The sequence below is a fragment of the Myotis lucifugus genome, unplaced genomic scaffold (assembly GCF_000147115.1).
Source record: "Myotis lucifugus unplaced genomic scaffold, Myoluc2.0 scaffold_40, whole genome shotgun sequence".
Classification (NCBI taxonomy): Eukaryota; Metazoa; Chordata; class Mammalia; order Chiroptera; family Vespertilionidae; genus Myotis; species Myotis lucifugus.
Genome location: NW_005871088.1, coordinates 3,268,269 through 3,412,447, shown reverse-complemented (window position 1 = coordinate 3,412,447; position 144,179 = coordinate 3,268,269). Strand labels below are relative to the sequence as shown.

The following is a 144,179-nucleotide window of genomic DNA, read 5'->3' as shown; positions in this document are numbered from 1 at the left end:
TGATCCTGTGAACTAAGCAGGCCCATCAAGATCTCTATAGGCTATCTTGTCCAGTGATGACAACAAAAAATCAGCAGCCGAAATTGTTATAGGCAGCCATATATGGGCCACAAGGGGAATAGGCCTTTGGATGAATAACAAAGGGAGTCAGAAAAAAAATTCTGAGTGCTTGATGATACTGTGGGGCCTGCCCTATCTTTGGACTTCCTGTTATGAGTTAATAACTTTCCTTATTGTTTAAAATTTTAAAAGTGGGCGTAAGGACATTGCAAGCTGAGACCATGGACAAAGGCCAAGAAACCGTGGTTGGGGGAGGGTTCCACAGTGCTGAGTTATTAGCAGTGTTACAGGGCCTGAGTGGCAACTCTAAGATTCAGTAAAGCAAAAGCTAAGAGGCCAGTACCCAGCCCACCCAAGGTAACTCAAGGCAGACTTGGAGCACAACTGCTCTGACTTCAGTCACTGAGCCTGTTGTCCTGGGGTCCAGGCCATGTCTCTGCATGGCTGGTAGCCTCTCTCGGAAGTCTCATGCCTCCCTGACCCCTCCAGACTCAAGAACCTGGCTTGTCAAGGCCCAAATCCTGCTCCTCCACTCCAGGTCTGCAAGCTCTGGTTAGAACTTACCAAGCTCCTATTTGGGGAGGTGGTTAAAGGGAGGAGTTGGGGAAGAGAGTCAGGCAAGTGACTAGAGGTGAAGCTAGAGCCAGTGGGCTAAACCTAGGATCTACAAATGTTCTGAGATACAGGCTACAGAGCTTTCATTTGATCCCGAAGGCAATAGGGAGGCCTAGGAGAGTTTTAAGCTGGGAATAGACATGTTGAGATGTATGCTTTAGCAAGATCTCCCTGGCATCAGGAGGTATGATTGAAAGCTATGTTAATTACTGTCTGAATTAGTCCCTATGTGCTTTGAAACTGAATTCAAGGCCAGGGTTCCTGATTCAAAACAGACCTGAGCTGAGAGGGCCCCTGTTGGCTTTGGGAGATTTCAGCTAAGAGCTGACCTAAGGACTTAGCTGGGGTCTAACTCCTTATTAAGGTGGTCTTTTGAGGCCTGTAGCATCTGAATGCCCTTGGAACTTCCCTGGGAAGGGAGGATGGTCCCTGAAAACCTAATTTCTATTTTTGAGGTCTTCCCTACACTTCAGAAAGAGGGCCTAGCTAAGTAGCACCACTCATCTGAATACTTGTGTACTAGTCAAGGTCATTCTCCTGGATTATTCTACATGCTATGGGCCTGCAGCAGAGATTGCTCTCTGAAGTTGCTATGTCCACTTCCCAGAAGAAGCTGTATTTTTCTATTTTCTATTGCCAAATTGAGTGTGAGCCTTTCTACATTTTGGCTATGTGCCAGCCCCAGAAATCTCCTGGGAGGAGGGGGAGTGGGTGATATTTGAATGTGAAAAGCTATAGGAGTCTCCAATTATGTATTTTCTGGACACTGGCTCACAAGGGTACTAACAGTAGGTATTGATTTGGTTACTTCTCTAAAGAATGAAAATACCAAGGGAAGTTATAGGAACAGAGCAATGGGTTCTCCTCCTATGCACTGTGTGGGTACTTAGGCCAATGCCCAATGCTTTCTGGCATGAAGCTACCTACCATTTTCTTGTATTTGTCTGAAACTGAACCCTGAGAACTATCAATCCTGAGGCCTAACAGGGCATTAGGTAGAGAAGACAGCTTTAAAAAAATAATAGAGGTGAAATTCAAGTAACATGAAAATGAACAATTTAAAGTGGACAATTCAGTAGCATTTAGTATATTCACAATGCTGTGCAACCAACATCTCTGCCTATTTTCAAAACATTTCCATTGCACCAAAAGAAAACCATGTGCCCATTAAGCCATTAGTTCCCATCTCACCCCCAGCCCCTGGCAGCTGGTAGTCTGCTTTCTGTCTCTGTTTATTTGCCTGTTCTAAATATTTCATATAAATGGAATCATACAATATGTGGACTTTTGTATCTGATTTCTTCCAATTACAGTAATGCTTTCAAGGTTTATCCATGCGCTAGTATATATCAGTACTTTATTCTTTTTTAATTTAGATATAATTGACATATAACATTATATTAGTTTCAGGTATACAACAATGATTCAATACTTGATTCTTTTTTATAGTTGAATAATATGCCATTGTATGGCAATATCACATTTTAGTCATTCATCCATTGATGGACATTTGGGTTGTTTGCATCTTTTGGCTTTTGTGAATAATGATGCTATGAACATTTGCGTGCAAGTTTTTGTTTGAACATCTGTTTTCAATTATTTTAGGTATAGATCTAGGAATGGAATTGCTGGGTTACATGGAAACTCTGCTTAATTTTTAGAGAAATAACCAAAGTTTTTCCCAAGGGCTTCCTTTGGTAAAATCCATGGGATACCTGTGAATGTTGCTGTGTCAGAGAGAAAAGCCTTAGCATCTGTGGGTTGTGTGGGGCCAAAGCCACCCATGATCTGCAGCCTGCAAGCTTCACCAGGCCACATTCTAGAGTACAGGAGAGTCAAGCCAGGCAAGTTAGAAGAAAACCGAGCACCACCAGCTCCCCCTAAGCCATCTCCTTTCCCCACCAGGCAGTGGGAGGAGCCCCCACCCCTGTGGTTGCAACCGTGGGACAATTACCAGGAGCTGCACCTGAAGAGGTTCAGTATCCCAGGTCATTAACCCAGAACTTGGTCTCCAAATCTCAAAGGAGTAACATGAGATGGGAGGCAAGGCTGGAAGGAACTTTCCAAGGGGCTGCTACAGGAGAAGTTACAAAGGAGCCTGCAGAGGAGCCATTGGCTTGTGAGCCAATGCTCAGGGGGTTCTTCAGTCTTGCTTGCTCACCTCTCTCAATACCCCCACTTGTAGCATATGGTCCTTGTCATGGGCTGAGCCCCACTCCAGGTCCTGTTTCATTACTCCAAGTCCCACTGAGGCAGGACAGCTGTTTGGGTCTGGCCTTTTGGGTGGTCCTGAAAGCCTCTTTCCCCAGGGTCCAGACCACATGCCAGGGCCACTGGGTTAAGAAGTGCAACACAGCCACTACAGGCCTTCTCCGTGCCAGGTCCTTGGCTGTGAGCTCAGGATTCAATAAGAACAAATTCACTCATGCATTTCCTCAACCTCCACGGGTTGAGAACTCACTATGTGCCAGGGGTAGGTGCTGGATATAGCAAAAAAAAAAAAAATGAAGTATGACCCCTTGGCCTCACAAAGCCCACTTTGGGGAGGGAAGGACAAGAAGAAATAAAAAACAAATACCACAACTAGATTGTAGTTGACACCCACTAGGATGGCTATAATCAAAATGACCAAAACAAGTGTTGGCAAGAATATGGAAAAAATGGAACCTTTGTGCATTTCTGTTAGTTATGTGAAAGAATGCAGCCACTTTGGAAAACAGTTTGGCAGTTCTTCATTGTGTCATCTCTTGATCCTGCAATTCCGCTCAAGGTATATCCCTAATATAATTGAAAACAGATGTTCACTCAAAAACTTGTGCAGCAATGTTCATAGCTGCATTATTCACAATAGCTAAAAGCTGAAAACAACCTGAACGTCCATCAACTGATGAATGGGCAAACAAAATGTAGTCTACCCATACAATGGAATATTATTTAGCCATACAAAGGAATGAAGCACTGATCCATTCTACAGCTTGGATGAACCTTGAAAATATTTTGCAAAGTGAAATAAACCAGTCACAAAAGGCCACACATTATATTATTCAACTTATATGTAGTGTCCAGAATAGACAAATCCATACAGACAGAAAGAAGATTAGTGGTTTCAGTGGGGAGGAATCAGGAAACTGCTAATGGGTACAAGGTTTCCTTAGAGATAATTAAAATCTTTAAAAACTAGATGAACTTTATTGTTGCACAACATTGTAAAATAATAAGTCCCAATGAATTGCACACTTTAAAATGGTTAATTTTATATTATGTGAATTTCATCTAAAAGAAAAGTATATATGTGACTTGATTTCAGCAATGATCAGTGCTATGTAGATACTGAAAGAGAATAACCAGTTTCAGTGGGTTTTAGCCAGGGAAGTCAATAAATGCCTCTTTGAGGGGGTGACATTTAAACTGAGACTTGAAAGTAATGAGCCCACCATGCAAAGAGCTGGAAGAAGACTACTTCAGAGTGACAAGGTGAAAAAGACTTGGATTCCATCTTCACAGTCCAGTAGGAAAGAGAGCACTCCACCGAGAGACAGTGAAATCAGCACTCCAAGTGTGATAGACACTGAGTACCGTGGGCACCCACAGGAGGGCGCTGACTGTCTGGGTGAGCAGGTAGGACAAGGAAAAACCCATGAGGAGAGGATTTATGAACTAGGCCTTGAATAAGAGGCAAGAGTTATCCAGAAAAAGAAGGATAAGGGGGAACTATGAACACCTGAAATCAAGATGCTGCTCTCACTCAGATCGTGCAGCACCTCCTGGTCCTGAGCCTGGCCCAAACCAGCTTTAGTCATGGCACTGTTGAGTTGCTGATGAGCAGGTGCTAGGTGTTCATCTATGAAGAGTCTTGGCCACTTTCTGCATTGGAGCAGGTCTGGAAGAGAATGGCAGAACAAGTCTTTCAGATTTATGCTTTCCTGTGTTCTCATGATGTCTAGGGGAGCATGGAATCCAGGTAGAGAGGCCAAGTCCATGCTTCATAACTTACAACCAGGTTACATGTGTTTGGGGCACTTAGCTAATCCTACTGTCCCATTCCTACTCAGGCCTGAAGACCAAGGGTTTTGTGCATCAGCGGGCAGACTGCACAGAAAATACTGTGAGCCCTTACCTTCAATGTGTATTTATATCCACCAGGCCCATGCTATGCAAAACTGGCAGCCCACTAGTTGCTGGCAAAGCTTTGCAATATAAATGTTGGTCAGTTATTTTGTTGTGGGGCTAAGAATAATATCTAAGAAGTCTCAGTGCCTGCAACAAGCACATAGATGATAATAGTGAGTGAGCTCATGTTTTTGGTGATCTCTATGAAAAGAGAATCATTGGAGAGATCTCAGGGATAACCTGTCTATCCCCCCTAATTTAACAAATGGAAAAACTGAGGTCTTGAGCAAGGATTGATCAAGCTGGCAGGCAAAAGATGATAATGATGAAGAGTTGTTCAGGCACTGAACTCAGAGAAAGCAAAGTCTGAACTACAGCCTCACCACTTACTTGCTACATGACCCCACACAAAATGTTTGCCCTGTGTGCACCTCAGTTTCCCCATCTGTGAAATGGGAATAATAACATGGATGTTCAGGGTTGTGAGGATTAGAGGTTGTATAAAATAAAGAACCCTGCCTTGGCCAAATGACCCAGTTGGTGGGGTGTCTTCCTGTGCACCAAAATGTCCCTGATTTGATTTCTGGTCAGGGCACATGCCCAGGTTTTGGGATTGATTCCCAGTAGAGGGCATGCAGGAGGCAACTGATCGATGTTTCTCTCTCACGTCAATATCTCTCTCTCTCTCTCTCTCTCTCTCTCTCTCTCTCTCTCTCTCTCTCCCCCCATAAAAAACAGATATTTAAAATAATATAAAATAAAATAAAATAAAATAAAATAAAAATAAGATAAAATAAAGGGCCCTGCCCTGGCTAGGTGGCTCAGTTGGTTGGACCATCATCCCATACATCCAAAGGTTGAAGATTTTATTCCCAATCAGGGAACGTACCTAAATTGTGTGTTCCATCCCTGTCAGGACTCCTGGTTGGGGCATGTATGGGAGGCAATCAATTGATGTTTCTCTTTTTCTCCCTTCCTCTCTCTCTAAACATCAATAAAAACATATCCTTGGGTGTGGATTAAAAATAAATAGCCCAACACTTCAGAGTTACTGGGGAAATTAAACTATTCTTCTTTTTTATATGTAATATCTGTACCTTAGTCTGTGGCTCAGGCAACTTGACTAAGTGGTCTTTGTAATTGAAGCATCTGAACAGCCCAGAGAGACAAATGGCCACTACGCATCCCATCTTGAGTGTATTCCAAATGGGAGCCAGGGTAGTGGGCACCAACCATTAAAAGAAGTGTTGCAGGGGGAAATGAAAGAGCCACTTGTCTAACAGTCAATGTCCCTTTCAGAATCTAGACATGTTCCGGGTCAACATCAATAGAGCAAGGCAGAGAGCTGAAATTCACCGTTCTGTTTTCTTTTGAGTGACATGGAATGCTTTTTTTCTATGCAAAGAAAAACAGAACAACCCATGCCATTGTTCTGACATCAATTCAAAGTGCCTTCGGTGGGAGCAGTTCCCTCCCACTCCACCCCACAAGGTTGATTCCCTTCCAATCCCCAGCAGCTGGACAAGCTCCAGCTAGAATTGCCAGGGAGTCCAGTTACATGGGATTTTCAGATAAACAACAAATAATTGCATAGGTAAGTATGTCCTAAAGATTGCATGTAACATTCTTATACTACAAAAGTGTTTGTTGTATATCTGACATTTAAATTTAAGTGGTCATCCTGTATTTTTATTTGCTAAAACTGGAAGTCCTTGCTCCAGCCCAAACCAGGTGGAAGTTAGACAAGCACCTGGCCACAAATCTGGGTCACTAGGCACACTGCAGCGGGGGATAAAGTCTGCCCAAGCTCCAGCCCCATGGCCCAGACCTCCAGAGGCAGCCATCTTGTGGATGACACTAAAAGAGGGAGACAGCCAAGCATGCCAATTCCTGTTCATGCTGGGCTGTGTAGGTAGCTGAAGGGAGTTGATCCCTCTGGACGCCCAATTCTAAAAGCAGTAGGTTTTGGTGGCCAGTGCTTTTTGAACTACTACCCCCAGACTGGCTAGGCCCTGCTTCCTTTCTCCAACACCAGCAACAACCTGCAAGTTCAGCCCTTCTCAGTTTGGGAACCACTCCTGGCCAAGCAAGGCAGTGCAGCGACAGCTCAATCAACACTTTTTCCTGGAGTGCTTACTCACACGGGCTGTCTCCAAGTCATTAGAGTAAAGAAGATACAGCTCTACCCTGCAGGAGCCCACAGACTGCCATTCCCCAAGAACCACTTCTGTGCCAGATGCTTTATGAGTCATTATGCTCATAACAATGCTAGTGCTATTCTGATCATCCTGTTTTATAGATGCAGGTAAAGTGGCTCAAAGATATAAGCTAGAAAGTGGAGGTGCCAGGATTTCAACCCAGGTTTCTCAAACTCCAGGAGACAGTATGTTTCCAGAAGTGGAACCACAGCACAATGTACAGGGGACATCAAGGATGGGGGAGAGGTCTGTTGTATTTAATGGAAGGAGGTAGGAGTCTTCCTAAAGGAGGGGGCACATGAAGTTGGTTTGGCAAAACTGGAGGACCTCTAAGGTGTGGAAGTATGGGCTTAGGGACCCAAGACAGGCTATCCAAGTGGAGAGTCCCACAGCCCTGCTAGAGGACAGTGATGCTAAAAGGAGTGGACATCAGGAAAAGAAGGAGCTTTGTTTTGTAATATTGCTTAGACTTATGATGTCCCCCCAAAGTGGGCACTGTAGTTATTGGCTTGAGCTTAGTAGCCCTCTGGCATCAGAGAACAACAGTGTCCTCTTCCATGGTCCTGTTTTAAGAGGCACACAGCACTGGAGAATTGTCGCAGCCCCTCAGATGGAGACACTCACAGTTAGGAGGCATCCCCCAATAGGTCAATCCTCAGCCTTAGCAACATTTACCAGGTTTCATTCATTTATTCGTTTCCTCAGCAATGAACACTCTTGCAGCACCTACTAGGTGTGAAGTCCCATGTTAGGTATGGGTGAATGGTCCAGCCCTTGTTGTTAGTGAAAATCAGTGGGGCTCCCTCACGAATCATCTTCTAGGGTTTGGGTATGTCTCCTGCCACTCTTTCAGGCTCCAGATATGTGGGACAGGGCAGGAGGTTTCTCAGAATTTGCACCTGGCACAGGACGAGAGTGAGCTTTGGCCCTTGTGGCCATCAGGGGCCATCCCAGAGGAAGAACAGGCAGGCCTCCATCCCAGAGCTCCCCGGGCAGGCCAGCCTCTCCCTCTTCCAGCTGCACAGGGAGTATCCTGTTCCCTCTGGACTTGGCTCCAGGGGGAGTCCCACCCGAGTTCCTGGCAATCACTCCTGTCCGGCTCCCACCCACACAGTGACCAACGGAAAGCTCAATCCTCCGGCTGTGGCAGGCGCCCAGGGGCCGAGCGGCGGGACAGGCCCTGGTGTTTCTCCCAGGCCCCACACCCGGTCACCGGCACCCAAGGGCTGGTGGCCTCTGTGGCCTCGGCCAGTTCCTATGGTGCACCAAGCTCCAAGCCACCAGTTCCCTTGACCTAGGACCTCGCAGCCTCTCCATTGGCCAGGAGGGTCACGTGCTTGCTACCTACCCAAGCTGGCCACAGAGTGGCCATCTAGCCGGTTCTCACTAATCCCCACTATCAGGCTGCCAGAGCTGGCATGAAGCCACCCAGCATTCCCTTTCCCAACTCAAATGGCCGGGAAAAGCAGCCTGCGGCTGCCCAACACCACTACCTTCTCTGCAGACTCTCAGCAGCCCCTGGTCTGTCTCTCAGGACCTAGCCCGGTTCTATCTCTCCCCTCCGCTCCACTTCCCCTAGCCCTGCCAGTCACTGGTGGCCTTCCGCCCCAGTGAGCCCTTTCTCCTTTCCCAGGTGTGTGGGTTCCTCAGCTAAGGGAGTTAAACTCCCTCCTGATGCCCTCTGGCACTTCAGAGCGCTCTGACTCTCACTTCCCTAGAGGTAGTCACTGTGGACTCATTCCTCCCTGGGAGATGGCTACCAGGCACCTCTGAAATGTTAATGGAGGTGTGCAGGAAACATGAACACAACATGTTCTATTGAATAAAGCAGAACATGTTAGGCCTTAACTTTCACTAGTCAACCCCTTTGATTTTGGTGCAATCAGAGGCATTGGCTTATTTATCCATGTGTGTGTTCCTTTAAGGTCTCCCCACCCTGGGTCCCAAATTCTGTGGGCATCTTATGAAGGGGGCAAGAGTTGAGGACAAGAGCCAAGATTAATGAGCCCCAGCCCTCAAGAAGCTCAAAGCCCAGTGGAGAATAAGACGTGAAAAACCCATAATTATACTAGAAGCCAGTAAGTATTGTGCCCAAGGCATGACTCTATGGGCACAGAGCATGATGAACAGGCCAGACTTTCTGCAGAGAGTGACAGCAGAGCCATTTACTGAGAAGGGTGGGAAAGCTCAATCTGTTTGCAAACACCACAGTCCTTTCATTCTCCAGTGCAGGCTGGAAACCTGACTTGCTGCCCTGTGCCAACATCAGTGGGGGTGTGAATCATTGGGCTTCCCAATGGGGGTGTCAGATTAAATGCAGGATACGCAGTTACATTTGAATTACAGATAAGCAAACAAACAAATGTGAAAAATCATTTTATATAAGTGACGTGTGGTAATGTCTCAAAGGGACCTGATCAGGGAAGAGTGGAGGCCCTATTAACTAGAATCCCAAGGGTGGTGTTCCCCTCAGATAAAAATGTCTCCCCAGCCTGGCTGATGTTGTTCAGTGGTTAAATGTAGATCCATGAACCAGGAGGTCAGGGTTTGATTCCCGCTCAGGGTAGTTGCCTGGGTTTCAGGCTCGATCCCCAGTAGGGGGCGTGCAGAAGGCAGCTGAATGATGATTCTCTCTCATCATTGATGTTTCTCTCTTTCCCTCTCCCTTCCTCTCTGAAATCAATAAAAATGTATTTTAAAAAATAAAAATAAAAAATGTCTCCCAGTGTCTTGAAGCCCTGAAGCAAGTGGTGATTGTTGTCCAGCCTATCATTCCCTCAAATCTGTGTGATAGAGAAGCAACCTCCAGAGGAGGAGTAGAGGAATAGAGGAGGTAGGAGGAGTCCCAACCAAGGAGTAAAAACATGAAGGCTAGAGGCTACCAGGAGATGGTTTCTAAAAGGGACCCGGACCTCCATACCAGGCACCATGCCCTAAGAACCACAAGATGCTGTGGAATTCATTAATTGCCTCAATGTGGGAAGGTGCAGGCTGCCTGTTTGCTTCCCACTGTGCTTAGCGACAAAAGAGAGAGAGAGCCAGAAGGGGCAGCACGATAATGGGTTTAGGGTCCAGTCCAGGAGGAGAGTATGACAGCAACTCAGGGCTCCCTCTCAGGGTGCAGGCATGGCCCCCAGGAACTGCAGCAGTGCCTGAAAAGGATGTCAGAAGCCATCCCACTTGATACCCTAAACCCCTGCCCCTGGGTCATATTCATTCAGACCTTGTGTCTCTTCCCCTCCTTCTCTTCGAGCCTACCTTTGGAAAACCTGGCACGATTTCCTTCTGAGCTTCCCCCTTGCTGGTGTCAGAGCAGACTGAGATTCCACATCTCAAAGACAGCTGCCTGCGTGTTTCCTATTTTGGGACTTCCTAACTGAGGGTCTAACATCAAAGAAGCATAGCTATGACCACTACATACCTGGCCTAGCAGCTATCTAAACCTGGAGAATTACTGAAAATGGAAAAAAAGGTGTTGGGGGATTTGTCAGTGGGGGTCAGTGGTCTCTGAATATGGGTTATGGGTTATTCAAGACCCAGGCCACACAAAGTGTACACAGTTCACATAAAACTAGAACCTAATTTGGCCTAAAATAAATATGCTAACCACTGTAAACAGGAAGAAATATCAAACTAGCAAGGACTGTGTTTGCTTTTTTACAAGTAAGAGGCATTTGGGAGAAATTATTTTAAAGGCCCAGATCTTCCCTAAAACAGGCAACCCCCAAGGATGCTTGAGGCAATGCCTTCTTTTTAGCTTCCATAAATTTACTATAGGAGTTGGAAGCCTTGGGAAGCAGCCTACCAGTCTTAGAGGCAAATGTTAAAATAACAACAACAAATAAACAAATAATGGCAGCAGCTCAATGGAGGTTGACAGTGTGGCTGCTGCTGAATCTTACCCTTCACAAAGCACAGCTGAAAATGAGATTGCACTGGGCAAAGAGCCAACTCATGAGCCCCAGACCTAAATACCCCTGGGTGCCACTTAAGAGCCATGTGATGTTAGGAAAGTCCCCAAACCTCTCTGGACTTGTTTTCTCATCTCTAAAATGGGTATAGTAATCATCCTGACTTTGCAGGGCAGCTGTGAAGATTTAATAAGCTACCATATGAAGATATATGTTTAGGTCTCACATTTTATTGAGCCAGATTTCTCAAAAGGAATTTCCCAACAACAGCTCCCACAATTAGAAAAACCCAGACCTGCCTGGTATGAGCTTAACTGCACTCCCTTTCCTGTTGGCCTGTTGGACACTGTGAAATAGAGTACAGAACAGATGGCATGCAGTGGTGAAAGAGGAGCGTGGGACTGCTTTGGTTAAATTTTGTCACCAATGTTGCGTTGCCAGTCTGGGTTGGTTAGGCTGAGGTATGCAGAAGGACCAGAGCTGCTGCGGGATCACTGTGTGGGAGACATGTTTGCCTTGAGAAATGTGGTGTGGAGAGCAGAAATGACCCAGAGTTGCCCCATCCCCTTGTATAGACGTCTCCCAGTGGTGTCCTGGAACTGAAGTACCCCAGCACTCATGGCCAGCCCTTGCTGTATAGGTGAGAAAAAGGATGAGGAAGTGAGAAAGCAGCCAGCAGATCTAATGGCTAAAATATGTCATGAAGTGTGTGGAAACTGCTGTGCTTTGTCCTTCCTCTTCTGAGAGGAGGCTACATAAAAGGTATAGAAAGTCTTGACAGAAGGCCTTTCTAGAGCTTCTAGAACAAAGTATAACAAACTGGGTGGCTCAAAACAGAAATTTATTATCTCAGTTCTAGAGGGTAGAAGTTCAAAATCAAGGTGACAGCAAGTCTGTACTGTCTCTGAAGGTTCTAGAGGAGGATCCTTCCTTGTTTCTTCCAGCTTCTGGTAGCCTCAGGCGTTCCTTGCCTGTGACTATATCATTCCAATCTCTGGCTCCTTCTTACAGTGCTTTCTTCTTTCTGTGTTTCTCTATGTCCTCTCCCATTCTTATAAAAACACCAGTCATTGCATGATTGCAGGATGATTTTAGCTCGATATCCTTGACTAATTACATCTGCTAAGAACTTATTTCCAAATAAGGTCACATTCTGTGGTTCTGGGTGGACATGAATTTGAGGAAGACACCATTTAACCCACTACATGCTCCTAACTGAATTTTGTGCCAATGTGGGCATATCAGAATTGGTCTTTATTAGATACTAGAGGCCTGGTGCATGAAATTCGTGCACTGGGGGGGTCCCCTCAGCCCACCTGCACTCTCTTGCAGTCAAGGAGTCCTCAGGGGATGTCTGACTGATGGCTTAGGCTCGCTCCCCCCAGAGAGCGGGCCCAGTTGGACATCCTTAATGCTGCCGCAGAGGCTGGATAGGCTCTGCCACAGCTGCTGTGCTCGCCAGCTGTGAGCTTGGCTTAGGGCTTCTAGTTGAGTGGTGCTCCCCCTGTGGGAGTGCACTGACCACCAAGGGGCAGCTCCTGCATTGCGCATCTGCCCCCTGATGGTCAGTGCACATCATAGCAATTGGTTGTTCCACCATTTGGTTGATTTTCATATTAGCCTTTTATTATATAGGATTATATATGGTGATATTGTTGATTGAGAAAAATGTGGTTCAAAGTGGCTTCCATTATCATAAAAATCCCCTCTGAAGGTATAACCACAGAAACACACCCATCCACTGCTGCATGCCAGTCTCCAGAACAGTGCCAGGTGTATAGTAGATGCATAATAAATACTTTCTAGATGAATATAGTGACGCCGAAACCGGTTTGGCTCAGTGGATAGAGCGTCGGCTTGCGGACTGAAAGGTCCCAGGTTCGATTCCGGTCAAGGGCATGTACCTGGGTTGCGGGCACATCCCCAGTAGGAGATGTGCAGGAGGCAGCTGATCGATGTTCCTCTCTCATCGATGTTTCTAACTCTCTATCTCTCTCCCTTCCTCTCTGTAGAAAATCAATAGATGAATATAGTGAAATCCATCCAATGGCCAAACAGACTTGCTTTTTAACTGAAAGAAGGGGGTCATGAGCACAAAGGAATTTCCCAACTTTTAACGAAAGAGTGCAAGGTATTCTCAGATAAATCTGACAAGTGTAAAAGCAATCCACATTGAGTTCTTCTGGTTGGCTCTGCCAACCCTCTCGGCAGTCCCCAAGGTACTTCCTGGGGCACCAGGAGCCATGTGGAAATTCCTGTTGTAAGTAAGGAATCAAAGGTAAATGAGAGTTTTAAATGTTAGTGATACATCACACACAACACCAAGGCATTAACAACCACCCTCCCCCCAAATTCTGTCCATAAAATTAAATAGATTTTTATTCCGCCCTACTAGCATTTACTGATAGTCAGCCTACACTGTGTATTCTAATAGAGAGCTCAATTGTTATCTTGCAAGCCCGGGAGGTGAAAATGGTTTGAGAGTGAGGAAATAACCTTTCTATTAAAGGATCTCATTGTTTTCAGGATGCATATTTTGCTTTCTTTGATTTCCAAAGGAAAGCACAATACAAAAAAAGGTATTTTTGTAACTGTGAGGAGGAGAAAAAGCCACAAAAGCATTATCCATCTTTAATTAGACTAAATTGGTAAGCTGATAGTAATTCCTCCTGATCTTGAAGAATGTCTAGACTCTTTAGTGTGGCATTCTTTCACAACTGTCACCATCCTCTGCCTCACTGTCAAGAATTGGATTATGTCCTCCCAAAAGATGTTGAAGTCACAGCACCCAGTACCTATGAATGAGACCTTATTTGGAAATAGATACTTTGAGATGATTAGGTTAGGATGAGGCATTTAAAGCGGTTCCTAATCTAAAATGACTGGTGTCCTCATAAAAAGGAGACATTTGAACACAGAGACAGATGTACATAGGGAGAATGCCATGTGAAGGTTGGAATGATGCTGCCACAAGCCAAGCAGCTACCAGAAGTTAGGAGGCCTGGAATACTAGTAAATCCTTGCCTAGCACCTTCAGAAGGGGTATGGCCCTGCCAACAGCTTGATATCAGACTTGTAATTTGTTATAGTTGGCTTAGCAAATTAATACGTTCACCTTCTCTTCCAACCCCTCTCTCCACCCCCAAACCTGCAGTCTAAGTACTCTATTCCCTAAATGCTCCCCATGCACTTTCCATCATATGCTTTTGCTAGGGGGAATCACCCATATGGGTTTACCAGGGACAGTCCCAACTTATGCCTGTTTTTCCAGCATAATAATCAATAGTGCCCTTTTTCAAAGGTGTCCTAGTTTGAACAGTATATTCTGTGTTCACCCAAACATTTGTCTGTGCTAACTCAAGCTTCGAGTGGTCCTCCTCTCATTTTCTACCTGGTAAACTTCTATTCATTGGACAAAGCCTACACATCACTGCTTCTAAGAAACATACCCCACCTTGGCCAAGATTTCATCAGTTTATCATCTGGGTTCACAGAGCAGTTTATACATCTCCAGCCCACAGTGTTCATTGATACATCATGTCAGCTCAAATGTGCCCTTCTCAGAGATGACCTCCTTATATCCTGACTGGCCCAGGGCCCTGGCCACTACTCTCATAGCAGCCTGGACTCCCCTCCCATCATGGCCTGTAGCCTGGCTGTAATGAGCTATTTGGGAGAGTTTGCATCCATTACTATAATCCATTACTTGCTCTCAACCAGTGGTGGTGGGGACCATGTTTGTGTTCTAGCACACAATTTGAATGAAATAATATGATAGGTATTTGTTTAAGTGCTTGTCCTCCCTTTAAAGCTATCATCTCTTGCCTGTCTTCGTTCTGTCTTAATCTTCTCTGTCCATTTTAGCACCCACTATTGTGTCTAGAATATCAGAGATGCTCAATGCAGTAAAATACACATAACATCAAATTTACCATCTTAACTATTATTAAGTGTAGAGTTCAGTAGTGTTAAGTACATTAACATTGTTGTGCAACCAATCTCTAGAACTCTTTTCATCTTGCAAACTGAAACTCTGTCCCCATTAAACAATAACTCCCCATTCCCCTCCCCTGAGTCCCTGGTAATTGCCATTCAACACTCTGTGTCTATGAATTTGGTTACTCTAGGTACCTCATATAAATGGAATCATACAATACTTGTCCTTTTGTGACTGGCTTATTTGACTCAGTGTTATGTCCTCAAGGTTTATCCATGTTGTAGCATGTGTCAGAATTTGCTTTCTTTTTAAGGCTAAAAAACATTCCATGTTATGGATGGACCACTTTTTGCTTGTTCATTCATCAGTTGATGAGCATTTGAGTTGCTTCCACCTTTTTGCCACTGTGAATAATGTTGCTATGAATATGGGTGTCCAAAATATGTCTTTGTAACCCTGTCTTCAGTTCTTTTGGTATATATATCCAGAAGTGGAATTACTGGATCATATAGTAAATATATGTTTAATTTTTTTGAGAAGTCACCATACTATTTTTCATAGTGACTGCACCACTTTACATTCCCACCAATAGTGCATGAGGGTACCAATTTCTCCACACCCTTGCCAACACTGGTTATTTTTAAGTTTTTGTTGTTGTTTCATTTTGTTTTTTATAGTAGACATCCTAACAAGTGTGAAGTAGTATCTCATTGTGATTTTTATTTGTATTTCCCTAATGATTAGTGATCCTGAGCAGATTTTAATGTGTTATTGACCATTTGTATGTCTTTTTTGGAAAAATTTTAATTCAAGTCCTTTGCCAATTTTTTTATTGGGTTATTTGATTTTTTGCTGTTGAGTTATAGGAGTTTTTTATACATTCTAGATATTAATACTTCATCAGATTTGTGATTTGCAAATGTTTTCTCCTATTCCACAGATTGTCTTTTCACTCTGTTGATTGTGTCCTTTGATGCACAAAAGTTTTTAATTTTGATGTAGTCTAATTGACCTATTTTTACTTTGGTTGCCTGGGTTTTTGGTGTCATGTCCAAGAAACATTGCTAAATACAATGTCAAGAAAATTTTGTTCTGTTTTCTTCTCAGTATTTTATAATTTTAGCTCTTAAATTTAGGCCTCTGATGTATTTTGAGTTAATTTTTATATATCATGTAAGGTAAGGATACAATTTCATTACTTTGCATGTGGATATCCAGTTTTCTCAGCACTGTTGATAAAATTGTCCTTTCACTACTGAATGGTCTTGGCACCTTTGTCAAAAATAATTTGACCCTATATGTGAGGGTTTATTTCTGGGCTTTGTATTCTATTCCTTGGTCTATATGCCTCTCTTTATGCAAGTACCACACTGTTTTGATTACTGTAGCTTTGCAATATGTTTTTAAATTGGTAAGTTTCAGACCTCCAACTTTGTTCTATTTTTTCAAGATTTTTTGGCTAATTAGGGTCCCTTGAAATTCCATATGAATTTTAGAATGGATTTTTCTATTTCTGAAAACAAATGTCATTGGAATTTTGATAGAGATTGCATTAAGTCTGTAGATTGCTTTAGGTAGTATTAAAATCTTAACAATAGTACATCTTTGAATCCATGAGCCCAGGAGGTCTTTTCATTTATTTGTCTTTAATTTTTGTCAACAATGTTTTGTAATTTTCAGTGTGCAAGTCTGTCACCTCCTTGGTTAAGTTTATTCCTAAATATTTTATTCTTTAAGATTGAGTAATCTTAAATAATAAAGTTTAACTCAGGTTCAGCAAACATTTGCTGACACTTAGGTTTTTCCTTATTCATATCTGCCTTTCTCATTATATTCTCTTTCAATTTTACTCTTGGGTCTCCAAATCTTTCAGTGTTTGAGACGTAGCATACTCTTCACATCAAAATGAATCAGGTCAACCATTTCAAATAAAAAGATAAAGCTCTTTTTAAAAATCTTTTTTGAATAAAACACACTTGAATGTATCATGAAACAGTTCCTCGTGGGCTTATTTCCTCAAAAACTTTTTAATGTAAGAAATGAAGATTTTTAAAAAAATAAAACTCATAATTAGGGGCAGAGAGAAGATATCTTGTGAGTTGGCCTTTCTTCTGAGTATTTGGGTTTGATTTGTGATCTAACTGGGGCATAGGGCAGTTTTCTCATCATGCTGTTTGTGGACTAAACCTCAAAGCCATCCCTGAACATTCTGTATTTGCCTAACAATGAGGGAGACAAACAGTGCTGGCCCTTGGAAAAGATTTGATGTCATAACAATAATCTCTGAATGTCTGCCCCTTGTGTCCAAACAGCCCTGGGGCAAAAAAAGAAAAAAGAAAAAGAAAAAAAGCTGGGTTTCTCTGTGTGTGTTTTCATGTCCCATTACTTGGATCAAACTTCCACCCAACACCTGGGAAAACAGATCCTGCTGACCAGCGGGGCCTCTCTGAAGAGACTCCAGTTCAACACTGAGTTACTGAGTTCTATGAGAAAGTGGAAGGGAATCACTAGCAAGAAGCAATAGCAGTCTTGTCTGCATGTGAACCCAGAACCCAGGTGGCCCCCCATGGTGTTCTGGAGTCCCACCATGTGTTTTCCCAGAGGTCACTGGCAGTTCCCAGAGAGAAGGCAGGGGAGGAACCTTCTAGTTCCTGAGGTCTATGAGTGTCATGCTCTGTCGGTCCAGACTCAGTTCTCTGGGCTTCTCCATCCAGGTAAGCACTATCAGTTCTGCACCCAAGGGCCTAAGCTACCATCATTTCCTGGTAGTGTCTTTCCCCTAGCCTCACCCATGTTCTTGCCTTGTAGCACACCCTTGTTATATGTAGGGCAAGCTTCACACACCCTTTCAAGGCCCTGGGTCTCTTAAAAACAGCCAACCCAAATCTGCAAATAAATTAATGTGATACATCACATAAACAAAATGAAGGATACAAATTATATGATCATATTAACAGGTGTAGAAAAAGCATTTGACAAAATCTAGCACCCATTTATGATAAAAACTCTCAGCAAAATGTGAATAGAGGGAACATAGCTCAACATAATAAAAGCCATATATGACAAATCCATAGCTAACATCATACTCAATAGGGAACAAAACTAAAAGTGTTTCCCTTAAGATCAGGAACAAGAGAAGGATGTCTGCTTTCACCACTCTTACTCAACATAGTACTGAAAGTCATAGCCACAATAGTCAGACAAGAAAAAGCAACAAAAGGCATACAAATTAGAAAGGAAGAAGTAAAACTCATTATTTGCAGATGACATGATGCTGTATATAGAGAATCCCAAAGATTCCACCAACAAACTACTAGAACTGACAAATGAATTTAGTAAAGTAACACAATACAAAATAAATATTCAGAAATTGGTTGTGTTTTTATATATCAACTAGAGGTGGGGTCCCTCAGCATGGCCTGGGGGAACGGCTGAAACTGGCAGTCCAATGCTGCCAGCTGCTCCCATTCATCCAGGCCCTGCAGCAGTGCCAGCACTTTGTAGCACTGTCCCAGAGGCGGGAGAGGCTCATGCTGCTGTAACAGCGCTCACCAGCCGTGAGCTTTGCATCTGGCACCTGTTGGTCAGCTAAGCGGCACTCCCACTGTGAGAGTGCACTGGCCATCAGGGGGCAGCACCTGCATTGAGCATCTGCCTCTTGGTGGTCAGTGTGTGTCATAGCAACTGGTCGACCTGTCAATTGGTTGTTCGGTCAACCAGTCACTTAGGCTTTTATATATATAGATAATGAACCATTGGAAACTATGAAAACAATTCCATTTACAATTGCCTCAAAAAATAAAATACCTAGGTATAAATTTAACTGAGGAGGTAAAAGGCCTGTATTCAGAAAATTATAAGACACAGAAAAAGAAATTGAAGAAGACACAAATAAATGGGAACTTGTACTGCTTCCAAATCTTGGCTATTGTAAATAATGCTACAATGAACATAGAGGTACATATATTCTTTTGAATTAGTGTTTCAGGTTTCTTTGGATATATTATCAGAAGTGGAATTACTGGGTCATAAGGTAGTTCCATTTTTATTTTTTTGAAATTATTCAAGTGGATAAAAATGCTGTGGTATATTTACACAATGGAATACAACTCTACTGTAAAAAAAGAAGGAAATCTTACTCTGCAATAACATGGATGGACCTGAAGAGCACTATGCTAAGTGAAATATACCAGTCAAAGAAAAACAAATACCATATGATTTCACTCATATGTGAAATCTAATGAACAAAATTAAACAAAATAGAAACAGATTTATAGATAAAGAACAGACTGAGAACTGCCAGTGGGGAGGGGGATTTCAGGCCTGGGTTAAAAAGGCAGAGGAGGGCAGTCAGCATGGCTCAGTGGTTGAGCATCGACCTATGAACCAGGAGGTCACAGTTCGATTCCCTGTCAGGGCACATGCCTGGGTTGCGAGGATCCCAGTGTGGGGCGTGCAGGAGGCAGCCGATCAATGATTCTCTTTCATCATTGATGTTTCTATCTCTCTCTCCCTTTCCCTCCCTCTCTGAAATCAATAAAATATATATATTTAATAAATCAATAATATATATATGTTTAATAAAGGTGAAGGAATTAATCAAAAAAAGATAGAATAAACCTCATAGACACAGACAACAGTATGGTGATTACCAGAGGGAAAGGGACTTGAGGGAAAGTAGAAGAGGTTAAAGGTGTGGGGGAGGGGGGGTAAATGGTGATGGTAGGAAACTTGACTTGGGGTGGTGAATACACAATACAATATTCAGATGATATATTATAGAATTGTATACCTGAAACCTATATAATTTTATTAACCAATGTCACCTCAATGGATTCAATAAAAAGTTAAAAACAAAACAAATACATGAAAGCATATACCGTGCTTCATGAATAGGAAAAGAATTATCATCATTACAATGACCACACTACCCAAAGCAATCTATAGACTCAACAAAATTCCTATAAAAATCAATGGTATTTTTCAGAGAACTAGAGCAAATAATCAAAAAATCTATAGGGAACCACAAAAGACCCTAATACCAGCAGCAATCTTGAGAAAGAAGAACAAAGTTGAAGGAATCACACTACCTGATATCAAACTATACTACAAGGCTATAATAATCAAAAACAGCATAGTACTCGCATAAAAACAGACATAAATATCAATGGAACAGAATAGAGAGCCCAGAAAAAAACCACTCCTGAATGGTCAATCAATATATGACAAAGGAGGCAAGAGCATACAACGGAGTAAAGACAGTCTCTTTAGTAAATGGTGTTGGGAGAATTTGACAGATACATGCAAAAAAAAATGAAACTAGACCAATTTTTTTACACCACATTTAAGAATAAATTCAAAATGTTTGATTAAAAACTTAAATGTCGCACTCGAAACCATAAAACTCTTGGAAGAAAACATGGGCAGTAAACTCTCTGACATTCCTCTTAGCAATATTTTTGATATATCTCCTCAGGCAAGAGAAACAAAAGAAAAAATAAACAAATGGGACTACATCAAACTAAAAAGTTCTGCACCATAAAAGAAAACATCAACAAAACAAAAGGACATCCTACTGAATGGGAGAACATATTATTCACTAATGATACACACCATGAGGGATTAATATCCAAAATTTATAAATAATTCATATTCCTCAACACCAAAAAAAAAGCACAAACAACCCAATTTAAAAAATAGTAAAGGACCTGAATAGACACTTATCCAAAGAGGACATACATATGGCCAATAGACATGAAAATATTCTTAACATCATTAATCATCAGAGACAAGCAAATTAAAACCAACTGAGATATCACCTCATACCTGTCAGAATGGTTATCATCAATAAAACAACAAACAAGTGTTTTGAGAATGTAGAGAAAAGGGACACCTAGTGCACTGTTGGTGGGAATGCAAATTGGTGTGGCCACTATGGAAAATAGTATGGAGGTTCCTCAAAAAATTAAAAATGGAGCTGCCTATTACCCAGTAATGTCGCTTCTGGGTATATATACAAAGAAACCCAAAACGCTAATTCAAAAGGATATATGCACCCCTGTGTTCATTGCAGTGTTGTTTATAATAGCCAAGATATTGCCCATCAATAGACAAATGGATAAAAATGTAGTGGTACATATATACAATGGAATATTACTTGACCATAAAAAAGAATGAAATCTTTCCATTTGCTACATCATAGATGGACCTAGAGAGTATTATGCTAAGGGGAATAAGTCTAAGTCAGATACAGAAAGACAAATACCATATGACTTCACTTGCATGTGGAATCTAAAGAACAATGTAAACAAACAAACAAAACAGAAACAGACTCATAGATACAAGAACAGACTGATGGTTGCCATAGGGGATGAGGGATGGGTGAAAAAAAGTGAAGGGATTGAGAAGTTCAGGTTGGTAGTTACAAAATAGTCATGGGGATATAAAATATAACGTAGGGAATATAGTCAATAACATTGTATGGTGCCAGGTGGGTACTGGAAATATCACGGGGAACACTTGTAAAGTATATGATTGTCTAACCACTACGCTATACATCTAAAACTAATACAAAATAATATTGAATGTAAACTGTAATTTAAAAAAATAAATTTTAAAATAAATAAATAATAAAATAGAAACAAACTCATAGATGCATTGCAAGGCAATCTCTAGTCTGATGGTTGTCAGAAGGGAAAGGGTTTTGAGGGCTGAGTGAAAAAGGTGAAAGAATTGGAAACTACAAATTGGTACTCACAAAATGGTCTTTGGAATGTAGAGTATAGCATAGGGAATAAAGTCAATAATTTTATAATAACTACATACTGTGCCAGGTGGGTGATTGAAATATCGGGGAACCACTTTGTAGTGTATATAATTGCTAGCTACTATGCTATACATCTGGAACTAATACAAAATAATAGTGAATATAAATTGTAATTGAAAAATAAAATAAAAAATAAATGATATGAGCAAGACTTAAAAAAACAAATAACTACCCCACCAACTAAACTAAAACAGATTGACAATTGTAGGCAGCCTCAGGAACCTTAAGTGAAGATACCCCTCCTGCCTTTAAACCTCATCTTTATCAAAATATAATTTATCTACAATGAAATTCATTCATTTTATGATTAAAGTTTAATGAGTTTGGACAATTGTATAATCATTTAATCACCATCACAATCAGAGCTTAGAACATTTTCATCAGCCCTAAAACTTCTCTTTGCCTCTTTGCAGTCAATCTGCTTACCACACCTCTGACTCCAGTCAACCACAAATCGGCTTTCTATCACTATAGTTTTGCCTTTTCCCAAATGTAATATAAATAGAGTCATATAGGATGTAATATTTTGTGTATTGTTTATTTTACTTAGCATAGTACTTTTGAGATTCTTTCATGACATAGCATGTGTAATTGGTTCTTCCTTTTTATTGCTGAGTAGCATTGCACTGTGTGGACAGATCACCACTGAGCCACTTACTGGTTGATGGGCATTTGACTTATTTACCTTTTTGACTACTATTTTGAAAAGGCCTCTATAATTATTTGAATACAACTGTTTTTATGAACATGTTTCCATATCTCTTGAATAAATACCTGGGGGTGGTATTACTGGGCCATATGTACATTGAACTTTATAAATCACTGCCAACCTATTTTCCAATGTGGCTGAACCCTTCTGCTGAGGCTACTTTGCAAATAAAGGGCGGGGGTGGTGAGAGGAAGGCAGAGTCTTCCCTCTTCTTGTGGTTCTAGAAGCAGAAGTTAGTCCTCAGCATTCATGTGTTTATTTTTCATAAGAAGATTGTGAAGTAGATACCAATATTCTTAGTTCATAGGTGAGGGACTACCTGCCCAAAGTCACATACCTAACAAATGGGAGAGCTAGGATTTGAGCCCAGAGGCCTTCGTGCCAATACCCAGGGGCTAATACCCTGCCCATCAGCCAGCCTGGCAGCTTGGCAACGCTGCTGTCTTGTCATTCTATACGCCACACTCAACTCTGTCCTTGTTGTGCTAGGACACAGCAACCCTGAGAGGTGATATTTGACTACCTTTTTTTTTTCAGAGTAAGCAGCTAATGATCAGAGAGGTGAACTAATTTTCCCAAGGCATCCAGGTTTCTGATTCCAAGTGCTTTCTGCCAGAGCACAGTGTCTCAGCTACATTTAAAGTTTTCATTTCTGACAACCTCTTTCTTCAACTTTCTTCTTCCTCTGTAAGGCTTCCCTTGACTTTCCAGGTGGTGGCAATCCCTAGCCTGGCAGGTGTGAAGACTGGGAGGTAAATGCACCAGCAGCAGGGCCCATGTGGTGAGTGTGCTAAGGGAGAGAAGCAGGAAATAGTCCATTTCCTTTCTCGGGCCTGTTTCTCACCCAGAAGGCTGGGAGCGGGGGTAATGGGTGTACCTGGCCAGGCCAAAGGTATAGACCCCTACTAATTCTACCTGTTCCACTTCCCCCAACTTAGGAGAAATTGATGGAGCCCTAGAGGATGAGACACCTCCAGCCTGTGCCTTAGCAAAAGCAGGAGGACTCTAGGGAAATAAGTGAAAAATGTCCCACCCAGAAAGATTATCAAAGAAGCAGCCCTATGTCACATCTATTGCTCCTCCTCCCTATTGTCCAGGAGGCTGGCCATCTCTCCACAGGTCTCCTGCATTTGGTGTGTTTGTGTATGTGCATGCGTGTGTGTGTGTGTGTGTGTGTGTGTGTGTGTGTGTGTTATACAGGGAAGGCTGAAGAACCCCAAACACATGGCCTGAGGGAGGGTGAAACTTGGCCCAGAACATAGCAACTTGGCCAAGGGAAGGTGAAAACTCTGTGGCCCTCAGCCTTTACAGTTTTCAAAGTACATTTCTCTCTTCCTTACTTGATCCCCACACACACATTGTGAGGCAGGCATGGCAGGAGTCACTATCTCCATTTCACAGGCCAGAAACTGGTCTCTTCTACCAGCCCTTTCTGCTTGGGTTCTCTCCCTCTAGAACAGCGGTTCTCAACCTGTGGGTCTCAACCCCTTTGGCAGTCGAACGACCCTTTCACAGGGGCCGCCTAAGACCATCCTGCATATCAGATATTTACATTACGATTCATAACAGTAGCAACATTACAGTTATGAAGTAGCAACGAAAATAATTTTATGGTTGGGTCACAACATGAGGAACGGTATTTAAAGGGCCAGAAGGTTGAGAACCACTGCTCTAGAGCTAGGGCTGGACCCAGATTAGAGGTGCTGGAGAAATTTTCCCCAGTAACTACAGCCTTGAGATGAGGAGTGCCTCTGCTTTCCCCTAATGGAGCAAAGGGCTTCAGGCTCATCCTTGAACACAGTGCTTCCACCTATCCATTTTCCTCTCTCCCTCTGCTCCAAGATTCAGAGATTTGGGAATCCAGTTATTCAGTAGCACACCAAGAAACCTCTCTGGAATAAATACATACACTCAAGAAGCATTTACTGAGCACTCATTCAAATCCAGTACGAAGTGAATGTGATTAAAGCAGTTCTGGGAGGGGAGTTGGCAGGCAAACAAGCAAATGATGACACTGGTGATATGAGAAGGGCTCTGGGGAGAGCTTTTAATTCTACCTGGCTCAGGAGCAAGTGTTATTCTGCCACCTTTCTAGAAGTTTGATCAATCCAGGAGAAAGGAATGAGTATAAAAGGCTGGAGGGAGGAAATAACTTGGTACATCCAGAAAATAGAAAGAAGCTCCTGTGCCTAGACCAGAACCTGAGATGAATAGAGAGAGAGAAGAGGTGAACTCGCAAAAGTCTTGAAGAGTAGGTGGGGTTGGAATCTGAAGGGCTTGTTACTCATCTGAGAAGTCTGAATTCTTCAACAGAATTAATATGTGTGTATGTGTATATATAATGATATAGGATTATACACACATATACTGGTATGTAAAACATTTGCTTTTAGATGCTGGAGTACTAAAAATATAAGATGGAAAAGGTCATGTTAAAGTAATTCTATTAACCAACATTTACTTGAACTGCTTATGTATAATTGTCATGCATCACAAAGAATATTTCACATAGTCTATGAGTCCAAGTATGTGGGGTTTTTTTTGTTTTTGTTGTGTGTGTGTGTGTGTGTGTGTGTGTGTGTTTTAAATTGCACACTGAATTCCCTTTCTGGAAGCGGTCTTCCTCCTTTTTTTTTTCTTTTTCTTTCTTTTTACTCTATTAATGTTTGCCTGCTCCAAACCTCAAAAAGTAGAAGGAACTTTGTCACTAAGTGTCAAGAGAGTTCTTGCAAAGGTGCTGTCATTGGATGAAGAATGCCTCAACTTCGAGCTGTGTTTGTGAATTGCAGATTCTGCACCAGAGAAAGTGAAACTTCTTTTTTCCCTTTTAGTATCTCAACTTCACGTAACCAACCTTATGTACCCAATAATAGCTAAATTTAGTGACATCCGCTAAAGTTTTATCTAGGGAAGTTTTCCATCTGGGTTTCCCCTTTTTGAAGAAAAACAGAAGAGTCCTGGAACTACGCTTCCCAGGAGCCTCTGCTTGGATCCTACTCCAAGGGTGGCCCCAACATCTTGGCCAGCCCATTCCCAGCACCCTATTTTAAACTACAACTCCCAGTAGCCTCCTCTCGCCAGACCCTTCAAAGAGGATTTCCCAGCAGCCTCCTGGGCGAAGAGCCCCGCCCCTGGGAGAGGCTCCGTAGGCTTCCTGGAGCCCTCCGTCCACCCCGCCCCTGTCACGTGACGCATCCTCGCCAACTGGCGCGCAGAAAATGGCGGAGGGCGGTGGCCAAGGGCGGGGAGGCCGCATGGGGGAGGACCTGAAGGGGGCGGAGCGGGGCCCGGGAGCCCAGCAGCCTGGCAACGGCGGTGGCGCCCGGATCCCAAGGTGGGTGATCGCTTGCTGCTGGCCTGTCTCCCAGCTGGCTGTTGCGGGGACCCGTGGTGTGGTGGGGATGGGGGACCAAGAAGAGGAAGTTGAGACTCCCCAGGACGGCAGGTCCCGAGGTGTCTCGCAGCGCCCGGGGGGTGGGTGGATTTGCCCAAATGCCTGGCTGTTCCCGCCGGCCAGGGCTGAGGCCAGAGAGCAGCAGGCAGGTGCCTCCGGCTTCCAGGTTCTCCTCGTCCAAGGTCTCAGGCCCATGGCGCGCGAAGGTCGGGTCTGGAATCCGGGCCGGAGGGCCCGGGGATGGGGGTTGGGGCGTCGTGGCCGCTGCCTGGACTTTACTTCCCGGTCCTGGGGCGGCGAGTGGGCCAGGCGGCCGCCCTGTCTCCCTGGCGACGCGCCTCTGCTGGTCCTCACCGCGGCTCTGCGCGCGGGGTGGGTGCCCGCCTCATCCCCCGTGGGTTCTGTGGAGCGGCCACAGCTGGTCATTTGCCGTGAGTCCTGGTTCTGCGCTCTTTGCCAGTGTTTGTTTCTGTCACAAATGGGAGGTTTGTCTGTTTTTGCCACAGTTAAAGGAAGATCTGAAAGGGAAAGGTTAGTTCCCTGATACGCAGTCGGAAGTATGCACAGGCACCAGCAAGCGCTGTTTGCTGGGTTACCTCCCTTAACTGTCTTTTGCTGCACTCAGGAAGTGAAAACTAATTTTAGTTTTTGCCTAAGCAAAGATGAAATGATCTGCTGCAAAAATATACTATACGCCTTTTATACGCATACGAAGGATGAGGTGAAGTGTATTGTAACTGGTTTTAAAACAGAAATACTAAACCTTCACAATAGAATGATGGCATTTTAGAATTGACTGGGACCTTGAAGTTCGTATAGTTCATTTATTTCCTGGATGGGGAAACTGAAGCTCAGAGAGGATAACTAATGTGACACAGGCTGCCAGACAACTTAATGGCAAAGCTAATATAAGTCAGGTCTCTGGGGGATATCTTGGCGGCTGGCTAGCCTGGGTACTTTTTTTTTTTTTTTAATCATGGCTCAGTTTTTGTTCCTTGTAAACTATCCACCTTAGAGTTTGAGACTGAGCCAGCGATTTTGTTGTAGCTCAAACTGTTTTGAATTTCCTTCTAAACCAGATTACCAGCCAAATAAGACAAACTTGTTAATTTATAGACACATGTTGTTTTCATCCAACATATATTTTGGGCACAATTAACTTATTTACCAGATTTGACTCTGAGTGACTTTTGGCTATTTCACAAACCAAATCTATCCTTGAGAGATTCCACACCATGGATTAGGTTCAAACCATTGGTGCTGGCAGGGTATAGCAAGCTCCTGACATGTTTGAAAGTGGAGAACATTCATTGGAGGCTTCAGATTCTAGTGTGGTTATTAAATAATTGGTCTCCTTACCTTAAAGTTCTAACACATTTATCAAGTTGTCAGTTGTTTCATTCATTCATTCAACCCAGAAGGCCTGTGGTCTGTTCACAATGTCCTACACACTGGGAAGACAGCAGACAGTACCACTGATGAAGTCCCTGCCTTACAGAACTAATATGTAGGGAAGTAGACAATAAAAAATAAACAATGCTATATTTTCCAGTGGAGATGAACAATATGAAGAAAAATAGAGCTTTGGAACTCTATGATGACAACAGGCTGGCATGAATGAGAGTGAGTTGGACATTACTTTGAGTTGATAGTTTTAGACTAATTATAATAAATAAATTACTGTAAATACATCGACTAATTACAGTACATAAATTTTGAAACAGACATACTACTCCATTAGAGTAAATAAATTGAAAAGGAAATCTGTCTGACTCAGATTCTGTGGAATCCATCATTTCTCCAGACATTCCCTTTTGGATGATAAATGCACCACAGCCTCATTTTTAATTGAATTTTCCCCCTTACATGCAAACATTAAGTGGTTTTAAACACCTAGAGAGGTAGTTTTCAAGTCCCTTGCTGTATCAGTGGTTACCTCACTCTCGCTACAGAAGACTATGTTGAGGTCAGTGTCAGTTGTTAATTTCTCTTCCTGCACACTGGTTTGTACTGGGAACCTACTATCTGAAATGTAGGTTCTTGTCAATCTTCATATTGTGTGGTTTGTAAAGGAAAATTCATTTTGAAATTACAGGCATACCTTGGAGAAATTGCAGGTTCAGTTCCAGACCACCACAGTAAAGTGACTATCACAGTAAAACGAGTGGTCATCTTTTTGCTTGTGGAGGGTTTTGGTTTTGCCTTCAATTTGTTAAAAACACATCTGTAAGGTGCAATAAAGTGAAGTACAACACAAGGTATGCCTGTAGCTCTAGAGTGAAGAAGCACTCAGCTTCTTAAGAACAAGAATGCCAGTAAACTGGCATTAATGATAGCTTATTCTGAAAGTTCATCTGACCAAAAAAAAAAAAAGTTCATCTGCTTAGTTAATACCTTTTCAGTTCTCTCATGTTCTATATGTTCAGTGGCTTCAAAACAAATGTTTTCATTTGTACAGGTTCTGAAAAATGATAAAAGTTACATAAACTACTCTAGTAATCTTTGTTCCAAAATAAAAGGAGGATTAACAAAATGTAGTTACTTTAAAAACCACCAAAAGAACATGTGGTTCTTGCTCTTATTGAAGGCTCCAAAATGAGAAAAGCAGAGCCTTTTCAAGGCTTACTAGGCGACATTTTGAACTGGTGGCCAAAGGATTTCAAAGGCTAGCGTTTCTTGTTATTTCTAAAGTTTTTTTTTAATTGTATAAAAGAATAAGTGGTTGTTTTCATTATTCTTTAGTAATCCCCGTCCCTGCTTCTGACCTCTTTGAAGTTCTGCTTTCTTTATTTTCTAGTTTCTCAGTTCATTTTTCCTTTCTGGCAGATGGGGTGACAGGGGTTGTCATTTGCCTATAAGCTATTGACTCTGGATTTAAATCCAGGCTCTAGTATTATCTGTGTGAATTTAGGGGAGTTACTTACCTCTGTACCTCAGTTTCCTTATCTGTAAAATGAAAATAATAATTGTAACTTCCTCAAAGGGAAGTTGGGTAGGACTGAGTAATACTCTATGTTAAGTGTTTAGAATAGGCTCTCAAGAAAAGTTGAACTACATGGAACTCCTTTCTTTTGACTTGAATTACATGGAACTCCATTCTTTTCTTTTAAAGAAAAAAAAGGATTTCAGACATGTTTTAATAAACTTTTGGAAATCTAGTAAGCCTGATTTTCTAGACATTTATCTTCATTTCATTATTGAATAGAGCATTTAGTTTGATGTGATGTTGGCAGCAGTGATCAGAGTTCTTGCAGTGTAAGTTCCCTTTACTGTTTAGACTCAAATAACTTGAGTTCATATTTTGTTTGTTGTTACAAATAAGAATAGAACAAGAGAATCCTTTAAATCCCTCTGCTTTGAAAGCGAGAAGGAACCAGGAGACCCAGTTGGAGTTAGTCAACTGGAGATCCAGTTGCCATTATGTAATTGGAGGATGGATTTTCATGTTAAATGTTTACAATGTATTTTTTCACAAGAGCACCAGGACAATCTCATCTTTTTGTTTTTAAGAATGTGGCAAACATTTCTTTAGAAAATTGGCATCCTGCACTACTGCCTTCATTCTGATTCTACCTGAGGAACAAGTAGTGGGAAAGAGCCTTGTGTCGTGTAAGGTGGTAGAAATCTTCTTGAGTTTGAACTCCATAAGACAGGTTCAAGTCCCAGTTGCACCTCTTAACTCTATGACACGGGACAAGTCATTTACCTCACTGCTGGTGTCTCTTCCATTTGTAAGATAGATCTAAGAAAACCTGCCCTACCAAATTCCCAGAGCTATTCAGAGAGTCAAATGTGCAGCAGCACTCTTTGAAGACACTGTGGCATTATTGTTATTGCAGTCATGTGTTATATAAGCCATCATTATTGGGAGAACTTGTGTTAGAGGGCAGCGTCCTTCCTGTTCTTAGCTCATCTCCCCCATAGCTAAAGGTGTGGCCTCTGCCTCACTCTCCCTCTTCTGTCAGCATTGAGATATGCAAGTGTTTTATTTGACTTTCTCAAATGGATCTGAAGCCATTGGTACACCTCCCAAGTTTCCATTTTCTTTATTACTAAAATGATAGTACTGTAAAACCAACAATCACAGGGCGATAGATAGCAAGGCAATCTCTCCATCACAGAATAGCACCTACCTTTTTCTGCAGTGTCTCAAAATGGAAGTCTTTCCTTTTTCAAATCAGCACCTTACCTTAGATCCTCAATGCAGCTTGAGACACTGCCAAGTTTCTCTACCCATACTAAACTGCCTTATTCAAACAGGACAGGTGCTGAGTACTCCTTTTTTTGTTACTTGAATTTGTTTCTCAGTATCTTGAAATTACTACAGGACAGGTGCTGAGTACTCCTTTTTTTGTTACTTGAATTTGTTTCTCAGTATCTTGAAATTACTCCATTAAGTAGCTCTTGAAAATTTCATGTACTTGTGCATGAAAGGCTCTCAAGAGCCTAATGTACTTACATTAGTTTACCTCACTAAACTGGATCATTAGCTTTTTTCCGTTTCCAAACTTGTAATTAAGATGGGCTGAGGTTGGAGACGTTGTTCTGGGCAGGTTAAACCTAACGTAGCCTTCTTCATGCAGTAGACATTTACTAAACATTCTTTGACTTCAACTGGGCAAGGGGGGCAAAGTTTAGAATTTACTAAACATTCTTTGACTTCAACTGGGCAAGGGGGGCAAAGTTTAGAATTGTTTGGATGAGTTCATTTCAAGAAATTCAGTAGCCTTTCTTTCCATGGTCAATTAGCAAATAAGAAAGTCCAGTGCTGAGAGAGAGGTCTCACATATTGCTTTCCCACCATTTTCTTCCCAGCTTCTGAATTTTTGGACTATTGTCATGAACAGTTTTCAGTTAGGTTCGTTTTGGGGGGTTTTGCTTGCTGGTATGGGATGTGCAGGGGTAAGGGAAGTTAAAGGGTAATAATTAAAAGTAAAGAGAAAGCAACTTGTTTGTAACTCCTCCAGCTTGGATTCCCTTGCCTGCAGACCTTGACAACACAGCAATGCCCTTTCTTTAGTCTGTAGTCATTGTTATATGTTGCTATCACATCCTTGAGATTTTTGTGAGAAAGAAACAGTTTGTTTCCCAGAGCCTCTAGCAGTGGAACGGATCATGGTGTCCTGCATTACCCTTCGTGGGAGCTCTGGAGGCAGAGGTGGGTCCTGAAGGGAATTCTTAGCCTCAGGTAGTGGTGCTTATAATGTCCTTGTCTGAACTTTAAGTTCCTTTATATCCCTAAGATGATTTACATAAGGACTGAAGAGAACTGGGACTGCTCTCAGGGTTCATTCCAGGAGGGTTGCAATTGACCTGAGCTGTTTTACTGAAATAAGAAATAAGCCTGCACAGCAATGACCTCTGGCCATGACATGTCAGTACTATTTGTGGGTCATAATAAGAAGGAAGACTTACACTTGGTTTCAGTGAGACCCCAGAAGGGTGTTGCTCTTGACACTGGTTATGTGGTAGGCAGGATATAAGAAACACCAGTCAAGATTCCATTTCAAACTTCCTAGTCCAGAATTGTTCCTTGTACATATCAGTGGTTCCCATCTGAGAGCAAGTTCCAATCCCTACCGCCCTCACAGGTAGAAGGCAATTGGAGTTGGCCCTCACCTCTTTGTAATCCTCCCTGCAAGACATAATAACTGATTTTTGAAAGTTGAGGCTGAGTGTAACGCTGCTGGCCATTTCCTTTACTTGCTATTATCAACTCTGAATTGGTGTGATCATTCTTCTAGAAGTTCCCATCACTTCTTGACACCAAACAGTTTTTCCTTGTTGATAAATAGTACCTGGATGCCCCTGCTCCTCCTCAGCTCCCAGGAATTTAGGGGACATGTAGAATCTTAGCTCCCTGCCAGACCTGCACAACTAGAATCTGCATTTTAATAAGACCCTCACCCAAGTGATCTGTATGCAAATGAAAGTTTGAGAAGCTGGGATAAGGAGCAGTTCACATCCTGGCTTCCCCACTGACCCATGGGCTGCACTGTCCACTAGAAAGATAATTCATGCCACATGTAATCAGTTTTCCTAGTAGCCACATTAAAAAAGTAAAGAAACAGATGAAATAAATTTTTATAATAGATTTTGATTTAACCCAGTACTATATCCAAAATATCATTTCATCATGTAATCAGTATAATAATTAGTGAGATGTCTTCCCCTTATTCTGTACTAAGTTGTAGAATTCTGGTATGTACTTTCCATTTACTGCACCCTTCAATTTGGACTAGCCATATTTCACATTTTCAGAGCTACATGGCCTAGTGGCTCCAGTGTTGGCCAGCACAGTTTGGAGAGATACATTAAAAAATATATTTTTATTGATTTCAGAGAGGAAGGGAGAGGGAGAGAGAGAAACATCAGTGATGAGAGAGAATCATTGATTGGCTGCTTCCTGCATGCCTCACACTGGGGATCAAGCCGACAACCTAGGCATGTGCCCTGATAGGGATTTGAACCGTGACCTCCTGGTTCATAGGTCAACATCCAACCACTGAGCCACACCGGCCGGGTGAGAGATAATTTTGACCTTAATGTGCTGGTAATGTTAGCAGATTCGCTGTCAAGGCCACTGCCACCTCTGTGAAACCTCGTGTTGGTGTTTGGTGTAATCTGGGCCAAGCCCTTTGCCCAGTGCTATGACATATATCTAATTTGACTCCTCATAGCATCTCCACTAAGTACCAGAGAATTCTTTTCTCCATTTCAGTTTGGTAAGCCAGTTTAAGAAGTCACCATTGATATACATGTGAAATGCAAGTATCTTTCTTGGGGGCATCTTCAAAGAACTTGAAGAATTCCTTCTTTTCGGGCTCTTTGGAGAGGGCCAGGCTGGAAAACCTAGTGGTTTGCCATGCTGACTATTCTTTAGCATCACCTAGAGCAGTGGTTCTCAACCTTCTGGCCCTTTAAATACCGTTCCTCATGTTGTGACCCAACCATAACATTATTTTCGTTGCTACTTCATAACTGTAATGTTGCTACTGTTATGAATCATAATGTAAATATCTGATATGCAGGATGGCCTTAGGCAACCCCTGTGAAAGGGTCGTTCGACCCCCAAAGGGGTCTCGACCCACAGGTTGAGAACCGCTGACCTAGAGAGCTTTAACAACCTGCTGACCAGGCTCCCCCAACAGACCTTCAGATTTATTTGATATGGGGGAGATCAGACATCTGCATTTTAAAGTGCTTGGGTGATTCTGGCGTGCTGCTGTGGAGCAGCTATGATAGGAGCATTCATATCCCCAACCTGACTGCCCTGCTAATCACTTGGACTTCAGGTTGAAATGCAGATTCGTTGTCAGTGGGTCTTCAACTGTTGGAGAACCCTTCCCTTGTGCTGCTTTGACTCCCACTTTGACTTTGAGCAGCCAGCTCATCAGCATCACCTAAGGGTGTGGCCCAAATGACAAGTTCACTGTCAGCCAGGGAGGAGTGTCTGATTCTGTAGGTTTGGGGTGGGCCCAAGATCTGTATTTGAGAGGGTGCAATGTTTTCCATATTTCACCAGAAAGTATTATATTTACTTTAGGTTTTGTGTAGGCAAAATTCTGGTGCACACTTTTTTTTGCATAAATAGATGTTGAGTTTTATCAGCCCTCTTTTTCTGCCTTTATGGAGATACATTTCCCTCCCCGATTTAAACCTGTTTATGTGTGAGTTATTAAAAGGGATTTTCTAATATAACTTTGCTGCATTAGTCAGATTTGTATTGCTCACATGAACACAATGTGTTTCTTACTGCTGTATTTAATTGGTAGCATTTTCTTCAGGATTTTTATATCTGTCTTTGTGAGTGAGATTTGGCTTTAATTTTCCTTTTCTGTGCTGTCTCTATCTAGTTTACTATCATTTTGCTAACCTTGTAAAGTGGGTTGAGAGTACTGAATTCCCTTTTTCTGGTCTCTAGAAGTTTGTATAAGATTGGATTGAGTGTTTGGTAAGAACATGTCCCTAGAGCTACCTGAGCCTAGTGTTTTGGTATGGGAAGATTTTAAACTACCAGTTAATATCTGCCATATCTGTAGTTACGTCTGTTTTTCCATTCTTAAATATTAATATTATTTATTTATGCTTTCTCTCTTTTTTTCTTGATTAGTCTTACCAAGGGCTTTTTTCAGTTGTGGTTATGTAGTATGAGGTTTGTCAGCAAGCAGAAATGAATGAGCATAATTTTAATCTCATTATTTTGATTGATTTTTAGTGAGTAACGACTTCATATGATTTTAAAGTCAAATTTATATTAAGGTATATTCTGGGAAGCTTTACTTTCATACCTGTCTCCTGCCAAGCATGCTGTCCACCCCCACCCTCCTCAATCAATATCATTAGTTTTTGTGATTTTTAAAAATATATATTTTGATTGATTTCAGAGAGAAAGGGAGAGAAAAAGAGAGATAGAAACATCAGTGATGAGAATCATTGATTGGCTGCCTCCTGCACGCCCCCCAACTGGGGATCGAGCCTGCAACCTGGGCATGTGCCCTGACTGGAAAATAGAACTGTGACCTCCTGGTTTATAGGTTTATGCTCTATCACTGAGCCACACTGTCCAGACACTATATCATTAATTTTTAATTTATTCTTCTATGTTTCTTCTTTTGAAAATTTAAGTAAGCATGTAAACACACACATACACACACACTTATATTCCCTCCTTTTCTTACATCAAAAAAGCATACTACATACACTAATCAGCTTCTTGCTTTTTTCACTTAAAATACATTCTGGAAATCTCTGTTTTCTTCTTCCTTCTGTCTGGATTTATTCTGCTGTTTTGATATTTTAAAACATAGTATGTTTATTATTTAATTATAGTATATGTATATTCTAATTTCCATTGTGATTATTTCATTCACCTGTGAGTTGCTTAGAAGTCTATTTTTAAATTTACAAATACATTTTGTAGGTATTTTTATTTATTATTAGTATTTTTTTAATCCTTACCCAAGAATATGTTTTTCATTCTAGAGAGGAGGGGAGAGGGAGAGGAAAAAAGGGAGGGAGGGAAAGAGATAGAGAGACATCAATGTGATAGAAACATCGATTGGTTGCCTCCCCTTTGTGCCCTGACTGGGGATCGAAGGTACAACCTGGGTATGTACCTTTACTGGGAATCAAACTCGAGACCTTTCTGTGCATGGGACAGCACTCTAACCAACTGAGCAACACCAGCTAGAGCTCTAGGTATTTTTAAAACTGATTTCTAATTTAACTGTATTAAGGTCAAAGAATGTGGTCTGAATGCTAGTAGTTATTTGAGATGTGTTGAGGGTAGATTTATATAGTATCTTGTGGTTGTTTTTTATTTAGCAGAATGTTTTTTGTACTCATCCACCACATTGTCTCATGTATAAGCAGTTGGTGACTCTGTTGCTGAGTAGTATTCTGAAGTGTGGCTGTAATATACTGTAACATAATTTGTCCATGTCGATGAACATTTGAGTTGATTCTGGGTTGTTGTTTTTTTTTTTTGTTTTTTGTTTGTTTTGTGTGTGTGTGTGTGTGTGTGTGTGTGTGTGTGTGTTTGCCATTATGAATAGAGTGCTATCAACATTTGCTTACAGGTCTTTTATGTGGACTTAAATGTTTCATTGCTGGGCCATATATTTAGTGTATATTTAACTTTACAAGAAACTGTCAACCTATTTTCCAAAGTGCCATTTTGCATTTCTACTGGCAAAGTCTGAGAGTTCTGCGTGGGACATGTCCTCACCAATACTTTTTATTATCTGTCTTGTTAAATTGCAGCCATTTCAGTGGGTGTGTAATGGTAGCACATTGTGGTTTTAATGTGCATATTCCTATGACTAACGATGATGAGTGTATCTTCATGTATATCTTATTGGCCATTCATATATCTTTGGTAAAGTGTGTGCTTAAATATTTTGCCTGTTTCTTATTGGATTGTTTTATTATTAAGTTATAAGACGTCTTCATACATTTTGGATACAGACCTTTATCAGATATGTGATTTGCAAGTACTTTCTTCTCAAACTGTGATTTATCCTTTCATTTTCTTAACTGTGCCATTGAAAGAGCAAAGGTTTTTCATTTTGATAAAAATCCAGTTTAGCCCTGGCTAGTGTGGCTCAGTTTGTTGGGCATCGTCCCATGTACCAAAGGGTTGCTGGTTCAATTCCAGGTCAGGACACATGTTTAGGTTGCAGGCTTGATCTCCAGCGGGGGCCATGCAGGAGGCAGCCAATGGATGTTGCTCTCTCACGTGGGTGTTTCTCTTCCTCTCTCTCTAAAATTCAATAAACTATTCTTTTTAAAAAATCCAGTTTATCATTTTTTCCTGCTATGGTTTGTGCTTTTTGTGCTCTCAGAAATCTTTGCCTAACTTAAGTTCCCAAAGATTTTCTCCTATGTCTCCCTCTAGGACCATGGTCGGCAAACGGCGGCTCGCGAGCCACATGCGGCTCTTTGGCCCCTTGAGTGTGGCTCTTCCTAAGCCTTAGGAGTACCCTAATTAAATTAATAACAATGTACCTACCTATATAGTTTAAGTTTAAAAAATTTGGCTCTCAAAAGAAATTCCAGTCATTGTACTGTTGATATTTGGCTCTGTTGACTAATGAGTTTGCTGACCACTGCTCTAGGACTTTGCAGTTTTTTGTTTTTTTTAAAAATATATTTTATTGATTTTTTTACAGAGAGGAAGGGAGAGGGATAGAGAGTTAGAAACATTGATGAGAGAGAAATATCGACCAGCTGCCTCCTGCACACTCCCCACTGGGGATGCGCCCGCAACCAAGGTACATGCCCTTGACCGGAATCGAACCTGGGACCTTTCAGTCCGCAGGCCGACGCTCTATCCACTGAGCCAAACCAGTTTGGCGACTTTGCAGTTTTAGCTCATACGTTTAGCTCTATAGTGGCAAACAGACCCCATTTTATACTTTAATTCCCATTTGTTTATTGCTAACAATACAAATACAATTTTTATGTTGACCTTGGGAATCATGCAACCTTACTAATTTTAGTAGTTCTAATAGTTTTCTGTAATATTTTTAGGATTTTTTTGACATACATGATCATGTCATTTACAAATACAATTTTACTTCTTCCTTCCAATATGTTATGCCTTTTATTTCTTTTTCTTGCCTTATTAAACTTGCTAAGATCTCTGAAAGATATTGAATGCACTGTTCCCACACTTAGTGGGAAAGTATTCCATCTTTCACCATTAAGAATGTTAGCTATAGGTTTTACATAGGTTCCCTTGACTATTCCTAGTTTACTGAGAGTTTATTTTTATTATGATTAGATGTTGAGTTATGTTTGTAGAATTATGTATGTCTCAGATACCATCTTCAGGAAGATAATATACCTTGGGAATTCTTTTTTTTTTTCAATCCTCACCCAAGAATACTTTTTCCTTTGCTTTTTTTTTAAGAGAGAGAGGGAGGAAGGGAGGGAGGGGTGAGGGATGGAGGGGGAGGGAGAGGAAAAGAGAAACATTGATATGAGAGAGACACATCGATTGGTTGCCTCCCACAACCGGGATCCAACCTGTAACCCAGGTATGTGCCCTTGATCTGGAATCAAATATTTGATCCTTAGGTGCACAGGCAGACACTCTAACTACTGTGCAACACTGGCCTGTGTGGGAATTCTTTTTATTCTTCTGTGGAGCAGCATATAATGCTCCTTCAAAAGCCATGGAAATTATCTGTGTTAGATTTATATGTGTCACAGTTATAGGAATAGTACTGGAATTTCTTCATCTTCCCTTTCTTTGCCATTCTTTTGACACTGGTTTTGGTTCCTCTTTATCTCCTTGCTTTTTTATTTCTGACTTTTAGATTATTTCTTCTACATCTATGAAAACTTCCTCCCTGTGAACAGTGCCAAGTTCTAGAAGTGTGTGTGTGTGTGTGTGTGTGTGTGTGTGTGTGTGTGTGTGTGCGTGCGCGCGCGCGCGCGTACGTTTCTTTCAGCTTCTTCTATAGCAGGGGTGGGTGGCCACTTGTATGTATGGCTAGAATAGGTAACTGCCCCAAGCAGGAAGATAAACATTGTCCATACTCTGGGTCACTGCAAGTCTTTCTCTTTCTGAATCTCCAAGGCTTCTAATGAAGCCAGTCTTTAGAGATTGCTTTTGGACACTCCTCTAACTACTGTGGCCTCTTGGGCAGGCTTCTAGTCCTGGTGCTGATCTCTGTGAACCTTCAAGGTCAACCTGCTCTTGTAAACTGTGACTAATTAAGCTATATCAAGCTTAGCATTTTCAATAATTGAGAGGCCCTATGCAACATTTAAAAAAAAAAATCTAACTTTCTGCTTTTTACTTCTAGCCCATACAGAGAAGAAACAGGAAGCTCCAAATCAAAATTATCCAGCCCATTTTTTGAACTCTTCTTTAGAAGTGCCTTAAGAGATCATGGCACTTTTTAAAAAATGTCCTCAATGGTGTCAAGTCTTTGAGTGAGGCCTTGGTTTTTGGCTCTAGGCTGAAATAATTTTGGGGCCCACCTATTAAATAGAGAGAGTGAGCATTCGTGTTGTTGTAAGCATTGTGTTTTAAATTAATTGAGATATGGTAAAATTCACAAGAAGATGTTTTATTTGGCTTTAAACTGTAAAGGCAGCCCTTGCTAGTGTGTCTCAGTTGGTTGAGTATTGTCCTGTGCACCGAAAGGTTCCTGGTTTGATTCCTCATCAGAGCACATGACCAGGTTGCGAGTTCGGTCCTGACCATGGTGCCTACAGGATGCAACCAAATAATGTTTCTCTCTCACATATATGTTTTTTTTCCTCTCTTTTAATATTTTAAAAACTCTAAAGGCAGTTTCAAAAAAAGAATTGGAAGAATACTGGGAATAGTTGAGTGTTGCTGGAATAAGTGCACACCATCTAAAGGGACTACTTTGAAGAATAACTCATCTAGCTACATATATGCTGATGGACATTTTAACAAAGATCTCATTATAGCATAGTTGTGCCTCATGGGGTATTTATTCTATTTTTGTTTATTAGTAATAAAAATTTTCCTCCTTTAAAAATATAGCTTGAAAAAACTCTTCTGTGATACAAAGTAATATTGCAGTGGACAAACCAGAAGAAATGTACTGGTTTAGTGCCTGGATTTTTTTTGGGAAAGTAAACTATTTGTTTACTTATCTTTAAAATGAAGACTTGACTTCTTTATGACTATCTGATTTTGTTACATAGAGATGGTATTCCTAAAAAGTTTTTTTATTCAGTTGTGTAAGCAGAAGGCATAATATCCCCATTTTTAACTTGGTCATCTATTAGAGAATTAGTGGATAAGAGTGCCAGACTGGTTGTGTTTGAATTCTAACATTGGTAGTTCTTAGTGGACATGTTTTTTAACCTTCCTGTTCCTTGGGGTTGTGTGTTTTCATATGAAGGTAATAATAGTAGTTGCCTTATGGGGTTGTTGGGGGCATTGAATGAGTTCATCTGTGCTTAAAACACTACCTGGCACATCATAAAGGATTAATAAATGGAAGCCATAATCATTGATGACCAGATATTCTATTTTGCCTTAGTTGTATAGTATCATCTGTATTTATTATTATTTAATTTATATCTATTCATTGTCTTTATCACTAACTACTTAATTTGTCTTACATTTATTTATCTCCCCAACTCAGTTACTAGCTCCTTGAAGATCTGACTCATTTTTTAAAGAATTTCCTATTGTGGTCCAGAGTAGTTGCCCAATATATAGTTACTGATTTTTTTTTTTACCTCTTTGGAAAAAAGATTAAACAATTATTCATGCTGATTGAAGAGTGTCTCAGTAATGATTGGCCTGGTATCATTTCATTATTTCTTCTAAGAAGTGGTATTAATATATCAGTGCTGGTTAATATAATAGATATTTAGTGAATGATTATAGATGGATTGACAAACTAAATTGTTCTGAATGTAACAATATGATCATTTTGTAGATTGTTAATTTCTGTAGCCAACCTCTTATCTCTGTTATGAATTGGATTGTGTCCCCCAGAAAGATATGTTGATAGGCCTATGCCCCAGTACCTTGGAATATGACCTTATTTGGAAATAGGGTCATTGCAGATATAACTAGTTAAGGTCATACTGGAGGAGGATGGACCCTTAATCCAATATGACCGGTGTCCTTAGAGGAGAACAATATGCAGAGACAAACAGAGAAGAAGGCCATGTGATGACAGACACAGAGATAGAAATGCTGCGGTTGCAACCACCAAAAGCTGGAAGAGACAGGAAGGACCCTGCCCTTAAGCCTGCCGGGGAGCGTGGCCCTGCTGACACCCTGATTTCAGTCTGTAGCCTTTAGAACTGGGAGAGAATAAATTTATTTTGTAAGCTTTCAGTTTGTGGCACTTTATTACAGTAGCTTTAGGAAACTCAGACAGTGCCCATCCATTCTTTTGCCTCCCCCCGCCCCCCGCCCCTTGCTGCTTGAATTAGAGTGTTGACAACCCTGGCTTTTATTTTTCATTTCATCTCAAATGGTTGATGTGCCTACATTTTCATCCATTAGCCATCTCGTTATATTGAGAAGATGGCTAATGGATGAAAATGCGCGCGCGCGCGCGCGCACACACACACACACACACACACACTTACTCCAAGATCAGAAAAAGCTACTGGAAAATCTAGCACAAAAACCCATTGCAGTTCTTACATGTGTGCTGGAAGTAGGAGACATTTACAAGATTGTTTATAACAGCACTGTTTGTAACAACAAAACCTGGAACCAGTTCAAATAACCACTGAGAAGAGCATGGCTAACAAAGTGTGAACAATGGACTACTATGCAGCAGGGAAAATGAGTGGAGCACAACTCCACACATTCATATTTATGGCTCTCACAACAATGCAAGGGGCAGAAGAATGTGTAACAATTCCAGTTATATATAAAAGTTCAAACTCAACATAATATTTAGGGATATATACTACATATGTGGAAAAGTTATACAGATATGCAAAGTAGTTGTAAACACAAAAAATCAGCCCTAGAGAGGGAGGCTGGAGAATCTTTAATGGCTAAAGATTAATGTCTCCAAAGTCGTGAAAGTTTATGAGGGTGATCCTGTATTCATTTATTAATTGACTGAGCGCTCAAACTGCTCTGTGCTGGTACCACAGTGTGAAACAGCCCTTGCCCTTAGGAAGCTCAGATATAACAAAGACCCAAAACGTCAGTGGATACACAGAGTATAGCATGACAAGTGAAATATTAGAAATTTGTACAATGTACAGAAAAGTGAGGTGTGTGTTTGTGTGTGTGTGTCAGGAAAATCTTCCTGTGTCTTGAAGCAGATAAATAAGGACCCTATGCCAACAAAACCCTGCTTCTCCCACGCAGTGAAAGTGCCTGGAGGAATTGGTCTGAATGGCAGGTTATCATCTCCAGCCTTTTCTCTTCTCTTTATTTTTCTAAAAACTGCACATCCGCTCTTTAGTTCCCTTCGGTTCCTCCCCCTCTACCACTAATTCCAGTTGGAGGAATCTTTGTCAGTAATGCTCAGTCCGAGAAGGTCCTTAGAAAGTAAGGAGATGTTTTGAACTGGCACCTTCATTACTATTACAGCTATGACTATTTGCATATGTTTACTCTTATCATCAACATTTACAATTAACTTTTGTTTAAGGTACTTTTTACTTATAAATGTAAATTGTACTTTTTGGGAACAGTGTCTAACAGGGGGAAATAGTTAAACAAAATATACTTTTGTCATGGAGCAGATCAGCTGGGTTCATAAATTTGGGAATTGGCAGGTGAATGGGGAACTTGATCTTGTTTCTATTTTAAAACTCTGTTTACTGGCAGGTATCTGATGGTTACAAAATCCATTGGCAAATTTAAAGACCTGTTTAAATATATATAATATCATTACTAGGTAGCTTTTTTTATTTAAAAAAGTTAACCTGATGGTGGTTGACTTTTCTAATAGTTTATTTAGCATACCAACTTCAATTTATGAAGCATTCTAAAGTTACTCTGTTCCATGGCCACAGCTTATGCCTCTAAAGCCATTCAGCTGTCTTGAAGATATGCCATTTGTTCTGAGGGGACCAAGTAATAGGGTGAATGGATCAGCTCAAATCCATCACCAACCATGGGGAAAAATGATTCAAAATGCGTTCTCCACTGGGTCTGAATTGTGTTGTTTAATTTCCAAAGAAGAATCATCAAACCCCTTTTAGCCCTGAGGTTTGATGTCACTAAGACAAATCAAGAAGCTCTGATGTATATGTTTTGCAATTATCTACTTGGATAATAAGCAGTTTACTTTGACAGGAGGGTACTGTTTTAGAATAAATACAGTTAGATTTACTCTAAGAAGCCTCTAGTGTATTTCTAGATTCCTGGGTTAGAATAGAAGGTAATGAGGCAAGGTCTCCATGTTAGGGATCCCATGGAAAGTTTCCCTGGGCTAGGACTCAAGTATATACTTTTTTAATGGAAATAGGCATGCTTTGAGGATAAACTGCTTTAAGGCTGTTCAGAGCCTTGCCAAAATTATATGGATCATCTTAGAAAATGTGTATGCAGAATGGTTAGGCGGTGTTAGACATCATGTATTATATTAGTGCCAGTTTGTGGAATAACTTAGATTTTATCTAAACATCTCCTCTAAGGGGAAGGGACCCTGTGCCTCTGTTTTGCCATCTGCTGTGCCAGCATTTTGCATGTTCCTCATCACAGCTTCATGCGGTAGGTAGTATCATGTCCATTTCACAGATAGGGAACTGCAGTTTATCCAGGGTTACATGACTATTATTATTATTACTCAGGTGACAAAGTTGGTATTTGAAACATAAACTGGTCTAAATACAGAAACCCCTTCTTTTGTCAACTACATGGCACAGTTTTGCAGCTGGTCATAGTGCATTTTTACAAGGTATGGCTGTGAATGGTGGAGTTAATAACAATTATTATTTGCTTTGGCTGAGGGAATTTCACTTTGAAATAATGTATTTTAATAGTTTAAGGCGGAGGGTGACAGCTTGTTTTTGTAAATAAAGTCTTACTGGCGTACAGCCACATTCTGTCATTTCCGCATCACCTATGGCCGCTTTCATGCTACAACAGTGTTCAATAGCTGCAATAGAGTCTTTATGGCTCACAAAACCTAAAATATTTACTACTAGAGGCCCGGTGTATGAAATTCATGCACTCAGGGGGTTCCCTCAGCCCGGCCTGTGCCCTCTTGCAGTCTGGGAGACCTTGGGGGATGTCCCACTGATGGGGAGTGGGCTGAAGCTGTCAGTTGGACATCCTTCGTGCTGCCACAGGGGCGGGAGATGTTCCCGCCACTGCTGCTGCACTCGCGGTGTTCCCGCCACCGCTGCTGGGCTCACGGCTTCTGGTTGAGCGGCGCTCCCCCTGTGGGAGCACATTGACCACCAGAGGGCAGCTCCTGCATTGAGCGTCTGCCCCCTGGTGGTCAGTGCACATCATAGCAATCAGTTCTGCTGTTCAGTCAATTTGCACATTAGCCTTTTATTATATAGGACTAGAAGCCCATTGCATGAAGATTCGCGCAGTAGGCCTTCCTTCCCCTGGCTGCCGGCACCGGTTATCCTCCAGCACCCGGGACCCAGGCCTTTGGTCTGGCCGCAGCGGAGAAGCCAAGCCTCCATGCTAGGCTTCTCCCCTCTGGCTGCAGCAGAGAAGCCAAGCCTCTTCAGTCTTCAGTCTTCAGTCTTCAGTCTGGCCGGAGCCACTTGTGTATGCAAATTAACCGCCATCTTTGTTGGGTTAATTTGCATAGTCACTCTGATTGGCTGGTGGGCGTAGTGGAGTGACACCAATTTGCATGTTTCTCTTTTATTAGTGTAGATGTGCCCATTTACAGAAAAAGTTTACCAATCCCTGTTCAAAGGAAAATGTATAGAAATGAAATAAATTTCTAGTTTTGCAAACCATCATTTGTTTTCATGTGGGTTGGGCTAATGTAGAAGTTGAATTGATAGTGTACTAGTTTCAAAATGGTTGGGATGTGAACATTTCTCTTTTGTGCTGAGAATGGTTTGGTTGAAGACATCTCAAGGCATCTTTTTCATTTTCTTGCCTCCTAGGTGTCCTACAGTCAGAGCAACTTTAATGCAAAAGTCAGAATAAGTTGATTTATTAAATCCTGTGTTTCCTGGCACTCCAGGTACAGAACTTCCTGCTATTAGTTCTCATAGGGGAGAGGTAATACTCCCCTTAGAGGCCACATTGGAAATGGGAGTGGGTGTTTTTGTTTTTAGTGTAATGTGTTGTAAAATAAATTATTTCATTATACTTCAGTATCCTTTTATTTCTCCTTTATACTGGAGTTAGGACATTATATCGATTATTTTTTGAAATTGTGTTTAGGTTGATAATATTTATGATTTTTGTTTTAGGCTAGCAAATGGGATGTACAGAAAGTAGTTTTATAAGAAAGGGAGCATTGGGGCTTCCCTACGTATTTGGCATTTGTTTTCAAAACAGACTTCCAAGTAAAGAGAGCTCCTTTGGGAAGACCTGGAATTCTCAATTCAGAGGCTACTTATGCATAACTTCTCACTTGCTGGTAGGCTTTAGAAGTTCATTTTCAGACTGGGTAGAGTTTCTCTAGCTTTCAAGGGACCCTCCAGAGCAGCGGTCGCCAACTTTCGGATCTCACGGACCACCAGTGGTCCATGAACCACCAGTTGGCGACCGCTGCTCCAGAGAAAGACCATTCTTAAACTTCATTTAAATGTGAACACAGGGTAAGAAAGCACACTGATTAAAAAACAAACAAAAAACAAAAGAAGACCTGCATGCCTTTTGTCTCTGTTGTTACATGGAAAGTTCAGTAAAACCACTAATTTAGGCCCATTGATCAGGTGACCATGGAAACTAGAGCTCCCATTGGAGTTTAGATTTTGCTTGCAAAGGCTCTGTGAAGTAGAAGTCAAACTTATTTTCTGGTTCTACTGCTTTTAGATTTTTACAAGAGGGTAAAAATGGCCCTTATTTGTTTGAAAGTGTTTATACTTATGTCTGCTGCAGGTGTTTTGTTGAGTCCTATTTTTCATATTCAGTGGAGAGTAGAATAGTTTCTTAGTCTGGAAGAAGGGCATGATGGAAGAGGTTTAGGTGCCTTAATTTGAAATGTCTATTTCTTAGGAAGTACTATGGTAGTGTTCAAGTTCTTTTTAGTGCTATTGCCTCAAGGAGGCATAAGTTAATGCTGCCATCCTGCTGCCCAGGGCCATCATGCCTTGATTAGGCAAAGATTTGTTCTACCGTTTTTTAAGCTTGCATGAATTTCTGCCTTAAATGAACCATTGGACAAATAGCAGTTATTGCCCAGTTCATACATTCATTTAACAAATGCCTATCAAGTACCTACTGGGTGTCAGCCAGTCACTGTTACAGGTGTTGTAAATGGAGCAGTAAATAAAATAGACCAGAATCCCCATCTGGTGGGGACTTGTATTCTGGTGGGGGCTTGTATTTTGGTGGGGGTTTGTATTCTGATGGGTTGAGGTAGAGGGTAACAACAGATATCTGAAAGTTGGTAAGTGGTAGGAAGAAGATATGGAGAGGGGCAGAGAGAAGACAAAGACAGAGAGAGAGGTGGAAGAGAGGAGGGTGGGAAACTGGGGGAGACAGACAAGGGAATACCATAAGACCACTGAGGTTATTTGTCTTGAATTTAAGGAAACACAATTAAGGCCATGTTGTGACTTAAAGTTTTGATTTATTATATAATGCCACCTTTATTTGAAGGGAGTTGGCAGCCCCAAAGATTTCTTGCTTAAATGAGTTGTTTTCTTAACTGTGATTCTTAGTCTAAAACTCCTTTTCTGCTGAACTTGGGACCAGTCACATCTAACATGTTGTTGTTGTCTTCTTTTAAAAATAGAGACCATTTGGAAGCTCTTTTCTCTGGGTGGAAAGGACATTGCAGTGTTGGTCAAGAGGCCTAGGCTAGAGCTAGCCTTGCCACTAACTCATGCCATGGCCTTGTCACACACTCTCTAGGCTCTCCTGCTCATCTCCATAATAGGGAGGTTTGGGCTTAAATCATAACAAAAGTTGTTTTTCAGGGTCAAAAATGATAGAAGTCTGTCTACCTTTGGTTAGAATCTTGTAATTAGCATATATATATAGGGAATTACGTTTCAATTTTCACTTTAAAGCCAAGGTAACCTCAATTTAAATGTTTTTTGAACAAAAAGGATTAAAACGAGCTTTAGAGGCTTTGAGCAAAATACTCTATAACCAAAAGGGTAGCTGACTTTTGTAAACTTCACTATAGTTTCTAATTATTATTGAACTGTGTTTAGACCAATGTAGATATTTTATAGATGAAAGTATAGATGAACTTTCCATGCTTGATAAGTTCAAGAAAGCCTAGGGCCTGTGCTCGTCCATCTAGTACATTTTCCACAGCACTATACTGCTTTCCCTGGTCCTAATGAGACATTATTTTCATGTACTTTTTAAAGAGAAGCTTTATAGCTAGGTCACTACCAGCAATGCATTATCCTGATAGTCATTAACTTTCTTCCTAGTATTTATAGGGTCAGGACTAATTTGTAGACTAGATTATGGTGTCAGCATTCAATAATTATCCTTTCATAATTGAAAAAATGACAATAATTTATTTAACAAATATACCGGGCACTGTTCTAAAACCTAAGGCCAGAGAAGTTAAATAACCTTCCCAAGGTCAAATACTGAGATGCAGAGTCAGAATTTGAATTGAGTCAGCTCCAACATCTATGCTTTCCAGCATCATACTGTTCCAGCTTCTGTGTATTTCAGGAATAAATGGAACCATTCAACAAAAAGAAGTTCACTGATGAGCTTTTACAGCGAACCTCATCTCAAAACTGACCCACTTAACCTGGGCCCTTGGATTTCTCAGATTTGTACTTGGTCTAACTTTTAGTGGCAGTTATAACTCTAAAATGAGCGCTTTAGACATAAAGACTGCATATTATATGAATTCATTTATATAAAATGTCCAGGATGGGCAAATCTGTAGAGAGAGCAAATTCGTGATAGCTTCGGGGCTGGGAGAATGGGGAGTGATGAGTGACTAATAATGGTACGGGATTTCTCCTTTGGGGTGATGACAATGTTCTAAGGTTTATTGCGGTTATAGTTGCATAACTCTGTGGATATACTAAAAGCCATTAAATTGTACACTTGAATAGGGTGAGTTGTACAATATTTGAGTTATGTGTCAATAAGGTAGTTAAAAATAAGGGGGAAATGTGGACTTTCCTCTGTTATATTTAGTTCATTTTAAGTTGAAAAATTTAAATGAGTATTGAAAATAGGAAGATTAATCTTTTATGGTTTATAAACAGGAACAGGAAGGTGAAGACTGAATTGACTACATAACCCAACATTTTTAATTTCTTCTGTTGACTTGATAGTAATAATTTAACTTTTGTTTGAAAACACTGACTTTTTAAATGATTTAAATATTATAGTATTTGATTACTAAAAAGTAATTTTGTATCTGTTACTGAAGGAAATTCCCTAAATATATAATCTTATTTAGTCAATAGAATAATTTTAGGGCAAAAATATCTGACTTGCTCTATCTAGTCCATCTCATCCATTCTCCTATCTCAGAATAAAGGGTTATTTTGCTGGGATTTGAATTTAAGGTTAGAGAAGCTTTTCAAGGATATTCTGTCAGAATTTAATTCATTTTAGAGTTACTATTCATTAATCTTTTTAAAAAGTTATTTCTAATTTTAGGTTGTGCCACATCTTAGTATGAGTTTCAGGTTTTTGAAGTTTAGTATCCCTTTTTATAAAGAAGTGTTGTACTTTGCCCTAATTGTTCATTTTTATGTCTCATCAGTAGTTCCCTAGTTTCAGTGTTCGGGGATTTGGTGAACCAATATACCATCTAACCCCATCATGATGTTTCACAATTATTGTGTGTTTTGCACATTCACTAAATAGTTATGAGTGTCAACTGTGTGCCAGGATACAGCTATGACCCAGATGGACCCCCCCAGCCTTGCCTTAGAGAGCTCAGTTCTGAGGATGGGGGGCTGATAGTCCTAATCTTATAAGATTGTCCTCACCTGACCATTTCTCTGCCTCTTCATTCCCATGGTTATGCTTATCTGCATCTTGTCATCTCTCTTGGGCCTTACTTAATGACAGTGATTGACACTGAAAAGCTATCAGATCACTAGTTTTTGTGCTAAGGTGTGTTGATATTCTCCATGCTGCATTTTGTTAGCAAGTAGTTACTCATTTAATGAGCCTGGGGGAAAGATCCCACAAATAACAACAGTCACTTTGTTGAACTGAATACTGTGTACCTCTCTCTAGCTTCAGTGTACTTCTCTGTCACTAACTTTGATTAATAAAATAACTGAAACATTACTTAGATTCCTGTTGTTATAATCTTCACAAGTGTAAATCTTGCATTATAACCTTGTATATGTTCTGACATGATGCTTTCATTTATGTCTGACTTGTGATGAATATGCATTATTTAAATTAAGTAAGTGTATGCTTTCCTTAGAAAATACTGATTAAATCAAATCTTACTAATTTGATTTCTATCAAATTCATGCCATTATAATTGTCTTAATTTGAAGAAAATAGAATTCTTTTGTTGTTGTTGTTGTTAATCCTCGCCTGAGGATATTTCTTCCCATTGATTTTTAAAGAGAATGGAAGGGATGGGGAGAGACAGAGAGAAAAACATTGATGTGAGAGAAACACATCGATTGGTTGCCTCCCACACTTGGCCCCAACTGATGCTGGGGATTGAACCTGCAACCAAGGTACATGCCCTTGACCAGAATCGAACCCACAACCCTATAATCCTTGGGCCAATACTCTAACCACTGAGCAAACAGCTAGGACAAAAATAGAATTCTTAAAGGGGAAAATACTGTGAGTTCAATTGTCTACCCTTTTTATTGCTCTGCTGCCTCTATATAATCTTTAAAAATTAAGAAATGTGGAAATTTGAGGCCTGCTGCACAGTTGCTAAACATTAAATTCTTTTAGATGACTATTTGAATGCAATGAATAAAAAAATCCAGGAATATGTGTGCTATCTTCCTCTGGGCTCCCCCATGCATACATAGCTAGCTGCCCTTTCCTGTTCTTCCATAGTGCCCTGCACCTTTCCCAGAGCTCTGTCCTTGACTGGTGCTGTGTTTAGTCCTTTGTGTGTGTCATTCCCACTGGAGACTACAATGGAAATAGGGACTGTAAAGTGTAGTACTGTTGGTTCTCAATTACAATATTTAAATAGCAGGATACAGCCATGACCCAGATGGACCCCCAACATTTGTTACATATGTCTGAAATTGCATACAATTCCGTTGATATTGAATGTTGTCTTTCTTGGTAGAGTTCCAGTATGGCTTCTGCACCAACTTCTAAATATAATTCACGCTCCTTGGAAAATGAGTCTATTAAGAGGGTAAGTCGTGTTTTCAGATTTATCCCATCTCTTTCTCTGCATTTCTCTTTTCATATTAGGCAGTCATTTTGAATTTATTGAATTATTAATTACATTATTTGTTCACATAATGTAAATACTTCAATAAATGTGGTTTTATTTATTATCCCACCTTGTTCTAGAAAAAACAGGCTACCTTATATGTTTTATTTGAGTTTGGTTTGTAAATCCTTTCATGTAACTTCATTTTTAGATTCTCTGTGTTGTGAATATTACATTTGTGTTATAGGCAGTCCCTCTCCCCTGAAAGTTTTCTGAAAGAGATATTGGAAAACTCTCCTGAATATTGACATTATTTTCTAATTATGATGATAAAATAGTTGCATGACTAAAACAAATACAACATTAACAGAAAATGGTTCAAAGTATTGAGGAGAAAATTATATAACTAGAGGAAGATTTTGGAACATAAATTGGAAGTAAGGGATCAATTTAAAATAAGCTTTATTCATGGCCCTTTAAGGCTTTTGATACATATTCTTGATTATCTACCACAAAGGTTAATTTACACTCCCAATAGCCATGTAGGGGGATGCAATCAGAAGGGAGCAAACTGATGTCTTTTAATTTGTATTTCCCTGATTACTAACGAGGTTGCTCTTTTAAAAAATAAGAAAATGTGCTTTTTGTTTATTTGTATTTATTTTGTGAAGTGACTGTTCATGTGCTTTGTCTAATTGCCTTTGGAATGTTTGGGGGACTTTTTCTATTGATTTATAAGTGTTCTTTATATATTATAACCAACTCTTTATAATATACATTACAAGTCTTTGTCCTAATTTTTTTTTTTGGTTTTTGTTGACTATATTCCCTGAACTGTACACTATATCTCTTTGGCTGACTTATTTTATAACTGGAAGTTTGTACATCTTATTCCCCTTCACCTTTTTTACCTAGCTTATTGTCAACCTTTTAATTATATTTACATTTTGTCTAAGTATATTATAATATTTTTATTTTGAAAGTCACAGGTTTAAAGTTTTTATGTAAACACATCTACCAAGCTTTTATTTTATATTTTCTGCTTTTGGTATCATGTTTATAAGGACCCTTTACTCACCAAGATTACATAAATTTTTATTGTATTTTAGTAATGTAATGTTTGTGTTTAGTAAAGAATCAGTTCTAAACACAAAAGTAGCCCTACCTGGTTGGCTCAGTGGGTAGAGCATCAGCCTGGGGACTAAAGGGTCCCAGGTTCGATTCCGGGTTACCAGCTCAATCCCCAGTAGGGGGCGTGCAGGAGGCAGCCGAGCAATGATTCTCATCATTGATGTTTCTATCTATCTCTCTCTCCCTGTCCCTTCCTCTCTGAAATCAATAAAAATATGGTTTTTTAAAAAAATAACTCCAATAAGGTATAACATTAAAATAAAGTATATCCTATGCTAATTTCATGTTATCCTGTGTTAATCAAACATTTGTTTTTCTTATTTTGTGGTTGAATTATGCTTTCTTCTGACCCAGAACTATGGTATTTCAAAGGCATACTGAATATTAAATTTGCTCATTACACTTGTTTTTAGTTAGTGAGAGGTGGTGTTAAAGGATGGTGGTAATTTATTTCCAGTCTAATTTATATAAGGTGTGTGATTTTGCTCCTTATTGAGGAAGGCATTCCTGGCTGGGGACAACTTGTCTTGTCCTCCTAGTTAAAAATGCTTAGCTTGCAAGCACTAAAACATACTGAAAATTGGCTAAGAATTTTCATTTTGTGCCTGAATAAAAAAGATATAACCATTAAAAATCCAGGAAAGCACCCCTCTTTGATAGCTTATATATTACCTAAATACACAATTCGCATTTCTCTCATTTGATAATACTTTACATAGCCCTTGATAATTCACAAAAGTGTGCTTATGCATTTCGTTTCACTTAATACATTCACAAAACCCCTTTGAGGGAAGTATTAACTAACTTCACACATGAGATGATTACAGTGTGACATTTTGGAAAACAACTAGAAAAAAATGAATGAAAAGTAATGCTGAAAAATACCTTTTGCTCAAACAGATTTTAATGATGTGCCTCATATGCCCTAAAGTGGACATAGCCAGCCCATCATTGTTATGAATCCACTACGGCAGTTGAATAGATTGAGAGACACCTAACCAGGCATCCGGGTCACAATGGCCAATTATGTCACATTACACTTAGAACTTCCCTCTGGGTTTCAGTAGTTACTACTTGCCTCCCTGAGGGAGCTGCTGTGGCCATTGAATAAGGCACAGGTCTGGAAATACCTCTGAAGCCAGGAGGCCTAGAGACATGGCAAGTATTTGTGTAGATGGTACCTAAGCCTCTTGTCAGCTCCAAAGTTCAATGACAGATCCCTTTCCTCTTATCAAGTTACCTAAGTGAGGAAGGATCTTAGTAAAATAAGAAACCCAATATGTAATAAAGGTTATTTTCTGGCATTGTAAGAAGAGTCTGTGATTACTGTGGCTCAGGTAAGGCCCCATTGAAAGAAGTTTTCATTTCTACTCTTAACAAAAAAGATAAATGACTAAATATTTAATAGGAAAAAAAACTGTCACAGTTTACATGTATCTATAGAAGACATTTAATATTTACTTTTTGTCATTTTTCTGAATGCTGTTAATGGTGAAGTGCTTGGAAGGGGTGTTTAAAATTAATATTAGTTAAAAGCATGCTAATATTATTTGCAGACTAAAAGTTATCACTGCTACTGAATTTTGAGGGTATGTTTTAGTTTAAATTTTCTATGCCAGTGTTCTATAATGATAAGTATTTCTCTGATTTTTTTTTTCCTTTATAATGTGTATTTCTGGTCAGTTGTTTTTCAGGTTGCTTGAAAACCTGTGCAAATGTAATGTGATTACTTCTGATGCCACTGTTTCATTTACAGACTTCTAGGGATGGAGTCAATCGGGATCTCAGTGAGGCTGTTCCTCGACTTCCAGGAGAAATTCGCATTACTGGTAAGGATCCTGTGAAGTTAGGATTTGCATAAATTGGTGAGAGGTCCAGCAGGATCAGGTGACTTCTATTCCTCATGCTCTTAGAAGTCAAATTTAGACAAATAAGCTAGCTTTGTTTAAAAGTCTTAATAAGGAGAGAACTCTGTGCATTAGTTTCTTGATCAAAGAGTTCTTTCAAGAGCTTTGTGCTCTCCAGGATAATGATATACTTTTCTCTGTATCAAAGACGTAATTATTTTTTGGGGGAAATGTGGGTTATCTCTTGAAAGTTACTTATTGGAGTGATAAGCTCTCATGGCTTGAGGTTATAAGGACAAAATGATATTAAGGTTTTCTAGTTTATGATATGCTTTAAAATGATCAAGTTAAAGGCTTAAAGTCTCAGTATTCTCTTCTTTGAAATATAGGAAACCATAATGGTTTAAAATAGCTTTCATTTGCCAGATAACTGAAGTTAGTAATATTGATGTCATAATTTTATTGTTGACTTATTTTTTCATGATAAATTTATATTAAGAGGAAGGTATCTACTGTGGAAGAACCAGATTATTCTGGTTTAAGAATACAGACACATCTGACAGCTTCCAATCCAAGGGCTGATATTGTAGGCTTTCACATTTTACATTAGGGTCGACTCCCTCTCAGATTCCCATATATTTGGTGATAATATAGTTAGCATTGTTTCAGGGAACCTTTTGCTTTATTCATTAAGATCTTGATTGTTTAGTTTAAATGGATGGTGCTAATTAGATTAAGGTCATACATATGATGCCTTTGTGAATTAGTTAACCATGCATCAGGAGAAACTATTTCATGTCCACCGACTTGCAAGAATTCCAATTTCTGGATAAGAGCAAAGAGGATAGCTTACTTTTGGTGATTTTCACATATGAAGTTTTGGTGCTCTATATCAGTGCCAAAACCTTAATTGGTGTGTAGTAACTGAATTAGCATGAGGTAGCCTTACTGGGTATTTTTCATTTAGCACCTGAGGAGAGAAGGATTTCAAGTTTGTTTTAAAAAATTAAAAGCCATTAACACATTCAAGGACATCCTTGAAAGATAAGAGAAAGATACATTTTTATAATAAATTAACTCTCCTAATTTAGTTTCTTCTTATGTTTGATTCTACCAAAATTGTACTATTCTCTTGGCCATCTGTTTTATATCATTTAAATGTTTGAGATGTATCTAGCTAAACTCTCATCTGGACTATTAAAAGAGAAAGAGTAGACTATTGAAACATCTCTACTGCTGACATGCATTTATTAAAAACATCACTATGTTTGTATAATTAGAGGTTGGCAAACCTCAAACCCTATCTGGTGGTTAGTCCATGAGACTGTCCTACAGAATTGCAACCCTCTGGTTGAAATAGCTCAGCAGTTACCTTTATAACCTCTTGAGAGTAGCAGCATTAGTATTCTCATTCACTTCTGCTCTCCAGCTGTTATCCCCTTGCCCCAGGTAGTGACAACATGGTGGGCAAGCTCAGAGAAGCACCACTAGTGCCTAGAGGTGACGTGTGGCCCCACTCATTCCCTAACGGCCTCACTGGACCAAGCATGGTAATGTAGAAACATTGCCAATGCTTGCTTTCAAACTTTTCAGTGATTTTTATTGTAGTTATTCTTAGCCAAATAGTTTATATTAAATTAGTGCCATTTGTTGTATATCTTGGTATATATTTCCATTATTTTAGGGTACTTTTTTTATCTTAATAGACAAAGAAGTTATTTACATATGTCCTTTCAATGGCCCCATTAAGGGAAGAGTTTACATCACAAATTATCGTCTTTATTTAAGAAGTTTGGAAACGGTAAGTAGAATCTAAGACCATAAAGATGACCCTAACTGTTAAAGATAATGCTAAACTGTTTCTCTTCTACCTTGCAAGATTGACTGTGGCTCAGATTAACATGGGGGATACATTTGCTTCTCAACTCTTAATGTTTGGCTTACGCAAAGCTTATATTACACTAACACCTATACATGTAGGAATAGAGTAAATTAAAAATAAGTTTTGTCTCTCATAATAGTGGGAAGCGGTTGATAACTGTACCCATTTGCTAGTTTGGAGAAGTTAGGTAGGTGTAGAACAGTGGTTCTTTAGAAGAAGCACAGAGAAAATTCACCTGTGGAGCTTAAAAACAGTACAATGCCCTAGATTTATTACATCAGAACATCTAGCTCTTCGGTCCAAGCACAGTTGTAATTTTTAAAACATCACAGAAGAGGATACTGATGTGAATCCCTTGTATAGGCCCACCTCTCTAGAACTTTTCAAGTGTTCGATTACAGAGCATCAGGTAGCAGTTTAGAACTAGGCTGGCTATGGTGTGGCTTAATGCCACTCTACCTTTTCATTCTAGAGCCACGAAATCTTTACCACAACATTTTAAGTAATGTTCCACTGGTGGGAAGATGAGATGGAGACAATATGCTCCAGAAGAGAAAGAAGGAGTGAATAGCCTCTGTGATTATCAGAGAAGGACCTATTCGTAGACGTGGTGGGTCGCCATTGCCCAGGCTGGCCTGAAGGGACAGCTTTACTTTGATGAGATGGACCAAGGGGGAGTAAATAGGTCCAGGGTACATGGAAGAGAGCCCAACAGCAGCTTTTACACAGGAGACAGTGAGACTGTTGGGGGAATCTCGCTTTTGTTTTATTGCTTTTACCCTGCAATTTCTTCAGAACAGTTCTAATCTAGATTAGATTGCATCTTTTGATTATTTATATGTGCAGTATTGTGTCCAAAGTCTGAAAAATTCTGTTTATTACTCCTGCTGCCTTAGTTTTAGTTTACTTCTATAATGGTCATAGACCCATAGAGTCCTGACATTGGATATTTTATTTATGTGAATCTATTCAGGCTTCTAAGTAAGACTGGAGCTGAACAAACGTTCCTCGTTTTCCAAAATGCAAAAGAAGTGTCTGGAAATTAATGGACCATTGAGCTGGATGTCAACTCTTAGCAACAATGGGCAGCAATTCTAGAATTAATCATTTAAATAGATGACTTTTAAGTAACAAGAAAAGAAAGAAACCATTGGGAGTGGTATTCACGTTGTCTTAATTGAATCAAGGCATTTGACAGACCCCCAACAAAGAAACATGGGCTGAATAGTGGCGGTACACTTAGGTGGAGTTATAGACTGTGTATTAAAAGCTTGCTGCCAACCAGGAAGGGCGGTCACTCACATCTTGTAGTGTGGACCCTTTGCCTTCAGTATTTCTAATGCAGTGCAAATGAGCACATAGAAAGCATGTGTGTCCAATATGTGAAAAACGCAAAACTAGCCAATGTGCTAGATGACAGAATTAGAATTGGGAATTATCTTAATCAGCTAGGATTTTGGAGTGAAACTAATAATATGAAGTTTAGCATAAATAACACTTACAGTTGTGTCAATAAAGATGGAAGAGATTTGTTTCAACAGCGGCCCATTCTTATTTGACCCAGTAATTGTACATGATTGATTAAAAAGTTAATAGACCTATAGGGTGAATTAAGAAAAGTATAATAACGGCAAAACAAAATGAGATGGTAGTCCCATCTGAAGTGTTGTGTTCAAATCCTGATGCCATATTTTAAGAGGGACATTGTGAAACTAGAGATGGTTCAGACAAAGGGAACCAGGCTAGTAAAGGTGCTGCAATATGAGCAATGATCGAAATAAATGTTGATCTTTCATGTGAAGAAAAGAAGACAAAGGGAGACATGACAGAGCTACCTTGGAATGTATGAAGTGGCATCTGTGAAGTACGGATTAGACTCATTCAGTACAGCTCCCAAGGGTCACACTGGGACAGATTAAAATATTTTATGATAATATAGGGGAGATGCATCAAAAATTTAGAATTAATGCAAGTGTTATAATGCCTTCACCTCTGAGACTTTTGGCTTGAGCCACACATATGCCTGATTCCATTTTATGCTGTCATTAATGATGCACTGGAAAAATTACTGAAACTGGTGCTAAGACAAGATTGTGTATATTGTGTGTTCTTAATGATGTAAAACAAACAAAAGCTACCTACAGAAAAGAAGCCAGAGGAAATACACCAAAAGTTTTAGTACTTGGGGTATTTGGAGAGTGGATGGAATTAGGCATGCTTTGTTTTTTCCCCTTCCACTTGGAAGAAGCATATAGTCCTTTTATAATTGGGAAAACACTCAGCAAGCTGTATTTATTTTTTTTTCATATGGCACTCTAGAAGGTGGGGATTAGTGCTGAATGGGTGAATAAAATGCCCATTTGACACTGACTTCTAACTTTTTTCTTCTTCCACTAAGTTTTACATAAACATTTTGACTGATTGGACACAACATTTATTCCCGGTTTAAAAGCAAGCAGATAATAGCAGAAAACATCATATAAAGAAAGCCACTTATGTGGTTATGTAGAAGCCCAAAAACAGTCATAATGTTTCTTAAAGTTATAAAAAAACAGCATTAATTGTGGATTCTGTTGCAAAATATGAATTTTTTGTTTGACAAAGAGCTGTCATCTCACTGGCATTTTGAAGTGGACACCTGTTTGTTTCAGGTATATAAACACTGCAGTGGAAGTGCAGTCTGACTCCAAGTCAGCTGTCCAAGCACAGCAGTCATTTCCTTAGATTGTCATGATGGCCCTCCTTCATGGTCTTCCCCCACCACTCTGGCCTGCATGATGCCTCTAGAGCAGGGGTGGGCAAACTTTTTGACTCGAGGGCCACAATGGGTTCTTAAACTAGACCGGAGGGCCGGAACAAAAGCATGGATGGAGTGTTTGTGTGAACTAATATATAAATTCAAAGTAAACATCATTACATAAAAGGGTACGGTCTTTTTTTTTTTTTTTTTAGTTTTATTCATTTCAAACGGGCTGGATCCGGCCCGCGGGCCGTAGTTTGCCCACAGCTGCTCTAGAGTGATCCTCCTTAGACCTAGGCTGATCAACTGACTTCTCAGTTCCAAAACCTTTGTTGGCACCCTACTGCCCATAGAATAAAATCCACTCTCCTTTATATGGCATAAAAATCCTCCTAACTTCTCTTGTCTTGGCTCTTACCACATCTCCCATACTGTTCTCAAACTACACAAAGCCTCTTTCTTCCCTTTTCCCAGCCTGAGAAGCCCTCTCATGCCCCTGTACCCTTGCATGTGCTGTTCTCACTGTACCTGAATGCCCTTTCAGAAGCCACTATTCATCCTTCAGAACCCACCTCAAAATCGTGTCCTCTTCGAAACCTTCTTCAATTTCCTGTGAAGATTATCACTCCCTCTTTGTGTCTCCAGAGCCCTTTTTCTCATAACTATGTTAACACTTGTTATGAAACCTTCCCTAGCCACTCTATCTAAACTTGTAATACCCATCCCAAAACTTCCTCTCTCCCTTCCATGTTTATTTGTTTCTCCTGAGCACCTGCCACTATCTCCTGTTTTATATATTTCACTGTTTTATCTTATTCTTTGTCTGAGGACAGGAATGCTTGTCTATCCTCAGCACATAGGACAGAGACTGGCACATGAAGGTACTCAATCAGGCTGTGCTAAATAAAGGAATTCTGTCTTACTTATATGCTGCTTTGTCTGTGGTCGTAAGTAATGGTGAGTCCTTTGGCCCTTTGTGCCTAGCTAGTACAGTGTCCAGTAGACAGTAGGTGCTCAGTAAAAGTGGATTCAATGAGTGAATTCGGGAGGGAACAGGCCTCATCACTGTGATTTGACTACATCTCAAAGATCCATAGCCACCTTTTGATCTTGAGGGTGCTCAGTAATTTGGCTTGGTGTTGATCTTGTGACTCCAGGAGGGGCCACTTTAGGCATGTAATACTTTGTAATCTGGTAGTCCAGTGGTCGGCAAACTGCGGCTCGCGAGCCACATGCGGCTCTTTGGCCCCTTGAGTGTGGCTCTTCCACAAAATACCACGTACGGGCGCGCACGTACAGTGCGATTGAAACTTTGTGGCCCATGCGCAGAAGTCGGTATTTTGTGGAAGAGCCACAGTCAAGGGGCCAAAGAGCCGCATGTGGCTCGCGAGCCGCAGTTTGCCGACCACTGTGTAGACTACCATGGGAAGGGTGCTTCCAGATTCCCTTCTAGGAACACTTTGAATTCAGGTGCTACAGAGGATGAGAAAGACAAATGGACTCTTTGCTTATTTATGTGTTCATATCTTTATTCCAGAAACTTTCATTGAGTCCTGTGGTGAATCTAACATTATGCCAGGTGAATAATGTGGAGATGAGTAATTGTGGTATAACATGGCAAAGTCTGCAGTGGTTGTATAATGCTATGAGGTTACAAGGGAGAGGATGATTAACTGTGTGATGAGTCATAGAATGCTTTACAGAGGAGGTAATATTTGAACCAAGTCTTGAAGAATGGTATCAATTTCCTGGACAGAAGGGAAAGTGGAGGGAGCATATCAGGTAGAGAGTTTTCATATCACATGTATAACAATATGAAAAAAAATACCATATACAGTGGAAATGGCTGAGTGATCTATTGGAGCTGGAATATAGGGGGTAGAGGGAGGAGTGGAGAATGGGAGGCAATGAAGCTGTATGCATGTTATATAGAGAATGACATATCAAATGTGTATTTCAGGAAGAGGAGTCAGGTTGCAGCATGTATGATATATTAGGGAGAGAGAGACTGGAGGAAGGAAGTTATTTTTGTTTTCCAGGTAAGTAATAAGAGCCTAATACAGCCCTAGTTGTAATAAAAAGGAGGGGACAATCTTGAGAGATTCAGGATTTGCATGGCCATTAGAGACATGAAGAAAATATTCGAGTTGAGAATGATTCCTGTGATTTTTTGGCTTGAATGATTGGGACTGCTCCCAGTCATCAAAATGGACATTATAGGAGAAGGAATGTGTTGGAGACAAACCCCAGGGAAAATAAGTGTGAATGTGTGGACTTACAGCAGTATAACAACCAGGTGGAAATAACTTGGAAGCAGGAGGAAACATGACTCTAAGGTTTCCAAAGTTATTAGCATATCATTATTGGGAAAAATCATGTACAACCACAAGATTACTCTCAAAGAGATGTGGGCTGAGGAGAGAACCCTAGGGCACATGAACATTTTTCCATGATGGGGAGAGAAGAACCACTGGAGAAGAGAAAGAAGAGGCAGTAGAAAATCTGACAGAAGGCTTTGGTAAAAGTCAGTAGAAGAGAAAAATCTCAAGAAGTAAGGAGTAGAACATGGTGTAAAATGTTACAAAGTTCAGTAAGATAAAGAATGAGTACAGCCCAACCAGTATGGCTCAGTGGTTGAGCAGGGGCATGCAGGAGGCAGCTGATCAATGATTATCTCTCATCATTGATGTTTCTGTCTCTCTCTCCCTCTCTGAAATCAATAAAGAATATTTTTTTAAAAAAGAATGAACAGAGACTGTGGAGAGTGGCCTTTAGGAGGCACTGGGAGCCCCGGTAGAACAGATTTTGTGATGATGTGAGTCTGATCGGTCTCTCTTGCTCCACTTTCTACCTCCCCATGGAAGATTTGCCAACTCCCAATCCTCAGTACACTTCTCTCTATTCATTCTTTGCCCCTTGGCTTCATCTACTCCCTGGCTCCAGTCACTTCTCTACAGATAACACCATATGTTAACAAAGCTCTTGAATTTACCAAGACTTTTCCCATACTCTCATCCCATCTGACAACAGCTGATAGGTAAAGCAGAGGTTACCCAGCCCATTCCCTAGCCCAGTGATGGCGAACCTTTTGAGCTCGGCGTGTCAGCATTTTGAAAAACCCTAACTTAACTCTGGTGCCATGTCACATATAGAAATTTTTTGATATTTGCAACCATAGTAAAACAAAGATTTATATTTTTGATATTTATTTTATATATTTAAATGCCATTTAACAAAGAAAAATCAACCAGAAAAATGAGTTCGTGTGTCACCTCTGACACGGGTGTCATAGGTTCGCCATCACTGCCCTAGACACTCCCTCCCCAGCCCTTGACTTTATTTTCTAGTGCTGACCTTTCTTCTGACCCCAGTTTCTCATTTCTTACTGCTTGCTGGAGATTTCTTGACTTCTCAGATATATAGCCAAACCAAAATTCTTCAGCTCTTTCTCCCTTCCCAGTTCCTTCTTTTGGCATTATGTTTCTCTTGATGGTGTTACTTTTCTTCTAGTCACCCTAGAATAATGTCTCTAATCCCCTCCTGCCTTCTCCTCTACAGTCTTCATCACATTTTCCCAGTTCTTTCTAGTCCTGTTTTCCCACCCTAGTCCAGGGTCTTATCACCAGCACCTATCTCCCAGGCCATTGCAGTAACTTCTCCTACTCTATTCTTGCTAGCTACCTAAGACATTCTCACAACCTTATCATTCCTTTGCTCAGAAGCTCTCATTGGCTCCTTTCCTTCCTCATTTCTGATTCTTTAGCCCAGGTACTTAAGTCCTCTGCAACACCCCCCACCCCCGCAACTCATCTCTCTAATCCATCATACATGCTGTAATCTGACTTCCCTTCTTGAAATACACATCTGATGTTGTTCTCCATGTAATGTGGATGCAGCCTCATTGTCACCCCTTCTCCTCTACCCTCTATATTCCAACTCTAGTTATCATTCAGCTCCACCACACACTGTGGATCAAGCTTGTTCCCTAAACAAGCCCTATGCTTTCTCTCCTCTGCATTTTCCTTCAGGACATATTCTCCACCTAGAACATCATTCACCACCACCACCCCCACACATTTTGCAAAATTATTTTGAAATATTTAACAAAGTTTATAAAGGATAACATAACCATCTGTGGATCCAACACCTAGCTGAAGAATTCCCATCTTCCCTTTACTTCAAAGGTAATCACCATCTGAAGGTTGGTATCTCTCACTCCTGGTCATTCCACACACTTCTTTTAAAAAATAGAATGGAATATAGGGGATGTGAAGAAAGCTAAAGGAGTGGAAGCTTTTAAGCCTTCCAAATAAGTAGTTGGCAACCCTTGGCAGTATAATTTGGTTCTAGGATTAGGACTGCTGATGAGATGAGAAAAGTGTCATATATATATATATATATATATATATATATATATATTACACACACACACACACACACACACACACACACACTAGAGGCCCGATGCACCTGTGTCCTGCCCCACCCCTAGCCGCCCGGCGCCTGTGTATGCAAATTAACCTGCCATCTTTGTTGGGTTGATTTGCATACTCACTCCTGATTGGCCGGTGGATGTCGTGAAGGTGCGGTCAATTTGAATCTTTCTCTTTTATTAGTGTGTGTGTATATATATATGGTTTCATTTTCAGTTGATAACTCAGAAATAATACCTCTTCCTGGATCAAATTCAAGGACAAATTTGTTGTTATGATTTCCTCTAAAAGATAGGAACATAGTGATTCAATTCTTCAGGCAGAGTATCACCCAAAGATTCTTAGATACCATGCAAGACCCTCTATAAAGACAGAACACACATTAATTTTTATTCAGTAAAGGTATTTCTGTGTGGACCAGAAGAATAGATCTGTTTACTTTGCTTTTTGATGTTTTACCAGTGCAGAGGCAGGACTTGGAGAATTGAGATGGCTGTATACCCTGCATGTCCATCAGACTCTCTCAAAAATATCTGGTTCTGAAATGAGCTTTGGACAGGTGTTAGGTATCATGCCACCCAAAAGCTAGGCATCTAACAAGTGTGGCAGCACTTAGGTTCCATGACCTCTCTAATTGGCTGAAATTTTAGCTGTAAGTCTTGGATACCACCCAGAAGGGAGGCAAAGTTTACCTTCCATTGTGGGCATTTCAAAGCCAGACCTGTATGTTTTCCAGAGGGAAGGCCCAACCAAGTCATTATAAGCATGAACAAAGAGGATTCCTGTAGTATTTATCTTTTCAGGAAAATACATTGGAAAGTTTTCAAGATTGTTCTTTTTTATGTCATTCTGTCTAGTGGATTTGGTACCTCTTTTTTTTAAAGGTGGTGAAATAATGTTAAAAATACTAGAATAATAAAACTTCCTAATATATCTGTAGGTAAGAACATCAGTGGGAACGTAGCATCCACACACTAGGTATTCTTTTAAACTTCAGTCTTAAATCATCTTATATTGCTGCTGCAAAAATAATGCTGTTTTCAGTTTAAAACAATTCCTGCTAATACCTTATGTCCCTTGTCCCTTGTTACCATCCCATCCCAATTTACCATTCTCTAAACTTGAGACTCTGGGGGCTATTGAGCCCTGCTGTTGAAGGTTATATTGTGGATTTAATTATTTCCACTACCAGTTCAGGCATTTTAGGCCTCAGAAAAGGGTCTCATCACTGCTTTGGTAATTATTTTAATCTGGAATTGAATTCTCGTTAGATCCCCCATCACATCAGTGACAAACCTTCTCCATGTTCTTTAGCTGACCTCATCTCTTGCTGTGTTGAAGAGTTAAAAGTCATCCTCACAAATCTCCTATAAATTTCCCTCTCATCACCTGATGATGTCTGTTTCTACGCATCCTTTCCTCCTCTCCTATCTAAGAGGAAGGACCTAGACATCTTGTCCAAAGCAAATCCCTCTACTTGAGCCTTTCTCTGGAGCCTTAGTGCCCCATTATTCTTTACGTCTTATGTTTGTGGTTTTCATTGGCTCCTCCCCTTTCCCTCACCCCACAGTCCTACTCCAGTCTCTTTATTTTAAAACACCTTCTTGCATCCCTGCTGCCCCCTGATACTACTGTCCTCTTTCTTCCCCTTCTTTGCCAGACTTCTTTTAAAAAATTAGTCCATACATACTGCTTCCACTTCCGGTATATTAACTCCTTCACTTCTTGTGTTCTGGCTTCTGTTCTCTATTGAAACTATTCTTTCACTGCTCAGTTCCAGTGGCCTTGGTTGAGTCCTCAACTTTTTAACTTCTCTGCAGCTATAGGTATTGTTGATTACTCCTTCCTTCCTGTCTACATGCATTCTTGGCTCTTCTGCTTCTTTCTGTCTCTTGCCTTTATAGCAGTTCATTTCTTTCCCTTCCTACATCTTTCTTTCCCCAGAGTTATGTAATTTCCCCAAGAGTTCTGTCCTCACCTTCTTCTTTCTCAGCTGTCATTTGCTTTCCAATTCTATAGCTCTAGTCCTGATCTTTCATTTTTTTATTCATTGGCTGTTTCAGAGCCTGCTGTGTGCCAAGTGCTGTGCCAGGTGGTAGGCAATAGTACTGCACATAGCAGACATAGTCTCTCCCTCATGAAGCTTTAGTTCTGATGGCATTGACAGACGTTAATTAGATAATCACACCAATGTATAACAAGCTGTGGTAAGTTGCATGGGAATAGTACAGGGGTACAACAATTTAAGGAGCCTGCAAATTGTCCTGAGAAAATGACGCTTGACCCGTAGTCTGAAGAACGAATAGGAGTTACCTAGATGCTGGGCAGCAGCAGGATTGGAGAAAATAAACTGAGAGAACAGCATATGAGAGACCCTGAGACCAAAGAGATCATGAAAAGATGACAGTGTGGATGAGTTGGGGGCCAGGAGAGCAGTGCGAGATGAGCAAGAGAGGTTGGTGATGGCCAGATGACCTAGACCTTGTAGACTCTGCTAAGGGTTTGGGTGTTTAGAGGTGAGCAAAGAGAAGCTTCAGAAGTGATTTAAACAGAGGAATGATAGCATCAAATTTACTTTTGTAAAAGATCCCCCCAGGCTGCTGAGTGGAGGGCAGATTATAAGCTGAGTAATAGTAGCTGCAAAGAGACCACTGTGCCTTTTCCAGTGGTCAAGAAGTTTCTGGTAGAGTTGGAGAGAGGTTAATAGATTGGAGATTTATTTAAGAGGTAAAGATGAGAGATTGAATTAAGGATAATGGAGAAGGGCGATGATAAGGATGACTCCTAGGTTTCCAGCTTTGGTAACTGAATAGATGGAGTGCCAGCCATGGAGACATGAAGATGGAGTTTGGAGAGAGAAACATCACTTGTTTAGTTCTGGACATTTTTCATTTGAGGGGCCTTTGGGATCTCTTCCAGTTCTGTATTTCCAGCTGCTTCCTAGATATCTGTTCTTGAATAATTTATCATAACCTCAAACCCAGTGTGTCTAAACTTGACAATGTTAATCTTCCTCCAGAATCTCCTCTTATGTTCTTCACATGTCTTGGTAGGACCATCATTGTCCCGGGCTCTTTAGTCTAAATCTGAATCATCTTTGATTCTTCCCCAGAGACTCATCTTTTGCTTTCCACCTCAGTCACTCTCTACTTTCAAATCCTCATAGCCTCTCACTGGCACTAAAACATTAGCCTCCAGGATTCCAAGGAATGGGTATAGTCCTCTATACCCATTGAGAGACTTTGAGGTACAGAAATACAGAATTTTAGCCTTCTACTCCCATTCATGGAGTGCTCAGTGCTGCTAGTTGAGTCTTCATAAACCATCATTCTGTCATTGAATTTCTCTTCTCAAAACACATTCCATGGAACCCAGTCATCTTGATCCAAGCCCTGGAGTACTATTCCCCAGGGAATTCTGCAGCCACCCTATCTTAAACCTGGCCCTGGGCTACTTGTGTGTGTGTGTGTGTGTGTGTGTGTGTGTGTGTGTGTGTGTTGTTGTTGTTGTTGTTGTTGTTTTAATATAAAATCCCCATGTTTTTCCACATGGGTAGCTGATATTATTGTTACCTGTTCATGAAAGGGTAATCTCCAACTGATATTGTTTGTTTTTTTAACTATCATCTTTAATGTTACTTTTACCACAGAACCTTCATGTGACCCAGTTGATAGGAAATCATCTTGCCCTCCTGTAACCTCTCATTCCACTTTGGACCTTTTTTATAGCTTTTGGCACGTGCATCCTAGCATTGTGGCTATTTGGATACATGTGTCTTTTCTCCCAGACTGGGCCTTGAGCTCCCTGAGGGCAATATCTGCATCTTATTTCATCTCCACGGCCCCTAAGGCACAGTACAGTTTTTGTTACTCAGTATATACTCAAAAGAGAGATAATAAATGAATGCATCTTTTTAGGTTGTTATATTTACTGCTTAACTATTTTAGATACTTAGAGGTCAGAGACACAGAATTGTGAGTTAGAATGAACCTTTGAGAATCCTTAAATATTTAATGATATTTAGATAGTGACGACTTAGGTTTCTAGAGAGGGAAGCTAGTTTTCCTATTCCTGGATCTTCCAGTTTAGCCGGCTGGGTTATCTGATTTTGAACCTGTCACTCAGGGAGAACATGACATGTAGCCTCATTAGACTGTGGGTGCCCTTGGTCAGGAGCTGACTGGTTTTCCTCAGTGTCCCATTTTTTAAATGATTTTTAAACTTTTTTATCTTTATTGTTGAGAGTATTACAGATGTCTCCTCATCTTCACCCCATTGCCTCCTTCCACCCAGTTCCTGCCCTGCTCCAGGCCTTCACCAACCTGTTGTCTGTGTCTATGAGCAATGTATATATGCATATAAGTTTTTTGGTTAATCTCTTCCCTCTGCTCCCCTTCCCTCTGAGATTCCTCAGATTTTTATGAATTTTTAGAGAGAGAGGAAAGGAGAGAAAGAGAGAGAGAGACATCCACATGAGATTGAAATATTGATAGGTTGTCTCCTGCACATCCCTGCCAGGGATCCAGCCTGTAACCGGGGCAAGTGCCCTGACCTGGAATCGAACTGGCAACCTTTCAGTGTGCAGGACGATGCCCAACCAACTGAGCCTTACCAGCCAGGGTCTCAGTGTCCCATTTTCTGTTTTGTATTGGGTCAGGACAATCAGAGCTATAGAATTCCCACTATAATACAGGGACAAAGAACAGCAAAGTCTCATCTCACTTTTAATTCTTCTCCCGTTTTTTGTATTCTTGCTTCTGTGTTGCTATTAGAGTGTCAGCCTTTTATTTAATGTCTACTCTATGTATTTAGGAATACAGTTGAACAGACACTAATAAATCTCAATATAATCTAAGCATAATAAAAGACTGCCTGATAGTATGTTTTAATAACTAGATTGTATTGAGGAATAAATACATTATAATATACAACTATGTATGTACATGGTTACTGAGTAGTGTCTTCTTTATCTAGGGATTTGGATTTCAGTCATGTAGTGAGATGTCTTATCCCATGAACAGCTAAAAAATTGCCTCCTTATAGGTACAAACAGAAAGACCTATAGCTACATGCCAGAGCATACTGAGCCACTCTAGTTGCATAGCACAGCTATATCTTTCAAATAATAAGGGATTCTTTGCTATAGTAATGACTTCCATTGTTTTTTAGCTACCATATGGCAGGCACTATGCCAGATAATTTATGGCTATTATCTCTACTAGTAATAATCTCTACTCTACAGGTAAATGTGGCTGAGAGATACAGTAACTTGTTAAAATCATCCAGCTAATAAAACTCAGATTTGAACATTTTATTTCCAACTTAATAGCTTGTGCTCTTTTCTCTACATCATAATAACCATATACTTTTTAAACTTATTATTTTGGCATAATTATAAACTTTCAAGAACTTTGAAAAATAGTGCAGAGAGGTCTTGTATACATATCACCCAACTTCTGCAATAACTGTACTGCTTTATCAAAACCAGGAAATTGATTGGCACAATACAGTTACATCAGTTTTTTCATGCCCTCATTTTTTTGTATATTTTTGCATTCAATTCTGTCACATATAATGCCAGTTATAAATTTATGTAATTATCAACAGTCAAGATATAAACCAACTCCCTCATTCTACCCCTTTATAGCCACACTCTCCTTCCCCTCAACCCCTGACAACCATTTCTCTACTCTCTGTCTCTACAATTTTGTCATCTCAAGAATGTTATAAATGGAATTATACAGCACATGACCTTTGGAGATTGGCTTTATTCACTCAGCACGATGCCCTTAAGATTCTTCCAGGTGTTGCATGTATCCATAGTACATTCATCTTTGTAGCTAAGTAGCATTCCATAGCATGGATGCACCACAGTCTTATTCTTTTTGAATTTCTGGAATACTCATGAACTATATTATATTTTATGAAGAAACGCTTAATTTTTATTTTGTGTTTTAAGGAGAATGATTTAAAGTAAGAGAAAAAAAACTTAATTTTTATTTGTACCCCTGAAAAAACATCTTTTAAAAAACAAAAATTTAATAAACACCTTTAAATGTTTTTATTATCAAAGTCATCTAATACAGCATTAAAGAAAATATTGGATTTAAAAAATTGTGTAGCCCTTCCCATCTTTGTGCATATGAATGTGTATTTTACATTGTTGTAGTCACAGTGTATTTCGTATGCTTTTTTCTATTTAAACTTATTTTTTCCATGTACATAATTATTTTCGTAGCTGCATGCTAATTCAATTGAGTTGACTAAATGTAATTTTCTAGACCCTGATGTTCACCTCTGGCTCCCTTGAGCATCTTTATGCATACAGCTTTTCCTTCTGGTGTGCCATAACTGTAATATAAGTTCTTAGAAGTGCAGTTGTGGAGTCAAAGTGTAGGACCATTTTTATGGCTCCTTTGATGGGTGTTCTGAGACCTCATCTTGAATCTCAACCCTTTCCCAAGGGTTGAGATTTTCTAAGCAAGTTACTGAAGGTTTTTAATGCCTTGATTGCCACATTCAGGAACAGGAATACTTCACCTATATCCAGAATGGTTGTGAGGATAAAATGAGATGATGCATGTTAAGCCCCTGTTGCAGTACCTGGCACAGACGAGGAATTCTATATATGGCAGCTGCTGTTATCTTATTGCAAGGATTGTAGAATGACTTCGCTAACATGATTTCGTCATGCCAGCAGTCTTATGGAACCTTTGCAGCCAGCATTGGATAAGCAATGATGGAGGAGCATTGCTATACATTCAGGTCCTTCCGCTTTGGGAAATGCACTCATGCCTAAGATAGGCACGACTTCTAGGTGTTTGTTTTCTAGTGAGGGAAAACAGACATTGAAGTTTATGCTAACAAGATAGAGTGAAGCAAGTGGTGTAACAGCAGTCTAAATCAAATGTTGTAGAACTTCAGAGGAGGAAGTGGTCAATACTATGTGATGTAATTAGAAAGAAAGACTTCCTGAGAGGTGATGCATGCTGAGCCTAGATTGAAGCCACAGGAAGAATTTTGGTAATTGGGAAAGATAGATCATCCTAGGCAAAGGGAACACCATGCACAAAGTACATAGGCCTGATTGTAGATGAAATATTTGAAGAGCAGTAAAGGTGTTCACTTAGTTGGTGCACAGAATGTCATGGGATAGAAGCCTGCAAAGATAGGCTGGAAGCAGCATCATGAGCCCTTGAATTGTATACCTAGGAGTTTAATCTTCATTGTGGAGGCAATGCAGAATGGCACATTTGGGGGATGCATTTTGGTTGTATAACTGATTATTTTAATTCTTGCTCTTTCATGTGTAGTCTATATCATACTTTTATTTATTTTAAAAAAATGGTAAAAGGGCAAAGGTTAAAATGCACTGAGACCATGTGGTTGTTTTAAATTTGTTTTTGATGTTTTAATTATACTGACAGAAGTATTGACTTTTACCTTTTTGTCCATTACAGGATTCTGCTCTAATACTTGATGTTCCTTTGGGAGTGATCTCAAGAATTGAAAAAATGGGAGGCGCCACAAGTAGAGGAGAAAATTCCTATGGTCTAGATATTACTTGTAAAGTAAGAGATTCAGTACTTTCTTATGTGAAAAAAGGCACATTGATGTTAAATGATAAGTAAAAGTTAATGTGGGTTAAAAAAATCAGAGACTTTTGTTCTTCCTTTCCAAAACCACCTGAGGAAATAGTCCTATAAAAGTGACCTGCTGTTGCCACAAAGTGTGAGGACTTGAACAGGTCATTTTGTTAGCTTGACTGAGTAGGAAGAAACTTTATAAGTAAAATTTCACACTTTTTAGTTTTGTCCAGGTCTGTTCCTAGTGTCCCTTCATGTTATGTGCTACCAGCTACATACCTTCACACTGTGAAAGGAAGGAGAAATACAAGAGATTTTGCTCTCTGTTAATAGGATATGTTCTTACCTCTAACAACCACTCTAACTTTTTCATAAATAGTTTTGAAAGGTAGTAGCCTAACATTTTGTTTTGGCATGGTTAGTGGTCAAGATTTAATGATAACAAAATTTAATCAGTTATATTAGTAATTATCTATTGAGCATCCATGTCGCTCCAAACTCATGCTAGGTGGTTTGCATTCAATCCTTAGGGCAAATCTCTGAGATGGACAGTGGTGTCCCCATTTTATAGATGGGGAGCCTAAGGATAAGAAGAGTTTGGTAACTTAGCTAAGATTACCCAGCAAATGGCAAAGTTGGGATCCAAATATAGTGAGATAATCATTTTGCAAAGAACAAAATAAACTCTTGGCAAGAAACTTGTTTCAAGGTATTATCAGAAGACCACACTTTGTAGAAGAATGCCCAATCCTAGAAAGAGCTAGAAGGCTTTGGAGATCATCTGCCCCAGTGGATCTTACACCTAGATATGCATCAGGGTAACCTGAAAAACCACTTTAAAAATGTTGATCTTTGGGTTCTACCCCAAATCCTACTTTTAGGCTTTGTGGGCCAATAGCATCTCCGTCATATGTACACCTCTGTGTTTTGTTTTTTAACCCTTTTAAAATATGAAAAGCATTCTTAGCTTGAAGACCATACAAAGGCTCACCTGGGCTGAAGTTTAGTGACTCCTGGGCAGTCCAAGTCTTTTATTCTATGGATGGGGAAATGAGGCCTCTGCTAAGTGGAATTACTTACCTAGGGTTGTCTAAGGAGCTGGTGGAAGAGCCAGAATGAAAACCTAAGTCTCCTTTTCCTAATCTCATTCACTGTGGCTTCTTAAAACCAATCTCCCATAGTTTGGTTTGGATTATGAACACAATAGAGTTTTTTGTCTCTGATTTATAAAATATGAAGACTAGTACAGGCTATCAGAAACAAAGGATTATGGCATTTTTATACTTGAACTAAAATTCTTCACTCCCCACCTTGTCTTTTTTGTTTTAATCCAAGCTCCCTTAATGCCTCACCTTTGATCCCAGCTACATACCCTTTGAGCCTAGAGATATGGGGATTTACTTTTAAGGAAAATTTTTGTATTTTGCATAAAAGAGTCCATAGGAGTAGAGTGTTATATTATAGTACTCAAGGGAAAATGGGATTGCTATTTTGATGATTTTGAAATGACTTTTATTCTAATAGAGTTTTTAACAAATCCTATTTGTTGCCTTATCAATAGGAAAAACTTATATTGACTATTAATCACCCAAAATTAATAAGAGAAAGCACATTCTTACCCTTTGATTGTTTATTATAAGAACAAAAGGCTGGGAACACTTCACCAGGCATAATTCTCAAGTGTTACATATATACAGGGATATATATATATATATATATATAATGTATGTATATATATAATGTATGTATATATATATATATGTATGTATATATACTTTGAGTGATTATAAAGTCAGTGTTTATTAATCAATTTATTAAATGAGTTATCAGCTGTTAAAGTAGTATGTACACATTTTGGGGGGCATACACTATATTTCTTGGAATTAGAATTAAGCTCAAAGACAATGGCCAAGAACAATGTTGTAGCACAACCTTTTAACTCAGTTATCTCCCTGGAAACACCAATGTCACGAGACTCAAGTTCCATTTTCGCAGTAAGACCTGAAGTTATAAAAGGGGATCTGCAGCAGTGGGATAAAAACTCACCCTCCTGCCTCTCATAGGCCAGCTGACATCTGTAGTCAGTAACCATCATACAACTGTGTTTCTCTACTGAAGCAAGTAGTCATAACCCCTACATACTTGGTTTTACCAGCTCTGAACATGGGGATTTCTGTTTGCATGTAGCAGCTTTCACATGGTAAATATATGTCCCAATGGATGGTGTTTAGCAACAAAAGCAAAGATAGCTCTGAATATGTGGATTATGACCGCCCCCAGGTTGTATAGCCCCTGCTAACAACTTGGAGCCTTAAAAAAAACAAAACAGCCGAAACCGGTTTGGCTCAGTGAATAGAGCATCGGCCTGCGGACTGAAAGGTCCCAGGTTCAATTCCGGTCAAGGGCATGTACCTGGGTTGCGGGCACATCCCCAGTAGGAGATGTGCAGGAGGCAGCTGATCGATGTTTCTCTCTCATCGATGTTTCTAACTCTCTATCTCTCTCTTTCTCTCTGTAAAAAAATCAATAAAAAATATAAAAAACAAAAACAAAACAAAAACAAAGCCAAACCATATCACCAAAAAGCCTTCTGTCTTCTTGCACACTCATTCCCATTTACTCAGTTTAATGACAGTGTGCTGTTTTGAAGTCAGCAGTGATGGTGTTATTTCTTTAGAAATGCATTCTAGAAATGACACCTCAATAGATCAGCCCTTCAGTGTTGTTACAACAAAGATGTGTTTACTTCGACTCATTTATTATAGTGAGGCTTATTGCATCTCCATGTGACCCAGTTGTTAGAGAGGCTGAGGGTCAGACTACTAGATTCTTATGCCACAAGGCTCTTTCCCAGGTGTGCTTCCCTAATGAGGCAGACTCTAAAGGAGACCAACTGGAACTTAACAGTGTATGCCCATATTTCTCTTACTAATGTGGTGATCTGCCTTCTGTTAGTCATTTGCTTTTTCCACTTCAGTTTTCTTGTTGGCAAGATGAGGTAGTAATTCTTCCTGTCCTTTAATTACATCTGCATCAGATGGCAATAATAAGTCCCTTGAATCACTTTTGCCTTGGCACATTGAAAGTAGTTGCTGGAATCACTGATACATCAGAATAAATATTTATCCAGAAATGGCCTAATTTCTCACTGAGTGGTTAAGAGAATGATGCTGTCCCAAGGTTGTTAGGAAGAAAGTTCTTCACAGCTCTTTGAGCCCTGAGACTTCTTATGATATACTTGTATTTCATGGCATACTCTTTAAAAGCATATCATCTTATTGAAATTGGGTTTTTTTTTCTTCTGCTTGACTAGTGTTTGGCATCATGAGCCAACAACTAATATTGCACTTTTCTTGGAGTATGTTGTGAATCAGCTTTTGGATTTTATTCAATTACATGTTTTTAAAAATGAAAGCACAGATTCCTGGAGCTGGAAAGGCCCAGTAGATGCTATCTGTATACAGAATGATCTGTCGTGGGTCATTCATTAGAGGTCTTAGAATCTGGTTCTTTATACTTCCTTTGCTGTCTTTCACATTTTAGATTATATATGGTAAAGCCTTTTCTGGTCCTTCACATTGAAGACTTATGAAGCTTTAAAAGTGCTCTTGAGATAATAAATTAAAAACACTTTGAAAAATATGAAGCTGGTGACATCCAAAATGGCAGAGACTGGATCTGTCTCACTCATGCGTATCTGTATCCCCAGGGTCCAGCATAGTGCCTGTTTCTGGTTGAAAGTGCAAGTGTGTGCAGTATACAATAGAATATTCTTAGTGCCATGATTGATTTAAGAGACAACCTAAAAAATGCAGCTTTAAAAATAAGATAGAATGTTATTTTGATATATAATATAAATTGATATTTATGGGAGCTTATTCTGTTTAGATTTGGTTTAAAGGTTTTCCTGCTTATTATAGAGATATGTAATAGAAGCTATCCTTAAAATATGGTTTGATCATTAATTTTTAGTTCCTGGAAGTATATTCACTCCTAATATGGGGCAATATAGAACTCTTTGGTTATATAGAACTCTATAAAAGTGAAATTGTATAGTAAAAATGCATCACATTACTTGTATGAGAGTTTAAAATGCCAATCATTTCCTAATTTTTAAAAATAAGACTTTAAAAACATAAAGAGTGAGGGAAAGAGCTTCTGTATTTTAATGACATGTTTGACAATTTTGAGATTATATTTGATAGCAGGTATACATTTGAAAAGTTCTATGAATAAAATACAGTTTTATAATTAAAAATATCCCAGAAACCAGTTAAAGTAGACAGACACAGTAGATGATATGCAAGGCAAGGTTTGATGTGTTTTTTTATAAAATGAATTTTAGCTCTATCTTCTCTTTAGCACTAGTTGCTTTGATTTTACATTCATGATTACAATGGGAATATTTTCTGGGGTTATTAAACTAGATATTTCAAAATAGCATACAAAGCAAAGTAATTTTCTTTGTAATCTAGATAAATTACCCTTTCAGGTAAGTGAATCTTCTACTCCTTAGTTGAATACAAGATTTTTAACTAACAAATATGGCTTTGTTTGAACTCTGATATGTCAAATTTCTTGCCCCTTAGGACATGAGAAACCTGAGGTTTGCATTGAAACAAGAAGGCCACAGCAGAAGAGATATGTTTGAGATCCTCACGAGACACGCCTTTCCTCTGGCCCATAGTCTGGTAAATTCTAGGGTTCTCAGCATCGGAAGGTTCTTTGGTGTCTCCTCTTTCATATACTGTCTGTGCTGCACTTCCCTGTGTGATGTGTATGTGAGGGTATTTCTTAAACATGATTGAACCATTCCCAGAGGGAGACGGCCTGTGCTGGATGGTTCACCCCAGGTGACTGTATTGCGGGCCTGCAGGTGGATTAGAACTCCCAGTGAGCCTGGGAGCTTGACCTGGAGCAGTTTATGCTCTCCCATCCTCGAGCATGCTCTGAGTCTTGGCCAGCCTTCTGTAACAGGCATGAAGCTGTGAAGTGGGCCATGGTGGCCATGTGATGTGCCACACTGTGAAGTCACGTCCCAAAGGTCTTTTTCTTCAACTTGGGAGCTAAGAATGGATGCATGTCAGGCTTTGGTGGCACCAGTTATAAATGGGAACAAGTCCTCTGAGACTAAATGTCATTTAAGCAAACCCACTTCTAAAATTCAGATACATTGTACAGGTACTGCAGGCAGTTGCTGAATAAGGCAGCTCTTTTTTTTTAACTAAAAAAAATGTAAAGTTGACATAATTGCAGTTGTCCCCCTACGGGGATGACTGGATAAAGAAGGTGATTAGCTAAAGAACAATATGCATACCCCATGGACACAGACAATAGTTCAGTACAGACTTTTTTTTAAGGAGTGGCACTTTAAATGTCATTTGATAGCATTTAGTGTATATTTGGCAGGACAGACTTATGTGTGTATTTACTTATAATCTATGACTTTGTCTATAACAAGATTCAGGATGTGTATACCTAGAACTTTTCCTTTCTAGTCACTAAATTGAATAATCTAACTTTATTTTGCCACATGCCTGAACTAAAGCTTCCCATGCATCTTGCCCTTAAAACAATCTTTGTATTCTGCCTTGGTCTTGCCGTTTCTTTTCTTTTTTTGTCATTCTTTGCTTGCATATTCTTACCTCTCTCCTCTTCTGCTTGGTGCATAACAAACTTGGAGGCAAACACCTTCTAAGGGGTAAACAAGGAAATAATTCTTAAAAAATGAAATACGCAGACACACACATACTTACACACATATATATGTGATCAATATGTTGTCAGCTAGACTGAATGTAATGAAAGAGATCATTAAATAGAAGAGCTACTTTGTAATGTAGCTCTTCTTCCTATGGCTTATAGTTAATTAATTTATTTACAATAAATGTCTCAGATTTTTTTCTAGTGAGAAAAAGGCTTCTCTCTTCCCAGATTTCATCAACAGTTGTTTCAGTCAAAGGAAATTCATGGTTGATAAAAAGGACAATTATACAAAGACTGTAGATATCTAGAAGGATATGAAGTACTCATCATGAGTCATGTTTTGATTATAGATTCAAATGTAATGCTCAAAACAAATGCAGTGATATCATAGAGTTGTATACATTTTCAACCTTTTCTCAATTTTTATTTATATTTTTAAATATGTGATTTAAAAGATTTTTCAATATTAAATATTTTTAACTATTAGAATAAAAAATATTATGGGACCACATCTTTGAATTTATTATGAAGGTGAGAATGTAAGTCTAATCCACAAAAATTCAGTTAGGGAAAGTGTTCTGGGTTTTACATATCTGGCCCTAAATTATAAGAAATTTAAAGAATGGCTCACATAAGTTTGAAGAAATTGAGGCCCCAGCCCATCTATAAGATCCTGCTCTATTATTCACCCCCTTTTTCTGACATCTGCTTCTTTTAGGGTTTACTCCCCTTCAGATGTCAAGTATTGGGCCAGCTTTCCCCTAAACTACTGTCCCATCTCCTACTTCAGTTTAGTCTTCTGGAAAGAATAGTCTGTCTTTATTTCCAGTTCATTCATTCCTCCAACCCATTCCAATATCCAGCTTTATTGGAGGTACCTTCTTGGAACTCATGGCCTTTTACTGGCCAAATCTAGTGCCACACTTCAGTCTTAATTCTGTTTTCTCTCCCGCAGGCATGCAACCATTTTGACCACCCTCTTGTAAGTCTTGGTTTCTGTGTTCCTCTACCATCTTGACTACTCCTTCCCAGTACCCACTGCTTCTGTCTTTTCTTTAAAAGTAAAAATCTCATCAGTGATCCCCTGTCAGCCCTCTTCTCATGTTACTTTCTTTGCCTTAATGGTTTCATTTAGTGTCTCATAGCTTAAGCTGCCAATACTGTATGGGTGATTTCTAAATCTAGCCCTGACATTGGCCTTGAGTGAATCTAACAAGCCTAACTCTCAAGCATCTTCCTTTGGAAGTCCATGAGGATCACAAGCTCATCACCTCCCTATCCTCTTTGCAGTTTGCCAGACCTGCTTTTGATCCTATATGTCCCTCAGTTTGGATGATTTTCAGTTGTTCAGGTTCGAGAACTTGAAGTCAACTTTTCTATTCTTCCCCTGTCTTGCCTCTCATACCCACATCAGTTCCAAATCCCTATAGGTTCTGCTTATTAGTAATTCTCAAATTTTTTTTTCCATTTCTCCTTATGCTTCCTAATTTATGTCATGCTTCCCAATGGGCTTTCCTTCTTTTAGGTTCTACTTTCAATTTATCTTCTACAATGCTGCCAGTTTTTAAAATATATATTTTTATTATTGATTTCAGAAAGGAAGGGAGAGGGAGAAAGAGATAGAAACATCAATGATGAGAGAGAATCATTGATTGGCTGCCCCACACTGGGGATCGAGCCTGCAACCTGGGCATATGCTCTGACCGGGAATCGAACCATGGCCTCCTGGTTCATAGCCTGATGCTCAACCACTGAGCCACGCCAGCCAGGTAATGCTGCCAGTTTTGATCATGTCACTCTGTGTCCAACTCTCCACAAAACAAACTTCTCAGTGACTTCCCATGGCTTATACCTACACTCCAACCACATGGGACCATACTATACTCTTCTGATATACATAGAACTTTCTGGACTTGGAGCCTTTCGTTTTCTATCCTCTTCTCCTGCAATCCTCTTGTCTCTTTAAAACCCACCATCCACGATCTTGCTCAATCCCAGGTCCTTTTTCCAAGTCATGTGCATTCACCTGATGGAAGTTAATCTCACCTCTCACTTGTTAAACTTGGCAGGTCCTTCTATCAGAGCACATAATCTCAGTTTGCCTTATATAATAATTATGTAGTAATTGCCCATCCTCCCTGCTATACTGTGAGCTTATCAAGGCAGGGATCAGCCTTTTTTATCTCTCTAATCTCAGCATGATGTCTTCTGCATGGGAGTTGTATAATGATTATTTTTTTTATTAATCTTGGGTTTAATAGAAAATGAAGGGGAAATCCATTATAGGGAAACAAATGGGATGGATTTCTGGATGTTGCTGTTATTGGAATGGTTCACAGAGAGTTTGGTTTCTCAAGTCCTGATTCTTTGCCTTTTTTAAAATTTGTTCTAGGAATCTACTTCTTTCTTTAGGAAGTTAATAAAGTGACAAACTGGAGAAAAATGTTAACTGAATTGCTCATTCAAAATTTTGGGAAATTAATTTCTCTGAGCTCTAACCACTAAAAGTCACTTTAAAAAAAGTTAGACTAGACACCAAAATAATAAAAAGTACAGATAAAAACAGACCAGCTACTGACATGGCTTTTGGAATATCAGACCCTGCTATTCAAGTCAACATGTGTAACTGTTTCACAAATCAAGTTCATTTCCAAGTACTGTTTTCGGTAGTGTTGGGGAGCAATGATGGCAGGTGAGGATGAATGTACTACAGGATGAATGACACCTAGTACCATTCAGGGATGTGACAGAAGTAATATGACAAGCATGTATGGCCTCAATTTAGGACAGTGTACATTTGGTGCTATAAGAGAAATGCAGAGGAAGTCCATTGAGAAGTCTCAGGATGAAGACAGCACATCCAACCCAGATTGAAAAAGACTGCATGGAATTGATAGGCATTTGGATTGGGCCTTGAAGGATGGTTATCACTTTCAGTGGGTGAGGATGGTGGGAGAAGTAGAATTTAAAGCACAGGTAATCCCCTGACTCTTGATGTAGCAGAGGAAAAGCTAGAAATGTTGCAAAGTGTTTGAGGGTAGCCAGTAATGTTTGTCTGGAGTGTGGGGAAGAGGGGGAGATCTGAAGTCATCCAGTGGAGATCCTTGGTAAGGTAAGGAGTTTGTGCTTTGGGAAGTAGCAGAGACCACTGAAGGTTTTCAGATAAATATTAGAACTGAATACAACATCATGAAGAATAAATAGGAGAAGAGAGCTCCCAAAGCCAGGAAGGGAAGTCAGAGGGCCAAGCAAGAGGTCCATAATGCTGAACCAGGACACTGGTGGTCTGAAGACATCTATGCTGCAAAACAGGTTGTGTGTGTGTGTGTGTGTGTGTGTGTGTGTGTGTGTGCATCTGAAAACTTTTATCTAGACCAGTGGTCGCCAACCGGTGGTCCACAGACCACTGGTGGTCCGTGAGGTCCAAAAGGTTTGTGACCGCTGATCTAGACCCCACCCTACAGGTTCTTCTCTCATCTCTCTAACCATTCTCATTCACTTTGCTGGCTCCTTTGTGACCTTTGCTTCCTACAAGCTGCAGAGAGTCAAAGATAGAAGTTTAAGATGATGATCATGGGTGTGAGATGCTGTGGAGGGTCAAGGAGAGGAGAGGATCAGGAAGAGTCCTTCAGATTTGATGATTACAGGCTCTCTGGGGACTGGATTCCTTAACTTCTTGAGATTGGGACCTTTCTTCCTTTGTATCCCCAGTGCCTAGTACAGTGCCTGGCATACACTTGTTGAACTTTTTTGACTCCAGGAAAATTATCTGAAAGGAGGAGACAGAAGACAGTTTGTAGGGGTTTAAAGAGAGAGTATGGCCCAGCTGGTATGGCTCAGTGGTTGAGCATCAACTTATGAACCAGGAGGTCACGGTTCGATTCCCGGTCAAGGCACATGCCCGGGTTGCGAGCTTGATCCCCAGTGTGGGGCATGCAGGAGGCAGCTGATCGATGATTCTCTCTCATCATTGATGTTTGTTTCTATCTCCCTCTCCCTCTGCCTTCCTCTGAAATAAATAAAAATAAATTTTTAAAAAATAAATAAATAAAAATAAAGAGAGAATAGATGTTTTTCTAAAAAGTAATGGTAGCAGCCAGGTTGAGGGAAGGTGTTTTCCTTAGAGTCTGAGAGAGGTGAATGGATATATTTGTGGATACATCTTTTTAAGGCAAGAGAGAGAAGGGATCCTTTCTTGAGCTGTATCCTGGGGAATGCAGAGGGGGATGGGATTAAGCCCAGTTTGTAGGGCAGTTTTGGAAAGAAGGGACAATTGTTCCTCTGAGACAGGAGGGAAAGAAAAGTTTCCAAACTGCCACCGTGGGGAATGCGAGAGTGTGCCAAAAAGGGATTTCCTGGAAGCGTAATCTAAGCCTGATTGCATTGAACAATACAAAAGGCCCTGCTTGAAAAAATATCACTTTGTTGATATCATTGAAACTGTTCAATCAGCTGATTATCTCAGTGACTTTTATTGGCATTTGAAGTCAGAAGTAAACTTGCTGTTGTATGCATGCAATAGTATCTGGAGGCCAAGAGAGGTGGATTCCAAATCCAGTCGTGGGGTGAGTAGTGTCTGAGTGGGCTTTTTTCTTTCAAACCACTCCTTTGGCTCTCTCTCATGCCTCCTGCCCCATTAGTATTTTCACCACTCAGTGTATTCATGTTGGGATTTAAACTTTTAATTAAACTTGAGCAGCTTAGCCACACAGGATCGACCCCAAACCATTAACTTGATTGTTTTTGTATTATGTCAATCCAGTAAGACATGAAAATTGTTTAGATAACATTTTCTATTGCAGCTAAAGAATGTATTTTCTTATTTTATTTTGGCTTTGCTTTTTAAGATGCATTGTAACTCAATACTAGTTCTGGGTAAATTTGCATAAGAAATGTGGCAATGCTTCTGATACTATGGTAATTTCTTTTAATGGTAGGAGCAGAAATTGGGCATGTAGGAACAGAGCCTGATAGTGCTACAGAAAAATAAAAGTCTGATTGTTGGGGTGGTATGTTCAATGCCAGAGTTTCTCCATTATTGATTTACTAGAGGCTCGGTGCACAAAATTAGTGCGCGGGTGCGGTCCTTAGGCCTGGCCAGCGATCGAAGTGCAAGCGTCCAGTGTGGAAGGGCAGATCCAAGCTGACCTCTGGGCCCTGGGCAGCACCTGGGGCCCCAGGCCCCCCGTGCACCCTTCTCCGCCTGAGTCCCCATGTGTAGATGATGTGAGCACAGCCAGATGCCGCAGGCTGAGGCACAGTGTGGGCCTCTGGGCCACCCAGAGGTGCTGCACGGAAGCCGGGCAGGCAGCATGCTCTCTCCTGGCTGGCCTCACAAACCGGCTCCTGCGCGAACCCACGGGGAGACCGACTGGCCCCTGCGGTTCCGGCGCCTGCAGCCCGGCTCACCTAGAAGAAGCCACGTGTCTGCGAGGTGGACTCCTTGTGGGCACCCGGCATCTGAGCGTGGGGGTGGGGGTAGAGTTGTGGGGGGGCTTCCCCAGCGTGTGAGCCCTGGTGTCCCAGGGAAGGGTAGCAGGTGGAGTGAGAGCGAGCTTGGCAGATACCCCACATTCTCAGCACACCTCTGTCCCTGTTACCCCCACCCCCAGGTAGCTGGAGAGAGGTCGCAGCCCTCTGCCAGGGTGCCACTGGAGGTTGGTCGCTGCCCCCTGGTGGTCAGTGCACATCATAGCAAGTGGTTGAACTCCCAGTCTCCTTGTCCTTGTCGAACTCCTGGTCATATGACTGCCCAAGGGGACTATTTGCATATTAGGCTTTTATTATATAGGATTGTTTGCTCATTTTTTACTCAAAGGTAATATAAATATTGGATGAGTTTTTTTTAAAAAACTGCGAATACCAACTTATTATTGAATTATGAAGTTAATTTACTAGATTGAAACCAGCATTTTAAATGGAATAGAAGAGAAAATACTAAGAGCATAATACATAATATGGATAAATACGGTTTCTTGAAATGTTTCTGTCAGCTATCTGTGTATATATATGTCTAGGTCATGGTGTAAAGTGCTCTCTCTTAATCATATTCTAGAAATTTTGAAAAGCAATTTTAGCTAATGGTAGAATGTGTAGAATAAAATGTACTTTGAGTTAATTTAGGCATTAATAAAGTCACTTAAATCAATCTTTACAGCTATAGGCATGCATGGAATTTCTTGAATTTTGTCTAGGTACAGGGCTTGAATTTATGACTGAACTCATGGGACAGAGACTCACATAAAGGAAGTGTAGGGCTAGAAGAAATGGAACCTGAGACCCGGCTGCCAAGCTCTCAGCAGCTACTGATGAGAGAAGCTCAATGAGGTGACCTGTCTGCAGAGCCCTTTTGGTGTGTGGTTCCAAACACATGCCATGGAGTCCAGCAGCCTGTGTCTGAGTCTGGCTCAGTCACTTACCTACTTGGTGACGTTGAAGGTCACATAATACTTATGTGCTTTAGTGTTCTCTTCTGTAATGGAGATAATAACAGTCTCAACCCCATAGGGTTTTTGTGAGGATTAAATGTAAAGTGCTTACAACAGTACCTGGCATGCAGTAAGTGTCCAGTAAATGTCAGCTGTTCTGTTATTAGCTCACCATTTCCCCAGAGGGTACAAAGAATAAAAGATAATTACCCCAACACACTTCTAAAAAAAGATTTTTGAAAGTGATTTTTAGAGAGAGAGAAACATCAATGTGAGAGTGAAACATTGATCAGCTGCCTCTTGCACGCCCCCAACCAGCGATCAAGCCTGCAACCTGGGCATGTGCCTTGACCAGCAACCTTTCAATGCATGGGATGATGCTCAACCAACTGAGCCACATCGGCCAGGGCCCCAACACACTTTTTTCCAAGAATATTAATAAAGTAATTATGATCATACGTGAGATACTTTAAGCCCTTTAAAAGAAAGATACTATATAGCTAAAGATAAGCATTTTTATTAATAAACTAGAGGCCCAGTGCACAAAATTCGTGCACTTGAGGGGTTCCTCAGCCCAGCCTGTGCCCTCTCACAGTCCGGGAGCCCTCAGGGATGTCCAACTGACGGCTTACACCCACTCCCCGTGGGACATCCTTAGCGCTGCTGCGGAGGCAGGAGAGACTCCCACCACTACCGCTGCGCTTGCCAGCCGTGGGCCCGGCTTCTGGCCAAGCAGTGCTCCCCCTGTGGGAGCGCACTGACCACCAGGGGGCAGCTCCTGCATTGAGCGTCTTCCCCCTGGTGGTCAGTGTGCATCATAGCAACCAGTCATTCTGCTGTTCGGTCGATTTGCATATTAGCCTTTTATTATATGGGATCATTGGCTGTACCTTGATAAAGGATTGGTTGAAAGTCTTAAATTTCAGAGTATTAAATCCAGAAAACATTTTAACTACAAATGTGAAACATGGGCAGCAGTAATCCTATATAATAAAAGGCTAATATGCAAATTGACCGAATGGTGGAAAGACTGGTTGCTATGATGCACACTGACCACCAGGGAGCAGACACTCAACGCAGAAGTTGCCCCCAGTGGTCAGTGCACTCCCACAAGGGGAGCACCGCTCAGCCAGAAGCCCTGAGCCAGGCTCACGGCTGGTGAGCACAGCAGTGGTGGCAGGAGCCTCTCCCGCCTCCACGGTAGTGCTAAGGATGTCTGACTGATAGCTCAGGCCCGCTTCCTGGGGAGTAGGCCTGAGCTGGAAGAGGGACATTCCCGAGGGTAGAAAAAATAAGCACATAAAGATGGCTTGCATTCTGCCCCTGACCTGACCTCAGATTCCTGGACTGTGAGAGGGTGCAGGCCGGGCTGAGGGACCCCCCAAGTGCATGAATTTCGTGCACTGGGCTTCTAGTATGTAATAAACAGAATCGTTCAGAAGGTGTTTTTCATTTTTTTAAATGTCCACTTTGATCCTACACAGGCCTACTGCTTTTAGGGTAACACGGCTCATTGAGTTTGTGTTTCTGCACTTCCCACTTTTCTGTGCCATTTTAGATTAAGCTCTTAGCATCACACTATTTCCTACTTGTTGTTATTCTATGAGCAGTCATATACTAGATAGTTGCAAAGTTTTTTGGTGAGTGTGTGTGTGTGTGTGTGTGTGTGTGTGTGTAAATTTGACCTTAGTATGAGCAGTAGAATTGGCACGTGGCACAGGAGAGAAGACTCTTCTCTGGCTCTAATTTCTAGAGAGAAGCAACTGGATTGCAAGGCCTATTCTGTGGAGACTAGCAGCCTTCCATGACTGGTGGCATAGTGCTTTTTGAGTGTATGCAGAGGTTGATAGCAGATCTTCGAAACAGCAACATTTTGAGATTAAGGCCCGTCTGCATTTGCAGGTGGTAATTACTGCTGCCTTTGGTTTTCACAGTCTTTGCTGTTTATTTCTTTTGGCCTAGCATTGGTGAACCACATCAAACCCTGTCGTATGGCTTACGTACTGTACCATTTCTATCTTGTGTCTTCCCATGATCTACTCCACTTGTGCTTGCTTGTAAAAATAATCACATAAAAATTTCTAAAGTGTGTTATGGGGAGTGCATCTTTTTTGATCATTTGAATGAGAGATAAGTGATCCCACAAATAGAGAATAAAGAACACAGGGTACTTTTCCCTGTGACCTCACTTCTTAGTTCAGAAATGGAAAAATTTTTATAAATTGCTTTGAGATTTCAAATCAGACTGAAATGTAGTGGGTTCTTACTTTCTAGGCCAATTACAGAATTAATAGATAAAAGTAAATAGTTTAATTTTCAGGTGGGAATTGAAAAAGTAACATTGCATACACACAGAGAGAGAGCTGATTTTTAGCCTAGATGTAGCCTTGGGAGTGAAGTTTGTCTTAGTTCTCTATTTTCTTTATAGCCAGGACATTTTTTTCTTGAATAAACAGTAATCTTGGCTAATTGAGGGTCTAATCATACTACAAAATCTCTTCCCTTCCTGCCTCCTCCAAGACTTGGCCCTCTTCTTTTCATCTCTCTTTCCTCACACACAGCCTTTGGACATGCTCGATTTTTCTCCCCACTCCCCCACCTCCTGGAACAGTGGTCCCAGCTGGGCCGCCCCCTACATTGCCTTCCAAGTTCAGAAGCAGGACATTTACTGCTTGCCTACAAGTCCTCAGCAGCCACTCACTTCGGAACGCATTGTCTCACTTTTCGCCCTCCCACTCTTTTGAAAGGTAAAAGCCAATGTGCTTCTCTTGCTCTCTGCATTCCTGTTTGTAGTAAGTGCTTGGCTTCTGAGTATTTATTCCTCCCTAGCCAGCTCATTAGTGCATTTTTTAAAAAAGGTTTCTGTTTTATCCAGCATTTTTAGATGTTTTCAGCAGAAGTCTCAGGGTATCTAAACCGTCATCCTTCTAGATACCTCTCCCTGTGGCTTCTAACACCTGAGTCTCCTGGCCCGCCTACATCTCTAGCTTCTTTTCTTTTTTTATTTAATTTTTTTTCTTTATTGATTAAGGTATTACATATGTGTCCTTATCCCCCATTTCCCCCCAACCCCCACTCATGCCCTCACCCCCCTGGCATCTGTGTCCATTTTTTAGGCCTATATGCTAGCATATAAGTCCTTTGGTTGATCTCTCTCCCTTACCCCCACCCTCCCCTACCTTCCCTCTGAGGTTTGACGGTCTGATCAATGCTTCTCTGTCTCTGGATCTGTTTTTGTTCACCAGTTTATGTTGTTCATTATATTCCATAAATGAGTGAGATCATGTGATGTTTTTCTTTCTCTGACTGGCTTATTTTGCTTAGCATAATGCTCTCCAGTTCCATCCATGCTGTTCCAAATGGTAAGAATTCCTTCTTTTTTTCTTCAGTGTAGTATTCCATTGTGTAGATGTACCACAGTTTTTTAAATTCCTTTGCTTCCTTCTGCTGTCCGTGGGTTCTCTATAAAAGTCCATTCTTCCCTTCCTTCTTGTCCTATATACCCCTTTGGCAATCTTTCTCATTTTCCTGTCTTTCAGCTTTGCCTTTCTGAGCATGACTTTCCAATTCATAATTTTACATTTCCCTTTAACTGCTATATAACTTCAGCTGACACCTAAATGTTTGATTAAATTAGCCTCTCATCTTTCCCCCAAACCTACTCCCCTGCTCCCAGTTTCTCGGATGCTATCTCCTCCTTTCCCCCCTTCCTCTTGCTCCTCATCCTCCAAAATCAAGGTCTTTGGAAGATTTCCCTTTTCCTTAACAATATCTGGGGAATTCTTCCTCCCCAGACTTAGTTCAGATTTTCCTCTCTCATCTCCTAAGCTGTTGGAATAGTGCTTTAACTCATTTTCCTATCTCAGTTCTATCTCTTCTCTAATCCACCCCATACATGCCTTCTCTCAGACTAATCTCTCCAGGATGCAGCTCTAATGGTCTCATTCCCTTGCCCCTGAAACATCAGTGGTTCCTGCCTCACTGTCAGTGTAAATGCAAACCTGTCTCCTTCACAGTGTGGCCCCACCTCGCAACAGTCTCCATTTTTTCTACCCCTTCTATACTCTGGTGAAGCGAATGAAGTGTTTGCTGATGGCCACATATAGTGTCTGAGTCTGGCTCCCATTTATGCCTTTTTGTCATCATCATTGTTATCATGTCCAAAGTCACCTTATCCTTCCAGGGTAGCACAAATGCCATAAATATCACTCCAGGCACATCTGTGTAAGAAGTAAACTTGGCCTTCTCTAGAGCCTATAGGGCTTTATCTATACTGCTCATGGCATTTACCACTTTCCTCCTTACATGATCAATAGTTGTTCCATCCTCATCGCTCTTCTTTGAAGAATTTCTTACTCCTTAAAGACAGTGGCTGTGTCTCACTAGTCATTTTCTCCAGTGATACCTTATTTATAGTAAGTCCTTAGTGTTTGTTGAATGAATATACTAATGTCAATAGAGTGAATGAATGGGAACCAGCAGCAACCAATGTATCAATAAGAATATTCTGCTGTCTATAAAGGGCATTTATTCAATAAGCATTTACTTTAAATTTTTTAAAATAGCTAATGTATGCCTATGATGTAAAATTCAGGAAGTATAAATAGGTATTGTTATAGACCGAATATTTGTGTTCACTCCCCCAAAATCATATGTTGGTCCCCTAATCCCCAGGTTCAGTGATTCCTAGGAGAACTCATAGGACTCAACATGTAGTCATACTCACAAGTGTGATTTATTGTAGTAAGGGAAAAGTCACAAGGGGTGAAGTCTGAGGGGAACCAGGCCTGAGCTTCCAGAGTCCTCTCCCAGTGGAATCTCACAGGATACACTTAATTACCTGAGCAATGAGTTGTGACAACACTCAGTACCCAGGGTTTTCATTGGGGGCTGTTCACGTAGGCACCCTCTGCCTAGGGCATACCAAAAATTCAGACTCTCAGAAAGAAAGCAGCGGTTCAGCATAAAATACAGTTCAGGTACCATAAACCACTCTTAGTAGTTAGGGAATGGTGAGAATTCTCCCAAAACCCAGGTTTGCAGATGCCAGCCAAGGGTCAACCAGCAAGCAGGACTTAAGGAGAGCAATCTCAGACCTGCTAGGTTAACTCTTGCCTGATCACTTTCTTTTTTAGCTTCTGAGTTTTACATCCAAGTTAGGAAGGTCTTCCTCACTTAGAGTTATCAAAGAATTCCTCTAATACTTTCATTTCTTATTTAAAATGTAAATGTTTGATCAACTTGGAATTTACTTGGGGTTACTGCGTAAGGTATGGATCCAACTCTTTTGTACCCTGTTGTTGTCATATCATTTGTTGACTAATTCACTGATTTAAAATACCACCTTTGTCACATAATAAATTCCTCTGCATATTTAGGTAGGCCTGGGGAGCTGATACTCCATGTCCCCAAGGAACACAGTTTTCCTAGGTGACATGGGCAGACAGATGTGTACAACATAGATTAATACAGGCAGGGTGTCGGGGGAACAAAAAGTACGGTTGATGTTGAGGAAGGCTTCCTGGAGGAGGCAAATTCTGAAAGATGAGTAGGAGGATAAACCAGGAAAAAAATGGACATAGTAAACTGCAGAACCAGTATGTGTAAATGCAAAGAGGCCAGACACAGGCTGGACCTGCATATAGGTTGGTGTCTGGGGTTGGTGTGCATGTAGGTGTAGCAAAAAGAGATGGTGCTGGAATGGAAGGCTGGGTCAAAACTTGCAGAAGCTAAAATGCCACACCAAGAAATTTTGATTTTTATCTGAAGGTGTAGGGAGCCATTACCATGTTTTAAGCAGAAAAGTGACATGATTTGATTTCTATTTCAAAAACATTACATGGGCTGCAGCATGCAGAGTGGATAGAAGGGGGCAGGAGAATATTTTTGAAGATGGTTGTTAGTCACCTAAGTGCGTGATGATTAAGACTTGAAATGGGGCAATGGAAAGGGACAGAAGAGAATAGAGTTGAGAAAGATCTAGACGGTACGATCAGTAGAATTTGTTGATTGAAGTCATTTGAAAGCACTGAAGGGAATGGGATGATAGGGAAGATTCCAACCTTGATAACCAGGTTGATGGTGGGGCCAGTAGTTGAGATGCGGAATATGGAAGGAGAGTACCAAAAGAGGAAGGGGTGGCGAGTTCCATTTTGGATATGCTGTCACATATCCATCTAGGAGACAACTAATTATAGATATGGATATGTAGGAGGCAGGTATCTACAAAGATGTGGAGCTCTGGCTTGGGGAGAGCCCCATTTGGCAGGCCTGGATGAGATCATTGGCATTTTCATAAATGTGGCCAGAATTACCTGGAGAGAAAATTAGAGTGAAAAGAGAGAGGTACATTGGGCAAGCCCTGAGAAATGTCAGCCTTAAATGATTATGATTGTGATAGGTGGTAAGGAATGCTATTTTTCCAAAATGGTTTCAAATGACATTTCAAATGTACTTTTGTGGCCCTTTCCTGAATAAATGAATATCTATATATATGTATGAAGGTAGTAGTGACCCAGGAATATTAAACCATTTTCCCCAGGGAAAGTGGTAGAAATAGGACGCGGATAATTATTTATGCAAACAAAGTATAAATGGTAATTTATGTGCTAGTTGAGTTTGACCTATGAGACTTTTGTTCGTTTTGGGGGTATAATTACTTTTTATGCACTTATATGAATTAACTTATTGAGTCAAGTCATGTGAAATAGGCTGAAATCACTAGCATGAAGATGTTACTTGGAAATATAATCTTTATTAAGTTTTAGTACCTCCGATGATTCTTCCTTAAAATTTTTGGTATTTCCCTTCAACTTTAATGAAAGCTTTTTTCCTTATATAAAGAGTCTTATTTTTCAAGTATAATGTAAAAGATGAAAATGAGGTAATTTTTACCTTGCTACACCCTTACATGGTAGATTGAAGCTTTCTATAAAGACAGATGTCTTCAATTTCAGAAATCAAATTAGAAAAAAATTCTCACTTAAATTCCTGTTCAAAGATTGCAAAATTCAATCAGGAGAGAAGTAGTTAGTGAGTGGTCCCCTGAATTTTTAAGGCCAGATATTCAGAGTTGCTGTTTATTTGCTGCATAAAAAGGGTCTGCTCTGGAGCTCTGCGGCTCGGACTCTGTCAGCATGGCTGTCTTCGCAGGCCCAATCCAGCTGCTCCTGTCCCTGAACCTGCAAGAGGACGCCAAGTTTCACAAGGAGATGGCTCAGGCCCGCCGGAGTGCAACTAAGAAACAGAAGCAAGAAAAAAAAAAAAAAACAACTTACTCCTGGAGTAATTTATGTGGTTTACAAAACCCGGATCCAAGCATATTTCTCCCAGTTTGGCACTGTTAAGAAATTCAGGCTATCCAGAAGTAAAAGGACTGGAAATAGCAGAGGCTATGCCTTCATGGAATTTGAATCTGAAGATGTTGCCAAGATAGTTGCTAAAACAATGAACAACTACCTTTTTGGTGAAAGACTCTTGAAGTGTCACAAGGAACTTTCTAGAGAGTGGCATCTTCTGTTTAAGAATTCGTCTTATCCAGCAGTGAGACGGTATAATCAGAACCGGACACTTCTTGAAAAGCTGCGGATGGAGGAGCGATTTAAAAACGAAAGAAAAATTACTCAGGAAGAGACTAGCTAAGAAGGGAATTTTGCTTTTCCTTCATTGATTTTACATAAAAAGGAGAAAAGCAATACTTCAAACACCGACCTTCAGAAATCCACAAATTGCCAGGCTTTACCTAAGAAGAAGAAGAAGGCTTCAGCTACCCCTAAAACTCCTGAGGAGACTGTGGATAGCCAGGGCCCCACACCAGTTTGTACTCCAACATTTTTGGGTAAACGGAAATCTGAAGTGGCTGAAATGAATGATGAAGATAATGAAATAGTTTTCAAACAGCCCTTATCGGGCATAAAAGAAAAACCACAAGAGACTGAAACACCTACACGGTCAAGGAAAAAAAGGTGAAGAAAAAGCAATCAGTGATTCTGAGTGTATTATGAATAATACTTCTGGAAAATGTGATTTTATTATGAGGGCTGTGGATCAGAAGAAACACTGTTGGTTCAAGTCAATAATAAGAGGAATTGGTGCATACATCCTTTCTGATTGGTGTTTCTAGTTTCTTGGGCTATATTCCTAGAAGTAGGATCACTGGGTCAAATGGGAGTTCCATTTTTAGTTTTTTGAGGAAACTCCATACTGTTCTCCAAAGTGGCTGTACCAGTCTGCATTGCCACAAGCAGTACAATTTACCATAGCTAAGATTTGGGAACAGCCTAAGTGCCCATCAGCAGATGAGTGGATTAAAAAACGATGGTACATCTACATAATAGAATAGTACACTGCTATTAAAAATAAAAGAATTCTTACCATTTGCAACAGCATGGATGGAACTGGAGAGCATTATGCTAAGCGAAATAAGCCAGTCAGAGAAAGAAAAACATCATATGATCTCACTCATTTATGGAATATAATGAACAACATAAACTGGTGAACAAAAACAGATCCAGAGACAGAGAAGCATTGATCAGACCGTCAAACCTCAGAGGGAAGGTAGGGGAGGGTGGGGATAAGGGGGAGAGATCAACCAAAGGACTTATATGCTAGCATATAGGCCTAACCAATGGACACAGATGCCAGGGGGGTGAGGGCATGAGTGGGGGAGTGGGGGGGGCAATGGGGGGATAAGGACACATATATAATACCTTAATCAATAAAGAAAAGAAAGAGGAATTGGTAACTTTGGCTTGCCTGCCCCAACTGAAACACAGGTGTGCACACCACCCATCAGGAGCCAGGCCCGCTGCCTCTCTGCCCCAGTCTCTTCCAGTTTTCTTCCCAGATTCATACCTCTCTTTAGTGACTTTGTCTGCATAAAAGGGTCACCATTAATTGCAGATTTAAATACTAAACTGCAGTGTTTGTTAAATAAAGAAAATAAAACCTTGGGGGGAAAAAAGGGTCGGCTCTTCCTAAAAATCATGTCCATCGATGACCATTCCACTGCATGGTGGAAACTCCATTTGAAAGCACTGTTAAATCTACAGGCTTATCAATTTATTGCCCTAAGTACTATGAAAATGATTTTCCTCTGTAACTGTATCCCTTTGGGATGATATTTAATTTCTGTAAATCTGACTGTCAAACATCCAGTTCTGAGACACCACATCACATGTGTTTGGGGGAAGAGGCTGTCTGGGAGGGGGCTTCATGAGCCCTAGGAATCCTAATTTGGTGACAGACAGCCCCTCCCTCCTCAATGAAGGGCACTCATGAATTGCTTATCATTTGTAGATTCTACTCAATAAAACTAAATCAAATCTAGATGTGCTTTAAGCAAGTTGGTACATCTTTATTTAAAATAATGGCTCATTAAGTGAAAGCCAAAATCTGTTGTTATTTCAGACCCCCCCCCACAAGACACAGCAGTGATAAATGTAGCTAAATTAAAATGACAAGTTACATTCTCTTTGTCAGAGCTGTTTTTATCCCTGGGTTGAAATTGGAGATTTATCTCAACTTTGTCCTTTAACATTTTTCAAATGTTACATTGTGCTATTTTTAATACTGGAAAAAATGCACATGATTGTTGTGGGTTGTTGTTTTTTTTAAGTCTCCATGCATGGTATCTCTTGACTAGAAGGAATCTGAATTGGTTAAATGCCCAAATACTAATATAGAACCAAATAAATGAAGACCCATTCACTTGAAGCTAGGGGTAAGCACTTGAGACTATACGTTTTCTGATGTCAGTTTCCTGATTTAGATATTGTGCTCTAGTTATGTAAGATGTTCATATTGGGGAGGTTGCATGAAGGGTGCCTAGGACTTCCCTGTACATTTCTTTTCAAATTCTTGTAAATTTATAATTATTTCAAATAACTATTTTAAAAAACATATTTTTATTGATTTCAGAGGGGAAGGGAGAGGGAAGAGGGGATAGAAACATTACTGATGAGAGAGAATCATTGATTGGCTGCCTTCTGCATGCCCCACACTAGGGATCGAGCCTGTAATACAAGCAATGTGCCCTGACTGGGAATCGAACCATGACCTCCTTGTTTATAGGTTGATGCTCAAACACTGAGCCACGCCAGCTGGGCTCAAATAACTTTTTTTAAAAAAGTAAAGCACCCCCCCCCCCCCCCGTAATACCTGACCACACAGAACCCTTAGGCTATCCTCCTAAGTGTTCTGGTGTATTCCATGTGATCCTTCAGGGTCAGGGCAATCACCCCCTAGAGATTTTGGTTTAGAGGGGATGAGGTGGGGCACAGGCATTGACTGGCACCTTAGGAAACTGCTCCCACCCGTGATCCTGAGGCAGAGCCCAGGTGAGGGACCAGGCCCTAGAACAGTGATGGCGAACCTATGACACGCGTGTCAGAGGTGACACGCAAACTCATTTTTTTGGTTGATTTTTCTTTGTTAAATGACATTTAAATATATAAAATAAATATCAAAAATATAAATCTTTGTTTTACTATGGTTGCAAATATCAAAAAATTTCTATATGTGACACTGCACCAGAGTTACGTTAGGGTTTTTCAAAATGCTGACACGCCGAGCTCAAAAGGTTCGCCATCACTGCCCTAGAAGAAAGCCACGAGGCCTTCCTGAAGCACCAACTGGAAGCTAACATTCAGCAAAACACTTCTCTGCTCTGAGGTTTCGCTAAAGCTGGGACTGAACCATTTTTGAGTTGTCAATAGGCCATGAAATGAAACTGGTATTGGTTGGGTTCATGGAGTGGACTTCATTACCAGTCTTCTAGAACTGGTTCTATCCATGGGACTTCGATTTCCCAAAGAAAGGCTCCAAACTCACCCAAGGTTAGTTAGGGATAATATCAATCTGCTAATAAAGCACTAAAAGACTCAAAGCCTTACAAATGTATTATCTGTAAGAGGAAGAAAAAGAGACAGTTAAAAACCTTGACATGTAATCCATTCTTTTAGGTTTTAACAGTTTTCAGACAGGAACTTTAATTAGACTTATAACAAGTTACCACTTGTAGGGAATTTTGGGATTTGTTATTCTTGCTTTAATGGCTAGTAGTTTTTATTTCTTTTTAAATAATTCACATTTTTGTTACTCTATTTGAGAGCTTGTGTTTTAAAATTCTTGCTTTGTTCTCTTATCTGAATCTTTAAGAGAGAAAAGGTAAAAATTAAAATATCTGGGAAGTAAGTTTTGGTATATTCAACTTTTTAAAATTGTGCTCCTTTTAGATTGCTTCAGTGGAGCCAAGTAATTTATGAACAACTTAGTTTTTAAAGAAAAATACAATGTGAACAAGTGATGCTTTTTAAAAATATGTTTTTCTTGTATTTGTAAGTTAATTTATTTGGATTGGTTTAAGCACTTGGACTTTTCCACCAGAAGCTCCACTTCAATATTAGATGTGTTGCTGTGTATTTCATGACAAGAAATATATGGAATTTTCCTGAAATATTTGAGGTCTAGGTCTGGCTCTTAGCATCAGAATTGGCTTAGGAACTGTTTCCATCAGAGAGTTCTCATAGTCATGTTTCAGGGGTAAAGGATGCCAGTTCCTTGACTCATCCTATATATCTGGATGTCACTCAGAATGGAAAGTGTCATTCTAGAACAATTTCATGAGAAAGGCTACCTGATATGTTGCTAACATGAGGACATTGTAGCATTCTCATATTAATGACAATTTTTAAAATATCACTTGTATTCAGAGTTCTCTTAAATCAAACATATTAAAGAAAATGTGGAGATAATTTTTGTTTGGAATCTATAGCCTTTATCTTCTGATAGTAACATTACTGGTAAACTTACATTACACTTACCAGTGATTTTGATGTAAGATAAAAGAGCATATTTGAAGAAAAAAGGGAATTGCTTTATTATTAGTGATTGAGAAATAGAAATTTACATTGAAAATCCTGCTGGTTAAATGCCCAAATTTACATTGAAAATGCTGCTGACAAGTCAAAAAGGATTGCATTAATACGCATGATGATTTTTCTAGAGAGAAAGCTTTATCTTACCTTTGAGTTACCAATTTTATTCTTTGTTTTTAAAAGGCCAATGTATTCACTTGAGCTTTATAGGAAGATGCAAATAACTAAAAACAAACAAAAAAATTAACAAACCCATGTTGAGATCAGGAACTTATTTCAAGAAAGCTGCCGAAGCCGGTTTGGCTCAGTGGATAGAGCATCGGCCTGCGGACTGAGGGGTCCCGGGTTCGATTCCGGTCAAGGGCATGTACCTGGGTTGCGGGCACATCCCCAGTGGGAGATGTGCAGGAGGCAGCAGATCGATGTTTCTCTCTCATCGATGTTTCTAGCTCTCTATCTCTCTCCCTTCCTCTCTGTAAAAAATCAATAAAATATATTTAAAAAAAAGAAAGAAAGCATATCCTAGGTTTTCTTCTGAAGTGAGTGACAGTATAGCCATATGTCTCCAACCATCTACCATCCACAGCATGTCAACAACACAGCAATATTGAGTATTTACCTGTGCCACGTCCTGATCAGTGTAGTGTCTGGTGCTCAGTTTTCACAAAGTGAATGCTTATATACGTTCTATAGATTCTGTTTTTGATAAAGAAGTTCACTATACATTTTAGTGCTCTTTTCACCAAAAGTCCCTTTTTCTTGTTTTTCATTTGTTTTTCCCAGTGGTACAGAATAATTAAGTATTGCTGTGGATTCAGTGTTAAGGTAATGCCTCAAAGAATTGCTTAGCTAGATCAGCGCCATTACTAATGTGTTTCTGACATGCTATCTATCACAGAATACTTAGCACTTAGGCCTAGCACTGCCCGAGTTGAGACCTGCTGAGGGTGCCATGAGCTTTGGAAATTTCAAGAAGACAGTCTGGAGAGCATGTTCTTAACTAGTTTTCATTTCAAACCTTTTGCCACTTAAATACAGAAAATTGTTGCTGCTAAGTGATGCTTTCCCAGAAATTCTCTGTAATGTATGGGAGGGATTGCTTGCATTCAAAGTTGTAGGCTGATAACACAAAATGGGTGGGAAGGAAGATACCTGGAGGAAAAGTGCCCAGACTCGGTTCCCTTAGAGAACATAGTTGTTCAGGGGCTGTATAAGGCTTCACATTTTCATTTGGTCAATAAATATGTATTCTGCCTACTATGGATACAGGATGTGAATACAAGTGTCTACCTTCATGGAACCCATGGTTCCAATTACTGGGGAATACAGGATGTGAATACAAGTGTCTACCTTCATGGAACCCATGGTCTAGGGGAGGGAACAGTAGAGGTCCAAAAATAAAGAAATAAACAAGTAAATATAATATGTCAAATCATCATAAGGGATAGGGGGAAACAACAGGGGTGCAGTTGTAGAGGTAGCATGTTTGTTTTCTACAGGGTGTCAGAGAGTGTCATTGATTAAGGTTACATTTGAACAGAGATGTGAAAAAAGTAAGGGGGAACCCATGAAGATAAAGGATTTCAGGCAGCGGGAGCAGCAGGCGCAAAGGCCCAGAGGTTGGTAAATGCCTGGTGCTTTACAGGGGCAACACTGGAGGCCAATGTGGCTAGAGTGGAGTGAGCAAGGGGGAATGCAGAGACATGTCAGGGGATGTGGCCAGGTGGTGGACAGCCACATAGGCCATTGGAAGGACTTCCATTTTAACTCCAAGCAAGACTTAAAGCCAACTCTTACTCTGACTTTAGAAGTAAAGATTAAAGCAAGGGATCAGTTAGGAGGTTATTATAATGATCCATGTGGACAATGGTGGAGGTTGAAACCAGGGTGGTTAACAATGAGTTGATGAGGCTAACAAGGTTTTTGGCTCAATCAACTAGAAGGATGGGGCTGTCATCTGCTGAAATGGGGAGGCTGTGGGAGGAGCAGGATATGTTAACCCAAAGTCTTCCAGAAGCCTTTTAGGCAGTCTGGAGTTGTAGAGTGGGCACCTGGATAGCTAAGTCTGGGAATCAGAGTATTGGCTGGAGAGTGATAGATATTTAGGAATTACTTAGAGTGTGGATGGTATTCGAAGCCATGAAACTCATCAATATGGACTCCTCAAGAGAGAGCATGAGTAGAGAAGAGATGAGCGATCTGAATCCTGGTATTTCACAGACATCAGGGCTTTGATTCTAAATTCACAGAGAACAGTTAATTAAGAAGTTTCCTAATGTCCTGCCTTTTAAAAAATAGATAAACATGTCATTGTTCCCTTTTGAGCTGGTTGTACTTTTTAATAATCATTCCTGAATTTCCTTTCACTCTTTTAGTGGCTTTTATCTGATTTATTTCTAATACTATTTAAAATTAATAGGCATTTTTTTGGTCTGAAAATCTGATTTTTGTGGAACATCATTTAAAAATAATAATTAAAAGAGATGCCCATGGCCATAAAAATTGAGGTCTCAAAAGTGATTGCTGAAGATAAAAGGTAGTATAAGTTTAGTCTGATTTTTTTCACTGTTTTTATTTGTTGGAAATTTCAGGTTTGGCTGTGATATTATGGTAGGCAAATCTGGTGAAAAATCAAAGGATGTAGTATCAGTAGATTATTTGTTTCTTCACACTGAAGTTTAAATTCTTTTTGTTTGCCTTTTCTAGCCAATATTTGCATTTGTAAATGAAGAAAAGTTTAACGTGGATGGATGGATGGTTTATAATCCAGTTGAAGAATACAGAAGGCAGGTAAGCCAGTAGGTACTGTAGCATGTAGTGAATCTGAATCATGCATGGTGACAATATGTCACCAGGCATGCTCTTTGAGGATCAATAACATCCTTGCCAAATATGTTTTTAATTGCAGTGGTATATTATAGCGTATTCTGTTTATTCCATGGCCATATTGAAGCTGCATTGAAGGCTGGCTGGATAAGTTCTGTTCCCTTCCCTTACATGAAGAATATCAGTTATATATTGTTCATGAAATGAAGCAAATACTTGGAGTCTAAATTAGTCAAACCTCTATAACTTCCTATTTAGGAGTTGATGTCGCCATATATTTGTATATTTGGGAGCCTAACTATTAATGACAGATTTTAATTATATATATTCTGGTTTATAGATTCAAATTAATCAGAACTGTTTTCCTATAATAATCTCTTTTCCCAGAAAGTTTTGATGAATGTATATTAGAATTTCCCTTTACTGCTTTTTTTATGTAAACATAACCTACATGCATATTTATTTGCTGTAATAAAGGCAAAAGGCTTGGAATAATGTTGGCTGTTCAGGGACAAAGGTCTCTTGTGGCATGTTTGTGAAGAAGATCCTGTGCATGTTATGTAACAAGAGCCACAAATTGACCTCTGGTATAACCAAATCTATAGGACAGCTAGGAGTTTTGTGATGGAAGTTTACATAATTATCATTCTAAAAGCTCTTAAAATAATTGGGAAATTTTGCTGAATTACCTTTGAGAATCAATTCAAGCCCAGTTGTGTTATATGCAAAGGCAGTGAAGGTAAAGTAAAATGCAGAACCCTAGACTTGAGAAGAACCGTCTAGCCACCACCTCCACTACTAAGGACCTGGGTTGATTTCCATTTAGTCTTGATCAGTGGTGTGTGTATTCATAAGCAGATCCAATGCTTAAGAATGGTGGTGTAGGAGTTTATCTCTAGAACACATGTATGAGGAAGTATGTGCTATTGCTTCTAGAAATCAGCTTTAGACTATTGTTTTCAAAGTCTGTGTATACCTCTCATTTTAATTACCTTTGTTCTGGGGCAGTTATTCAGGCAGAAGGACCATTCAAACATTTTGCATGGTTTGGAGATCTCTGTAGCATTATGTATTAAAATATTTGAGTCTTATTTTAAGAGTGTTATTGACAATATTAAGACATTTTAAGGTCAAAGCTTCTAGATTGAAACAAAACAGTTCCTGTTTTTAAGATTGCATGCCTACTAGTATATGAACTGTTGAAGGTATTTTGTTCTAGACTGCCATTTCATTCCATCTTTTTTTCTTATAACTTTCTGATGGGACTTATAACTTTCTAATTGGACTCAGCATCAGACTCATCTGTTTGGTCCGTGGTCTATAGGACCAGACTTAAAGAAAAGGTACAATGTCTGTCCCCAAACCAAGCACCCACATAGCTTACTTTTGTGTGTGTATTTGTGTATTTGTGAGTATGGGGAGAGAATATTCCACCACCTCTGGCTCTTGTCCACACTAGATAAAATTTTATGGGTAGATGATAGGGTGGGAAGTGTCTTCCATATCTCCCTGTGCAGACTGTTTAGACTGCAAATTACTCTATTTCTCACACAACCTATATGGCAATCACCAATCTCAAACAACTTGATTGAAAAAACTCTTAGGAGGTGGCGAAATGAGCCTCCCCAAGAGGGGTTTTCATTTACTTCCCCTCTGCAACTTTCTTCATATACTTAGCCTCTTTCTACTTTGGAGCAGACTGAAACATTTACTCTGTTTTGAGTAGGGAGAGGGAGTTGCCTGATCTCTTTTCTATCCTCAATTAGACACAGAGTAAGAGTACATGATATACTTTTTCTAGGTTGGGGGGGGATACATGGGTGGGGAATGACCTTGCATTTATCTTTATTGTACTAGTAGTAAAGAATAGTTTGACATGAAATAAAGGAAGATCTCAAATTCAAGAGAATCTTTATTTACCAATGACAGTTTAGAACTATGGAAACCACCAGTGTTTGTCTTGTGTTCTTATGTTGTCTGGATTATTGATTTGGCTCCCTTATTATAAATCAGTAGACCGTCACTACACTGTGGTCAAAGATGCATTTGCAAATTCTGCTAGAATGAAGAAAGGAGACCCAAGGCTAATGCAGAGATGAAGTCATGTAGTACTTACTTGGACTTCCTTTTTTCCTGCAGGGCTTGCCCAATCACCACTGGAGAATAACTTTTATTAATAAGTGCTATGAACTGTGTGACACTTACCCCCCTCTCTTGGTGGTTCCATTTCGTGCCACAGATGAAGATCTCAAGAGAGTTGCAACTTTCAGATCCCGAAATCGAATTCCAGTGAGTATGCAATTAATGTTGTTGTTTTTTCAGAGTGCATTTTATTCCATAAGAACAATAGTTAAGTAATTCAGAGAAAGACTCTAGGATTTCAATCCAACAAGTAATTGTCAAGTGCCTTTTGAGTGCAGAACACCAGGCTAATTGGGAAAATAAGAAAGACAACACCTGCCTTCCAAGAGCTCACAATAAAGGATGGGGAATGAACACAAGTAATTCTTATTCAAATGAGGGTACAAATACTGCTATCATATGTAAACCAAGGGCTAGATGGACGGAAAGATGGTAGGACAGGGTCTTTGTGGTTTTCATCTTTGTAGCATAATACCTGATATATGAAAGGTATTGATAAATGTCAACTGAGTCATGCTGGAAACAAGGTACTATCTTATGTTATAGAGCATGTAAGTATAGGCTTTTATGTATACTCAGCTTTATTAGGATGTGCTTATCCTCATCATATTTGCAAGTTGCCTTAATACCATTTGCAAACTGGAGCCAAGTACAGATTACTCCAAACTGTATACTTATGGTATCATGGGACCTAGTTCCCAAAGTTTCCTTTGCTTCTTAAATATAAATTTTAATTCTTTATTGTTTAAAGTATTACATATAGTATTACATATGTCTCCTTTTTTCCTCATTGGCCACTCCCACCCCTCAGCACATACCCCCACCCCTGCTTCTTAAATATGTATGTACAAGTCTTACTGTCTTCTGTGTATATAAATTTTATTGACTAAAAATTTAGAGAATGTTTTCCCCCCTGTTAATTTTCAGGGCATGTCATAATAAGTACATTGTTTTGTTTTGGTTTAAAAATGAGGGTTGAAGAAATTAAGATTTAATGTCACCTTGCCTTTAAATCCCAAGTCTAGATATTTTTATCCTTAAAAGGACATTTGTGTGAAATGTTTGTATACTGTCAACATAATTGCAACTTTTAAAATTCACTTGGTTCTCTAATTATGAGTGTCTGTTCATATCTTCATGATATATATTGTACTTGAAAGTATGTTTTTTAGCTCATTTTGTTAGAACACGGTGCTAAGGAAACTAGTTACAAGTTCACTACTCTTGTTCTCTATTTGGACATATTTTTCTGTACCATAGCCACAAACTCCACATTTACCCTGGCAATCTGTCTTGCTAATATGTGCCTTGTCCACAGGAGAACTGGATTAAGGTAGCATGAATCACTTTTATTCACTACTTTATTCAGTTAATGTTTATTGAGCATCTACTGTAACAAAGGTGTGAGTGTGTGTGTGGGGGGGGGGGGGGGGGTGTGTGCGCGCGCATGTTTCATGGGATTTGGAGCAGGAAAGGAAATGAACTAACTGTGCCCAGTTCCTTATGCTCAGGCTACCATCTTAATCCAGTAGTTTCCACTATTCTATGTGAATGAGCGCCCACTGTAGAACAAATAGAATGCTTAACTTTTCACTTGTTGAACCATTTTATGGGTCCTTCTTACTTGTGATGGCCACCAATTGGCATTTATTTTTCCTAACAAAACTGAGGCTAAGCTGTCCATTATCCCTATATCTTTATAGATTACCAGGCTTAATAATATCTAATAGTAGGTAATGTACTCTTTCTGATGTACTTTCTAACCCGTGACTCTTGACTGTAACCCAGAAAACACATTTGCTTTCAATGAGAAGTCATTAATACTTGATATTTAGTTTTTAAGCCCATATAAAAATACAAAAAGAATAGATGAGAAAGCAGTTTTGTTGTTTTAAGTGAAATTAGAAAAAAACTTATAAAATAACACTGATTAATAAAATAATCCACATGTGTTAATGTTCCCATTAATGGATACTTACTCCTTTGTCCTCAAACATGTTTATCTTAATGTTATGAAAGTCTTTAACATAAGTAATACATATTTTATTTTAGACATTTTAGAAAATACTGATAAGCAAAAAGGAGTCTTACGCCTTATAAGAATCACAGTTAACATTTTGGTATATGTCCTTCCAGCCTTCCTTCTATGTATGCATATTTTTATTAGAAAAAAATAAAATAATTCTGTAATCTTTGTCTTAATCTCTTTTTTTCTACCTAGCATTATCCTGGAAATAAGTTTCCACACTGATAAATATCTACTCATAAGCTAGTATGTAGATATAACACAATGCATTTAATCGGTTTTCTATTATGAGTCACCAAGGTTCTTAATTATTAATCTTTTGCTATTATAAACAGTGCCATGATAAACATCTTTTGGTGGCTAAATCTTTGAGTATATCCTTAATTATTTATGGCTATTAGATAGTTTAAGAAGAATAATCCAATATGGTACCATATACTTTAAAAGTACTCATAGTAGTTGATATTATGAAATTAGCATTATTGGTACCAGGATATAGCAAGCGTCCTTTTTAAAGTTAGTTGAGATCCCAAAAGAAAAAGAAAGTTAGAGGTGAAACAATTCATCAGAGTAGCATTTCTTAACATAGCATGGTGATTCTAGTCTTAAATCTCCCAAGCAGGGCGAAGGGTGAAAGAGAGGAGGGCATTGGTGGTACAGAATAGTTTCTTGCATTTGACCTCATTTAAATTTAAAACTTGAAGAGGGTCATTTTCAAATAATAAATCCCTTGTGTCTGTAGTGATTTGCTGTTTCAAAGTGATCTCAAATCAACACATTACACAATATTATATGTCAATTATATTTCTATTAACCTGAAAATTCAATTCAATTATAAATAAATACATAAAAGTGATCTCATGTCTTTTATCTCTCTTGAAGAAAAGGCTATAGGAAGTAGGTGGAGTAGGTCTCCTCTCTACATTGTAGATTTCAAAATGGAGGTTGAGTAAAGGCCAGTGCTTTTTCCCAGGGCTTCACAGTTCTGAGCCTTTGGACTCTAAGGGGCCACAGTGATGTTTTTAACTGGTCTCTGGCATGGCACAAAATCAATGAATGAGTATGCATGTTATCATATAATCATTCTCACCAGCCCATTGTCATTATTCACATCAGTTTTTATGAATATCAATGCTTGTCATTTGCTTTCCTGGAGTGGGTGACTTCAAAAGATAACAGTGTATTTGGCCTTGTATTAAATGAGCTCAAATTGTTGTTTCTTTAGCTCTTGTGTCTGCTTTTCATAGTTTTCCATATCTGACTTTACTGGCTGCTGGCCTGCCTCTAGATGCTAACTCAAGCCAGCCAGCCCCCTGAACTGCACTGAGTACTTTACCTGCAGTCATTCTTTCTTCGTCCTCCCAGCAGCACCATGGGATAAGATTACTCCCCATTTGATGAATGAGGAAAGGGAAGCAGCAGAGGCTATGAGCTCAGTATGCAGGTTAGAGCCACCCCCAGCGCCCATGCTGTTACCCAACACTCTGACCTCCTGGCTCCCTTTGTGTTTTTTTAAACAGTTTCGTTGAGGCATACACCAAACAATTTATCCATTTAAAGTGGACAGTTTTATAGCTTTTGGTGTATTACATTATTAGCTACCTTTTGCAGTTACTTTTGGTTCTATGCTATGACCTGGGAAACCAGGTATCAAATATGCTAGGTGTGTGTATAAAATTAGAGAAGACTGAGTGTGAGTGAAGGCTGGAAGAGCTCTCCTAAGAGCTGGGTATCCATGCGTCATTGTAGAGACTCCGGAATTTCTTTTGGCTGTCCTGACACCTTTTTTGCTTCCCTTGGGTTATCTCCACCCCTCATATTATTCTAGAGTTGAGACTGTTGGGAAAATGGCCTGCAGATGTGAGTTGTTATTATGGAAACATGTTATATCAGAGGTGATTTCCTTTACCTCTCACTTTTTGCTAAAGTTGTTTCTTTGTGATGATAAATCCAGTGCAAGCTACAGAACTGGAATAATATCAGAAGTTTTCTACTTCCTTTATGTGATTTAAAATTTTTTAGTCAAGCATGTAACTTCTATTAGCTGTGGTGCTAATTAAGAAAGGACTAGTAAGGTAATTGGTTATTCTAATTGTCTCTTAATAGAGACATTGTTAAATGTGTGTTTCTGGGCACACGCAGTGAAATCATAGGTGAATAAATATTCCATTTCATCAAAAGCAGATTCACTTAATCATGATTGTTAGTGCTTTATTTTTATAGTTTTAATTGTTTTGAGATTTGTTTTAATAGCTCAAAATTTCTGTACTAACTATAGGTGCTGTCATGGATTCATCCAGAAAACAAGACAGTCATTGTGCGTTGCAGTCAGCCTCTCGTCGGTATGAGTGGTAAACGAAATAAAGATGATGAAAAATATCTTGACGTCATCAGGGAGACTAACAGACAAATTTCTAAACTCACGATTTATGATGCAAGACCCAGTGTCAATGCAGTGGCCAATAAGGTGAGTATATTTAATGACATGATAGAAACATCTTATATACAGTGTATGGTGTTTCACATGAATGTTTTTGCCATATCACGACAACATGTGGGATTAAATTAATAGTTAAACTTAGTTTAAATAAGAAAACTAGTTCACTGAGCTAGAAAGTTTTAATCACAAAATGTATCTTAAAAGTTGAATATATTACAATCAAATGAAAACATTCTTTAGGTATATTAGGCAAATCTGGAACTGTAATGAACTTGGGTTTTGATCAGAATCTTAGGCAAAAGAATCTCTTTGGAGCTGTTTAGGCTGTTGATGGTTATTCCCAATGTCTATGCTGCTGAGGCATCTGTGAGGAGTTGTGGGAAGCTGTAATTGTAAAATCCTAAATTTGTAGCTTTATCAAAACAGTTTCTTCATTATATTCATCAGTGTGTATTCTCATTTATATAAAATAATTCAAGAAAGGAGTAGATATATGTATGTGAAATTTATAATCTCACACACACAATGTTATTATTTTCAAAGAAATCTGTCTCAATTGTCTTCATAGCATTCTTAAGCAGAACATTCCGAGTGCCCCTGAAGTTGACTGGGATTGTCACTGTGAACATCAGTGACTACATAGTGTTGCTTCCGGAGCTCTCAGGAGGCTGCTGCAAGGTGTAAGGCTGTTTGCCCCGACACTAAATGGCCCCAGATTGTGCTATGCTTTTTACATTTTATTTTTTTCCTTTCTGTTTTGTTGTTTTTCTTCTCCCATTACTGCTAGCCATCACAAGTGCTCACAGTGGGCCTGCCCTGCATTGCTCATCCCCATTCCATCTTTGAGATTTCTTGTTTCTCATCAGCTGTAGGCTTCAATTTCATCATCTTGAATAATTTGCTTATCCTAAGGTCATCTATCTGACATCTTCAATTATTCAGAGCACAAAACAAGAACCTGAAAGCAAAACAAGTCCCTGAGCAGCTCAGACAGTTGCAGCAGCTTCCTTAGTGGGCCTTTGGCATCTGTCTGCACACGCATCTGTGAGAAGGCATGTGTATGGGGCTCCACTTACATGGTTGTGCATCTTATACACTGACTCCCGGGGGGCCTCTCTGCCCCTTGCATGCTCTTGGACCAGCTGTTCGTTACTACAGGTGGTATTTGTTTGGGGAATTAATATAATCTTGAAATTATATGTAAACTAATCAGGAAGTGTAATCACTAAGTAAATTAGGAATTATAAAAGTAAAATATTTCAGAAATAAAGTCTAAATACAAATGTCTTCTTGTATTATCCTTAACTTTATATATTTCTTTTCCTGGAATTCAGACTTGAATAAATGTAGAAAATGCAATATATACATTTAGCCTGAAACAGATATAGCATTAAAATGAGGTATTTAGAAATAATATTTTAAAATATTAAAATGTATAAAATGCATACATCATATAAAGCTCATTGTTATAGCAGTAGAATTATTGAATGCCTTTTTAACACTCGGGAAATATGCCTGTGCTTCTAGTCCCCTTAGGAATGAAGGGAAGGAAAATCTTAAGGAAAAATACCTAGGCTTTAAAGATCTCTGAATCATTCTTTAAAAAACACACTCAGGTCCCCCTCCTCTCTTGGCTGTGTCTCTCGCCTAGTCATCTATATCCATAGCAACAGGCCCTTGGACCTGTATGTCGGCATACTAGGCAGTCTGGGTTGTTGTTTTTTTGTGTTGAAAAAAAGAACACTGAAAAAAATATTTCAAAACTAACCAGAGATGGAGAATTTGCACTTTTAAGAACTTAATCTGTGCCTGACTAATTGATTTTACCCTTCTGACTTCTGTTCTATTTGGACCTAATCATTCCTCTCTTGTGGATATTTAGATATTCACAACCCCAGATATAACAAGCAACATCACACCATTTTAAATTAAACAAGCAAACAAACAAAACCCAGGGGTGAATAAGATCAAGCGTCAAGCTGCTTTAATTTTTCGGCAACACACTGTGAATTATAGTGGAACTGTACACTGTGAATTATAGTGGAACTGTATTAATGTCTATTTTTGCCAGAAAATTTGGCAATGAGTAATATATATATATATATATATGGGCTCGGCAAAAAACAAACAAACATTAATGTCAAAATAAAATATACTTTCTTACCTAGAGTCTGTGGAGACCGAGGCATCAAGCTTATACATAGGTCTCCAGGTTTGAAGTTCAAGTAGTAGCCTTATTTCTATTGCAGGAGAACGTCTCTGTAACTAACCCTAGAAGAAATCCAGGATGTGTTGGCCCTTCTATTCGGAGCTACAAGTTTAAATTCCTTCTGTTGTTATAAATAAAAAGGAAAGGGACATGAAGTAACGATGGCACATTTTTCTGGTGCCTTCATTTTTGCTCTTCATTTCCAAGCACGTTTCCCAGACCTCTTCCTACAGGCACTCTGAAATTAGTATAATGTTGCTTTGACGATAATATTTTTTTTCTGGTGAGTTCACACATTCAGATGTTTTTACGGTGTTAATTAGCATCCTTTCATTTCAGCTTATAGAACGTTGTTTTCTCAACAAGTCTCTAAATGATTTAACTTTTTCTTAAAGAGCCAGAGGCCACGTGTTCCATGGCATTTAAAAACATTAAGGAGAATGCAGCCCGGTTTCTAAACAGAATTATAGCATTTCTTCTCATCCATGTGGAAAATGGGCATCTTCACCATGCTGTGAAGGTGAACCGGTGACTGCCCTAGCAGTTTATACTTATAGGTGCTGCAGTAGATAGTAACACTCCTCTTGACACCTTTTGGGCTTTGAGGGCCCACTATGTGCAGTGCTCTGTCTTTGGTGTTTGCATAGCAGACAGACAGTCATGGTGCACTAGAAAGGGTTCAAGTATTGAAGTCGGACAACTTAAAGTCTGATTACCTGTGTGACTTTGGGGATAGTTAAATAGCATTTCTTCTGATTTGCAAAATGGGAATGGTAATACCTATCTTGTAGCATTGCTATAAGAGTTAAATAAAATCATGCAAACCAAGAATCACAGTATCTGTGACATCATAGGGGCTCATTAAACACTGGCTGGTGTTAGCTGTTATTGAGTATGGCTTCTTTTAATCCTGTGAGACCTAGGTAGTATTATCCTGTATTCTACAGGAGAGGACATGAAGGCTCAGAGAGGTTAAGGTCCTTTCCTTAGATCACACAGCAAGGAAGGGCTTGAAGCAGAGCTATTAATCTGGTTCTGTCTGACTCCAAAGCCTGTTGTTTTCCTCCAGCCCGTGTGTCTCATGTGAGTGGTACTACAAAGTCAGTGCCTCACCCTGAAAAGTACTTTTATAAAACTGATGGAGAACAAGGGCCATTCAGAACCTGTTCTTGCCTTTCCAGTTCTGGAAGAAGAGCTAGTAATTCTAGAAGATTTTGAAAGTGATTTTTTTCTCACAAATACACGTCTTCCCAAAATTGCCAGCCTACCATCCCTTTTCTAGCTCAAAGTGTGACTAATGTTGTTGGAACTCAGTGTTGGATAGGAAGGCAAGTCCCATCAGTCATTTATGTAACTTGCAAGGTTTACAGTTGAGATTTGGAGGCTCAGTAACTTTTCAAATATTTGTGTGAGTTACTGACGAAATAGAAAACACAAAATCGCTGACATTTCTTGTAGCAATATTTTTTCTGATGTATCTCCTTGGGAAAGGGAAACAATAGAAAAAATAAACAAATGAGACTACATGAAACTAAAAAGGTTTGCACAGCAAATGAAACCATCAACAAAACAAAAAGACAACTCACTGAATGGGAGAAGATATTTGCCAAAGATATACTCTGATAAGGAATTAATATCCAAAATTTATTTTTTTAAAAACTCATACAACTCAACACCAAAAAAACAATCCTATTTTAAAATGGGCAGAGGACCTAAATAGACACTTCTCCAAAGAGGCCAATAGACATGAAAAAATGCTCAACATCACTAATCATCAGAGAAATGCAAATTAAAATCACAATGGGATGTCACCTCACACCTGTCAAAAAATGGTTATCATCAACAAATTAACAAACAAGTGTTGGCAAGGATGTGGAGAAAAGGGAACCCTCATGCACTGTTGGTGAGAGTGCAGACACTGTGGAAAGCAGTATGGAGGGTCCCCAAAATATTAAAAATGGAACTGCCTCATGACCCAGTGATTATACTTCTGGATATATATCTGAAGAAACCCAAAACATTAATTTGAAAGAATATGTGCGCTCCAGTGTTCATTGAGCATTGTTTACAATCACCAAGATATGGAAGTAACCCAACTGCCCATCAATAGATGAGTGGATAAAAATATTGTGGTACATATATACAGTGGAATATTACTCGGCCATAAAAATAGAATGAAATTTTACCATTGGCGACAGCATGGATGGGCATAGAGAGAGTATTATGCTAACTGATGTAAGTCAGTCAGAAAAAGACAGATACAATATGATTTCACTTATATGTGGAATCTAAGGAACAAAATAAACAAAATTGAAACAGACTAATAGACACAGAGGACAAACTGATGATTGCCAGAGGGAAGAGAGGGTATAGGGCAGTGATGGCGAACCTTTTGAGCTCGGCATGTCAGCATATTGAAAAACCCTAACTTAACTTTGGTGCCGTGTCACATATAGAAATTTTTTGATATTTGCAACCATAGTAAAACAAAGACTTATATTTTTGATATTTATTTTATATATTTAAATGCCATTTAACAAAGAAAACTCAACCAAAAAAATGAGTTTGCGTGTCACCTCTGACACGCGTGTCATAGTTCGCCATCACTGGTGTAGGGATTGTGTGAAAAAGGTGAAGGGATTAAGAAGCACAAATTGGTAGTTAGAATATAGTCACAGGGATGTAAAGTACAATGTAGGGAATATAGTTAATAATATTGTAATAACTATGTATGGTGCCAGGTGGGTACTAGAAATATCGAGGGGAACACTTTGTAAAGTATATGATTATCTAACCATTGTGCTGTTCACTTGAAACTAATATAAAACATTATTGAATATAAACTGTAATTGAAAAAATAAATTAGAAAAAAAGAAATAGAAAACACAACTGACTAACTATGTTTATATGTCTTGTTTCTTAGGCAACAGGAGGAGGATATGAAAGTGATGATGCATATCATAACACCGAGCTTTTCTTCTTAGACATTCATAACATTCATGTTATGCGGGAATCTTTAAAAAAAGTCAAAGACATTGTTTATCCTAATGTGGAAGAATCTCACTGGTTGTCCAGTTTGGAGTCAACTCATTGGTTAGAACATATCAAGGCAAGTATATTTATAAAAAATAAGTGATTGTTTAGTGAAACAAGAATTTTTAATCCTTAAATTTAAAAAAATTGAACAGTGAAAGAAGTTCTGCATTTGACAGTTTTGTATTTCCTTATCATTTGCTTACCTAAAGTAAAGATTTCACAACATCACCTCCCCAATATTTTTAGCATCTTTAGAGATGTCATTTTCCATCTCATCAATAATAAGTAGTTGAGTCTTTCACTCAGGTTTATTTAAAAGTAGCCAGTTTATTATCTAACCACTACTTAGTATGACCCTTGGGCCTACAGAGAGATTGTTTGTATTGAAACCAATATCAAATTGACTAATTTTAAAGAATAAATTTTGTGCTTTATTATATTCAATCTTTTCTCTGCATAAAGACTTCAAAAACCTCCATTCTTTTAAAAGTAAAAGTACTTGAAGCTATCTAAGGGAGCTAACACTTTTAGAAGCTGCCATTTAGTTCTAATTATAAACAAGCAAAAAGCCTACTTAATTTTTTCCATGAAAAGAGTATATTTTAATTGATTTTGTTCATACATGTTAAGTTTCAACTTTCAATAATAAAATTCAATCAATTAGATTCCTTGATTGTAAAAACTTGCTTCACACATTATTTATGTCACCAAAGTCCACAAGTATACAAAACATCACAAAAATTTCACCCTGAATGCCTACTTTAGGTGAACTATTAAGATAGATTGTTTTCTAGTGAAATTTTATTTTCCAACTCAATAGGAATCGCATTTTTATCTCACCTGTCTTTCATTTTTTCTTAATTTATCATCCTCAAAAATAAATTGCAAAAATATTACTTGTGATAGCTAAATGCAATGAGGCATCCTGGATTACAAAAATGACATTAGGTAAAAAGTAAGAAAATTTGAATAAAGTATGGACTTTATTAAAAAATAAGTTAATAAGTTTATTAACATGTTAATGTATCAACATTGATTTATTAGTTGTGACAAAAAGACCATACTATTATAATGTATATGCTAAAAGGCGACTTCCATTGCATCAGGCCTTTAAGATGTAGACTGGACCTATTGGGCCATTGATTTTTCTAATATGATCACTGTTATCAGTTTAATTGTGTTCCCCCCAAAATTCATATGTTGAAGTCCTGACCTCTAGTACCTTAGAGTGTGACCTTATTTGGAACTCGGGTCATTGTAGATATGATTAGATAAGATGTGGTTATAAATGAGTAGCATGGACCCCGAATCCAGTAAGACCAAAGTTCCTGTGAAAAGCAGAAATTTGGACAGAGACACATGCACAGGGAGAACACCATCTGAAGATTGGAATTAAACTGCCACAAGCCAAGGAGCTAACAGAAGCTAGGAGACAGGCCTGGAACAGCTTATACCTGGAACCTTCAGAGGGAACACGGCCCTGCCAACAGCTTGATCTTAGATTCCAGCCTCTGGGAGATAATAATGTCTGTTGTTTAAGCCCCCAGTTCATGGTACTTTGTTATGACAGTCCCAGCCAACTAATACAGTTGCATACATGATTAGGAGTTTGAAATGCAGTTTGGCTATTTGTGTTTGTTTGTTTGTTTTAATACCAAGTTGCATTTGAATGCAGTTTCTGTAGAAGAACACAGATCCCACAGTCCTCATTTTCTATTTTTCAGGACTCTTTCTGTTCTAGACATTAATAATATTTTAAAACAGGACTTTTTCTAGGGTTAAAACTATCATTTCAAATTGAAGCCATACTTTGCAGCTACCTACTGACTTGCATGTGTTTCTTTGCCAGCTTATTTTGACAGGAGCCATTCAAGTAGCAGACAAAGTTTCTTCAGGGAGGAGCTCTGTGCTCGTGCACTGTAGTGATGGATGGGACAGGACTGCCCAGCTGACGTCCCTGGCCATGCTGATGTTGGACAGCTTCTATCGGAGCATCGAAGGGTTTGAAATATTGGTACAAAAAGAATGGATAAGTTTTGGACATAAATTTGCATCTGTAAGTAAACAATAAAGCTGTTTTTTAATGTCAGGTCACTGCCATTTGTCATTTAAAAACTAGTTGTTAAATCATATCTTCACTCTTAAAAAGAAAATCTGAGGAGTGTAATAAATAACATTTACAGGTTTGAAAATGGGTGATGCCTTGGGCTAGAAAGTCTCTTTAGGAGACATATTTATCCATTTGCACTATTAAGTTTCAATTGAAAGTAATACAAAGAGTCTGCATGGAAATGTTTAAATTGAAATTGCAGAAAAGAAAAGATAGGATGACAATTCTTTTTCAACTAATATTATAGCTATTAGAGTCAAATATATTTTATAGAAATACTAGACTTTCAGTTAAGGCTTTTGTCATTATTTTTCTCTGATGCACATTTTTAAAATCGAGAGAAGGTATTAAAATTCCTATTACCAGGTCTTGTTTCTAGACACCCTTTGAATAAGCATTTTTCAACAAGCTCCCCAAATGATATTCAGAAACACTGCTATGTAACCTTTTATCTTTCACCCAAATTTCATAAGTAGTGTGAATAACATTTTTAAGTAAAAAGAATCATTGTTTAGAAAATGAGTAAATGGTTAGGTTTTTGTCTTGCTTTTAAGAGAGAAAGAATTTACTTTTAATTATAATAATCACACCCTTTTGTGTATGGTTTTAAGTCCTGAAATTTTAGGACTGGTCCCTTAGCAACAGGTAACATATTCTGCAGGATAATCCAATCCAGTCTACCTGCAGCTGCCCAGGACTTGGACAAAATTCCAATCGGATGAAAGAGTTATAACACTCACATATGATGATACTTTGCCAATTTGTATTGCTATTTCATGAAAGTTTGTATACTTAATTTTTATTATCTCAAAATCTTATACTATTTTCTATATTCCCAAGGAAAATATACTATTAACTCTCTGAGAGACTTGGCATTTGGAAAGCAGATCGCTGAGTTGTATTGCCATATTTTGTGAGTTATGTGCTTCCTTGGTTTTGTACCTATAAATTAATCTTCATCAAATCATCTTCACCAATTTATTTCAGAGAATAGGTCATGGTGATAAAAATCACGCAGATGCTGACCGATCTCCTATTTTTCTCCAGTTTATTGATTGTGTATGGCAAATGTCAAAACAGGTAAGGGATATATAGGATAAAAATACATTGAATTTAATGTTTAAATATTTTGATATATGGGATTTGCATCCAAATAAAACAGAGCAGAAATAAGAGCTGCAACCAGTTTGGCTATGTGCAAATAATTGTTAAAGCCGGGTAATAGATACATGAATTTCCCTTTTTTATTCTCACTACTATTTATATGTCTGGGGTTTTTCATAATAAAGTTTTAAAATTCAATATTTGGTTGTATTAACTCTACTAATGAAGGAACAATGGAATTGACAATACCAATTTATCTTTTCCGTCCATGTATACTGGCATCTGATAACTTATAATACCTTAAATAATTAAACCATCCGATATATTCTGTACACTCAGGAGAACCCAGAAAATCAGCTTGTTTTCCTTTTTATTCCTTTACTTGACCCTTATTTAAACTCTTCAGTCCTCTGCAAATCACCAATAAATGAGAATGGGCATATGCGGATTGCAGCCTCTGCTGTCCTTCCTGGAAAGCAAAGTGTAGTAAAGTTTATGAATCTCTTTTCAGTTTTATAAAAGGTCAATCCGAGTTTTCATGCTTTGTTTACTTGCTTGTTTATGTCTAGTTCCCTACAGCTTTTGAATTCAATGAACGATTTTTGATGACAATTTTGGATCATCTGTATAGTTGCCGGTTTGGTACTTTCTTATACAACTGTGAATCTGCTAGAGAAAGACAGGTGAGTGAAAAATGCTAATCTTTGTAGTTACATGTGTCTAGTGTGCCATGAAATACAAAGAATTTGGTAACTTAGTTTATAGTAAGTGCAAAGTTTCTTATTTTTTACCTCAAGCTTGGGTGTTTTCAGTTCAACCAGGGTTTGTTGAGTATGTGGTATTTACTGCAGGGGTAAGACATTGACTTTGCCCTCAGGGAGTGGAATAACTTTATAGATATGCAAGGTCTCCTTACCAAAAAGCCATGAAAATATCAGTAAAGGGAATTTTTTTAAAGGCATAAACCCACAAGAGCAAGAAAAATGAGAAAGGATACATAGTAGCAAACTTTTAGAAGCTGAAAAGCTATTAGATAAGTGGTAAATAACTTAGTTTGAAAATACCATATCTCAAACCAGCATCAGGGAAGTCAAGAACTAGCCCATTTTACATTGCAGGAATTCCAGATGACTCAGGGGTTCTGGGGCAAAGGTGTACCAGGTGTGTAGGTTGAAGGGGGAAGAATAAGATAACCCGAAGATCTGTTTAGAATAAACAGTTAGCTTCCCCAGGTCCCTCTACCACTCTGTGGAGCTAAGGACTCTGAGATTTCTTTGTGAGAGGGTATGAGTGAGTCTCTGGGCCAGGACTAGAGTCATCAGTGATGTGAATGGAGATGAGCTGACTTGTGAGAGCCCCAGCTCACTTCCGCTACTGACTCCCAGCATTATGGCAGCAGGTCCTTATTTTCCAGGTGGGAGCATGAAAGAAGTTTCTCTGTTGAAAAGATTGACATTGCTGGTGGAGGTATAAAATGGTGCAGCAACTGTGGAAAACAGTCTGGTGGGCCCTCAGAAAACTAAATATAGAATTTGCATATGACCTAGCAATTCCATTCCTAGGTATATACCTAAGAGAAATGAAAATAGGGGTTGAAACAAAAACTTGTGCACAAATGTTCATAGTAGCACAACTAATAATAGCTAAAAGGTGGCAACAACCCTAATATCCATCAGCTAATGAATAAATAAACACACAATGGAATTTTTTAATACATGTTTATTGATTTCAGAGAGGAAGGGAAAGGGAGAGATAGATAGAAACATCAATGATGAGAGAGAATCATTGTTTGATTGCCTCCTGCACACCCCCTACTGAGGATCGAGCCCGCAACCCAGGCATGTGCCCTGACTGGAATCGAACCTGGGACCCTTCAGTCCGCAGGCTGGCACTTTATCCACTGAGCCATACCAACTAGGGCACAATGGAATCTTATTAAGCCCAAAATGGGAATGAAGTTTGGATCCATGCTACAACATGGATGAACCTTGAAAACATTATGCCAAGTTAAAGGAGCCAGACATACAAAGGCCACATGCTATATAATTCTGTTTATATGAAATATCCAGAATAATACATTCATAGAGACAGAAAGTACATCTGTAGTTGACAGGGGCTGGAGGGAAGGGAGAATGGGGGAAATGACTGGTTAATGGGTATAGAGTTTCCATTTAGGATGATGAAAATACCTTGGAACTTGATAGAAGTGATGATTGCACAACATTGTGAATGTACTAAAAGCCACTCATTTGTTAACTTTCAAATGGTGACTTTTATGGTATGTGAACTCCACCTCAACTTAAAAAAAAAAGAATCTGCCCTAGCTGGCTTGGCTCAGTGGATAGAGCGTCAGCCTGCAGACTGAAGGGTCCCAGGTTCGATTCTGGCCAAGGGCACATGCCCAGGTTGCGGCTCGATCCCCAGTGGGGGGTTGTGCAGGAGGCAGCCGATCAATGATTCTCTGTCATCATGGATGTTTCTATCTCTCTCTCCTCTCTTCCTCTCTGAAATCAATAAAGAAATATATTTTTTTAAAAAAAGAATCTCTGTGGAAACTTGACTAGCCCATGAAGAGATAACAACACCTAGGGTTCCTCACATTGAAGCTCAAGTTAACTAGCCTCATGATCTCAGAGCTTCCAGTCAACTCTTCTTTCCTCTACTCTTACGTAATAGCAGACAACCAAGAGACAGAGAGAAAGCAGCTTGGAGAAAATAGCTACCTACAATGTAAGGAAGTGGGAAACATAGACAAGAAGCTAGCATTTACTAGAAAGAGAAAAAAAGTATATATATATATTATATATAGATACATATATATATAATATATATATTATATATATTATATATAGATACATATATATAATATATATGTTATATATATAAAATAAAGAGGTAATATGCAAATTGACCCTAATGCCCTCGCATCACAAGATGGCTGTCCCCACGTTGTCACAAGATGGCTGCCCCCCATGTCATCACAAGATGGCCGCCACAATATGGCCACCCCCACATCATCACAAGATGGCCACCATGATATGGCCGCCCCCACTTCATCACAAGATGGCAGCCAGGGGAGGGCAGTTGGGGGCGACCAGGCCTGCAGGGGAGGGCAGTTGGGGGGGACCAGGCCTGCAAGGGAGGGCAGTTGGGGCAATCCGGCCGGTAAGGGAGGGCAGTTTGGGCGACCAGGCCTTCAGGGGAGAGCAGTTGGGGTCGATTGGGCCGCAGGGGAGGGCAGTTGGGGGAGATCAGGCTGGCAGGGAAGCAGTTAAGCATCAATCCAAGAGGTCCTGGATTGGATAGGGTGCAGGCTGGGCTGAGGGACACTCCCTCCCCAGTGCACAAATTTCATGCACTGGGCCTCTAATAGATATATATATATATATATATATATACCCATGAAATAATAACAGGATATTACTTGGAAAGGACATTTAGACATCAGAAAAGAACTTGAAATAAAAACATACTATCAACAGAAATTAAAAACTCAGAAGAGTTGGAAGATAAAGTTGAAATCTCCCAGAAAATAGAATGCAGAGAAAGGTAGAAAATGGACACAAGAAAACTAGAAGATCAGTCCTGGAGTTCCAATATCCAAATAATAGGACTTCTACAAAGAGAAAATATCGAAAGCAGAGAGCAGGAAATTACTGAAATAACTTGAAAATATTTCCCAGAATTGAAATACATGGGCTTCCACATTGAGAAGCTTGCTAAGTGCCCAAGCAGAGTGGACAAAAATAGACCTGAAATAAGGCACATCTTTGTGAAGTTTCAGAACACTGGGGACTAAACAAAAGAAATGATAAAAAAATAGGTTATTTGCAAAACAAACAGAAATCAGGAAGACTGAATTCTTCAACAGCAGTATTAGAAGCTAGCAGTCTGTGGCGCATTGCCTTCAGAATGTTTTTTGTTTTGTTTTTTGTTTGTTTTAATATTTTTATTGATTTTTAAAGGGAGAGGGAGAAAGAGAAACATTGATGAGAGAGTGGAACATTGATTGGCTGCCTCCTGCACGCCCCCTACTGAAGATTGAGCCCATAACCCAGGCATGTGCCCCGACCAGGAATCAAACCAGCAACCTTTTGGTGCACGGTAGGATGTCCAACCAACTGAGCCACACTGGCCAGGGCAGCTTTCAGAAATTTAAAAGAGAATGGTTTCAACCTAGAATTCTATAGCCAGCAAACTGTTAACCTAATCTGAAAGTAGACCAACGATATTCCTAGAAATTCATGGCAACAAGAAAAATTTACCTTCTGCACCACACCCTTTATCTGGAAGTTACTGGGATATGTGCTCCATGCAAATAAGAAAGAAGACTGCATGGAATTCAGGAAGCAGGAGCTCTAGTACAGAGAGAGTCAAGAAAGGATCCTCAGGGCAAAACAGAAGAGATCTAAGATGACAGTTGGATATAAGGTGTAGGGGCACCCAGTGCCACTTTCCTCTGAAGATGAAATGAGGCTCCAGGTGTGCAGCGTCTTGGCAGAAGTTTTGAGACTGGAGAAAAAATTTGGGGTTGAATTAATGATGACCGCCAAGAAAAGTAAACAAACAGAATAGACAGTTGTTAAATAGAGGGAAAACAAAAAAAAATGTGCAGGAAAAGAAATCACAGAATAAGTGACTATGTGGCTTACCTAGCAACAGCACTTGCTTTGTCATAGGAATCTAAACACTAAACATCGATGTGATCAAAGCTGGCTATATATTGGCAGTATGAGGCAGGATGTAAAGTATGTGCGTGTGGCAAGATGGAGGAGAGACATTCTCAGTGTGTCAGTATTATAATTAATGCCTATAACTGGATAGCCAATAGGTAGCAAGAAAAGCATGATATTTAGAGATTTGGGGGTAAATACCAAATAATTAAATCAATTGATTTTAAAAATCAAACTGTTGCTTCTAGGAAGAGGGGCAATAGGCTACTTTTTTGTGTTTTCATAACAAAACTTGTTGAATGATTTGGCTTTTTAAGCTATGTATGTGCATGTCTAAAAACAAAAACAAGCATGCAAATAAATCCAATGCAACATGCATGTGCTATCAGAAACGTACAGATAAAGTTTTAGGTGGATTCCAATGAAGGCCAAATTACACTGCATTATTATCATTCACATTAATTTAGTATGTATGTCAAAGAAATTTCTTCAGTCTCTTATTTCAAGCTGTTCTTTTTAGCTTCCAGTTGTAGCTTATTGGTTCTTTCTTATTGAATGATTAATAGTAAGAGTTGCCAAAACCGGTTTGGCTCAGTGGATAGAGCATCGGCCTGTGGACTGAAAGGTCCCAGGTTCGATTCCGGTCAAGGGCACGTACCTGGGTTGCGGGCACATCCCCAGTAGGAGATGTGCAGGAGGCAGCTGATCGATGTTTCTCTCTCATCGATGTTTCTGACTCTATCTCTCTCCCTTCCTCTCTGTAAAAAAATCAATAAAATATATTTTAAAAAAATAGTAAGAGTTTTAAATTCTGCCTTTGGTAATTTTAATGCTTGCATTTTTCCCAAGCTTTGGTTTTTCGTTGGTTTATGGTCAAAATCTATAATAAAAATACAATGAAAATGTGACTATCTGTATGAGATGATGGACACCAGACTAAAAAGTGAAGATTCAGTGAAGTCAGTTACCCAGGTTTTTTCCAAATATCCTAATGTTAGCATGATGTAGACTAAACATTTGTGTCATTGATTAAAATAACTTTATATCTAGATGCCTACTGTCAGAAATGAAAAAAGTCAGTGGGTTCTTATGAGTATTTTTCTTTCTGCTTAATTAAAAAAAAGCATACTGCCCATCTGTTCATAAATGTTTTACCTAGCCAGTAATAGTCTTCTTAGGTCAGTGAATTGCATTTAATATTATAGCATCCTGCACCTCTATCTTCTGGCAGAAATAGTGGCTCTCAAGCTAGGCCATTATCTATGCAAATATCAGTAAGTGGCTTTGGAGCACTCACTGGCCCATGAGGCTTTTTGAGCTATTATGGGGATAATGTAAATGTGTGATTCTAGTTGGTGCTCAGCTGTATTGCCACAGGCTGTAAAATGTTTTGTGTGCTTGTGTGTGTTTTACTTAGGCTTTCTACTTTCTCTTTTTCTACAGAAAGTTACAGAAAGAACAGTTTCTTTGTGGTCGCTGATAAACAGTAATAAAGACACATTCAAAAATCCCTTCTATACTAAAGAAATCAATCGAGTTTTATATCCAGTTGCCAGTATGCGTCATTTGGAACTTTGGGTGAATTACTACATTAGATGGAACCCCAGAATCAAACAACAGGTAAATGAACTGACATTGTTAAAAGATAGTCATGTTGATTGATTACTTCTGGACTTTGAAAATGTTACTTTGTGTTTGTTTTTAATATTATGAGGAGAAATTATCAGACTAATAAGTCACACTTGGTTTTAAACACAACTTTTATTAAAAATTGTTTTTATTTTTATTTTATTTTTTGGCTTAAAACAACACATTTATTCTCTTCTAGTTCTGGAAGCCAGAAATCTGAAATCGGTATCACTGGGCCACACTTTCTCTGGAGAATTTAGGGAAGGATCCGTTCCTTACTAAACCATTTATTTGGACTGGGGTTAAACTTACATTCTTTTGTCAATGGGAATAATTTTTTTCACTGAAATGTAAACTTATTTAAAGCTCTGGAAAATTTCTGAGGTTTTTTAAATTTTATTTTTTATTGGTTGAGAGAGAGAGAGAGAGAGAGAAAGAGAGAAATATCAATTTGTTGTTCCACTTATGTATGCATTAACTGGTTGATTCTTGTATGTGCCCTGACCAGGGATCAAGCCTGCAACCTTGGCATATTGGGATGATACTCTAATCCACTGACCTACCCAGCCAGGGCAAAATTTTCTGAGTTTTGATAGTCAAAGATTTCCTTTAATCACTGGAAATTTTTATACATCATAGGAAAGAAAACATTTCCTACGCTCTGGTTCAGGAGTATGTACTAGGTCAACTAACATCAGAGTGCTTTTTCCTGAGGGTCTTTATTTCTAAAATAAAGATAATTGCTCTGTCAATGGATAGTACACTCAATTGGCCATTTATCATTCAAAAGTGAAAACAATGGTTTTTGATGGAAAACATGCCACATTTTATTAAAGACACACTCAGGCTTTCCATTTTCCCACCCCGACTTCATCAGAAATCAGAAGGAAAATACAGCCTGTTTGTAAAAGCTCGGAAGTACCACCATTTAGTGATTTCTTCTAAGTGCTATAAATATTCAGTATTTGTGATTGCTTTTTGTAAAGGTTTGCACATTTTCCTGCGGTTTGGATGGTTGACTACCTGTTCTCACAGGCCAGTCTTGCGTAAGTGCCAGCTTTAATCCTGCTAGAAATCGTCGGGCAACAGCAGGGACCCAGTGCTGCAGTCTGTCTCTGAGATTGTTTATTCCACTCAGGCAGCTGGCTGCACGCCATTCTGTGCTCTCTCTCCTCATTGGGGAAATGCCTGGTTCAAGCAGGCACTCTCATTGCAAGGTCTCTGCTGCATGCATGAAAGGCTCTTGCAATTTAGTAATGGTTGAAATGTGTAATCTTTTGGAAAGTGACAGATTCCAGGGCTGGAGAACATTCACTTGTTTAGTTTGGGATTTGAGAAGCATGTTTAGGACATGTAGTTAGCAGTAGCTCTATTGAGTGGAATATCAAATAAAGAGGAAATGGGACTTTTTCCAGGGTTTTAATTGCTGTTACAGAGGACATGTCCCTTTTCTAATTAAAAAAGATTATATAGATGAGCACTGTTTGTCCTATACATTAAGCCTTTTCTGTGTTTATTGTGGCTTTTTTTTTCAACCACTGGTAATTAGAAAATGTTGGCAATTTCTGTATAGATTATATAATCTTCCCTCACCCATTTGTACTTAGATAAATTCTTGAAATTCAAGGAATTTTGAGCAATTCATTTCTGAATATATAATGGTAATAATAATAATTGTGTGACAAGGGAAGTTGGAAGAGACATCAGTCGAATAACTTGCTGTAATGTATCTATTCCCTTGTTCTCAAAGAGCTTAGCAAAATAGAACTGGGCTAGATAGCACTGAGCATTCCTTGGTAGAGGTTTTGTTTTGTTCTGAGACAGTAATTGGACTATATTATAATCTGTGAAATTTACTCAAAAAAGAAAATAACTTATCCTTTCAATATAGATTTTTCCACACATATTTTTCTGTGCTTTGACACTTTGTATTTTCATCCCCCAAATATTGAGTGTTCCCATGCATCAGGCACACGGGGGGACATAGAGATTAAGAAGAGGTGGTTTCATACTAGTACACAAGGAGCTCCCAGGCTGGTGGGAGCACCCAGGAACATAAGCCAATGATTTTATGTAGAACATTATGTCATACAGAAACAGATTAAAATTTGATCATATAGGACTTTTAAAATTATCTATAATAATAAAGCATAATATGCTAATTAGACCAGACATCCGAACGACCTGCTGGACATCATTCTGGACATCCTTCTGGATGAAACCGCGGCAGCGGGGGCCGAGGCAGAGGCGGTTAGGGGTGATCAGGCAGGCAGGTGAGCAATTAGGGGTGATCAGGCAGGCAGGCAGAGTGGTCAGGGGCAATCAGGCAGGCAGGTGAGTAATTGGGGTGATCAGGCAGGCGAGCGGTTAAGAGCCAGCAGTCCCATATTGCGAGAGGCATGTCCAACTGTCAGACATCCCCTGAGAGGTCCCGGATTGGGAGAGGGTCCAGGCCAGGTTGAGGGACCTCCCCCCTATATAGGCCTCTAGTATAATATAAACCTAAAAGAATATACTTCACCACTTAAAAGTTAATTTGTTATTCAGTTGTGTGGCCCAGTTGGTATAAAATGATTCCTGGCCCAGTCATCACGGCTCAGTGGTTGAGTGTCAACCTATGAACCAGGAAGTCATGGTTTGATTCCTGGTCAGGGCACATGCCAGATTGCAGACTTGATCCCTAGTGTGAGTCATGCAGAAGGCAGCTGATCAATGATTCTCTCTCATCATTGATGTTTCTGTCTCTCTATCTCCCTTCCTCTCTGAAATCAATAAAAATATATTTAAAAAATAAAAATAAAATGATTCCTGGGTACCTATAGTGTTCACAGCACTACAGTATGCTATCAGTACTTTCAGAACCAAAAACATATATAGCTCCTCCCTATAATGAGCTGTTCGCCTAGAACCGTGGTCGGCAAACTGTGGCTCGCGAGCCACATGCAGCTCTTTGGCCCCTTGAGTGTGGCTCTTCCTAAGCCTTAGGAGTACCCTAATTAAGTTAATAACAATGTACCTACCTATATAGTTTAAGTTTAAAAAATTTGGCTCTCAAAAGAAATTTCAATCATTGTACTGTTGATATTTGGCTCTGTTGACTAATGAGTTTGCCGACCACTGGCCTAGAAGAAGGCAGGGTTAGTGTGCTTTTAAAAGCAAAAGCCACCAACCCTTGCTACCACATAAAAACTCAGCAGAGTTGATGGAAAAACCAGTGCTTACATTTGACAAGATATCAATAAGCAAATTTGGTACTCTTATTTAATATAAGGAAATTACTCATGTCGAAAGCAGAAGTATAAATTAGTCACATTATAAACCTAAATGGGATCCTTCAGCTGCTGGTAAACGTCATATTATATTTGGGGAACCACTGCACCTCATGTAGCTATCTACTAGGATTGCACTGGGCAAGTTCACATTTTGCATGTGGTAACTCAAGGATGAGAACAAGAACAGCCAAATATTAATAGGCTGACCTGTGGGGTGTGTAAGTCATTTCTGATAGAAAAGTGAAAAGGAATATTAATATAAACATCATTTGAAGCCTAAAATACTTCCATGCCTAGCTGATTGCCTATCTTCTCTTCTGTGCTGAGCTGGCACACTCTTTACTTCATAATTCATTTCCCAAGTAAAAAGTTGAGATGTAGTATTTAAAGTCACTTGAGTTTAAATTTCATTTTTCATTAATTTGTCTTTTGGTATGCTATCACAATTGGACACTTCTATTTATATCTCCTAAATGATTTGTGTTTGCCTGTAGGCTAATGACTTCTATATATTTTGTTCCAATTACAAAACTGAATTATCTTTTTATTTCTAATAGTTTTTTCCATCTGCTCTCTCAAGTTTTGTAATTACACCACCTTGTCATCAGCAAAAATGATTTTTTTTACTCTGATTTCTTTTTCTTGTCTAACTGTCCTTACTGGTACAATAACAAACTGATAGTCATAATAGTCATATGAAACAGGGAAGTTTTAAAAATAGCCAAGGTAATTTTGAAGGAGATTGTCAAGGAAGAGCTTATCCTGCTATATATCAAGACTTATTTGAAACAGAATAGCAACCAGAAACAGAACACATGGAAATGGAGACTTGATAGGGTAAGAAGGTAGTATCATAATGCATAGGGGAAAAAATGGACTGGATGGTAAATGGTGCTGCCCTAGCAAATCACACTTAACATGTCTAAACCAGAACTCCTAATGTTCCCCCAAACCTGCTCCTTTTTCCATCTTCCCCTTTCAGTTCTCAGCAACTCCATCCTAGTCACTCTGGCTGGAGACCTTAGTCATTTTGACACCTTTCTCTCTCATACTCCACATCCAGTCTGTCAGGAGAGCCTGCTGGGCCCAGCCTTCAAAATCTGTATGGCCTCTGAGCACTTCTCACCAGTTCCTACCATGCCCTTGGCCAGGACTCCCTGATTTCTACCCTTGCTTGCTTCTATTCTGTTCTCAATGCAGCAGCCAAAGTGGTCCTTGTAAAATATATGCCAGATCCCACCACTCTTCTACTCAAAACCATCCAGGTAGCTGCTTATCTCACCCCAAGTCAAAGCTAACATCCTTATGGTGACCTCTGAGGCCTTATATGACCCCTGCCTTACCCCTTCCTTCTCTAACCCCCTCACCTTCTCACCAACAACTCTCACACACTCTGCTTCAGCCACACTGGGCTCCTTGCTTGTCCTCCCATATCCACCTACATCCTTCCCTGTTCTCCCTTAACCCTCCCCCACCAGGAGCCACTTCAGTGAAGTTCCCCAGACCACACTGTCTCTAGGGAACCTGGCACCCCCCTGTTCTCCAACCCTCTTACCCTGCCCTACTTCTTTCCCACAGTATTCATCACCTTTGGATGTTCTATGTAAGTCACAGGATCATTGTTATTTGTTGTTTATCTGTCTCCCTCTGCTGGAAGAGAAACATCATAAAAAACAAATGGATCCTGAGCATCTAGAACAGTGTCTGGACCTCGGTGTAATGAATAAAGAGAAAAAAAGGATATTAACAGGCACTGCACAGCCCTTACTCTACCAAACATCCTATATAATAAAAGCCTAATATGCTAAGTGTCCGGTCATCTGTTCAACCAATCAAAGCATAATATGCTGATGATATGCTAAGGTTGCTCAACTGCTCAGCTATTATGTACACTGACCACCAGGGGGCAGACAGTCAACCTGTCAACCAGTTGCTATGATGTGCACTGACCACCAGGAGGCAGACACTCTGACTGGTAGGTTAGCTTGCTGCTGGGGTCCTGCTGATCAAGACAGGCCAGACATGCTCTGGAGCCCTCCCGCGGTCCCTCCCTGGCTGGCCAACCTCCTGCGTCCCTCCCCAGCCCCAATCATGCACCGGTGGGGTCCCTCAGCCTGGTCTGTGCCCTCTTGCAATCCGGGACCCCTCCGGGGATGTCAGAGAGCTGATTTCAGCCCGATCCTGCAGGCCAGGCCGAGGGACCCCACTGGTGCACAAATTCATGCACCGGGCCTCTAATTTCTATTCTAATATCATATATGCATTTCTGAGAAATCTCACACTCTGCAGTCACAGGATAAAGAACACAGCTTAAAAGAAGAATAGGATTAGGTCCAAATCCATGGACTTTTGTAACCAAAGCTCTAATGAAAGCAACAATTGCAGTAGAAATGTGGGCACAGTTACATGTCTGCTGCATTTGCACTTGTTTTCCATTGATCACTCCTTGGCAGTCTATAGTGGGGTGAATAGTGACCCCCAAAACATATGTCCACTCAGAACCTGGGAATGTGACCTTATTTGGACAAAGGGTCTTTACAGGTTTAATTGAGTTAAGGATCTCAAGATGAGAGCCTCATGAATTTAGAGTAAGCCCTACATACAATGACAGGTATCCTTAGAAGGGAGAGCAGAGCAAGATTTGAGCCATAGATGTATATACAGGAGAACACCATGTGAAAACAGGAGTGATTAGAACGATGCTGCTATAAGCCAAGGAGCCTAGAACCACCATAAACTGGAAAAGGCAAGGAAGGATTGTCCCCTAGATCCTCCAGAGGGAACACAGCCCTGCTAACACCCTGATTTCAGGTTTCTGCTCTGCAGAACTGTGAGAAAATAAGTTTCTGCTTTAAGCCACCAAGTTTGTGTTAATTTGTTACAGCAACCACAGGAAACTAATACATACATGATCTTAAACCCTAGGCTTAATGCTCCCTCCTCTGAGATGCAGGTCCTGGAGGGCATCTGCTTCTAATCCACACCATTTCCCTCAGCATTGACAGTCTAATCCAAGGTGTAGCCTTTCTTTATTAGTGTCTCATCTTCATGGCTTCCTTGTTGGTGTTCACAGCTTTGGTAGATATCATTGGAAAGCAGGACAGCTCTGGAGTCCATTAGTACTAAAGGAAGGCACGTCTGTAGACTTTTAGCACTGTTCTTAATGTCTTCATATATTGTTTAGCTTTCCAGAAGCTTGCCCTGGGTCACTTCAAAACATTAATGTGATGGCGAGGGTGTCTTCCGAGGGCTGTTCTATTGTATACATTGGCCTGAGTGGTGATTACATTATTGCCAACATATGTAAACATTCATTGAGCTGAACATTTTAAGATTTGTGCACATTAATGTGTAATTTATATCTCAGTTAAAAAGTTTTAAAAATTAACGTGCAGGGGAGAATCATCCTGTTCCAGCACTTTATACAGACATCAATGCACTGGTTTTTTAAAAAAATATAATTTATTGATTTGTTTTACAGAGAGGAAGGGAGAGGGATAGAGTTAGAAACATCGATGAGAGAGAAACATCGATCAGCTGCCTCCTGCACACCCCCTACTGGGGATGTGCCCGCAACCAAGGTACATGCCCTTGACCGGAATCGAACCTGGGACCCTTCAGTCCGCAGGCCAATGCTCTATCCACTGAGCCAAACCGGTTAGGGCAATGCACTGTTTATCAATCAAAGTTTTTGGTGTTGTAGCAAAGCAGACTGTATTGACTGCCTTCACTCTCACAGCAACCCTGTGAGGTCCATGTCGTTTTTATTCCCTCTTGACAGATGGGAAGAGGAGGATCCCAGAAGGTTAAGTCACACAGCTGTTAAGAGGCAGACCCAAGATTCACACCAAGGCCAGTGGGTGTCAGAGCCGCTGCTCTCAGTTGTGCGTTTATTACTATAAGCAATAGCACGTGAAAAAATGTAGTAGAGCTGAGCAATGCAATAGAAAACTACCATGTTACTCTCTTCAAATTGGCAAACAAACACTCTTCTATTCCCAAGTTCTAGTGAGGATATGGAGCAACAGGAACTACCAAACTCACTAGCGGCGCCTAAGTTTGTATCATCACCTCAGAGAACAATTTGGCAGCATCTAGTGAAGTTAGAGAGACCAGACCTTCCATCCTCTCCAGCAGTTCCATACCTGGTCAAATTCCTTCAAGAAACATTTGCACATGTGCACAAAGAGATGTGTCCAAGGATAGTAGAGCATTGCATGTAGTAGTGGGGAGCACTGAAAATTGCCAGCTACCCATTCATGTGGGAATGTATAGATAAACTAGTTCATTCATTCAGTGGAATACAAGAATCAATTCAGAAATACAATGTCAGGTCAAAATGTCAATTGATAACTAACTACAGAATACCACCTTTGTTGTGAATTTTCAAAAAAATAGAAAAGAATAGTGTATTTTGTTTCTGGATACTCACTTGTAGGAAATGTGTCACAATTCTCTACCTACCAACTTGACAAGAGTTGTTGCCTCTGGGAGCAAAAAGGCAGTGGGCCTGGGGACGGACAGCACAGGAGATAGGAGCTATGTCTTGGTTGAAAACTTCAAAAAGATGGTGACGCATGTGGGAGGAAATGTGTACATAGTTATTTCTTGGTGGCATTTTATTATTCTTGGTACTTTTCTGTATTTTTAAATTAAGCCATATGGAAGGAAAGTATGCATAAATGTTGAACCTCAGTTAGAGGCTTATTCAAAAAGCAGGGCCTATAGCAGATGTATGTGGAGCAGGTGAAATTTTGTGACATGGTGGGCACAAAGCAGTAACTCAGGCTCGTGCTTCTCTCCAGCAGCCAAATCCAGTGGAGCAGCGTTACATGGAGCTCCTGGCATTGCGCGACGAATACATAAAGCGGCTGGAGGAGTTGCAGCTCGCCAACTCTGCCAAGCTTTCTGATCCCTCGACTTCACCTTCCAGCCCTTCACAGATGCTGCCCCACGTGCAAACACACTTCTGAGAGGGAGCCTTGCCCAATGCTGAGTTTGAGCTCTGAATAAAGGAAATAGTTGACTTTCATTTGGGGCCTCTGTACAAAGTAGATTAAAATATTTGCCTCCATGTAGAACTTGAACTAACATAATTTTACTCTTGAATATGTGCCTTCTAGATTACATATTACAAGAAAACTACAGTGTCTACACGGCAGTCAGAAGAAAGGAGCCCAGATGGGGTTTTGGAAAAATTCTGATACCTTTCAAAAGAAGTTTTTGAAAACTATAAAGCTTAAATTTAATTTGCCTCTTTAGAAGTGCTGTGTATACAATATGTAATTTATGGGCTTAATTGCAACAACATTATTTTAAACTAAAGGGGATAAACGTTTTGTGAAATGCATTTTCCTCAGGTTGCTTAAAAGCATTGCTTCATATTATCTAAAACGAATGCAGATGTGAAAGGTGTGTTACTGCCAAAACCAAATTGAGCTCAGCTTCTGAGGCATTATCCAAAAGCAAGGTATTTCAATAATTGCCAAATTTTATACCATCATAAGTGGTGACTTAAGGAGAACTAGCTGTGTAGATTAAATTTTGGAATATGAGGTGTTTTCCCCTAATTTTCAAGAGAAGCATATTTTTATATTAAAAAAAAAACTGATGGGGCCCAGTTTAATATGATTTGATTTTTTTAAACTTTGCCAGTTCTATTTTCTAAGTTTTTCCTTGAGCTTGCCTAAAATTTTGACCCCTTTTCAGGTTGTGGGAAACCACTTAGATAGCACTGTGCAAGGATGTCGGGTGTCATATGCTGCTGAGGTGAATGTTTTCGCAAATGTTGCTCTAGTCAAACCAGCTTATCTGCCAAAGCGTAGGGTTGACCATCTTGGATGTTTGAGCTATTGCTAAAGCATCATTTTTTTTAAATAAAAGCTGCAGATGTACATTTGTTGAGCGTATTCTTGAAAGTATTGTGTTTATTGATTTCTATTCAAATGGTGTTGGGTGCCCCTCCTCCCAAGCGTGCATAAAAACTGATTCTACAAATTTTTACTTGAATACCTGGCAGTTTGCTTTTTCAGGTTTTTGTGTTTGTTTTTTCTGTAGTATTAAGTGAAATTTCAAATGCAGTTCTATTTGATATCTGAACTAATTCATTTAGTAAGTATATTTGTAAAAGTTAAGGCTAGAGTGAAAGCAATTAATGTGTTTTACAATGATCTGTAAAGGACTATTTATAGCTAATATGGTTATGTTTTCAATGAATAAGAGAGATTAAATATATCTTTGTAAATTATTTTATGTCATAGTTTAATTGATCTATCAAATAAGACATCTCAAAAACAGTAGTATAATGTATAAATTTTGTATGTATAAGAAATTTTATTAGACATTCTCTTGCTTTTTGTAAACGCTGTAAATATTTCATAAATTAACAGAGTCACTCCATAAAATGAAAAAAAAGCTAATACTAATAGCTTAAAGGATTTTGTGAAATTTCATGAAACATTTTTCATGGCAATGATGACTACAGACCTGCTGTAATAAATATATTAACTCAACATAGCACTCTGTTTTCTGGGATGTAACTGTATATGTGTCTTAAATGTGCATGGTGTCATCTTCTTTTCCTGGCTTGACTTCACATGCTCTTTGTCTTACTAGCAACCTCGTAGGGCTCTCCCCAAATCCCAACAATACTGGACATTAAGTGCATTAACAATGCAGATTTTAATAGTCACAATTGTCTTTATTAAAGCAAGAACAGTTTCCACAAACGTGGTGGAGTTCATACCACAAGACTTCAGACCCAGGATGGAGAAAAAAAGCCATTGATATTAAGGGAGAGTAAAGCATTGATTGAAATAAGACATACCAGATGTCTCTTTAGGTGAGAATTTTTAAAATTCTTCAAACTGTGCTGCCAATTGGAAATTACATTGTTTATCTATATGCATCTGAAGAATGCTAAATAATTATAGCAGGAAACTAAAATTAACGATTATTTTAAAATCTGAATAGGACTCTTAAAAGATTAAGTATTTTTATTTTTATTTTTTTAAATATTCACTGGCAATCTTTTTTTTAAATATATTTTATTGATTTTTTACAGAGAGGAAGGGAGAGGGACAGAGAGCCAGAAACATCAATGAGAGAGAAACACTGATCAGCTGCCTCCTGCACGCCCCCCACTGGGGATGTGCCCGCAACCAAGGTACATGCCCTTGACCGGAATCAACCCGGGACCCTTGAGTCCGCAGGCCGACGCTCTATCCACTGAGCCAAACCGGTTCTGGCAAAGATTAAGTATTTTTTTTAAAACTATGAGTATTTGAAATGTTTTGTGAAGTTCTTCCTTGAATATTGCTATGTTTAATCCTCACTACAACCTCATGCACTACATGGTATTCTATTATCCCTATTTATCAGCTGAGAAGGCCATTGCTCCAGGGGTTACTGGCATGCCAGAAGTCCCACAGCATCAAAAAAATGTATACATGGATTAAACTGAATTCTCCCTCTCTCAACTTCCCACTGACTACCTTAGTTCTGCCTTCTGGAATGAAATAGAACAATCTCTCTTTTTGAGACAGCCCTCCAAATAATTTGGAACCATATATACTTTTGATAATATAACAGTTTCTTCTTAATATAGTCAAAGCACTTTTTGTTCTATTTTTGATAACACAACAAAGTTTATCCTTATGCTTTTCTGGAAGGAATAATACTCAGAAGTTTCAGAATAAGCTGACTAGTATCTCATACCTGCAGCCCTCTCTACAGAATGCATGTTTGTGGTGTCAGTCATCCAGACAGCTCTTGTGGCATTTGGGGCATTAGGCAAAAACAGGACTATATAAAGTGAACATTCTTAAAATACAGGAATTTTATTAGAGTCTACATACCTATGACTGAAATTTCATGAACATAGCTATTGGTGACCATAAAGCAAAAGCAGAGGATACCCAAAGGAAATTACTGTATACAGCATGCAGTCCACCAACAAGAACATGGATTAGCACACTTGCAGAAAAAACTTACATGGTTGTAGACTGCAGCTGAATTTTTTAGGTTCACAGAATCACTAAATGCACGATGCTGAAATACCAACATCTATTGGTATACTCAGCAAAACAAAGTATTCTCATTTCCTTATGAGGCTTAGATTTGGATATGGCTTATTCCTTATTTTCAATTATTTGTCCTTTAAAAGCAAAGGCAATAATGTATCCACGTAGGATAGCTAAAGGTTCACATGACTGTGAAGGCCTGACAGTTAATTTTTCTTGTAGCTCTCGAGAACATGACTTATTCATTTACAGTGTTTAATACTTATGTGCTTCTAAAATTGTTTTTCACAGTGCATTCCACATAAATTATAAAAGAAAGTTGTTCACCTCATTTCAAGAGTTTTAAATGCATTAGAAGGAGCCCTGGTTGAGACGTGTGGAGACCTAGATTCCTGTCTGGGCTCTGAACTACTTCTTGGATGGAAGGTGTGAGGCCTGGGAGGGGCCTCAGTGTCCATCTTTTCAGCAAGGGTATGGGCTGCACATTCTGGAAGGTTCTTACACCCCAAAAACAAACCTCAGAAATGCATTTTTTTTCAGAAATGCATTTTAATCACGTATGCACATACAATATTTATGGCACAAGATGGCATTTGCTTTGTATATTAGTTGTCTGTTTCTGCTGTAAGAAATCATCACAAACTTAGTGGTGATTTATTAAAACACATTTAGTATTCTACAGTTCTGGAGGTCGAAACATGACTGAGAGGTAGGCAGGAACCAGTCATGGAGCTCCATAGGGGCCATGTTAAAGAACTTATATTTTCTTCTCTGTACCCTAGGAGCCATTGGAGGGTTGTGGGCATGAGGGCTAGGATAAAATATGAGTCACTCTGGCAGCCATTCGGAGGGTGCATAGCAGGGTGATAAAATGGGACAGGCCAGTTCAAGACTAGACTAGATGACTAGATGTGGAAGACAGCCTGGAGTACAGACGAATAAAGATGCAGATTGAAAAATAGTAATTAGGAGTTGGTGAGTGGTTGGAAGGAAGAGGTGAGAAAGAAGTCAAAGATGATAAGGAGGTTTTGGTTAAGGTAATTGGTTGGCAAGTGGTATCATTTCCAGAAATGGGATATCAATGGAGGAGCAAATGGGGGCAGTGCTGAAGACAGTTTGGGACATGCTGAATGTAAGAGTGCAGGCATCCAAGATGTGGTTGAGGATAAAGACCTGAAGCTCACAAAATAAGTCAGGGATAAAAACAAATTTGGGGATAAAACCATGGAGTGGATGATAGTGCCCATGCAAATGAGTGAAGAAATGTGACGAGCCCCAACTCCAGATTTTAAGGGGCAGATTGAGGAAAAGGAGACCTGGAATGAGAAGAAGGAAGGTCCAAGAAATGTAGAAGCAAACAGTTGTACTATGAGAGGTAATAGAAAGAGTGAGCAAGTGCTTAGCCTGAGACAGCTAGTGAAAAATGTCTGTTTAATTTGAACAGTAGGAGATCCCTGGGGGACATATATGAGAGCTATTTCATGGGGCAGAAGCCAAAAACAGTAAGTTAAAAGCCCCGGCCCCCACCCCCCACCCCCCAAAAAAAGTCACTGGCCCAGACTCTAGCTCAGACAGCTACAAGGAAGCACAAATTCAGTTTTTTTAAACATATGTTTTTTTATTGATTTCAGAGAGGAAGGTAGAAGGAAAGATAGAAACATCAATGATGAGAGAATCATTGATCGGCTGCCTTCTTCATGCCCTCTACTAGTGATCAAGCCTGAAACCCGGGTATGTGCCCTTGACTGGGAATAGAACTGTGACCTCCTGGTTCATGGGTCAATGCTCAACCACTGAGCCACACCAGCTGGGCACACAAGCTCAGTTTTGAGAAACTGACTGACACCGGCCTTTGCTAGCACCACTAAGGAGAAAGGAAGTGCTATGGCTTGTTCCAAATCCCAGGATAAGGGGCCATGTTACAATGAAGAGAGAAAAAGAAACTGAGGAGGAATAGCCCCACCTCTTGCTGTCATTCATTCAACAAATATCTATATAACTCTATCAGCCTAAATGTCACTCAATTATGGAAGTCTTCCCCCATGGCCCTGCCCTCAATACCGTCTTTGGTTCCACTGTCCTAAGCTCCCCTGGCACTCTATATGTCCCCTATCATTCCATTTGCCATAATTTGTTGAAATTATATGTTGAATGTTTTTCTTTCACATTACACTATAAGCTGTGTGAAAGCAGGGACCATTTATGTCTTATTCTTAGCTGTAGTGCCCAACAGGGTGCATGGAATATAATAGGTATTTACTGAAATGCATGAATGACTAAATGAAAGAATGAATAGGTAGACAAGTGTATGCTGCTCCATCTAGCCCATGGGCCCTATAAGGCCCACAAAATCATTTAGTCTGGCACTCCTAGGGCAACCGCAGGTGGGACTCAAAAGTCAGTAAATATAGAAGCTTTTTTCATAGCAACATAAATTTATATTAAGTGAATAATATTAAGCAAATTATATTAAGCGAATGATGTTATAAATGTCCAAAATGGCCCTTGGCAGAAGAAAGATTCCCCATCCCTGTTCTAGAGGGTTAACTATAAAGAAAGGAGGGAGCTTGCATGATGGATATTGGGAGACAAGACCAAGAAAATTGGCCTTTTGAAGGAATAGACTTAAGTATGAGCACATATGGGGAGGAAGGAGCCAGAGGAGAGAGATTCACAATAGAGGAAGAGAGCTGTTGCCTGACAGAACAAGACCTCAGAGTGGGCATGAGCCCAGGGATATAGGCTGATAAGGATTGGCCTTGAACCACACAAGGGACTTCTCTTCCTCAACAGTAGAGAAGAGGATGGTGGGTGCAGATGAAGAAACATCTCATGGAGAGGTGTGGTAGCAGAATAATGACTCCCCAAAGATGTCCACATCCTAGTCTCCAGACCCTGGGAATATGTGATGTTATATAGCAACATTCTTGATATGGAGAGATCACTTTGAATTGACAATGTGATTGCAAGGGTCTTTAAAAGTGGGAGAGAGGCAGAAGAATCAGTGTCAGAGAAGTACCATTTGAGAAGGACTCACCATGCCATTGCTGACTTTAAAGATGGAAAAAGGAGCTGTGGGCCAAGGAATGTTGTGGCTTCCAGAAGTTGGAAAAGGCAAAGAAATGGATCCTCTCCTAAAATCTCCAGAAAGAACACACCATCTGACATCTTGATTTCAGCCCAGTGAGACCTGTGTTAGACATTTGACCTACAGAATGTTATAGAATAACTTTGTTGTTTAAGCCACTGAGTTTGTGGTAATTTGTTACAGCAGCAATAGGAAACTAATGCACTGAGGACAGATAATTTGAGGGAGTCCATGCCTGATTAACCCAATTTTCTTACACACACACACCCAATATCAGAGGACCATAAGATATTTCAAATTAACCTGAAGCAGAAGAGAGGAAAGAAGATGAAAACAACCATGAGAACTGGTAATTAATAGCGAGCTCTCTGGTGTATAGTTCAAATTCATTTCACCTCAGCAGTTTAAAAAATCCTCAGGCACCAGTCTTGTGGCGCCCCCAGGTGCTTGCTAGAAACAAATGCAAATGCTCTAGAGCAGCGGTTCTCAACCTGTGGGTCGCGACCCCTGAAAATACATCCTGCATATCAGATATTTACATTATGATTCATAACAGTAGCAAAATTACAGTTATGAAGTAGCAACGAAAATGATTTTATGGTTGGGGGTCACCACAACATGAGGAACTATATTAAAGGGTCGCGGCATTAGGAAGGTTGAGTCTAGAGTAACATACCTTCATTCTAGGGCTCTAAGGTTTCTCACAAATAATTTTGCTCACAGTAACAAACAGCAAAGACAGAAAGCCCTCAGTGAAAACCAATAGAAACAACAGACAGCAGGAAAAGACTGGTAAGACTTCAATTTATTCAAATTATCAGATAAATGCAGTGGTGTGCTGAGTTGACTCATACAGACTCAAGAAAGCCAAGCATCTCCCTCCAACTCCGTATTTATCGGTGATATCAAGATAGTAGTTTGAAATTGGCCAAGGTGGGAGTTTTTATACCACAGAAATCAGAAAATTTTATAAATCAGGGCTTTTTTTCTTCAGAGAACTGATGATTAAAACTTTATCAGCACACCACTGGATGTAGGTTGTAAAATTATCATGCATATTATCTTTAAAGAAATAAAATTTAGGAGGCCTTGGGTTTAGCAATGAAGTTTCATATACAACACCAAAAGCATAACCCACAAAAGAAAGAAATGGACAAAAAGGACCACATAAAAGTTGAAAACTTCTGCTCTGTGAAGCACACTGTTAACAGAAGGAAAAGACAAGCCACACACTGGGAGAAAATATTTGGAAAACACATAGCTGATGAAGGACTGTTATCCAAAATATACAAAGAACTTGAAACTCAACAATAACAAAGCAAAGCACCAATTTAAAAGTGGACAAAAGATGTGATGCCAAGGAAGATATATGGATGGCAAGTAAGCATATGAAAAGATGTTCAACATTATATGTAGTTAGGGAATTGCAAATTAAAATGAGACAACACTACACACCTATTAGTGTGGCTAAAATCCAGACAACACAAAACAGTAATGAGGATGTGGAGCAACAGGAATTCTCATTCATTGCTGGTGGAAATACAGAATGGTATAGCATTTTGAAAGGCAGTTTGGCAGTCCCCAAAACTAAACATACCATCCAGCGAAAGTGCTACTTGCTATTTTCCCAAAGGAATTAAAAAGTTATGTTCACACTAAAACCTGCACATGGATGTTTATAGCAACTTTATTCATAATTTCCACAACTTGGGAGCAACCATGATGTCCTTCAGTAAGTGAATGAATAAATAAACTGTGGCCCATCCAGAAAATGGAATATTCTTCAGTGATAAAAAGAAATGAGCTATCAAGCCATGAAAATAAATGGAGGGACCTTAAATGTACATTACCAAGTGAAAGAAGCTAAAGTGATATGCTACATACTGTATGATTGTAATTATATGTCATTATGAGACAGTAAAAAGATCTGTAATTGCCAGGGGTTGTGGGGAGGGAGGGATGAATAGGCAGAGCACAGAGGAGTTTTAGGGCAGTAAAAAATACTCTATGATATAACAATGGTAAATACATGTCATTATACATTTGTTAAAATTCATAGAATGTACAAAACAAAGAATGGACACTAATATAAATGACGGATTTTACTTAATAATGTGTCACTATAGGCTCATCTATTGTAACTGGTTTACTGCACTAATGCAACATGTCGATGATAAGGGAAACTGAAGGAAAGTGGGCTGTGAGAGGGTATATAGGAACTCTATATTTTCCACTTGATTTTTCTAAAAACCTAAAACTACTCCAAAAACAACAATAACAAAGAAAGTCTATTAATTTTTTAAAAAGGCATCCCAGGTAATTTTGTTCAGCTAGTCCAGCACCAAGTGTTTAGAAACTACTGTGTTTTTTAAAATATATTTTTATTGATTTTTTACAGAGAGGAAGGGAGGTACAGATTTTAAGGGGCAGATTGAGGAAAAGGAGACCTGGAATGAGAAGAAGAAGGAAGGTCCAAGAAATGTAGAAGCAAACAGTTGTACTATGAGAGGTAATAGAAAGAGTGAGCAAGTGCTTAGCCTGAGACAGCTAGTGAAAAATGTCTGTTTAATTTGAACAGTAGGAGATCCCTGGGGGACATATATGAGAGCTATTTCATGGGGCAGAAGCCAAAAACAGTAAGTTAAAAGCCCCAGTCCCCACCCTCCACCCCCCAAAAAAAGTCACTGGCCTGGACTCTAGCTCAGACAGCTACAAGGAAGCACAAATTCAGTTTAAAACATATATATTTTTATTGATTTCAGAGAGGAAGGTAGAAGGAAAGATAGAAACATCAATGATGGGAGAATCATTGATCGGCTGCCTCCTGCACGCCCTCTACTAGTGATCAAGCCTGAAACCCGGGCATTAGTGTCCGAAACCAAGGTACATGCCCTTGACCGGAATCGAACCCGGGACCGTTCAGTCCACAGGCCGACGCTCCATCCACTGAGCCAAACCAGTTAGGGCTAGAAACTACTGTTTTAAGCAATACATGCATTTTGGTCAAAATACATCCTTAAATAGATGCCATTGAAATGATTCATCACTGACTGTAAAGTCTGCTTCCCTTGGAAGGCATTGTTGTTGTATTGAGACTTTGAACAACAGCATGTTTAAAATATAGAGCTTTCTTTCTTTGCCTCTACACCTGTAGGAGGAGAGCCTGACAGAATCTTGTAGGAAGAATTCAATCATGAAATGGGATGTAGATTGGAAATAGGAAGAAACTTGAGTACCTTAGTGTTTCTTCCAACATAGCAAGTCCATGAGTCTCTGCATTGGTTTACTATTGATTGCTTCTCAGCTCCAAATCCATCCTTCTTTAACTGTTCTGTGATGACGGATGTGGGCTTTGTAAATATTGCACCCTTACAAACTGTTAATCCTTGTCAGTAGAGAGTGCTAGAGATATACTGGAAGAGAAAGGGGTTTCCTTCCAGGTCTGGTGTGTCTTGCTTGCTAGCCTGCAAAGCACAGCTTTCTCCAGAGCTTGGCTCAGGAGCCCGAGGAGTCTTCTGTGCTTGGCTTCTAACTGCATTCACTATTTTTACTTTCTGTATTCTGATGCTTTGATATCTGGTGCCTTGCTGACTCTGGAGGGACAGCCCCTCCCAGGGTAAGCCTATTCCTAACAATAGTAAATAACTTGCCAGTGAGCACTCTTTACAAATGCAAACCAAACAATCCAGGGCCCTTATCCCCAGCCACCTCCTTTATTGGCTTTCACACTCCAGGCCACTCTTCACCTGCCCTAATCACCTTAGGGCAAGGCACCTAGGGACAGCCCATATGCCCCTCCACCCTGCTGAAATTACTCAAACTGGATAATCCTAAAATTGCTAGCCCCACTTCACTCATCCTTTTTCTCAGAAACCAAAATACAGGCTCTTGCCCACAGTTCCCTCCCCTGACCCTGGTACTTTTAAATTTGGCCCCCAATGGTATGGCATGTTCCCGCTTGGGAATCTGTGAGTTTAACAAACTACGTTTTCAGTAGCAATTGCCTCTTTACTTACTAGTCAAACTCTTATTACTCCAATCCCATTAGTGTTCCTCTTATTACTGTGCCCCTATCCAAATGACCAGGTGGTTTCTGTCTTTTGATTGGACTCTGACTGATACAGTCTACTAAGTCCTATAATCATTTTTAATCATCTTTTCTTCAGGGAGTGTTTGAGAGGGGGAAGTTGTGGTTTTCATCAATGCTTTACAATATAGACCAAAGGTCTATTTCCAGAATGTCACACAAAGCAAAAAGGGGCTGAACAAAAGTATAGAACTTAAATTAGAAACCTTCCCAAACTGATTACACACCATGATAAGATGATTCATATCTCTGTCCTAGAAGTGAGTTTGAGCAGTTTAGAGAATTATTACTTCCATGAGAAAAAATTTAAGTCTGTAGCTTTAAGTTTTACTCTTTTATATCCGACTAGAGGCCTGATGCATGAAATTTGTGCAAGGAGGTTGGCCCTCCCAGCCCCAGCTTTGTCAGGAAGGTTGTTTGGCTGTCCAATCTAATTAACATATTATGCTTTTATTATTATAGATATCCAAAATCATTTTTTTAAAAATTTCAAGCAAATTACAAAAATTCAAACAAGATAAAATAAACTAGTTAATCAGGGAAACTGAAAGATAAAAATAGGGACAATAGATGAGTTTATTAGAATTTATGCTTCAAGAGTCTATACACTGACCAGAAGTTTGCCACATATTTGTCTGTGAAGTTTTCAGTAAAGCACAGATGATATGATTGGTTTCTAATTCATTGTGTCTTTAAGGTAAATATTAAGCCCTGATATTTGACAAAGGAGGCAAGAGCATACGGTGGAGTCAAGACAGTCTCTTCAATAAATGATGCTGAAAAAATTGGTCAGATTCATGCGAAAAAATGAAACTAGATCACCAGCTTACACCATACACAAAAATAAACTTAAAATAGTTAAAGTACTTAAATGTAATATAGGAAACCATAAAAATCTTAGAAGACTCCATAGACAGTAAAATATCAGACATGTGTTGTAGCAATATCTTTACTGATACAGCTCCCAGGGCAATGGAAACTAAAGAGAAAATAAACACATGGGACTACATCAAAATAAAAAGCTTCTGCACAGCAAAAGAAACAATCAACAAAACAAGAAAGCCCATTGCATGGGAGAACATATTTGCCAATATTATCTCCAATAAGGGTTTAATCTCCAACATTTACAGGGAACTCATACAACTTAACAAAAGGAAGATAAACAAGCCAATTAAAAAAAATGGGCAAAGGACCTAAATAGACACTTTTCAAAAGAGGACATAAAGAAGGCCGAGAGACATATTAAAATATACTCAAAGTCACTAATCATCCAAGAGATGCAAATCAAAACAACAATGAGGAACCATCTCACACCTGTCAGAATGGCTATCATCAACAAATCAACAAACGACAAGTGCTGGTGAGGATGTGGAGAAAAAGCAACCCTCGTGCACTGCTGGTGGGAATGCAGACTGGTGCAGCCACTGTGGAACATAGTATGGAGTTTTCTCAAAAAGTTAAAAATGGAACTCCCATTTGACCCAGTGATCCCACTTCTAGGACTATATCCCAAGAAATCAGAAACACCAATCAGAAAGGATATATGCATCCCTATGTTCATAGCAGCACAATTTCCATAACTAAGTTTGGAAACAGCCTAAGTGCCCATCAGCAGATGAGTGGATTAAAAAACTGTGTTACATCTACACAATGGAATACTATGCTGCTGTAAAAAAGAAAAAACTCTTACCATTTGCAACAGCATGGATGGGTCTGGAGAGCATTATGCTAAGCGAAATAAGCCAGTTGGAGAGAGAGAAATATCAGATGATCTCACTCATATGTGGGATATAATAAACAACATAAACTGATGAACAAAAATAGAGACAGAGACAGAGAAACACTGAACAGACCATCCCACCTCAGCGAGAAGGCAGTGGAGGAGAGGGGGGAGAGATCACCCAAAAGTCTTTTTTGCATCCATATTAGGCGTTCCCAATGGACACAAACATTGGGGCAATGGGGGCTTTTCCTTTTGGGGCGGGAGTGGCGGGGGGGGGGGGGTCAATTGGGGAAAAGGAGACATATGTAATACTTTAAACAATAAAAGAAAAATGAAGCCCCAGTTGGTTTGTCTCAGTAGATACTAGAGCCTCGGCTTTCGAGCTGAAGGGTTCTGGGTGCGATTCCGGTCAAGGGCACATGCCCAGGTTGTGAGTTCAGTCCCCACTGGGGGTCACGCAGGAAGCAACTGATCAATGATTCTCTCCCATCATTGATGTTTCTATCTCTCTCTCCCTCCCTCTTCCTCTCTGAAATCAATAAAAAGTATGTGTGTGTAAAAGGAAGGAAGGGGTGCTTTTTATTTTTATTTTTTTTTTTTTAATTTTTTTTTTTTATTAAATGTTTCCAGAACAACTATACCTGGTACTCAAACCAGGTGGCTTTCTATGATTGTTCAGGGTCTTGTGAAACTTAAACCCAATCCACTGGATATCCTGAAGTTCCATTTCTACCCAGTGAAAGCATGTAATCTATGTATGGCCACCAGGTCTAGTACAATATATAGCACATATTAAGCATTCAATAATGTTTAAGTGAATGAATGTATAACGTTCTACCTATTTCTATTAAAAAGAATAATGCCACAGTGACAAGGTTCTTTTTAAAAACTTATTTTTATTAATTAAATTTATTGGTATGACATTGGTTCACAAAACCATAAAGATTTCAAGTGTACAACTCAGAACGTCATCTGCACACTGCATTGTGTGCCCATCACCCCAAGCAAAGTCTCTTTCTGTCCCCATTTATCACCCCGTTGCCCACTTCCACCAACTCCCATGCCCCTTTCCCTCTGGCTATCATCACACTGTTGTCTGTGTCTGTGTGTTATTTACACATGTTTTTTGGCTAATCCTTTCACCTTCTTTTATCCAGTGTCCCCAAACCCCCACCCCTCTGACCTCTGTCAGTCTGTTCCATGTATCCATGTTTCTGTTTCTATTTTCTTCTTCAATTTATTATGTTCATTAGATTCCACATGTAAGTGAAATCATATGGTATTTGTTTTTCTCCGACTAGCTTATTTTGCTTAGCATAATAATCTCCAGGTCCATTCATGCTGTTGAAAAGGTAAGATTTTCTTCTTTTTTACAGCCGCATAGTATTACGTCATGTAAATGTACCACAACTTTTTTACCCACTCATCTATTGATGGGCACTGGTCTGTTTCCAGATCTTGGCTATTGTATCTTCTTTTTTTAAAAAAAATCCTCACCAGAGTATATGTTTATTGATTTAGAGAGAGGAAAGGAGAGAGAGAAACATCAATTGGTTTCCTCTCCCACAAGCCCAGACCTGGGACCAAACCCGCAACCTAGGTATGTGCCCTGAATGGAAACAGAACCCGAGACCTTTTCGTGTATGGTATTATGCTCCAACCAACTGGTCAGAGCCAGATCTTGGCTATTGTAAATAATGCTGCTATGAACATAGTGGTGCATATATTCTTTTGAATTGGTGTTTTGGGATTCTTAGGAAATATACCCAGAAATGGATTGCTGGGTCATAAGGCATTTACTATTGCAACAAAAAATAAGGTACATAGGAATAAATTTATCCAGAGAGGTAAAAGACCTGTGGTCAGAAAATTATAGGATATTGAAGAAAAAAATTGAGGAAAATACAAATAAGTGGAAGCATATACCATGTTCATAGATTGGAATTAACATCATTAAAATGTCCATACTACCCAAAGCAATCTGCACATTCAATACAATTCCTATTAAAATATCAATGGCATATTTCACAGATTTAGAACAAATATTCTAAAACTTTACATGGAACCAAAAAATGATAATATTCTTATAGAATAATACCATAAGCATGGCAAGGAATTCAAAGAGATCTTGGCAATTTTTATTATTAAAAATGTTAATTACAGTTGACATTCAATATTATATTAGTTTCAAGTGTACAGCATAGTGGTTAGACATTTATATAATTTACGAAGTGATCAAATCTTGGAATTTGAATTTCTTTTTTCAGTTTAACTTCCAAGATCCATTCCAGCTCTAAAATCTGATGTTCTCCCCAATAACACTTTAACATTTGTCTTAGGTTAGGATCCTTAGAAGCAGAGGTACAGGGATGTGGGGGCACCTGATGTATGAGCTCTCAGGAAAAGGGGGTGAGGAAGCAGGAAAGAGCAGAGAAAGGGGCTGTTCAAGGATGTGGTGGCAGGTAGACTCTGGCTTCAGCCTGATCTCATGAGCATCTCTGCGGTGCTAATTGCACCTCACCACTTGTTTCATTTTTATACAAGGGGGCAGACTTCTGTTCTCCGTGCCAATCATTGGCTGTGAGCTGCCCCATGGTTGGGGAGAGGGAGTGTATGTAACCTTCTAGGAAAGATGGCTCCCATACCTGAAGGCAATCCTCCACAGAAGGGGGTACCTAGGAATCCTTAGCATCCAACACTCTCAGCAGCTGGCAGATGGGGGTAAAGCTGCCAGAGTGGAACCACTCACTGTCCCAACATTGTCCATGTCAACATTAAAACTACTTTGTCTATGCTGTCAAGAGGGAGACAAGTTTTTATAGTTGTCTACATTTGCATCATGCTTACACGTACCAGGCATTGTTCTAAGTACTTTATATATATTAAAATTAATCTAATTGCCACAACAAGCCTATGATTATCTGTATCATCATCATCATCATCATCATCCCCTTTACAAAGGAGGAAACTAAGCACAGAGAAGTCACTTGCCCAAAGTTACCCAGGTGCTGGGTAGAGGAGCCAGTTTCAATCCAAACTACTGAGGCTAGGAGTCTGTGTTCTGGTGTACTTTACTCTGGTGCCTCATCAAAGGACTCGGAATCCTGTCAAAGTAAAGCGTTTTATAATATCTTTCTTGTATTTAAATAAACATATCTCCACTCCTCAGTGTTTACTGTCTATAAATTTCAGCCCCTAATTACACCAAGCCAATTATCCATGCTATTTCAGAGTTGGGAACAGAAATGGGTAATACTTATATAATAGTTGGTATTTTAACTTATATTTTAATATAGACACCTTTAGCATTCAAACAATTCGTAACACTCAAAACAGATTGCTAAAACCCTCCACCGAAGGTCTTGCAAAAGCAGTTCACCTCTGGCACCGTTAGGGCTGGAAAACATCTCAGCCTAGACAGTGATGGCAAACCTATGACACGTGTGTCAGAGGTGACACGCAAACTCATTTTTTTGGTTGATTTTTCTTTGTTAAATGGCATTTAAATATATAAAATAAATATGAAAAATATAAATCTTTGTTTTACTATGGTTGCAAATACCAAAAAATTTCTATATGTGACACGGCACCAGAGTTAAGTTAGGGTTTTTCAAAATGCTGACACGCCGAGCTCAAAAGGTTTGCCATCACTAGGAGGCTGTAGACATGGCCATTAGGATGTCCGGAAAAAGTCTCTTATGGGTGCTGGGCATAAATCTTTTCTTGGCCCCCCAACACCAAGCAGACCCTTCCCTCAATTGCCCACAGCAGAGGCGAAACTCAGCTGAATCATTCAATGAAGTTTATTGAAGAGAAACATTTAATGAATTCATTGAAGAAAGGGGATGACAACACAGAGAGGAACTTCTAACGGCCAATAGACCCCATAGGTCACAACCCCCACCTCCTCCTGGGGTCTCTGACCAGCTGCCTCAGCAACATATGAATTTGAGGATGAGAGATACAAACATTTAGTCTGTAATAGTGGGGTAAACATTTGACTTACAATTTTGGAAAAACAGAACCTTGCAGGAGGTAGGTCTACAGTGTGCCTAGAGATCTTCCCTTCCTTCCTCGAATGCTTCCTTCTCCTGTTGCCCTTTCACCCCAGGCTTACCTCCTCTTGTGTGTAATATGGCTGCTGGGGCTCCAGCAATCACATGTTAAGGTTCAGTTTGAAGTTATTAAGTTGGTAGGGCAGGATGGGTCTGGGATGGGAAGCGGGAACTTCATGTCTCTAGGTCTGCCTTTTACCAGGGTGATAAAGTTTGTTGTCCATACAGAGGGCAATCATAGGTGAAGGGGCCTAGCCATGATTTCCAACAAAACCAGAGGTGAGTTGACAAGGGGTGAGAAGTTGGATATGTGAACCCTAGCGAAATGAGCAGGGACATAAGTCTAGTCCAGAATCAGATATTGGCTTGATTTTCATAGCACTGATTTAACCAACATTAGTTAAATGTTATTCTTAATATAAACCAAGGGCGAAAATTCCGAGGTCGGCATTAGAACACTTGGTTGCCCTACAGATGGCGGGAGGTGGGTTTTGTGGGAGGGAGGGAGAAAAGGGGGTGGGATGGAATTGCTAAAATGTATGGAATTGTTCCGGCTTGGAGAGGTCGTGACTAGGGACGTCCAGGGGCCTGAGCTTCCCCACCTCAACACTTTCCTTGTAACAAACTGCTTGGCTAAACGTGGGAAGAAAAATTGAAAGAAAATAAATGATTTTTAATCCTTGAATGCCTCTGAACTTTTTTTTAAACGCCGTGTCTCAGTAATCAATCTGGTAGTTCACTGAGCAAATCACGTTCTGTACCGTTTGGGTCGCGTCCAAGTTGCTCCAGCCTCTGCCCCCTGTTCCGGTTTCCTTGGCGGGAGCATAGGTGGGCGTGGGCGGGTGTGAGGGGCGACCGGACGCCTGGCCTCCTAGCCGCCAGCGCCGCGCCCCTCCTTGGAACCCCTCCACTCCCACTCCCGCGCGCGCGGACTTGTGGGTAACGCAGGGCCGCCAGGTGACAGCTAATGGCGGCGACCGCCTAAGCCGGCAGGCGGCAGTTAGGGCCTCAGGACGCGGCGGGACATTCGGGCGCTTCTCTGATCCTGATCGCGGTTTTCCCCAGCAGCGGCGGCAGCGGCTACGCCGGCGCGGCGGCGGCGGTCTGGGCGCTTCATGGACGGCAGGCGGCGGCGGCAGCGGGCAGCGAGGGCGCCGGGGGTCCGGGACCGGGGCCGGCTGGGGGCTGGAGACCCCCTCGGGTCGCGGGGGCCCCGCCCGCCGGCTCCCGGCAGCCCAGTGTGGAGACCCTGGACAGGTAAGGGGAGGCCGGCCCGCCGAGGCCTCCGCACCCTGATTCCCTACGGCCCCTCCTGAGCCCCAGCCATCCCCTCTGCGCGCGTGGGTCGGAGGTCTGGGTGCGGCGTCCTCCTCCTTGGCCCCCTACTTGGCCCACTCCGAGGCTCCGAACCCCATGTCAACATCCCAGACCCCTCACCTGGCTCACTTCCGCCTTGCACGCAGGAGTTCCCCTGAGGGGCTTTGCAGCTGTCAAACCATTTCCAGTGCCACCTCTTACTGTGCCTGGGCTGGCGTTGCCCCAGCCACAAATCACTGGGGAGGACTCTCCTCTCGTAGTGGTTTGAAGACCACCATAAATCAGCAGCACCATGCTTGGGGTCTTTGATGTTGGGATTGGGAGTGGAGGCCAGGGGTGGAACCCCGCGGGTGTGGAGCTGGTTCACATGGGGGCAAAGATACCCTGATTTGAAAAATTGGGATTGGAAAATGTCCAAACTGCTCCTGATGCAGAACACGCAATCGTTTACTTTCAGTTCTCTACCCTTGGTAGGAACCAGTTTGATGTTTTCCTGAACACATGAACCTACTGCTTGTTACCTAGTCTCAGAACTAAGATCCATCAGTTAGAAGCATAAACTGACCATATCCAACTGGCAGGGCCATCCTAATGCCCCCTAATGCAAGGGGTGGGTTATGCCATCTCCAGAATATCCAGTATTCCCACATCTTGGCCATTTCACTTGACACTAGAGAGCAGTTAGGCAAGAGAGACAGCTCCATCAGGTTCAGATGTTTATTCTTGCCTGGCTTAGTCACACTACTGAGCTGAACTTTGGAAAATTTCCAAAAGCATAGGAACAACAAGGAACACTCCCTTTGTTTCTACCCCAGTGTAATTACAGTGTATTTTAGTAAGTTAATCACCCAAGTGGTCAGCTTCACTGAAAACTAAACACAGCTAAGACAGTACTTGGAATGGTCAAAATTTTCCCCTCATTGTGAATACTCTGTAATGTCTGAGGGCTTGGAGAGTCAGAGAATATTTGCTCTCTTACCATTTAGTGGAGAAGACAAACCAGCAGTTTATGTTGAATGTAAGTGCTAAGGTAGGGTGAACATGGAAACATTCTAGATGGGGATCATCTGAGAAGCTTTTAAAGAACTCCATGGGGCAAGGCCCCCCTCCTGAGGCTTCTGATTCAGGAGGTTTGGGGGGAAGCCCAGAAGTTAGTAGTTTCAAAAAGGTCACAGCCTCAGCTGTGATCTGCTACATTGTGGGTACACGGAAGTGGGTACTTGATTTATTTGTTAGTGGTGAGGGGATTGGCAAGTCTGGACAGTAAGCAAGGGCCTTCGGAGGAAGCTGACATTTGAACTGAGTGATAAAGAATGAGAAGTTAGCCAGGGGACAGGGTGGGAAGGGCTTTGAGCCATTGGAGTGGAATGTGTAGTCATGTAGGTGGTACTGGATCTGGGGAACTGGTAAGGGAAAAGACTGGCGGGATAACAGGGGCCAGATCTTGAAGGGACCAGTGTGCCTTCCCAGGGCATTTTGCCTTTATCCTCTGGGCCAATGCTTCTCAGGGCATGGTTCTGTATAACCCGCCACAGTGTTTGATTTAAATGCATATTTTTGGGTCTCACCCTAAATCTAGTCCATC

The 144,179-nt window shown here is 39.9% G+C and overlaps 2 protein-coding genes and 1 pseudogene across 6 annotated transcripts in view; all 3 read left to right on the top strand.

The window, feature by feature from the left end:
* Positions 1 to 25,642: 25,642 nt before the first annotated feature.
* MTM1 (myotubularin 1) lies at positions 25,643 to 126,819 on the top strand. Of its 5 annotated transcripts, none has more exons than XM_006087736.2 (15): positions 25,643 to 25,700; positions 49,115 to 49,186; positions 52,095 to 52,167; positions 53,892 to 53,986; positions 68,701 to 68,811; positions 73,416 to 73,517; positions 95,543 to 95,626; positions 97,802 to 97,951; positions 102,109 to 102,297; positions 107,403 to 107,588; positions 109,365 to 109,571; positions 110,613 to 110,705; positions 111,299 to 111,412; positions 116,846 to 117,022; positions 125,109 to 126,819. In XM_006087736.2, exons 2-15 carry the CDS (start codon positions 49,124 to 49,126, stop codon positions 125,274 to 125,276), a joined length of 1,812 nt encoding a protein of 603 aa, XP_006087798.1. In that variant the 5' UTR covers positions 25,643 to 25,700; positions 49,115 to 49,123; the 3' UTR covers positions 125,277 to 126,819. The 5 variants fall into 5 exon arrangements, with proteins under 5 accessions (XP_006087798.1, XP_023608815.1, XP_014310424.1 ...); XM_014454938.2 differs by lacking the exon at positions 25,643 to 25,700 and adding an exon at positions 27,315 to 27,383 and having other exon boundaries at positions 125,112 to 126,819; XM_014454937.2 differs by lacking the exon at positions 25,643 to 25,700 and adding an exon at positions 27,331 to 27,383.
* LOC102437868 lies at positions 88,010 to 88,946 on the top strand (annotated as a pseudogene).
* A 15,590-nt stretch (positions 126,820 to 142,409) lies between the features above and the next one.
* Positions 142,410 to 144,179, top strand: part of MTMR1 (myotubularin related protein 1) — a 64,782-nt gene continuing 63,012 nt past the window's right edge. Inside the window, exon 1 of the mRNA XM_006087735.3 lies at positions 142,410 to 142,534. The gene's annotated coding sequence lies outside the window, so the exon portion shown is untranslated. The remainder of the gene's footprint in view (positions 142,535 to 144,179) is intronic.

Coding starts and splice junctions, on each gene's coding strand:
- MTM1 (XM_014454937.2), top strand. Junction 107,589..109,364: donor ATTGGTTAGAACATATCAAG/GCAAGTATATTT, acceptor TTTCTTTGCCAG/CTTATTTTGACAGGAGCCAT. Junction 110,706..111,298: donor TATGGCAAATGTCAAAACAG/GTAAGGGATATA, acceptor GTTTATGTCTAG/TTCCCTACAGCTTTTGAATT.